This window comes from Bos indicus, chromosome 1 (assembly GCF_029378745.1).
Source record: "Bos indicus isolate NIAB-ARS_2022 breed Sahiwal x Tharparkar chromosome 1, NIAB-ARS_B.indTharparkar_mat_pri_1.0, whole genome shotgun sequence".
In the NCBI taxonomy this organism is placed as follows: Eukaryota; Metazoa; Chordata; class Mammalia; order Artiodactyla; family Bovidae; genus Bos; species Bos indicus.
In genome coordinates this window covers 53,422,056-53,563,736 of record NC_091760.1, presented here as the reverse complement: position 1 = coordinate 53,563,736, position 141,681 = coordinate 53,422,056, and the positions used below count along the sequence as shown (strand labels likewise).

At 41.4% G+C, this 141,681-nt stretch overlaps 1 protein-coding gene and 1 long non-coding RNA gene across 3 annotated transcripts; one reads left to right on the top strand and one right to left on the bottom strand.

The window, feature by feature from the left end:
* The first annotated feature begins 21,206 nt into the window (after window positions 1-21,206).
* CD47 (CD47 molecule) lies at window positions 21,207-88,333 on the top strand. Of its 2 annotated transcripts, XM_070787382.1 has the most exons (11): window positions 21,207-21,530; window positions 34,068-34,415; window positions 46,239-46,328; window positions 68,612-68,719; window positions 73,669-73,761; window positions 74,472-74,564; window positions 75,841-75,933; window positions 80,299-80,330; window positions 81,903-81,927; window positions 82,518-82,550; window positions 84,470-88,333. In XM_070787382.1, the coding sequence occupies exons 1-11, from the start codon at window positions 21,485-21,487 to the stop codon at window positions 84,472-84,474; spliced, it is 966 nt and encodes a 321-aa protein (XP_070643483.1). In that variant the 5' UTR covers window positions 21,207-21,484; the 3' UTR covers window positions 84,475-88,333. The 2 variants fall into 2 exon arrangements, with proteins under 2 accessions (XP_070643483.1, XP_070643480.1); XM_070787379.1 differs by lacking the exon at window positions 82,518-82,550 and having other exon boundaries at window positions 21,338-21,530.
* A 43,861-nt stretch (window positions 88,334-132,194) lies between these two features.
* LOC109564051 (uncharacterized) lies at window positions 132,195-136,675 on the bottom strand. The gene is made up of 2 exons (XR_002181460.2): window positions 136,298-136,675; window positions 132,195-132,437 (listed from the first exon to the last, which is right to left on the bottom strand). It is a non-coding gene; the product is annotated as an uncharacterized lncRNA (long non-coding RNA).
* Window positions 136,676-141,681: the final 5,006 nt, after the last annotated feature.

Sequence of the window (141,681 nt, the reverse complement as noted above, 5' to 3'; positions counted from 1 at the left end):
GCCACGTGCTCAGTCATGTCCAGCTCTTTGCAACCCTGTAGACTGTAGACTGCCAGGCTTTTCTGTCTGTGGAATTTTCCAGGCAAGCATACTGGAGTAGGTTGCCATTTCCTCCTTCAGAGGATCCTCCTAACCCAGGGATCAAACCCACATCTCCTGTGTCTCCTGCATTGCAGGCGGAATCTTTACCCACTGAACCATCAGGGAAGCTATACACACACACACACACACATATTCTTTTTCAGATTCTTTGCTATTATAGGTTATTAGAAGATAATGAATCTAGTTCCCTGTGTTATAAAGTAGGTCCTTGTTGGTTATCTATTGATATTTTATATACAGTAGTGTGTTTCTATTCGGAGAAGACGATGGCACCCCACTCCAGTACTCTTGCCTGGAAAATCCCATGGACGGAGGAGCCTGGTAGGCCGCAGTCCATGGGGTCTCGAAGAATCAGACACGACTGAGCAACTTCACTTTCACTTTTCCCTTTCATGCATTGGAGAAGGAAATGGCAACCCACTCCAGTGTTCTTGCCTGGAGAATCCCAGGGAAGGGGGAGCCTGGTGGGCTGCCATCTGTGGGGTTGCACAGAGTCGGACACGACTGAAGAGACTTAGCAGCAGCAGCAGAAGCAGTGTGTTTCTGTTAGTTAAATGCTTTTAGAGATATTAATATGAAAGTGTGTGTGTGTGTGTGTGTGTATGCCTCAAAGCACCAGAACCTCTTCTGAATCACAAAAGCCAGGAAGACAGTATTGTAGGTATTTTAAATACATGTTGATTTATAATAAAATTAACCACAGGCTACAGAAAAATGGAATTTAATGTTTAAACATAAAAATGTTTATTTGTATAAATTTTTATATCTTCCTATATATTAAAATAACTATATATTTTTTTCTTTAGTCATTGTTATATTCCCCCGCTTTATTGTAGGCCTGAAGAAAGTCCATCTTCTTTCACATGAACCTTACTGAAGAAATAATAGGGAGAAGAAAGAGAGAGAAAGTTATAGAATGAGCAATACAAAGAGACAAGGATAAGATTAGACCTAAAACTAGTTCAGGTGTAGAGTTGCATATAGAGTACTTTTTCTATTGCTGCTGCTGCTGCTAAGTCTCTTCAGTCGTGTCCGACTCTGTGCAACCCCACAGATGGCAGCCCACCAGGCTCCCCCTTCCCTGGGATTCTCCAGGCAAGAACACTGGAGTGGGTTGCCATTTCCTTCTCCAATGCATGAAAGGGAAAAGTGAAAGTGAAGTCACTCAGTCGTGTCCAACTCTATCGACCCCATGGACTGCAGCCTACCAGGCTCCTCTGTCCATGGGACTTTCCAGGCAAGAGTACTGGAGTGAGGTGCCATTGCCTTCTCTGACTTTTTCTATTACATTTTATTAAAAATTAATTATGTTAAAAATTATGTGCTTTATTTGCTAAAATATCATTGACAGTTATTACATGTTATTTATTAAAACCCTTATAAGAATTAAAATTTTAAATTAAATATTGACTCCCAATAAACTAAACTTAATAAGTAAGCCTAATATTAATGGTGAAGGATTACAGGAGAAGAAGACATTCATTAAAAGTTTTATACATAAATAATATGTTCAAAGATAATGATTTTCCAAGCCAGTCCCCTCCCCCCCTGCATTTCTAGTGTTTACATTCTCTAGAAACTGGTGTGTTCTTCCCAGGCACTATTATGTCCAGTAACATTTACTGAGAACTCACTAATGACTGTACTCAACAGTTTAGTTCAGAGCCCCTTACTGGATAGTTATATCTAACTGACACAATAACACTAAGACTGACCCTGCCTGCAGGAGCCCACAGTCTGGAAAGAGGGAGGGGTGTGAAAACACATCATTGCAGTGAAGCCTGGTACATGCTAGAGGAGAATGTGTACAGGCATCGAGACAGGAGGCTCAGGAAAGTGTCCACAGATACAAGGGTCCCTGGGTAGAATTCTGACATAATACTAGGCAGGACTTTGACAGCGGAATATCCAAGAGGAGGAGTCCAAGCAGAAGTATCCAGTGTATGCAGATGTGTGAAGCAGCATGGGGTGTTAAGGAGCAGCCATTATTTAGGTGTGACTGGGAGAGGTTAGAGGAAGTGAATTACAGAGTGAGTAAGAAAGGAAATGGGATCCAGGCTAGATTTGTCGTTCCTTCTCTCTGTGTGACCATAGGCATATGACCTGATCTCTCTCTACAAGCTTCGGTTTTCTCATTTATGATTTTTTTTTATAAAATCAAATAAGATAAAGCAATTTGAGATGAAGGCGAGGACTGGTTCTGAGCTCTCAAAGTAGACTAGTTGTTCATGGTGTTTGTGGAGATTGATACAACTAAACACAAAAAAGGGAACTCCAGGCCCACGACCTCACAGGGACCACCTCAAACTCACTGCCATCCCAATGTCTGTAAACTGGCAACAACACAAAGACAGGACTCTGGTGTGTGTGTGTGTGTTCGTATGTGTGTGTGTATGTTGACAGACAAAGACACAAACAGAAAGACAGAGACAGAGATTGACCCTGGGAAGCAGGAGTTATAATTCTACCTGTGTCTTCTACAGGCTTCCCTGGTGGTTCAAACGGTAAGGAGTCTGCCTGAAATGCAGGAGACCGGGTTCAATCCCTGGGTCGGAAAGATCCCCTGGAGAAGGAAATGGCAACCCACTCCAGTATTCTTGCCTGGAGAATTTTTCTATGGACAGAGGAGCCTGGAAGGCTATAGTCCATGGGACTGTGAAGAGTCTCTGACACCTCCCACATGATTACAATACTTCATCCACTTTTCATAATGAAATAAATATGTTGTACTGCCCCTTTTCTTCTCATTATCACAGCTGGCCTGGACAACCACGGAACTTGTAGGAACTGCACATGTTCCTCCTCCACTCCCTGTATGACAGATGAACTCCTACGAAAGTGATGCCTATTAGAGTGAAATACAATATGCTTCTTTAAAGACCATTTGATTGAGGCATGATTGACATACAAAGAGCTCTATGTAGTTTGTGCATATATCACTTTATGAGTTGGAGATATGTATATATCCATGAAACCATCACCAAAATCTATGCCATAAATATCAATATATTTATCATCTCCAAAATTTTCTACTGCCTTTTACTATTTTTAATTTTTTGTAATAGCATATAACAGCTACCATCTTAGAAAACTTTTAAGTATATAAGATAATATCATAAACTATAAGCACTTTGCTTGTAGTAGTAGATCTCTAGGACTTACTTATCTTGTATAACTGAAACTTTGTCAGTTCAGTTCAGCTCAGTCACTCAGTCTTGTCTGACTCTTTGCAACCCCTTAGACACACCAAGCTTCCCTGTCCATCACCAACTCCTGGAGCTTGCTCAAACTCAAGTGCATCGAGTCAGTGATGCCATCCAACCATCTCATCCTCTGTCGTCCCCTTTTTCTCCTGCCTTCAGTCTTTCCCAGAATCAGGGTCTTTTTCTAATGAGTCGGTTCTTTGCATCAGGTGGCCAAAGCATTGGAGCTTCAGCTTTAGCATCAGTCCTTCCAATGAATATTCGAGGTTGAGTTCCTTTAGATTGACTGGTTGGATCTCCTTGCAGTCCAAGGGACTCTCTTTGTACCCTTAGACAAATAACTTCCTCATTTCTGCCTCCCCGTAGCCCCAGCAACCACCATTCTACTCTCTGCTCTGTGAGTTTGACTATTTTAGATTCCTCATGTAAATAGGATCATGTGTTGTCCTACTTTGGCTAATTTCACTTAGCATAATATCTTCCTGGTTCATCCATATTGTCACAAATGGCAGGATTCTCTTCTTTTTTAAGGCTGAAAAATGTTCCATTGTATGTATATACCATATTTTCTTTTATCTGTTGATGGAAATTTACATTGTATTTACATTGCACCCATTCCTTGGCTATTGTAAATAACACTGCAATGAGCATGGGAGTGCAGATGTCTCTTTGAGATCCTGATCTTAATTCCTTTGAGAATGTATCCAGAAGTGGGATTGCTGGATCATATAGTATTTTTTTTTTCTATTTTTTGAGGAACCTTCAAACTAATTTCCATAGTGGTTATGCAAATTTACATTCCTTTCAACAGTGTACAGGGTTCTTTTTCTCCATGATATACTCAATAAAAGTCCTCACATCGAAGTTCAACTGGACATCTTTCTAGTTTTTGATTGGGAAGACACTTGGAATTCATTTATCTGAAAGTCAGTTTCCCTAAACATTGCCCTCAAACTCGTATATCCTTCTCTGCTCCCAATACTAGTCAATAATAGCATCATTATACACCCAAAGCTCATGCCAGCAGCATGAAAGTCATTCTTGATGCTTCCTGTCTTTTACTCCCTGTGTTCAATCAGTCATCAAGTCCCAGTAAATCTGACTTCACATCATCAAACCTGTCTTCTTCCTTCCACTTCTGCTTTGGCTTCCTCAGTTCAGGTCCTTATTTTTGTTATGTTCTCATGGGACTTAATTGTGAAAGCCCTTCTCACTACTTCCTACATCCGACAGAGCCATCACCCATGAAGGCAGAGATGTAACCTTACACAGTTCTGCTTAAAGCCCTTTCAGGGCACTCTACTGTCTACAAAGTGAAGTCAAGACAGGGCGGCCATGGTCCTACCTGATCTGATCCTGCCTCCCTCTTTAATTTATTTCCCACCTCACAACCCTTCACATTTTGTGCTCTGATTATACAAAGTTCCTGATTGTTTCCCAGAAAAACTCTTCGAAGACTTCATACCTTTGTACCTACAATCTTCTATACTTTGCCACTCAAAATATGCACCATGGACCAGCAGCATCAACATCACCCAAGAGCTTATTACTGAATCAGAATCCATGTTTTAACAAAATCTCCAGGTGATTCTACTCACATTAAAATTTTAGAGTACTGCCTAGAATGCTTTTTCCACCTACTTTGCCCAAGTCATGGGTTCTCACCCTAGAGATGGAATGCCCCCATTTTATATATTTTTAAAAGGTATCCTGCTTTTTACTATCTTGCAACAAATGCTATAGATAAGATATATACACTCATAATTTTTAAAAATCCAAAATAATACTTTAACTGTAATAGGAAAAAACGCAAGTAGTATGGAATAAAATGGATGTTTCTGCATGTATATGCTTGGGCACACCTACACTCAAAGACATAACAAATGTTTGCCTAGAACCACAGCGGACTGATAGATACAAATGAACCAATTCAAGTGTATTGTTTCAGAGCCACAAATGCCAAGAGCAATGAGACAGTCAGTGATATGACTTTTCAGGCTGGTGAATGACTCTTGGCAAAATTCCAAAAAGAACAGAACACAATCTTTCTTTGACTCATAAGGGAGTTGTATTCCTGGAAATGCACTTTTTATTAAAACTGGGTAAAGCATACTTTGTATTTGCATGTGACATGAGTTGGCTATTAGGCTCAGACAATTGTAAGCAAATTTTCACCCAGACAAATGTCTGGTGGAACACTCAAATGTCCTGTTGGATGCAGGATGAGTCTTTGTGAGTAAGATCAAATCATACATAGCAGAACATCTAGCATTTCTGGCCTTCATCCACTAAATGCCTCCTATCAGTGACCAATGGTAACACCCACTAAGGTTCTCAAACTCTTGGAGGGAGCAATATCTGTTCTGCTGAGAACTTTTAGTCAACTTGACCAACTCTAGAGCTTCCTTCAAGCCTTGATCATTCTCACCACAGTCTCCTTCTCCAACCCTGGTACTTTCTGGCTCTTTCCTTCCACAGTCCTTAGCTCTCCTGAATGTAGTACTGGCCCAACCTCCTGCAGTGTGGGAGGGCAGGTGTATAGGGCAGGACTGCCTATTGATCACCTTCATACTTGCCCAGGGAATCCCACAATCTGAAATTGAATAAACGTTCAAAAACATTGCTGAATAAATGACTTTAAAAACAAAAAAACAAAAATAAAAAGAACAATAGAGCTCTAAGAGCATGTAGATTGAAGATTAGAGATATAGTCATCCATAACAACCAAGTGTTACCTAATATATCTACTTTACCCTGACATGATAAAAATAACACGCTTCTCAAACAGGCAATTTGAAATTAATATCATAGTTTTTTTTCACACTGATGTATTGAGCATAACACTTGGACCCTCAGGAAATTTACCACTAAAAAATACACTCTTTTATATAGTTCAAATAGTGTATAGAATAGGTCTTAAATATATTCTTACTTTTAGGGTGGGTTGTGGAGATGGTGGTAAAAAATTAAAATGAAAATACTTCTGACAGCTGTAATATTAAGGAATTACAACAGGCATACATCTGCCTGGTTCACTGTCCCAGAATATGCCACAGCTCCTGGCATGTCCAGGCATGTAGTAAGTGCTTGTGGAATGAATTCATGCACGCATACATAAATGCATTAATTTGGTCTCTATTTCCATTTGCTCCAAGGCTTGGAATTTCTATCAAAATTACTCAGCTTTAAGGAAATAAAACATATTAAGGAAAACAACCGAGAAGGGTTTTCCCTCCCATTCTGTAGTGAATGCAGCCTTTGAGGCGCTGAGGACACCCGGTCAGGGAACGCTGTGACCTTTGGAACTTAGCACAAAGGTGGCCTTTTTTGTTTCCCTCCTGTTCATTGGTTTCAGAAGCTGGTGCCAGCTGAGTCTAGATGGTGCGAGCTTTACACTTGAATGAAACACTCCCTGCCCTCCGTTCTGGGAGCTCCACTCTGCTGCCTCCATCTGCTGCTCTGATAAATGCTCATATTTTAAATATATTACTATCAGCTCACTCTCAAAGTGGTTTGCCAGCTCCCCACACAGCAAACAACCCCACTGGCACCGAGCCACTTCTTGGGTGGAAAGAATTCGGGCAGACAGAGGATATACCTCCCAGGGAGGAGAGAAAAGAGAGAGGAAATTGCCTGCAGAAGCTAGTGGCAAAGACCACGTCTGTGTCCTGAGGGTCCCCAGGGGCCGTCGGGATCAGTGCCCGGCTCCCGGGTGTCTATGCAGAGGGTGAGTGGGTCTGAAGTGTGGCCATTCTGAGAGTGGAGCTGAGGTGAAGTCGAAGAAGATGTTTTGCTTTTTCTCTGAAAACAAATTGAACATTCTTAGCCTGGTCGGCTGACAACCCTCCATTATGAGTAACCTCCAGGAAACTAAGATACACAGGAATTTGCCTCCAGCTCTCAAAGCCTCCTCAGCACGCACACCATTCATGCCGCTCTTCCAAGTGCTCCTGCTAGTTTCGGCTGGCAGTTGCTCCCTTTCAGTGTGCCTGCCTTCCAGCAACTGATCTCTAGCTAGCATACTCACCAATTGCATTTGGGAAAGTGGGGTAAAACAGAGTGGAAGGTCTCTCTGAAGAACACAATTACCATAGAAGCCACTAGGGTAGCTGTTTATTCTCTCACAGTTGTGGAATCATAGAATATGAGGACTGGACAGAGGGTTAGAGGGAACTGAAGGCCCAATTCCTTTATCCTAAAGGCATCTTGCATTTTCATTTCCCAAACGGACTCCTGATACCCTCCTCTCAGTCCTACACTAATCTCCCTGCTGGGTTTTCTCCCTTTATTTCAGTAGTGGTGACTCTGTTTATCCAGTTGCTCAAGCAAAATGCCTTACAGTCATCTTTGGTTTCTCTCGTCACTTTCCTTGGTTTCTCTCACACCCCACATCTGGTCTGACAGCAAGTCCTGAGGGCACTAGCTTCAGAATGTAGCCAATATCTGATCTAACTTCACCACTTCAACCTGGTCCAATCCACCTTCATCTCTCCTGTGCATTATTGCAACAACACAAGGATCAGTAGGGGCCAAATCTGGCCTGCCACCTGTTCTTGTAAATAGAGTTTTATTGAAACACAGCCACACTCACTAGTTTACCTTCTGCTATGGCAGCATCATCAAGGAGTCACAACAGATACATTGTGACCTACTAAAGATAACTATCATCTCTAGGCTTTCCCGGTGGCTCAAAGAATCTGCCTACAGTGCAGGAGACAGGTTCAATGCCTGGGTCGGGAAGATTCCCTGGAGGAGGGCAGGGCAACCCATTTTCCTTGCCTGGAAAATCCCATGGACAGAGGACTCTGGCAGGCTATAGTCCATGGGGTCACAGAGTCAGACCCGAATGAAGCGACTGAGCACAGCACACACCATCTCTAGCCAATCCCAGCAATAGCCTATTAAATTGAAGGTTGGATAATGACACTGTCCCTCAAAACTCTCTCACTCAGAGTAAAGGTTAAGTCTTTTAAGGTTCTGTGTGAACTGGACCTCATCCCCACCCTGCCCCATGATCTTCGGGCCTTATCCCTGCTATTCTTCCCCGTGCTCACTTTTGTCTGACCACACCCCACGCACACACCCCCACCCTTCCTCAAATAAGCCAGACAGATTCCTGATGCAGGATTTTGTATTTTTTACTCTCCCCTCTGCTGGAAATGATTTCCTCATGGACACCTGTGGGGCTTCCTTACTCCTCACTCACTTTTTACTCAAGGGTCACCTCCAGTGAGCCATCTCTGAGCATCTTATTTTAAATGGCGATTGCTCCCCAGCCCCTCACTGCTTTCTTCTTCTCCAGAGCTCCTATCAGCATTTAACCTACCACGCTTCCCTTATGCATTGTGTCTGTTGTCTCTCCCCACACCTCATATCCCTTCTCACTAAAATGCAAGCCCTTTAAGGTCTGTCCCATCTGCTGTTCTCATATACTCACAGTGGCTAGGCATGTACTAGATACTCAATAAATATTTGTGAATAGCTAAATAAATCCCTGGAAATAGTGATGTTACAGCAAATGTGAAATGTACCAGTGTCTCAGCAAGGGTTTCTACACACACACCTGCCTGGGAAAGAATCTCTAGGAGTAGCTGGCCTAAATGATCCATGGACTTGGGGACCCACCTTATTTCGCATGCTCCTTTTTTTCATCTCGTTTCTTACCATGTAACTAATGTCCTTATGCTATTCCTTGAGCCTATGGCTATAGTTTCTGTAGTATTTTCATTCTCACTCTGTCTTCCCTGGTGGCTCAGATAGTAAAGAATTTGCCTGCAATTCAGGAAACCAGGGGTCAATCCCTGGGTTGGGAAGATCCCCTAGAGAAGTGAATGGCAACCCACTCCAGTATTCTTACCTGGAAAATCCCATGGACAGAGGAGCCTGGAGGGCTACAGTCTATGGGGTCACAGAGTTGGACATGACTGAGAGGCTTTCACTTTCACTGTAGTCTTTTCCACCTATTGTTATTAAAACATATCTCTCTGGCTTCTATTACCAAAAGACTCTGGTCTGTTCTTTTCTAAGCTGATAAACTCATTAAAGCCCAAATATTAATGAATAATAATGTCTTTACCACCTAGAAAATAATTTGCATTTAAACAGCTTTCAGTGCCTGAATCCAAAGACACCAGTGATATGGGAATTCCCAGCAGGCAAATGGCCTGGGCCATCTGGGGTCGTCACAGAGAGGGCTCTAGAGCAAAATCAAATCCCAGCCCATGGGCAGCTGTCCACTTACCTCTATAGGGTGAATCCAGCTGTGTATATCCCCATAAAAGTGTGTGTGTATGTGTGTGTGTGTGCATGCGCGCACACACACAGATAGGCAGGGCATCAATTAGATGCACTGAGAATATCTTAACTTGCATGGAAACGAGCCTGTCACTTGTGATATATACCCACACTTACACATATTACTATCGATTCCTTCCCTTCGTGCTTTGATAGCTTTTCATCTAGCTTACAGTTCCACTGGCACAAAGCCACTTCTTGGGGAGGGGAAAGAAGCTGGATAAGCATAGACTTAACTCCCCAAAGAGGGGAGACGGGGAAAGGTAAGATGACTTTTAGAGCACAAACCACAAGCATGTTCAGTTGGCCTTCTGGGGCTGAATTTACCATGCTCCAAAACAGAGTGAGGGCTCTGAGGGTGGAAGGAGGAAGAGCATGAGAAACACAATCACAGAAAAGTCACAAAAAATAAAATTCCTAGTTCACAAGATTTTGTGCTGTGCCAGGAAACCAGCAGAGTTTCTCTGGCTTTCCAGGACTGCCAACAAAATTAAGAGAACCATCCAAACAACTAGAGGGGAACATGAAAGCGAAAGTGAAGTCTCTCAGTCATGTTCGATTTGTTGCGACCCCATGGACTGTAGCCTACCAGGCTCCTCTGTCCATGGGATTTTCCAGGCAATAATACTGGAGTGGATTGCCATTTTCTTCTCCAGGGGATCTTCCCGACCCAGGGATTGAACCCGGGTCTCCCGCATTGTAGACAGACGCTTTACCGTCAGAGCCACCGGGGAACATACCCATTAGCAAATCTGACTGATTCATCTGTCCAGAGCCCTTCTCTTGCCTCCAGAGGCATACCCCCTGGACAAAAATGTCACTTACCCCTTAGTGATAGAGAGGGTTAAGACGCGCCCTGTGCCTTAGTTTACCAGAACCTGCTCCAGGTGGTCTAGCCAGTGTAGCTGTTGAACATGAACACCTCATTTTCTTTTGAATTACGATAGAGTATGATTTTTTTTTCTCTCCTAATTTATATGCTGCCCTGTGGTACCTCTGAATTTGTCATCTGATGTAACGGGTACTGATGCATCCTTCCCCCAGGGAATCCCCCAGTTTTAGTCACTTCATTTTCTAGGCAAAGAAGCACAATTATGTAACCATATGTAAATTTTCTGCATTTTCATCAAAATGGCATCTTGTATGTAGAAACTCAGAAGAGATTAGCACAGATTTCAGGTCCTAAGTACTCTGATGGACACACAGGAAAGGCCATTGGTAAACTACAACAAAACCAGTTTCTAAATTCACTCAATATAGCACTAAAGAGATCCTCAAGCTACTTGGAAGTACACATCTGTTTCTTTCGGAAAGCGGCAGAGTATGAGTTCCTTCACCATGAGATATCAGAGAAAGCCTGCTCCCAAGGTGAGAGACCCTTCTCTTGTGGCTTCTGTGATTCTGTCTTCAGGTCACCACCACAGCCCGGCTACACTTGTGACCTAATGCCTGGAAGCCGGGAGATAACCTGGGGCATTTTGCACTTACTGTAGGCTACCTGCATTAGTAATCTAATAATCTATCTGCAGGGGATTCTCCACTGTACTACATGTGGGACTTCCCACCAAATCAAAGGGGGCAGAGGAGCTGATGATGTTTTTACCAAGATGAATGACCTCCTAGGCAGGCCACCTGACTTCTGAGATCGAGCCCTAAGCTGGTGGCTCTCAGATTCTCACATGCACCAGCACCTCCTTGAAGACTCCCCAAAACACAGATTCCTAGGCCTCACACCAGAGTTTCTGGGGTAAGGTCCAAGAATTTGCATTTCAACCAGTTCCCAAGTGTTGCAGCAGCTGCTGATCCAGATACCAAGCTTGGAGAACCATCCTTCTAAGCACAGTGTTTTGATAACTTTTTCTTTTTCTCCTGCTATTGGGGTTCATGGAACCTGTGATTGAGGGAAAGCAATAGAAATTTCAGCTGCAGCAGCAGGGGGCATGTGGTGCCTTCAAGTCCAGGCTGCCATTCAAGGCACACAGATAAGTCAGAGTAAAAGCACATGGAATTAGTCAACCTTTCTCATGATTCCAAATATATACATCTGTCTTGTCTGGGAGTCTCATCCTAGTTTATCCACTTCACTTTTAAAGCTCATCTGATGATAGTTTGAGTCTCTGGTCCATGCCTGTAGCAATTAGGCCAGTATTAGAGAAAAGTAGGTTGGCATAAAAGTAGAACTCATGTAGCATCAATAAGCAAACTTCACGAGGCACAAGAGTCTTGAGTCATTTTGTGTCATGGTCATAGTAGGGCAGGGAAGAGCACACTGAGGGAGTCCTGGTTTTGGTGGAGAACAAAGGTTCCTCAGCAGACATTCCCAGCTGCTGCAGGTGGGGAACTCTTCTGAAACTGGAGGTGAGACTGTCAGCCTGAAATGTACACAGTTCCTCTGCAGCTAATTTCAAAGAACACCCATGTGCTCTAGCCTTCATTCTTTTTTTTTTTTTTTTTTTTCTTTTCTTTCTAGAAAACTTGCTCCTCTAAGGACACAAAAGGCTGTCTTTAAAATCTTTCTCTTGGGACTTCCCTGGTGGCCCAGTACTTAAAGATACACCTTGCAATGCAGGGGATGTCGTTTCAATCCCTGGTGGGGAACTAAGAACCCATGTGCTTCAGAGCAATTAAGTCTGTGACTACTGAGCTCCAGAGCCTGTGTGCTACAACTAGAGAGTCCATGAGCTGGAATGAAGATTCTGTGTGCCACAACTAAGACACAACACAGCCCAATACATAAATAAAATAGAAGATAAATAAATAAAATATAAGATAAACAAATAAAATATAAAATAAATAAATAAAATAAAACCTTTCTCTTTTTACACCTTGGCCCCCAAAGAGGAAGGATAAGCAGCAAAATGTTGCCAGTGGAGTTGGGACTCACAGAAACAGTGAGCCTGCAAAAGTCCTTTTGGGTAATGCCAGTATTCAGGGTGTTCTTTTTTAGGTAAGGTAGGGAATGGGGGAGCCGCATTAGTTGCTGGAAATATCTGTGAAGGGCTTGACGGTGTCATTAAACCCTTCAGATGTGATCCCTTCTGGAGAGATGACACATTTATTTCTATTCTTATTGTGCTTCCTTTGTAGATCAGCTGGGGCACCACTCTGCTGCATCTTCACTCCGGGACCCAGGCTGAGGGAGGAGCCACTGTCTGGAGGGCTGCTGATTGCCATGGGGGAGGGGAAGAGAGAGTGGCAAATCCCATGCTCAGATCTGACATGCTTTAATGGCTCTAGTGAGTTGACTAGTGCCTGTATGCGTGTTCAATCGTTCAGTCCTGTCTGACTCTTTGGGATCCCATGGTATCCCCTCCCAATTCATGTCCCCTCCCGGTACCTCAGAATGTGCCCTTATTCAGAAGTAAGGCCTTTACATATGTATTCAGTTAAGAATCTGGAGATGACATCATACTAAATTTAGGTTTGGCCCTGAATCTAACAATTGGTGTCCTCATAAGAAGAGAGGACACAGACAGAGCAGAAGACCACATGAGGATGGAAGCAGAGAGTGAAATGTTGCCACCAATAGTGGTAGGGTCTACCAGAAGCTTTCCTGGTATCTCAGCTGGTAAAGAATCTGCCTGCAATGCAGGAGACCCTGGTTCAATTCCTGGGTCAGGAAGTTCCATTGGAGAAAGGAAAGGCTACCCACTCCAGTATTCCAACCTGGAGAATCCCATGGACTGTATAGTCCACGGGGTCACAAAGAGTCAGACACAACTGAGTGACTTTCACTTTCACCAGAAGCTAGGAAGAGGCAAGAGATGATTCTTCTCTGGAGCCATCAGAGGGACTGTGGCTCTGCTGACACCTTGGCTTCAGACTTCTAGAATATATTTCTCTTGTTTTAAGCCCCCTCTTAATGGTAATTTCATAGGGCAGCCCTAGGAAACTAAGACTCTGGGCGAAGTCAGTCTCAGCCAATTTCAGGGGAATGGAGAGGGATAATCCTGCTGTGTTGAATATTCTCTCTCAGACCAACTCTCCACCCTTCCATACTCTGCAGAGCCTGGAAAACGGAACTTCAAGAACTGCCTGCGCAGACCTCTCCCCCTGTGGATTCTGGCTGAGAATTGCCCATGGCAGGAATTCAGAGGATGGGAGTGAAGACTTACTCTGACACCTTTTTCTCTGCCAGGCTGGTAGTGGCTGTGTTCCCCTATCAAAGGCCACCAGCTCTCGCCCAGAAACCCTCCTTCAGTTTCACCTTTCTCTTTCTCATAATCGCTTCCTCCTTTTGCACCTCCAGACCTAGGGACCTGGGAGCAATAACTATTGCTAGCTAAGAGCCCCTCTTCTTTCCTTGTCAGTTTCTTTTAACCCTACCCACATCCTTGTAAACAGTCCTTTAACCAGTCTCTTCTAAATCATTCATTTGAGTGTGCCACCTGTTTTCTGCTGATGCCCAGTGGATACACTTCTCTGGGACCCTGGAGAAGAACCGAAAACTTGGTGGACACAATGGTGACTACTTCACTAAGTTGAGAAACAGCACTAGCAAAACAATAGTGGGAACCACAGTGACGGTAACAGATCATACAATTGCTTTGCTTCCACTGTTCCTTTTCCCTAGCAGAGGAAGGGGTGTGAACTCTGAAGCAACATTCAAGCTCCAATTCTACCATCTCTTACCTGTGATATAAACCTCTCTGAGCCTCAGTTTCTACACATACACAATGGGTATAATCATGCTTTCCTTATTGGACTGTGATGAGGATTGAGGGACATAAATAGGAAAGAGCTTGACTGTGGTAGGCAGAATAATGCCTCCCAAAGATTTCAGCCCCTAATCGCTGGGAGTCGGAGACTACGTTACTTTACATGGCAAAAGAGACTTTGTGGATGTGATTAAGGTTACAGACCTTAAAATAGGGAGCTTATCCTGGATTACCCGAGGGGCCCAATCTAATCACTTGAGCACTTAAAAGAAGAGGAAGGCAGAAGAGTTAGTCATAGAAATGTGGCAGAAGGTGAGAAGGCAGAAGAAGTATGACAACAGAAGAAGGATTTTGGGTACTGTTGCTAGTTCTGACATGTTTTGAGACTACATGCAACTATTTGCAATGACCCCAAAGAGGTCTAGGTGCTAAAGAGCCCCCCTAAAAGGCAGCAGGCAAAGGACTGTGGACATTAGTCCTATAGCTACTGAATTCTGCCAACCATGGGAGTGATGCTGGAAACGGATTCTCCTCTAGTGCCTCCAGAAGTGAAAGGAGCCCAGTTAACACCTTGATCTTGGCCTTGTGAGACCAGAAGCCAAGAAATCAGCTGAGCCACTGGACTTCTGAACTACAGAACTGTGAGATAATAAATGCGTGTTGTTTTAAGTCCCTACGTTTGTGGTAATTTGTTCTGGCAGCGATAGAATCTGCCTGCAATGCAAGAGGCTCAGAAGATGTGGGTTCAATCCCTGGGTTGATGAGATTCCCTGGAGGAGGAAATGGCAACCCACTCCAGTGTTCTTGCCTGGAGAATCCCATGGATAGAGAAGCCTGGTGGGCTACCGTCCATGGGGTTGCAAAGAGTCGGACACAACTGAGCAGGCCCGCATCACCCTCAATGATAGAAAATGACACACTAGCGTGGAAATGTCTGGTACCTAAGGTGACCCCCTATATATATATTCCCTGCCCTCAAAGAGGAGAGGTAGGCAAGATACAAGGGGCCTTCCCAGCATCCCAAAAGTCATGTGCTCTTCAAGAAATAAGCCTGTGGCAATTTTGCAGCCTAATGTGGAGGCTGTCTTTCTCTAGCACTTTCCAGCTGTTATGAGGATGGGCCTCCTACAGGGGTAACCTCCAGCAGCAGCAGCAGGAAAAGCAGGACACACTGTGCTTCCTTGTGACCCAAGCGAAACAAGCCTGTGCACCTCTGACACCTGCAGGGAAATTCACACCAGAGCAGGCTGTCATCTCTCTGGTAGGATATCTCTTACTGGAAACCTTTAGTCCTGCTACCATCCTCCTCCAGGGAGGCAGCTTCTATTTCCAGTATTCACCTCTAACTGAAACACCAGGGAGGAAGAAGATCATTTCCTGCCTGGTTTCCTTCCATCTCTCTCATCAAATCCATCTCCCCAGCCACACATGGAAATTTTTCAGCTGCCTAACAAACCAAACCCAGAGAACACAGACCCTCATTGCTACTCAGCTTTATTCAATGACCGGGACTCCTATGCTTTCCTGGTGGCTCAGTAGGTAAAGAATCTGCCTGCAAAACAGGAGACTTGGGTTTGATCTCGGGGTTGAGAAGATCCCCTAGAGAAGGAAATGGCAACCCACTCCAGTATTCTTGCCTGGAAAATCCCATGGACAGAGGAGCCTGGTGGGCTACAGTCCATGGGGTCACAAGAGTCGGACATGACTTAGCAACTAAACCACCACCTGTGCTTTAATAACTGGGTCAAATTGAAGTAACATCCTAGGACACTGGGCCCTGAGCTAGGTGAGAGAGACAAGGGTTCCTCAGCATTCAGTCACCAGCACAGTGTGCAGAAGAGCAAGAGGATTAAGGCCTTCCCACTGGGCACAGACATGTGCCTCTAGCTTAAGTCAAAATTGTAGACAGTTCACCAAATACGTTGCTTTTTCAAGGCTCCAGATCAGCGGTTGGGGATCCTTTTGAAATACTTTTCACTGCCCTTCTAGGAGACCCATCTCACTATAAGAAGATTGTAATCCTAAGAGCTGATACTGATTGTGTGATTATTGTGTACACAGCTCTAAGTAGCTATAAAAGTGTTATTAAATTCTCAAGGCAACTTGAAGAGTTAATTTCTATTATTTTTATCAGTTTGTCATCTAACTTTTAAAACGAGGAAAGGAAAAATAAGACTCAGAAAGATTATATAACTTGTCCAAGGTTGGCTGGTGGTACATAGCTGTAACTCAAACTTAGGCTAATGTGTTTCAGTGTGCTATGGGGTGTTTCTGTACACACGAAGCACACTGAGTTCTCTTGATTGATTTAACATACACAGAGCCCTTAGAACTCAACCAGGCACTGTGCCAGACCCTGGAGATACAAATAGACCCAGAAACGTTTCATTTTTTTCATTGATAACATGATAGAAGAGGACAGGTATATAGAAAGAAATATATACTGACACATTTTACTGTGTCATGAACACAACTGTTTCATGCCACAATGTTTATTGAGGCATGAACAAATAGAAGAGGTTATTAGACCTTAAAAGTGGTAGAGAGAGTGAAGAGAAAAGGGAAAAATAGGGTTGAGAAAAGCTACTTAGAGGAGGTAAAATTTGGTCTTAGTCTTGAAGGATGAGTTGGAATTCTTTGGCTTGAAGAGAGAAGGAAAAAAAATGTGGGGGAGGACACATGAGGCAGAGGGAACAGCATGACTGAAACACAGAAGCTTGAAAATAGAATAGTCCCAGCAAGGAAAAGTCCACTGTTACAAGTGTAAAGCACTTGACTGGGGCATGAAAATTAGCTAGGAGCACATTGGCCAGAATTGTTAAAAATACAAGAATCTTCATTACAAATAGCTCCCCCTCTCAAATTATATTCAGAAACACTAAGAGAGATAATATTCATCATGTACTGCAACTAACTTGATGACTGATAAGCCCCAAAATGGAACTTAATGGTGATAAAAGCCTCTGATGTACCAGACAAGCATCAGGGTTAGCTCATTAGTGCAGTTCACAGAGCATCCCCTTTTGATGGGTACTTTGCCAGACAATCATAGAAAATAGAGTTCCTGGCCTTGAGAGGTTATTGATCATTCTTTCATTCATCATTTTAATGATCGATTTTTGATTACCTCTTGTGTGCCAGGCAGTGGGGCTAGCAGAGAACAAGACTCATGTGGCCTCTCCCCTCATTGGGCTTAGGAAGGAGTTACTATTGAACGGGAAGAAAGCAAAAGAAACAGGTATTTTTTAATATAACAAAGTAACTGATATGTACCAAACAACAGAAAATACAGAGAAGGGGCCCTGAACTTACAGTGGAGGAATCCTGGGCTTTGGTCTGCTGTGGGATCATTTGATGTAGGTTCACTTACATAAAAAGGTATATCTAGCCCTCCACAAATTATAGGCCTTGCACAGTTAGGCAGGTACAGTTCTGAGCTAACTCTCCAAAGTATCAAGGATCAAGCATGGCACACCAACATGGGAACAAAAAAAAGTTCTAGTTGAATGAAAAATTGTAGTAAGGACACAACTGTATCAACACAAATTTTTAGATAATATCCTAACAATATGGGCCATGTGGTAGGATGTAGGTATAGTTTGGGGAGGAAGATAAAAGTAGATATACTGTTAAGATAGAAAGTGAAAGAAAGGGGAACTGACCATGAATTGAGAAGGGAAGCTTGTGAACATTTTCGCTGGCCTTGGAGTCAGACTAATCACCATCCCCTCCCTGAGCACAGTTCACCTTCCTTATTTGTAAGGGTAATGATGATGGGATAGGGTAGCAATTGTTTGGGCTTGTGAGTTTATTTACCTACGAAGGGGAAACTATAACATCTTTGATGTTATAGAGTGAAAAGAAATAGTAGGAAAAAGAAGGCAAGTGAGTTAGACACAAAGGATCATAGACAACATGCTCATCATCCCTCTTTCCTTTTGCTTCTTTGTCGCTGAAATGAAGATCATAAAACCCATTCCAAGGTCCTTGTGAAGATTTAGGTAATATACCTAATGTGTATTACTTCTGTTCAAAACATTCTATGCATTATTCTTTGGCTTTCTATCCAAGAAAACTCCTTATGTAAAGATAAGATGAGCTCAAAATCCGCCCCCCCCACCTCAAAATGCTTGCAAATGTTAAAAGGGAATGTTAAAATGTTAAATATGAGGTGCTTAGATACTTGAGAAAGGAGCCCAAGGTTATCTCAAAGAGAAAATCATCAAACTTAGATAGGTTGCTTTGGATCGTCTCTCCCGGAACAGGCCTCCTCATGCCCCACCATCAAAACATATCCTGGTCAGATTCCCAAAGCAGAAGTGGTCACCCAGGTGGCCTCTCATTCACCTGACTTAAGCTATTCCATTTTCTTCACAAACTACCTTAAGCACATGACGTCAGCAGTTCCCACAATAAAACAGAGCATCACTGATCTCCACCTCTGAAGGTTAGGGACAGTCCTCCCCAGTCATTCTTTAGCTTTAGGGGGGTTGGTGGATCTCAGGGACAGCTGACAGCCTTATTTAGCCAACCAGCTGCTCTGTGATACACAATGTCCCGAATGCTCAAAGTCTGATGGATGATTCTTTTGTATCCACAGAAGCAGCAGTTGGAGGAGAATCCACCAGTCTCTTTGGTAGCCTCAGGGTGTCAAAGCTGTCATTCAAATCATTACCATCATAATTATTAACCATTGTTTTAGTAAGATATCTGCCAGGCAATTGTTTTTTCTTTCTTTCATTCTTTTTTTAATCATTAAAAAACAATCAAATTTCACTGGAGCAATGCTTGCCTCAAGTCACATCTACATGTTTATTAAAACCCCTTCTGTTTGCCTAGTTCAACAGGAAGTCTTGGAGAAGGGAATACTTAATATATCCTCTCTGATTGTAAAAAATGGATAATGCTGTGGGGAAGAGATTTACACCCCCCCCCCCCCCACACACACACACAAAATCAAAGGGAAAGTTATGCAGTACATATAACACAATGCTACAGAAGGTCAGAGAGTGGTAATTTTATTTCCTGGATTTTATTACTATGGGGATGCAATGAAAGAGACACCATGGGTAGAGGATTTGGAGGAGTGGAATATTGTGGTGGGAAGATTTTTTGTTTTCCACCAGGTGAGTGAAAAACAACCAAGGGAGCAGTGGATATTGAGAAATGGAATACTTCCTAGCAGGTTGGTACACAAGATGTCACAATCATCAGCGATTGCACCCATCCAGTGTGAGCAGGTGAGCCCTAAGGGAACTTAGGTAGAAGAATACCTGCTATCTAGTAGCCAGCAGACTATAGCCAAACTCTATTATGAGCCCTGGGGAAAGGAAGCTCAAGAGTGAAAACACAGGATGCTGGCCCCAGATAGCTATGATGCCTATAAAAGGAATGATTTCAGTGAGCCCAGACTCTTGCATCTTCCCATACACAGTTGTTATGGTTCAGTCACTAAGTTGTGTCTGACTCTTTGCTACGCAACCCCAAGGACTGCAGCCCAGCAGGTTCTTTTGTCCATGGAATTTCCCAGGCAAGAAGACTGGAAACCCGTTGCCATTTCCTTCTCCAGGGGATCTTCCCCATCCACTGATCAAAACCACAGATTGCACTCCAGTCTCCTGCATTGGTAGGAAAATTCTTTACCTCTGAACCACCAGGGAAGTCCCTTCCATACATAGAAAAGTACTAAATTCCTTAACTTGGGATATCTGGTTTTCTTAATTAACAATAACCTTCTCATGTTCAGACTACCTGCCCTTTGTTGCAAAGCTTCTATGTAACCTGGCTCCTCCCCCCTCGCCTCTTTGGAGTTCTCTCAGGGTTACTTGAGAGGTTCCCTCCCTGGCTTACCTTCTAAAAATGTCTGCTGAATAAAACCTAACGCTCAGCATTTGGATTGCATGTAATTTTTAAGTTGACAATATGCACGCCAATACAGTAGTCACCAAGCATGACTTTTCAGCAAGCATTTTCATCATTTAGGGTAAATGTTAAAGGGAGTTCTAAAAGGGAATTTGCTTCTGTATAAATGATGTGGTCTGTGTGATTCAGACAGCTAATCAAAGACCTTGTCCACACTGTGGCTTGGAGACACACTTCGAACCCATTTTTTTAAGCAAGGTAAACTCAAACAGCATAGAAGAGGGACCACTGCGAGGGAACTAACCAGGCCCAATGACTTTGCAGGAAGGGGCATCGTGGATACTTCTGCTAACCGTTGCGACCACCCCTGATGGTTGCTAGGGTTTCAGCATCAGGACTTCGAGACTGAACAACAACAAAGTGTTCACCACCACGAAAGGAACTTGAGTAATCCCCTTCAAAGGTTGAAAACACAACAGAACTAGGCGAGAAAAAGAACGGAGGATCTCAGAGCGGCCGACAAAAACCAAAGCAGACGGGACGCGGAGAACCCCGGAGGGCCCGACAGCCCACGAGCAGCGAGTGGAAGTTCCCAGCGGACACATGACCGCCTGCGACCTGTCCTAGGCGTGGTCCCTCCGGGCTCGCTGCAGGCGGGGGAAGCGTTGAGACGCCCCCACGTGGTGTGCGCTCCCACTGCAGGCGGCGGAGCTTTGGGGGAAATGGAGAGGGGTGAGAAGTGTGGAGCCGCGGAGGTCCCATCGCGCGGAAGGACGGTGGATGAAGGGAGAGGCGAGCCACTGTGGGCTCCAGAGGGAAGTGGGCTTCGAGGTAGCGCCTCGGAGGAGCGCCTGGGGAGGGGGTTCCTGAAGCGTGAGGCTGGGCGTGAACGCAGGAGAGGACCAGTTGAGATAAGATAGGGGGTCCCCAGGGACGTAAAAGGGAACAGCAGACAGGGACAGGTCCAGTGAGGTCCCCGGTGAGCGGGAGAACACACACTCAGCCTCCAGCGGGTGGGGGGTGGGGGGCGGTGTATGGACATTGACGTGAGAGGAGGCGGCCTGGGGCCGCGGGGCGTGACCGGGAAGCGCCGCGCGCGCCACCGCCAGGGAGCAGGCGGGAGCGGGAACTAGAAGCTGCGAGTCTGGAGGGCGCGGCGTCAACAGCCACCGAGGCGGGGCGGAGACGAGGCGAGTGCGCGTGCGCGGCCCGCGCGGGCGGGAGCGCGCGCGCGCGCCCGGCCAGGCAGCCTGGGCAGCGGGTCCTGTCTGTGACAGGAGGTGGCGGCGGGTCCTCTCTGTGTCTGCTGCGGCGCCCGCTCTAGACGCCTGCGGCGGCTGCGGCGACCCAGCGGCGGGCGCGGAGATGTGGCCCCTGGTAGTGGTTCTGCTGCTCGGCTCGGTGCGCTGCGGTGAGTGGTCACTAGCTCTTGGTTCTCTACAGCTTGTGTCTCGGCGCCCCCGCGTGTGTGTGGGCTGCGTCCCGGCTGGCCCGGCGGCTCCCTGGAGAGGGTGGCCGGGGCGCGGGACAAGCGGGCCCTTGCACGGGTGCAAGGCCCGGGGTGCGGAAGCGGGAGGGCCCAGCGGGTATTCGGCACCCCCTTCCTTTCTTCCTTTCCCTCCTCTTCCTCTTACCCCTGGGTGAGAGCGGGGCACATCTTCCCTTGTTTGTCACCACCGAGGAAGACTCCAACCGTGCACCTCGCGCAAAAATTAGCTCTGGAGAGAAGGGGCAAGATCGTAGGCGAGGGGTTGGCAACTGTTAGGGTACCCGTTCCTCCCCGTGCTTTAAACGTTTTGGGGGTTGAAGGAAGGAGAGTAGGAGGGCCCCAGCCTCTTGTGATGCAAGTACGCATTTTGGCAAAGTCTGCTAGAAGGGGTTTCCTCCGTTTGCCCTCCCACACGAACATAGGAGTTAAGAGGACGTAAAGGACACAATTAAGTTTCATTTCCAATCCAGCGTTTAATCAGAAGATTCTCTGGCTTTTTTTTTTTTTTTTAAACCCTAGGAATATAGCTTACTGAGTGGAAACTACCCCCACGCCCCACCACCATCAGCCACTTCAATACAGTCTAAATTGCGCGTTCAAGTTTTCCTACATTATTTAGGGGAACCGTTTTAAAAGTAATCCAGACTTCGCTTCAAGTATGAAGATAGTAACCTCTAGTCAAAACACATTTGCGGTAGAGTGGGATTTGGTGTCTTTCAACACCAAAGGCGTTTTGGCCCCCCAAGCTTTTGGAATCCATTTCGCTTTTTTAGAACGTGTGCTTCGCCTGTAAAAACTGAGGAAGGAATAGGAATTTTCGTGGCTCTATAGTGCCTGTCACGCTTCATATCTATACATTCTGTTGTGAACTTTTTGTAAAATTCAGAATTGAGTTAGAGTAGTAGTATCAAGCAGTTGTTACATTTAATTCTGGAATGCTAAATTAATTAGATTTTAAATGGGTTATTAGCCTCCCTCTACCATTTATGAAGGCTTGTGAGTTCAAGCTGTTTACAAAATGCCCTTATGCCCCGACTTAGCTTCTTCCCCTTCTGTGAAACCTCCTGAGATGTTGGAGCTCTTAATAATCAATCTCTGTTATCTAAAGGGTTGATACTAGGTAAGGTAGTGTTTTCTGTTATCATCCTTAACATCTTGTTTCCTGTTACCATCATAGCTCAGATAATACTGCTTTCAGAAACCTGTTGTATGATCGGAAAGCCTTATACTGAACCCGGTAATGAATTTTTAATAAAATATTACTAAATCAGACCAGTGGTCTCAAAGCTAGTTTGAAGCATAAAAAAATGTGAATCATGCACTGTTTTAAAAACAAGGGTCCTATTTTCAAGTAGATTAGAAAGAACTGCTAGAATGGTACTTTTGAGGATAGAAATGGTTAGGCCTTCTTTAGTAATAGGTATGATCACGTATGATTAGCATTCATTTACATACAATATTAATATGCTCAAGTCCCTACAGAGTCTTAGAATTCAGAATTTATGGTCTTTTATTGTAGTTAGTTAATAATGACCTAAAAAAAAAAAAACAGAGATATTATACATTTGAGTTGTTAAGTGTTGAATATAAAACAGGAAGGGATAGTGTTTGTCATAAGCTATAATGTATTTTTGTGCATGTGTGTTTAATATGTAGTTTTAAAAGAGCATGTAGGAAGAAATGTTACATTTCAGAACACAAGTAGTTGTAAACCCAAGTATTTTGGAAGGCTGAATTTAGATTCTCGAATGAGTAAGGAAGTCATGGGTTTGTATGTTTATTTGTACTCAGGTTTGATTTTGCTTTCGGTTTCATTTATAAGTAATTGCTGGTCAAAGGCTATTTCCTGGTAGCCAGTACAGATTCAGTTGATCTTTATAGTAAAGAAAGTTATTTAAAATGCCCATTCCTTTTAATTATAGGCAAAATACAGTTTTCTGTATTGGTTTACAAGATACAGAATGAATTATTACTATTCTCCTTTCCTCCTCCCTCCCCCATATGTCCAATTATATGTTGTTTGAAAGCACATCATCAGTTTCAGTGATATTCACTAACTGGTAAATAAAAGGTTACTCAGATAATGACACTGATAGGAACCGTCTTTTCAGTGGTTGATTTTTCTTTATTTAAAGTGAGTTTTTAGAATCACAGGTACACATGATTTTAAAGCATTTTTATTGTCTAAGTCTAGTAGTAATTTAGTTGGCTTAAACAAAAATGTTTTCTTTTCTCCTAACAGATACATTACTTTGAACCACAATTTGCCATTTTAAGGAAGTAAATGCCTCTTTAAATGTACTTATTTCCGGGGCCGCCCAGCAGTCTAGAGGCAGGGTGCTAAAGCATCGCACTAAGTGCCTACTATTAGGACACTTGCTCATGCTGTCATCTGTATTTTGGCAGATGTTTTATGTTTGCCACTGAGTTGTTAATGAAGATTTGAAAGGCCAGGTTCTAAAATAGAGAAATAGGTGGTTTCCCCAAAATTGATAAACATTGTAAATCCAAAATGCATTATTAAAACTAAGTTTGCATTCCTTAATATTAAATCAACTCTAGCTAGAATAGGCATCATTTTTTTTTAAATACATTCATCTTCTTTTAGAGACATAGTTTTCATGTAACCATTTTACCTCTCTTTTAGCTTATTTTGCCGTCATACCTTTTTATACAAGAAAAAATTTTCTGTATCTTGTGGCTCAGCCTAATATAATGCACTCTTGGGCTGTGAGAAAGCAAATTTCATTCTGTGTACTAGTGCTGATATTTCTTCTATGATAAAAGAACAAGAATGATAGTGTAGGATCAGTTTTGCTGAACACATTGTAGCACTAAAGTGAAAAAAATGTATAGAGCATTCAGGAAATTTGATTGTGGTATACCTAGACTAAGACAGTAGAGTCTGGATTTTCATTCTCTGTGGTTACATGGAGTTGAAACAGGAATTAGAAGCTACACCCTGCTCTGAATATTTTATTCCATCTCCATGATGTGTGTGTGCTCAGTTGCTCATTTGTGTCCTACTCTTTGCAACCCTATGGACTGTAGTCTACCAGGCTCCTCCATCCATGGGATTTTTCAGGCAAGAATACTGGAGTGGATTGCTATTTCCTCTTCCAGGGCATCTTCCGGACCCAGGGATTGAACCCTCATCTCCTGTCTTCTGCATTGCAGGTCGATTACTTAACACTGAGCCATCAGAATCTGGTCAATCCCAGGGTTTGAGATTTAAATTCGGAGTTAAATTAAGTGCATATTTGAACTTAATGGCTCAATTGGTAAAGAATCTGCCTGCAATGTGGGAGACTTGGGTTCAATCCCTGGTTTGGGAAGATCCCCTGAAGAAGGGAATGGCAGTCCACTCCGGTATTCTTGCCTGGAGAATTACATAGACAGAGGAGCCTGTTGGGGTTGCAAAAAGTCAGACATGACTGAGTGACTAACACACACACACACACACACACACACACACACACACACAAGTTAAACAGTAAGTCAAGGGATTGGGGAAGTGCAGGGTCTGTCAACATTGCTTATTCTGTTTCAAGTAAGTATGAACCCATGTTATGCTTTAAGCATTTTGCAAGGCCTTCTTGGGCATACAGACAAATTTCAGACTGTACGCCTCTTAATAACTTAAAGTGTAGTTTATAAAGAGAAGGGATTTTTTGTTTTTATACCTCAATAGTACTTAATATATTTTAAGTGCTTGAAAAGGCTATAATTGTGGATGTTACTGCCTTTAAACTGCCCTGGGCCTTATAACTCTAAGTTGACTACTTCTGTTCTTTTGCTATGCTATGCTAAGTCACTTCAGTCGTGTCCAACTCTGTGTGACCCCATAGACGGCAGCCACCAGGCTCCCCCGTCCCTGGGATTCTCCAGGCAAGAACACTGGAATGGGTTGCCATTTCCTTCTCCAGTGCATGAAAGTGAAAAGTGAAAGCGAAGTCGCTCAGTTGTGTCTGACTCTTAGCGACCCCATGGACTGCAGCCTACTAGGCTCCTCCATCCATGGGATTTTCCAGGCAAGAGTACTGGAGTGGGGTGCTTATAGGGACCATTTAAAACCCCAGTGGGAGATCAGTTTGAGTCAGAACCAAACACCTGTGGACACTTGCCTTTTTAAAAACCTGACTTTGTTTGGTCTCTGTTGAGGAGAGATCTGACTAAATCCTCGCTTTGACCCTAAATTTAACCTGATTCAGTTTGAGACTCCAGTTCTTCATACCAGAACCCAAGCCTGATGGCAGAAATTAGATGGATTCATTTCTAGCAAGTGTCTTGACTCATGAGCTTTGCTTCATTCACCTTAGTGACTGCTGGGGCTTCTTACCCCATTCCTGATCATCCATCCTGAACAAATAATTAACTTCCTACTCTGCTGCAGAAAATAGTGATGTGTGGTGTGGACTCTTTCAACTTCCCACCCACCATCACTAAACTTGTGTGTAATATCTTAGGCAACATTCATTTCATTCTCCTCCTTCACCAGTGTCGGAAGTGCTCCTATTCACCTTTCCAAGGAAAGACCCCCACTGTCTACAGGTCTTGCACTTCCACCATCTTGGAAACCTGCCTAATCACCTTAATCCTTCAGTCTTGTACCTTAGATCTTTGCCTCTTCATTGATTCCTTCTTCTTAGTTTGAAGACGAGCTCAAGTTTGACTCCATATTAAAAACAAACAAGAAGAGCAGTTCCATGCTCTTTCCATCATTGCCTTGTTTCTCTGCTCTCTTGTGTGTGTTACTCAGTCAGTTGTGTCCGACTCTGCAACCCCACGGACTATAGCCCACCAGGCTCCTCTGTCCATGGGATTCTCCAGGCAAGAATACTGGAGTGGGTTGCCATTCCCTTCTCCAGGGGATCTTCCTGATCTAGGGATAGAACCTGGGTCTCCCACATTGCAGGCAGCATCTGAGCCAGCAGGGAAGCCCACAAAAGTGAAAGTGAAAGTCGTTCACTCCTGTCCGACTCTGCGATGCCATGGACTAAACAGTCCAGGGAATTCTCCAGGCCAGAAAACTGGAGTGGGTAGCCTTTTCCTTCTCCAGGGGATCTTTCCAACCCTGGTCTCCCGCATTGCAGGCGGATTCTTTACCAGCTGAGCCACGAAGGAAGCCTGCTTTCTTATACTGCCAAATTTATTCATAGAGAATCACTGCCTCTTCTTTCTCCCCTCCCCTTCACTTCCCAAATGCAGTCTGACTCCAGTCCCTCGTCTGCTGACATCGCTGCAGATAAAGAAGCTAAGAATGAAAATTTAAATCTAGAGGTTTTTTTTTTTTTTTTTACTCACCCTGCTTAACATCTATTTTGCCTATCATAGTTAAGACCCTTCCATTGTGTCTGCAGTGGTGTTATTTGCTGCCTCACCTACTTCACCTCTTTTCTCACATCCTTAGTTTGTTCCTCTTTAACTATTTGCTCCATAAATATTGATATTCCCCAGCATTTTATTCTCTGGTACCTGCTCTGTTTGCAAGGACTCTCTGAGTGATCTTGTTTATGCTCACAGTTTCAGTTATCAGCTGTATTCTTGGTAATTCCCAAGTCTCTGTAGCCCAGACCTTTCTTCTTAAATCCACATTAACATATCCTGGGATCCACTGGACATCTCCATTTCAGTGTGCCACTGGTACTTTTAATACTCAGACTATTGAATATTGAAAGAATATTTACTGCTGAATCTCTTAAGTATCTTTACTCTATAGTTAATCTACAATCTAACTGGTTATACATACCATTTTAGTTAATAACTGTAATTCTTCTTGCTTCTCCTTTACCTCTCACATCTGACTTAGTCCGTTTGCTTTTTTTGTTCTTTCACTATTATTTTTGGCCTTCTCTTCACTTGTCATTTTCCTGGATTATTGCAGCCATCTCTTAATGAATCTCCTTTCCCAAAGCTCTTCCTGTCCTCAATTCACCCTTCATACTGCTGTTATTGTTATTTTTTTAATGTCATTAAGTCTGAGTGGTTTGCCATTACTTAGGTTATCGGCTCCAGACTTCCCACAATGACATTCAAGGAAGCCTTTACAATAAGTCTTAATCATCTTTTCCAGCCCCTTTTCCTGGAGTTCACTTGAATAATCATTGGCCTTCGGGTATTCTTTCTTTATTCCTCTGTACTTGTTATGGCCTGAAAAGCCCTTCCTTTTCTAGGACATTGCAACTCATCCAGTTTAAACACCGCCCAGTAGGAGAAGCATTCTTAGAGACGTCAAGTGATTTTAAAGGAACTGTTCCATCCAATCTGCATCCAACTTGGTTTAGATTTTTCATTAAAATATGTAGCCTCATGATACTACAATCAGGGCTATAGAAGTAAGAAACAGTGGAGGAGTCTCTTGAAATAAGGAAGAAGAATGAATCTTCCCTGATATGATATTTAGATTTTCTTTTCATGGGATTCATACTTTAAATTTTTACATTCAGGAGGAATGTATTGAGCCCTACTGTCTGGACCCTGAAGTAGATCCACAGGATATCAAATGAATACATTGTCCTTGTGTTTCTACCTTTTTATCCTAATGGAGAAATCAGTAGAGTAAAACAGTAGTTAAAAAATTTGGAACTGAGCGACAGCACTTGAATAGGGGGAATAGGAGCAGTAAGGAGGGAAGAATAGAGTTGAGTAGTAGCAACGACAGGGACAGTATTGAACATCTCAGCTGTGCCTTCAGGAAGAGCCAAAGTTAGTGAATTGTAGCTGCCATTTATTGAACATTTGCTGTGTAAGTGAAAGGCATTGCAGTAGGAACTCCATGTTCATTATCTCATTAAATCTCACAAAATCTCTATGAGGTGTACATGATCACTGGTCACATTTTATAGGTGAGGAAACTGAGATACAGAAATTAAGTAACTTGCCTAAGGTTATACACCTAGGAAGTGCTAAGTCTTGAGCCAAGTGTGTGCTCTTACTTGTACCTCCAGTGAAAGGTATGGGCCTCCTTAGGCTGGGTAACAGCTTGTGTGAGTGGGGAAAGGCCTGGAGATGAGAGTACATTTGCATATCCGGGAATTGCTAGGTCATTATGATTGAAGCTTACTTGGGAAATAAGAGAGTGTAAGAGGTGAGGATGGACAGGATCCTGAAGGACCTGGTTTGTATTCCATGATAATGTACTTGAATTTAGCCTGAAAGTGGGGGAAAGGGTGCTGTTAAAGTATATTAGGCAAAGGAGTGCACATTTGTGTTTGGAACAGTTATTTTGGGAACTGTGCAAAATGTATGACTGGGATGGGGAAACTTTGAGGCTGAAGGCAGGGAGCTAGTTAGGGGTTGCAGCAATAGTTCAAGGCAGAAATGATGAATGTCTAGTTAATTCATATAGCAGACATTGGATTTAGGAACAATTACATAGATTGAGCCTACCCAGAACTCGCCTGGCTGAGGAGAGGGCAGAATCTAGCATGATTCTTATCTAGGTCTGCTTGACTGCTAGATAATAAAAAGTACTTTAGGGAGGTGAGGATTTGGGATGAATGTAGGCAGAAAGTAGATAGATTTTTGTTCATGTTGACTCTGAAGTAACTGTAGTATATCCAAGTGGAAACGCATAGCACATGGTTGTCTTCTCAAGCTCTGCAGCTAAGGAGAAAGGTGGAACCCAGTTAATAAAATGTGTGGGTAGTTAAAACCTGGAGTAAGGGAGAATGCTGGAGTGGGGAGGGATGGGGGTCAGGGCTTGGTAGGAAGTCCTTAGCAACCTAATATGTATTGTGAGTCAAGGAATAGATTTCAGTAAAGCAAGCAAGCTGCGATGAGGTGGAGAAAGCACTAGGAGGAAATTCAGAGATACAGAAGCCAAGAGACAAGAAAGGGGCTCCCCACAGGCTCAAGAACTGTAGAGAAGTCAAGATGGAGAGCGAACCATGTGCATTCCGTTTTCACGGGATGATTGGCGACGTTGGCAAGAGCCGTTGTAGTGAAGAAGGCAAGGTGGAGGCCAGGTAGCAGGGATGTAGGAAGTAAGAGATGAAGAAATGCATTTAGATTATCTTTCTAGATGCTAGGAAAGAGAGAGACAAGTACAAGGGATTTTTTTTTCCAGTTGGCTGATATTCAAGTATTTAAAAACTTTTAAAAACCTATTGTAAATGAACTTGGGGGATGTCACAGGATGGTAAACAACTAGGGGAAGTCCTTGATATTGATGAGTGTGGAGGCAGAAATGGAAACTAGCTCTCAAGTGAAGGAGTTCGTTTCTGAAGTGGAAGAAGTGAGGGGAAGCGAGGTGTGGATAGGTAGGGCAGCAGAAGAATGTCCAGGGGGAAGTATTGGAAGCTTCTGGTTTCTTATCTGGAGGACTCAATTTGAAGTAATCAGGAAGGGAGGGCTCCTTTGGAGAGTATTGGATAAGCTCTTACAAAAGGAGAGTATTTTCAGAGTTGTTCTAAAGGAGAGAAATTTTCCGTGGAACATGTGAAAAGGTAAAAGAATGAAGGATTAAATAAATGGACAGAGTCTATGATAGTCTTCTGTTTTTCCTGTAGTAGCAACAAACATTTTCCTAGAAGTCTAAAGACTAATTACTCTCTTGCCCATCCATAGCACTTTGTTCATATAGGAAAGAAAGCACTTAACGACCTTGGGTTATAAAAAGTATATATCAGTCCCCCAGGGCTTCCCTTGTGGCTCAGCTGGTAAAGAATACGCCTGCAATGTGGGAGACCTAGGTTTGATTCTTGGGTTGGGAAGATCCCCTGGAAAAGGAAATGGCTACCCAGTCCAGTATTCTGGCCTAGAGAATTCCATGGTCTGTATTGGGATCACAAAGAGTGGGACACGACTGAGAGACTTTTACTTTCACTTTCATCAGTCCCCCAGGTGAGAATTCTGTTTTTTAAAGATGATTCCTACATTTTTTTCATTATTGTATTCGCACCTCCTGTTAAGTGTTTCAGATCAGATGAGATGGTTTGACCTAGCAGTTTGTATTCATAGAAGTTGTAAGGTCCAATATTTTTGGCATTTGATATAAGTTAATTTTCCCATTTCATTTGTTAATTTATCTGTAACTCCAGCATCATGGATGGTTATACTTACCAATTTCTATCTGATTAGACTGCTGTAGGCATTTCTTGATTATTCAGAGTTTACTTACTCATGATAATTATCTATATGATCCTTTATTTGCTCTGTATATTTTAGATCCTTTCTTCACTGTGCTGTTTCATCAGAAGGCAGTAGGCAAAATAGAGAAAAACCAAATCAAATAATTCCACTGCTTAATAGCTGTTTAACAAATGTTTGTACAGGATGAAGTTGTAGTTAACAGCTGATGAAGCAACATTTTTGGACTGTATTTATTAATTGTTAGTGCAAGGATTATTCAAATTATAGTTGATCCAGGTCAATTTCACTTTGAATTTTATTGACAGCATTTATTAAACTTAAATTGCTTCAGCTATAAAAATGGCTGTATTGATATTACAACAAATACTGCAGTGGAATCAGTGCTTTCTGTATGCTTTAGAAAATTCATTTTCTAAACACAAGTTATAAAGTCACTGAGTGCTTGCTGACCACTTTGTACTCACTTGCTGCTGCTGCTGCTAAGTCGCTTCAGTCGTGTCCGACTCTGTGCGACCCCATAGAAGGCAGCCCACCAGGCTTCCCCGTCGCTTCTAAAAAACTTTGCTGAGGTAACTTAGCTCTTCACTTGTATCTCTTTAATTAAAGGATAATTTTTAGGAGGTATAGTTTGACTCAAACAAATATGAAATGCTCATGTGTCTAAGTTTTTATTTCACACATTAATTAACAAGCAAACCAACAAGATGGTGCAACCATCTTGGTTTTAAAAGAGAATTGGAAGGGACTTCCCTGGCAGTCCAGTGGCTAAGACTCTGCACTCCCAGTGCAGGGGGCCCAGGTTTGATCTCTGGTCAGGGAACTAGATCCCATATACCACAACTGAGAATTTGCACACGACAATTAAAGATCCTGCATGCTGTGGCTAAGGACCCAATGCAGTCAAATAAATATTAATTTAAAAAAAGAATTGAAAGACACATGTACATATAGGCAGTCAGGAATGGTGAAATGAATCTGTGGATAGATGCAAAGTTGGTCAGTGTCCTCAGGGCAATAAAATCTTTTTTTTTTCCCATGCTGTGTGGCATGTGGGATCTTAGTTTTCCAACCAGGGATCAAACCCGTGCCCCGTGCAGTGGAAGCACTGTCTTAACCACTGGACTGCCAGGGAAGTCCCTAAAATGTAATTTTTAAAAAAAATTCCTCTCTTCCAACAGGTCCAAATCAACTGCAGAACAAAGTTTGTTTGTATCTCTATGGTTATGAATCGTTTGCATTACCATCAGTTTTCTACATCTTACAAAACTGTAAAAACAGCCTAGTCTTGGCAAGAGGCCCAGGCTGCTATAGAGTTATTCCAAACGGATCTGTCCGATAAGGCCCAGCACCCCGTTGAAAGGACTCCTGGTAATCTTTTAGTCCGTTTCAAAATCATTGACCATAGTTTCTGACACTTTCCTTCTTTTCTAATTCCAGCATCATAACCCCTTTCTTCTGTCCTTGTACACTCTATAGTCTCCACCCAGTGCTTATTTCTCAGGGGAAATAATTCATAACTCCAGTGTTTTGAAGAATGCAGTTGGAAGTCCAGGTTTTGTCTAGAGCTTCCTGATATTTAGGTGGCTAGAAACGGAGAGAACTGGGGGAAGGTGAACTGTGGATGACCACAGGGTTGATTTAGACTGCAGTTCCCAGAAATGTAACAGTTTAGACCTGCCAGTCAGAGAAGGTCCAGAGCATTACATTAAGATGCTGGAGTGCCTAGTTTTTATAGTATGACCTTACATATTTATAGCACAGTACAGAGCACTTACCAATGTTTTCTCCATTGATGCTGACCACAATTCTGTGAGGGGCTCCCCAGGTGGCGCTAGTAGTAAAGAACCTGCATGCCACTGCAGGAGATGCATGACATGCAGGCTCGATCCCTGAGTCAGGAAGATTCCCTGGAGAAGGGCGTGGCATCCCACTCCAGGATTCTTGCCTGGAGAATCCTGTGGACATAGGAGCCTGGCAAGCTGCAGTCCATAGGGTCACAGAGAGTCGGACATGACTGAAGTGACTTAGCATGCACAATTCTGTGAAGCAGCCCGGTGTTCATTTTTTGATCCTCTTACTTATAGAGAGTAAACCAAGGCATAGAAAGTTAAGCAAATTGCTTAAGGTTTCACCCTGAAAAGTAACAGACAGAGATGGGATTTGTTCTCAGGCTTCTGAGCATTGTTCAGTTCATATTCCATGCTGCAGCCCAGCATTCAATTCAGTGGGCATTTATTGAAGAGTAATTATGTTCCTAGAGTAATAATATCCTGTGCCCCTGATAAAGGAAAATTCTTAAAGATGAACAATTAAAACTAAGGTTTTATTTATATCTGTCAATCCTTTTTTGAAAGGAAACACCAACTCACTGCTTACATGAAAGAAGTCATAAGTGGCTGAAGAATATGGAGAACAAGTACAGTTTGTCCACATTTTTGCACATTCCACATGAAAGGGGACCCATTTCTCAACCTCTCTTTTATAAGGCAACAATCAGTAGTTTATATTATTGAAAAGAGTTGATCTGATACATGCTACTTATTAGTAGTATCCGATCTTGGTTTCAGCTTGCATCTTGTCTTTGTTTTGGGTGGTTTGTGGTTTCTAGAAGAAAGGGACACCTGTAATATATATTTGGAAGTTGTTCCTTAGTTTCAGTGAAATGTGGGAGTGGGAAAATGCCATTCAATTGTGTATAATCCTTTATGATACGTGCATACTGAATGTCTGTGGCTGTCTGTATTTTGCAATGGAAAAATAGCTGTAGAGAATATTTTTTTTTCTTAATCCTTAGCATTCTAAGGCTTACCATCCTAGTGGAAAGATGTGATGTGATTCATGTGATTTACTTTTTATATTTAAGTACAGTGGAGCCTGCTACCTTTTTTGGAAATGCAACCTAGGGATAGAAATAAACTTCCTATCAGTTTAGCAAATTCTATTTGGAGAAAATGTATAGAAGTTGAGACTGAATATATTATTTGATTTTACTTTCAATTTAAAAATTTTCTCATAGTAAAGTCAGTATTTTTCTTTAAATATCAGAATACACAAGCTTCAGAGTTTCCAAAGCCAGATACTACATCTGCATGTTCTAACACAGTTGCTGAGTTTATTCCCAGGATACATGAGAATGTATATTTTGTGTTAGTGGGAATGAATAAAGAAGAGGTACAGTGTTGTCTATCAGCTGAGCACATTAATATTAAAATAATTTGTTCTTTTCACTTCACCCATCTTCCCTATAGTTGCTTACTTGCTTAAGTGAACAATAGAAGCACTTCTCTTTATCTTAAGAATTTGTAACATACCTAAGATCTCATAGTATTCTGTATGAAATGAAACAATTTTATTTCTCTTTTCCAGGTTCAGCTCAACTAATATTTAATGCAATCAAATCGGTAGAATATACCCTTTGCAATCAAACCGTTGTCATCCCATGTTTTGTTAATAATGTGGAGACGAAGAACATTACTGAATTGTATGTCAGATGGAAATTTAAAGGAGAAAACATTTTCATCTTTGATGGAAGTCAGCGGATGTCCAAGCCTAGCAGTAACTTTTCTAGTGCAGAAATCGCACCATCAGAATTACTGCGTGGCATTGCCTCTTTGAAGATGGCTAAAAGTGATGCCGTCTTAGGAAACTACACTTGCGAAGTAACGGAGTTGAGCAGAGAAGGGGAAACCATCATAGAACTAAAATATCGTGTTGGTAAGACTTCTATAAAGTTTCCCTGTTATTTCTTCTGCAGCAACATGATCCTGTTAAAGGAGGGTAAAATGGGGCTAGGAACTTCTTTGAATCAAAAAGCATACTATTAATACTTAATGTTGGAGTGTTTAGCAGCATTAAGATCATGAGTTTTATCTTATTTGCTCTTCTCCTTTTCTCAATAAATCTCCTTTGTTGGTTGATAATTTGTGCATTGTATGGTCCTCAGACTTTAGGTCTGAGGACTGTGACATTTGCAGGGAGCAGTCCAGGGGTCATGTCCTCTGAGGTTTTGTTTGCTGCCATCAGAAGTATTTTCTTTCATGTGATTTATTTTCAAGCCTTTTTCCCAATTATTTCACCTTTTTGTTTTTTAACCTTACACTTTGATCAAGGGTTGCCAAGTCCCAAACATGCTTCCTCTGGAAAGAACAGATTAGGAGGAGAATAAGAATATTAAAAATCATGTTATCATAGCTGATTCCTTGAGATTTCCTGTGCTTAGCCTTGCTTTGGTGTTGTTCCCCCCTCCCCACCTTGGCTAAGAAGTGGGAGAGCTAGGGATTCAATTTAATATATTTAAATTCAGCTTTGATTATAGTAGCACGATCCTGCCCTTTCTGAGTTGGTGAGTTGCATAAAGCAGTAAAGTTAGCTGAGTAAAAAGTTTTCATTTCTTTCCTATTCCTTGCAGTGCCAGCTAAGTTCTTCAGCCACACAGAGGTACATTTCAGCTTTCTGTTTTGAAATCTCTATTTAGAATTGCTAGCTATATTACTGATCTCAGGATTAGACCATATTTTGAGAACCTGCTCTTTTCGTGGACTCAGATCGGTTCCATTGGATCCACTATTTGCCTCTGTTCTTCTTGCATTTACCATTAATAAATGTCTCTTACCACACTGGGAATGAGGTGCTTGGGTTGATAGAATCCTTTAACATTGCTTAGTATTATGAAATCAGCAGATCCGGGTTATATCCCCTATTCTGCAACCTAACTGTTCACCTTTATGCTGTTGAGCAGTTACTTTGCCAAGTCAAGTTACCTCATCTCTAACATGGGGATGAAGATAGATTCCTGCCTTTATGTCTTATCCTAACAGTCTGATGAGCACCAAATGAGGTCCCTTGTGTACAAGCACTATGTGAACTGAAGTGCTTTATAGGTGTGAATTGTGTTCTTGGGATGTTTGTTTTATAAAGGATGGTGTCAAGCTGTGAAGCTGGCCTGCGGTTGTAAGAGGGATTCTTGCACCATGAGGAGAGGCTGAGAGATGGCTTAGAGTAGGCTAGCAGAATCTGGAAGGCTTTTCTGCTCAGAAATCTCTCTTACATTGTATCTTGTATTAAGTTGTACTAATTTAGGCTGAAGAGCTTTTTTTGTTTTATTTATTTTAAAGTATACCTTTCAACAGGGGGTCGAATCTGGAATTGCATAATCTAATATCTAGTTGAAACTTTTTCTGAAGGAATGTACAGTTTTATTGGAATGAAAAAACAAGACATAGGGATCAATCATTTGGTAGTTGTGTAGGTCACCGAGAGGTAATCTCAAGATATGAGACTCGAAAGGCCAGGAGATGGAATGAAATGAATGGGAAAGGAATACCAGCATCTGGAGATGAAGAGAAAGTGTATAATTTTGTGTGTCTGTGATTGTTTTATTTTTCTTTATTTTCAAAGTACCCTATAAAAATATGAACTATGTTTACTTTGGGACCATTCAAATGAGGAAGTATTATTTGGAGAGAAGTATTCATTGGAGGAAGTATTCATTGAGGAAGTATTCATTGGTGAGAATGTATGAAATTCCACCAGAGGTCTCAGACATTTGGCTTTGCACTCATTGTTTATTTTTTGAAATAACTATAGACTCATAGGAAGTTCACAGAAATAAAAAATTCACAAAAATAAAACAGAACAGTACTGGGTGCTGTGTACTCTTTTCTAAGTTACCCCTAATGCTTAAATCTTGTGTAACTTTAAAAAAAAACAAAACTGGGAAGTTGACAGTGGTACAATATGTGGGTATTTCTTTGTCATTTTGTGATATGTATATTTGTGTAACTACCACTGCAATCAGGACGTAGAACGATTTCTTTAGCACAAAGCTCTCCCTCACGCTGACCTGGCAAGGACTGATTTGTTCCCCTTGTCCATAGTTTTGTCACGTTAGTGCTGTCATGTAAATGGAATCATACAGTGTGTAATCTTTTGAGACTGGCTTTTTTCGGTCAGCACAGTGCCCTTGAGATGTAACCAAGTTGTTGCCCGTATCAGTTTGTTCTCTTTCTGTGTTTTTTGGCTGAGTAATATTCCATGGTATAGGCATATCACAGCTCGTTTAACTGTTCACCTGTTTTAGGACATCTTGAGTGTTCCCAGTTTTTGGCTATTACAATCATGTAGAAGTTTTTTAGGTGGGCATAGTGTTCACCTCTCTGAATAAGTACAGATTATTTGGTTGTTTGCATGTGTATGCTTAGTTTTTAAGGGAACCATCGAACTGGTTTCCAGAGTGGTTGGTCCATTTGACACCCCATCAGCAGCATATGAGTGATCTCATTTCTTCACATCCTTGCTAGCATCTGCTGTTGTCATATCATTGTTTTGCATCCATTTTTTACTGGGAAAAAAAAAAAAAAGAACCTTCTTCCGACAAAAAGTTAACTGGAGCAGGACTGTTACAGTGGAATACAAATGTATTGTGATAATGGAACTTGCCCTCATATGGACATTGGGGATTTAGGCAATAGAAACCAATTTTTTAGGCATAGATGAGGAACTGAAATTGTGTCATAGAGAATTATACTTAGTAGAATGTGGATTAAAGGTGGCCATTCTTTGTGCCATTCTTTTAAGTATTTTAGAACTACTGTCAAATATATAGAAAATCTTTTATATATATATATTTTATATACCTCTGGTGCCTATGTATAGTATGGTACCATGGACAGAGCACAGGACTCAAATTTAGAAAGCTTTTTATATACATTTTTATTTTCTAGTTCAAGAAAATTTGGATAAGAAAGTCAACCTGTCAGGCCCTCTGTTTTTACCCACTAAATGCAGACCATTTCATCAAAGTCTTTCTCAAAATGTCTTGCTTACTTAACCAGAGATTTATTGAGCACCTACTGTGTGCTGGGCAGTGTCCTGGGCACTGGATTCAGTGATGACTAAGGCGAGATCCCTGATTTCAGGGAAGTGATAGTACAGTACCGCGGTAAAATAATCTTATAAGACCAAGTAGTTTATGTTTATTGTGTCTTTAATTTAAGAACTCTGGGAGTTAGTTATAAGTCTTACCATTTAACACATGAAGTAAGAGATTTTGAGTACTTGTTCAAAATCAGTGTCATAGCCAAGATTTTAACCTAGTTTTGTCTTTCTTTAAAACCAGTATGTTTACTACCACTGCATATGGTTGCCATGAAAACATCTTGTAAACAACCAAATTACTAAATGTAAATAATAATAGTTATATAATGTGTTACTCTTATTTGTATGTATAGTATAGTGATTCAAAAACTTAGAAGCATAAATCTTTACTTTTTTCTGAGTAAGCTCTTAGGGTTTTGTTTTAAAAGGTCTGTTCAAGTTTAGAAAAGTTGCCATTTCCGTTATTATCAACATGAAATGTGTTATGTTCCTAATGTTGACATGAAGGCATTTTGAGATCCTTGTGTTGGTTTTCTAGTGCATGTGCAAACAACCACAAATGTAGCAGCTTTAAACTGCACCCATTTATTAGCTCAGCACTTTGCAGATCACAGTTGTGGTCATGGTATAACTAGGTTCTCCATTCAGTCTTATGAGGCTAAAATCAAGATGTTTGAAGGCTGTGCTCAGGGTATGTTCCAAGCACACATGGTTGTGGAAAAATTAATTTCCTTGTGGTTGTAGAACTGAGGTCCCTGTTTCTTTGCTGGATGTCTGATGAGGGCTTCGCTTAGTTCCTAGAGGTTGCTCCATTCTTGCTCCAGAACCTCTTCCATATTTAAAGTCAGCTAAGAATAATCTTCTTCTTATTGATTCCTTTGCACATGTTGATTTTTTATTTTTTTTGGCTAGAACAATCCAGATCCTTTTAAGGTCTTATTAGGTTTGCCTCCTCTCCCTCAAGAATAATCACTCTTTTTCAAAGTCAGCTGATTGGGGACCTTAATTTACAGTCAGCAAAATCCCTTTGCCATGTGACACAACATAATCATGGGAATGAAATCCATCATGTTCACAGGCCCCATCCCTCAAGGGGAAGGAGTTTTTAAAAAAAAAAGGCTTGCAGGGGACAGGGTTTGGGAACCACCTTAGAATTCTGGCTTTGATTAAATAATTAGGGATTATATCTTAGCCAAGTCAATGCATCAGAAAAACCCCTTCACAATCCTAAAGCATCACTAAAAATGTGGCTTGAATTTATTGTGATCTTCTTTTATGGAAATGTGTTCTTTGTGCATGGAGGTGTACCTTGTATATATTTGAAGGAGTTGTTGTTGTTTAGTCACTAAGTTGTGTCCAACTCTTTTGCAACCCCATGGACTGTAGCCTTCCAGGCTCCTCTGTCCATAGGATTTCCCAGGTAAGAATACTGGAGTGGGTTGCCATTTCCTTCAGATCCAGGGATGGAACTCACATCTCCTGCATTGACAGGTGGATTCTTTACCACTGAGCGACCAGGAAAGTGATCATATACATGAGTTCAGTTCAGTTCAGTTCAGTTGCTCAGGTGTCCGACTCTTTGCGATCCCATGAACCACAGCATGCCAGGTCTCCCTATCCATCACCAACTCCCGGAGTTCACCCAGACTCATGTCCATTGAGTCGCTGATGCCATCCAACCATCTCATCCTCTGTCGTCTGCCGGGGTCCAGCCCTGGCTGGATCCAGGGATTCCCTCGGGAGGATGGCGTTGGTGAAAGGATAGATAAAAAGAGAAAAAGATAAGGAAAGAATTTTGCAGTTAAGAAAATAGAGGAGAGAAAAGAGGCTGATATTTCTTGGTTTACGCAGAAAGCCAATAAAGCCCCAGCACAGGACTTGCTCTGTTCACGTAGGCCACAGGCGCCCTCTCAAATAGCTGAAGGTGCCCCACCTTAGGCACCTTCTCGAGTGGGTCTTAGAAGCCCAGGCAGGAAAGTGAACGCAGAGGGCCCCTCCGCTCCAGGAGATCAGCCTGAAAAGGAAAAGGAAAGAGAAAGAATGACATGGGGAGACCAAGCTTCGGTGAGCAAGGCCCGCACTTTATTTTCCAAAGTAGTTTTTATACCTTAAGTTGTGCATAAAGGATAATGGGGGAAGGGGTAGAGTCATGCAAGGTCAGCAGTCCTTGATCCTTATGGAAGCCAGGCTTTCTTTCTGCAAACTTATCATATGCAAAAGTTTTAGGTGATTTACATCATCTGGCCAGGAGGCCTGTTAACTTTTCTTGAGAAAACTTATTTTTCTCTAAAGGTGATTATTCTAAAGTCAGGCGCCACCCTCCAAAAGCATTAGATAAAGTTGCATTCCTACAGGGAAAAAGTGTGGTGGGCTATAACAAGAAAAGAATTAACTCAAGGGTCCAAGGTTACAAACATTAAAGCTACTACTTACATTTCTATACACCAACTATATTAATCAATACACTCCTAGGGACACAGTAGGTAAGGGATATGGAAACTTGGCAGCAAGCATTAGCTCAACAAAGAAATCCTCTACTAGTTCTATTTTAACGATTTTAACTCTCTGAGAAGCTCTGCATTGTTAGAATATCTTAAGCTTCCCGTGCCTTTCATGGTTGGGAGGCTGTGAATCTGAACAAACCTGTCAGGCAAGCTAGAAAGTCATCAGAGGGGTTTGAATTGAAACACTCCTATTATGCCCAGGAGACTTATTAATTAGAGTTTCAAGTTGATTTTCTTACAGAGAAAGGTGGTCAGGGATAGCCCCCCGTTAATGTCAGAAGAGTTGGTGAAAGTCATAAAATAGTAAAACAGACAGATTTTGGTTTTGGGGTAGATGCTCAGGCAGGTCCGGAGGGCAGACCCCCTCGAGCTCTGACTCGCCTTGCCCATCAGAGCTCTCCTGCATGACCTTGTCATGGGTGGGGACTCCTGTGCTGGCTCCCGGCAGTCATCCCCTTCTCCTCCCGCCCCCAATCCCCCCCAGCATCAGAGTCTTTTCCAATGAATCAACTCTTCACATGAGGTGGCCAAAGTATTGGAGTTTCAGCTTCAACATCAGTCCTTCCAATGAACACCCAGGACTGATCTCCTTTAGGATGGACTGGTTGGATCTCCTTGCAGTCCAAGAGACTCTCAAGAGTCTTAAACACCACAGTTCAAAAGCATCAATTCTTCGGTGCTCAGCTTTCCTTATAGTTCAACTCTCACATCCATACATGACTGCCGGAAAAACCATAGCCTTGACTAGATGGACCTTTGTTAACAAAGTAATGTTTCTGCTTTTTAATATGCTATCTAGATTGGTCATAACTTTCCTCCCAAGGAGTAAGTGTCTTTTAATTTCATGGCTGCAATCACCATCTGCAGTGATTCTGGAGCCCCCAAAAGTAAAGTCTGACACTGTTTCCCCTGTTTCCCCATCTATTTCCCATGAAGTGATGGGACCAGATGCCATGATCTTAGTTTTCTGAATGTTGAGCTTTAAGCCAACTTTTTCTCTCTCCTCTTTCAGTTTCATCAAGCGGCTCTTTAGTTCCTCTTCACTTTCTGCCATAAGAGTGGTGTCATCTGCATATCTGAGGTTATTGATATTTCTCCTAGCAATCTTGATTCCAGCTTGTGCTTCTTCCAGCCCAGCATTTCGCATAATGTACTCTGTATAGAAGTTAAGTAAGCAGGGTGACAATATACAGCCTTGACGTACTCCTTTTCCAATTTGGAACCAGTCTGTTGTTCCATGTCTAGTTCTAACTGGTGCTTCCTGACCTGCATATAGATTTCTCAAGAGGCAGGTCAGGTGGTCTGATATGCCCATCTCTTTCAGAATTTTCCACAGTTTATTGTGATCCACACAGTCAAAGGCTTTGGCATAGTCAATAAAGCAGAAATAGATGGTTTTCTGGAACTCTCTTGCTTTTGCCATGATCCAGCAGATGTTGGCAATTTGATCTCTGGTTCCTCTGCCTTTTCTTAAAACCAGCTTGAACATCTGGAAGTTCACGGTTCACGTGTTGCTGAAGCCTGGCTTGGAGAATGTTGAGCATTACTTTACTAGCATGTGAGATGAGTGCAACTGTGCGGTAGTTTGAGCATTCTTTGGCATTGCCTTTCTTTGGGATTGGAGTAAAAACTGACCTTTTCCAGTCCTGTGGCCACTGCTGAGTTTTCCAAATTTGTGGGTGTATTGAGCGCAGCACTTTCACAGCATCATCTTTTAGGTCATATACATAATTTTATATAAAACATTGGTTTTACCCTAGAATCTCATTTTATATTTGAATATCCAATTCAGTGATCATCATACTTTTCCCATCTTACCAGTTAGAGGTACCATGTTTATGTCAATGAGAGAAGATAAATTACAGTAGTGATTTTAAACTGAGTAAGTTGTGGACACCCACCCCCTACCCCCATAGCCACACACACACAATTGTTGGAGTAAAAGCTGAGAGGGCAGTGTATGTAAAGTGAAGTGAAACAAAAGTCACTCAGTCATGTCCAACTCTTTATGATCCCATGGACTGTATAGTCCATGGAATTCTCCAGGCCAGAATACTGGAGTGGGTAGCCTTTTCCTTCTCCAGGGGATCTTCCCAACCCAGGGATCAAACCCAGATCTCCTGCATTGCAGGTGGGTTCTTTACCAGCTGAGCCACAAGGGAAGCCCAGGAATACTGGAGTGGGTAGCCTATCCCTTCTCCAGTGATCTTCCCAACCCAGGAATGGAACCGGGGTCTCCTGCATTGCAGGCAGATTCTTTACTAACTGAGCTATGAGGGAAGCCCTGGAGAGTATGTGATGTTTGGATAAACCCCAGGTGGTTTTGATAAGTTTCAGTTAAGAATCACTTAGTCAATAATGTTATTTATTCATAATCCTACCCCACATCTTTGAAATAGCTCTTATACATGTTATTTCTGCCTAGAGGTATAGAGTCAGCTGTTAGTCATCTAGTCTGTTTCCCCATCTAATTCATGATTTCCTTCTATCATACCGTAAGTAGTTGGTCATTCAGACTTTTTACATAAATGTTTGACATGAGGAAGCTGTTACTTCCCAAAGGATTTTAGTCTATTATTAGGCAGTTCTAATTCTTCCTGAAATCAAACTAAAGCTTGCAACCCTTCAATTTCTCACTCACTAGGAGGGCTGTGGTATTTCTCACCCAAGTTTCTTCTCTAAGGTAAAAATCCCCAGTTCTTTCAATCATTGCTCATAGTTTCAGCATCCCCATTCTAGTCACTTTCCTTTGTAACAGTTCCCTATTATGACTTTAAATTTGATGAGTAAACTGAACACAAGACTGGACTGCATTTGTCAAACACATCCTACCTTTGTGCTACTACCTGACTGCTGCATTAACTTTCTGATAAGTCCTGTTTCTCTGTAATCCATTCTCCTCATGGCTACCAAGGAAGATTTTAAGTAAATCATTTTTCTGTTTGACGCTTTCCAATAACTTTTCATTGTAGAATAAAATCCAAACTTTCTAAACAAGCTAATAAGACCCAGCATGATGTTAATCCCAGCAAACTCTTTCCATCTCATCGTGTATCATTAAATTTTAGTCACACTGGCCATCATTTAGTTGCTCAAACTTGCTGTTCCTTTGGTGTATCTTCTCCCCTGTCTGGAAATGGCAGGCTATTTCCAGTCCAAGGTTTGGGGCCAGTTCCTCTCCCCAGAGGCCTTTCCTTACTACCCACAAGAGTCTTGTCCCTCAGCCCCTCCCCCTCCTCAAGGCTTGGCTTCACCTAGCTTGTTCACTGCTGAATCTCAGATACCTAGAAGAAATCCTATCCATGCATGCATTCTCACTTGCTCAGTTGTGTCCAACCCTTTGTGACAATATGGACTGTAGCCTGCCAGACTCCTCCCTCCATGGGATTTTCCTGGCAAGAATACTGGAGTGGGTTACCATTCCCTTCTCCAGGAGATCTTCCCAATCAAGGGAACTGAACCACATCTCCTTTATCTCCTGCATTGCAGGCAGATTGTTTAACCACTGAGCTGCTGGGGAAACCCACCCTACCCATGGTGGGCTTTTAATAAATTTTGTGTAATAAATGAAAAATGAGTGGTCAGACCAGGTCAAACATACTTCTTATTTTCACTGGTAGATTTCTGTTAATAAATGCCAAGAATGTTGAATATCATTCTGTTGTGTAGGCAGGGAGGCCTGTGAAATAACATTTCCTTCTCAGCCCATCTTGAACATGAGATCAAATACTGGCTGTATCTTGAAAGCAGCAACCACAGGATTTACTGTCAGACCAGAAGTAGGGTGTGAGAGAAACCATGGAGTCAAGGATGATTCCAAGGCTTTTAGCTTGAGCAACTGGAGAAATGGGGTCACCACTACTGAAATGGGGAAACTGAGAGGGTAGGTTTGGTGAAGGAGTAGGGGGAACTTGTGTCAGAAGTCAGTTGCTTAATTATCTAGACCTTAGTTTCCCATATGATAAGGAGGGGTTAATTAATCCTCCTGTAATAATTGTGAGGATTTGGGGAGTTAATGATATACACAACTCAAAACAAAATAATAAAGGAAGTAGAGAAAAATAAGTCAATTAAGAATAATCATTAAATCATAGAGCTTTTACTAAATCCTTTGGGCATTTAGATGTGAAAACCTAGGGATAATTCATAAAGGTTTCTCTTGGTAGGATTTTAGACTGAATTGAAATGGATTTTTCTTGGTAAAGGAAGATGCTCAGTAATTGTTGGAAATTAAGGTATTAATTCAGAAGACATCTGTCTCTTGGTAGAGACCTGCAACCATGAGAGCATCCACCCCTCACCCAAAAAAGCTGTCTTTCATTCACTCACTATTTTTTGACTGTTGGGACCTTCAGCAACAAACCAATTGAATCTCTGCATGTGTAGGGCAAAATGTTAGATTATGGAAAGCAAATATCTGTGAGATAGAGTTTATAACATTATTATATTCTGTGGATTATTGTTAACATCTACCAGAGCTTAACATTATAAGCTAAGGTGGGAAATGCATAGTTAGCCTTACTGTATGAAAGCCAGATAGTTTCCTTACTTGCTGATAAAGAGGCAGAACAGTGGAAGATTTGAAAGAGTTAATTTTAGAAGAACATGAGTGCTTGCTTTGGATAAAATTAGGATTTCCCTCTATACAGACAAACTCTGAAATGCTTTCAGTGCATTTACTTTGCTTTATTGTTAGAGAAGAAATTTCACAGGTAAAATTATGGTCTTAAGATGCAACTAAACTTAATTTTTTTAAAGTACTCAACAAACCTTCTTTGAAGACTTAACATCACAATTTCTTTTATATAGAATGTATCATTTTATAATATCATTCTCTAGGTAACTTGTAACACACTTAATTGTTGTTGTTGTTCGGTCACCAAGTCGTATCCGACTCTTTGTGATCCCATGGACTGCAGCATGCCAGCCTTCCCTGTCTTCTACTATCTCCCACAGTTTGCTCAAGTTCATGTCCATTGAGTCAGTAATGCTGTCTAACCATCTCATCCTCTGCTGTCCTCTTCTTTTGTCTTAATCTTTCCCAGCATCAGGGTCTTTTTTAATGAGTCGGCTCTTTGCACAATTAATAGAAGCTTCCTTAATAGCTTAGTTGGTAAAGAATCCGCCTACAATGCAGGAAACCCATGTTCGATTCCTGGGTCAGGAAGATCCGCTGAAGAAGGGATAAGCTAACCCACTCTGGTATTCTTGGGCTTCCCTTGTGGCTCAGCTGGTAAAGAATCCGCCTGCAATGCGGGAGACCTGGGTGTGATCCGTGGGTTGGGAAAATCCCCTGGAGAAGGTAAAGGCTACCCACTCCAGTATTCTGGCCTGGAGAATTCCATGGACTGTAAAGTCCATGGGGTTGCAAAGAGTCAGACACGACTGAGTGACTTTCACTTCACTTCACTTAATACCTAAAGCCCCTCATGTTACTTTACACGTAAACAATCATTTGAGGCCTAATTATTCATAAATGCATCTTCTAATCTAGAGTAAGTTTGAGAAAAGCTAGGGCTCACATCTGTCCGGTTTTAGTCAGAGTAAGGTGAAGGTACCCAGTAGTATAACTTCCTCACTTTGATACCCTGAGTCAGTCTTTACAGAAAGGCGTCACTGTTAGCTTAAGATAAATTCTTGGCATTTACATGTAACAGGTATTCATTGTAGCAGTGCATAATTATAATTGTAGTTAATGTTTACTGAGCACTTGGTAAGTGCCAAGGTTTTTTTATGTATTAACTTTGTTAGCAGTCACAATAGTCCAGTGTAACAATGAGGACACTGAAGAACAAGAGGGGTTAAGACTTTGTTCAAGGTCACAGAGATTGTAAATTAGCGTTGCGTTTCAAAGCCAGACACTGTGGCTGTAGAACCTTGTTCTTAATTCCTGTGCCGTACCACCTCCTTCTAGAAGTCATAGGTTAGGGAAAATGTGGTGAAAAGCACTTATATAAATAATTTTTTGTTTCATAAGTAAAATTTGTTGTATAAGTAAATTATATGTATAGTTTGTTTATTTTAAAGGTGAACTTTTAATTCAATTATTTTTATTTTCCATCTCCACAATAATATACATTGTTGACTAGTCACAGTTAGGATTTATAAAGTGATTATAGTAAGTGTTAATTGTGATTTTTGTTTTCTTTCTTCCCAGTTTCATGGTTCTCTCCAAATGAAAATATCCTCATTGTTATTTTCCCAGTTTTGGCTATACTTCTGTTCTGGGGACAGTTTGGTATTGTGAGTAAGTATTTATTTCTATTTTTCATTTATGTTTTAGTGGTTAAATTGTTGTTTCTGGGAGGCAGTGTTGGCAAAATGTTTAATTTAGCTGAACTGTATTAGCAAGTATGATATTGTGATAAGTAAGAATGTGCAATCAATATTAATATTCTCCTTGAAGTCTATATTGTCCTTCATAGTTTACTTTGGTTCACTTTTAATTCCACAGAAGGTTTTCATTTTTTAACTTCTTAAGAATTAGCATTGTGAATCCTGATAATAACAGTACCTTGACTCAGCTGGTTTTAATGTTTACAGAACATATATAAAAATATTATTTTCTTTGGTAAAGATATGGTTACAGTCTTCATTGGTGATAAGATAGGATGTTGTAGAAGAAGGAATCAAGATGGCAGCATATAAACACCCTGAGCTTACAACCTCCCCTGGCACATCAAAGTTATAATACAACTGTTTTCAGAGCAGCTGTCTCTGAGAATGACCCAAAGACTGATAGAGAACATATTCTACAACTGTAAAGAGGAAACCACAACCAGATGAGTAGGAGGGGCAGAGATGTGGTCTGGTCAGAACCCACACTTGGGGTCCTTAAGTGGGAGGAAAATCACAGCAGTGGAGATCCTCCCTGAGGGGTCAAGCCCCACATCTGGCTCCCCATCCTGGAGGTCCTAAACCAAGTATGTGTGTGTGTGTGTGTGTGTGTGTGTGTGTGTGCGCGTGCGTGCACGCATGCATGCATGCACACACGCACATGCATTCAGTCATGTCCGACTCTTTGTGACCCCATGGACTGTAGCCCACCAGGCTTCTCTGTCCATAAAATTTTCCAGGCAAGAACAGTGCAGTTCAAGTGCCCAAAGTATCTGACCTTGAATACTGGTGGTACTTAGGTTTGGGAGAACCAGTGACTGTGGTATACCAAGACTTTGCTCTTAAAGGGTGTGTCCAAAAGCATATTTGCTTCAAGTCCCAGCACAGAGGTAGCACTTGACAGCTGTCTGGGTCAGACCCAGTGACTTTTCATGGAGAGCCTTGCTAGGAGACCATAGGCAGCTGGGATTACCCCCCAGAACTGAGATGCTGGTGGCAGCCATTTTTGTGATCTTGTAGTACCCCTCTTGATGCCTGAGCTGGTGGGCACCATGTTGGAATTGTCTCTCTCACATATTAGCACCTGGGGCTGGCACAGCCCACCAGCAGTCATGAGACTGGTAATAGTCATAGACTGACAGGTTGCACAGCCAGCAGTGTTGGGAAGTCTATCATGCCTACCAGTGTGCCTGCAGGAGTCAGCCTCACCACAATAGAAGAGCACACACAGGAGATACTTCTGGTGTATCTGGCTCTGGTGGCCATAGAGAACCTTGACACTGGGCCCCATAAGACATCTCCCACATAAGGCCACTTATCTAAGATTAGGAGGTGTAATGGACCTACCTAATATCTAGAAATAAACAGAGAATTAGGCAATATGAGGAGACAGAGGAATATGTTTCAAATGAAAAAACAAGAGAAACTCTCAGAAAAAGAGCCAAATGAAACAGATAAGCAATTTTCCTGATAAAGTGTTTAAGGTAATAATCATAAAGATGCTTACTAGTCTGGAGAAGAATGGATGAAAACAGTGAAAACTTCAACAAGGAGTTAGAGAATAGAAGAAAAGAATCCATCAGAACTGAAGAATACAATAACTGAAGTCAAAAGTATGGTCAGTTCAGTCTTTCAATCATGTCCATCTCTTTGTGATCCCCTGGACTGCAGCATACCAGCCTTCCCTGTACCATCTCCTGGAGCTTTCTCAAACTCATGCCCATCGAGTCAGTGATGCCATCTATCTCATCCTAGGTCATCCTCAAAGGACAAAGGATTGTCACTTAAAAAGTGAAGGTTAAATGACAAAAAATAATTTTTTGTAAAATCAAATGTAACTATATACAGTGAGTGTTATTTGTGTGTACAGAATAGAAAGATATAAATATGACATCAAAAACATAAAACATGGTTTGAGAGTAGGGAGGAGTAAAAACAGTTTCAGAATGTATTTGAACTTCAGTGACTATCAGCTTAAAATAATCTGCTGATAGATCCATATATGTAAACTTCATGATAACCACAAACCAAAAGCCTATAATATATACACAAAAAGTAAAGGAGAAGGAGCCCAAACACAAAACTAAAAATCATCAAACCATGAGGGAAGAAACTAAAAGAAGAAAGAAACAGAAAAGAACTACAAAAGCAATCAGAAAATAATTAACAAAATGGCAATAAAAGTGCATACCTATCAGTAATCACTTTAAATGTAAATGGATTAAATGCTCCAACCAAGAGACACAGGATGGTTGATTGGACACAAAAACAAGATCCATCTATGTGCTGCCTACAAAAAACTCACTTCAAACCCAAAGACATACATGGTCTGGAAATAAAAGGCTGGGAAAATATGTTGATGCAAATGGAAACAAACAGAAAGCTGAACAGCTGTACTCATATCAACCAAAATAGACTTTAAAACAAAGACTTTAATAGAAGACAAAAAAAGAGAAGGTGTTACATAAGGACAAATGGCTCAATCCAAGAAGAGGATATAACATTCAAAAGTATTTATGTATCCAACAAAGGAGCACCTAATGTATATAAAGCAAGTATTAACAAATAATAGGAAAATTGACAGTAATACAGTAGTTGGTTACTTTGATACTCCACTTACATCAGTGAATAGATCATCTGCACAGAAAATTACTTGTCAGGCTTCATGTAACTTATATATACATACAGATGACTCTTGAGAGTCCCTTGGACTGCAAGGAGATCAACCAGTACATTCTAAAGGAGATCAGTCCTGGGTGTTCATTGGAAGGACTGATACTGAAGCTGAAACTCCAATACTTTGGCCACCTCATGCAAAGAGTTGATTCATTGGAAAAGACCCTGATGCTGGGAGGGATTGGGGGCAGGAGAAGAAGGGGATATCAGAGAATGAGATGGCTGGATGGCATCACTGACTCGAAGGACATGAGTTTGAGTGAACTCTGGGAGTTGGTGGTGGACAGGGAGACCTGGCGTGCTGTGATTCATGGAGTTGCAAAGAGTCAGACACGACTGAGTGACTGAACTGAACTGAACAGATACACACACACACACACACATATATGAGCACACACACACACATATATATATGAGCATACACACATATATAGGATATTCCATTCAAAACCAACATAGTACACACTCTTTTCAAGTGCACAGGGAATATGCTCCAAGATAGATAATGTGCTGGGCCACAAAACAGTCTCAATAAATTTTATAAGATTTACAGACAAGCAAAAGCTGAGACAATTCAGCACCACCAAACCAACTCGTCAACAAATGCTAAAGGATCTTCTTTGGATAGGGAACACAGAAAAAGTTTATAAAAATGAATACAAAACAACAAAGTAAGTGGCAAAGGATCATACTTATAAATACTTTAAATGTAAATGGGTTAAATGCCCCAATCAAAAGACAAAGACTGGCCGAATGGATATAAAAACAAGACCCCTGTATATGATGTCTACAAGAGACCCACTTCAAATCTAGGGACACATACAGACAGAAAGTGAGGGGCTGGAAAAAGATATTTTAGGCAAATGGAGACCAAAAGAAAGCAGGAGTAGCAATACTCATATCAGAAAGTAGACTTTGAAATAAAGACCGTAATAAGAGACAAAGAAGGACAGTATATAGTGATCAATGGCTCAATCCAAGAAGAAGATATAACAATTATATATATGCCCAGCATAGGAGCAACTCAATACATAAGGCAAATGCTAATAAGTATGAGAGGGGAAATTAACAGCAACACAATAATAGTGGGGGCCTTTAGTACCCCACTCACACCTATGGATAGATCAACCAAATAGAAAATTAGCAAGGAAACACAAGCTTTAAATGATACAGAGGACCAGTTAAACCTAATTGATATCTGCATTTCACCCAAAAACAATGGATTTCAACCTTCTCTCAAGTGCACATGGGACAGATAGATCACATCCTGGGTCATATATCTAGCCTTGGTAAATTTTATAAAATTGAAATAATTTCAAGCATCTTTTCTGATCACAATGCAGTAAGATTAGATGTCAGCAACAGCAAAAAAAGGAAAAATACTATTAAAAACACAAACATATGGAGGCTAAACAACACACTTCTGAATAACCAACAGATCACCATGGACAAAATTGAAAAGGAAATCAAAAGAAACAAGTGAAAATGAAAACATGACAACCCAAAATCTATGGGATTCAGTAAAAGCAGTGCTTAGAGGGAGATTCGTAGCAATACAAGCCTATCTTAGAAACAAGAGAAACCTCAAATAAACAACCTAACTTTATACCTAAAGCAACATAGAAAAAGAGCAGTAGAACCCCAAAGTTAGTAGGACAGAAATCATAAAAATAAAAATAAAAAAAGAAATAATAAAAATCAGAGCAGAAATAAATGAAAAAGAAAGGAAGGAGACTGTAGCAAAAATCAACGAAAACTAAAAGCTGGTTCTTTGAGAAGATAAAATAGACAAACCATTAGCTGGACTCATTAAGGGAAAAAGGGAGAACAATCAAATCAGCAAAATTAGAAATGAAAATGGAGAAATCACAACAGACAACACAGAAATACAAAAGGTCATAAAAAACTACTATGAGCAATTATATGCCAATAAAACGGACAACTTGGAAGAAACAAATTCTTTGAAAAGTATAGCCCTCCAAAACTTAACCAGGAAGAAATAGAAAATCTGAACAGACCCATCACAAGCACGGAAATTGAAACTGTATTTAAAAATCTTCCAACAAACAAAAAAGCCCAGGACCAGATGGCTTCACAAGTGAATTCTACCAAAAATTTAGAGAAGATCTAACACCTGGCCTACTCAAACTCTTCCAGAAAATTGCAGAGGAAGGTAAACTCCCAAACTCATTCTATGAGACCACCATCACTCTAATACCAAAACCAGACAAAGATGCCACACAAAAAAGAAAACTACAGGCCAATATCACTGATGAACATAGATGCAAAAATCCTCAACAAAATTCTAGCAAACTGAATCCAACAGTATATTAAAAAGATCATGCATCATGACAAGTGGACTTTATCCCAGGGATACAAGGATTCTTCAGTATTCACAAGTCAGTCAATGTGATACACCATATTAACAAATTTAAAGATAAAAACCATATAATTATCTCAACAGATGTGGAGAAAACTTTTGACAAAATTCGCTTTTGTCAACACCCATTTATGATAAAAAAAAAACTTCTCCACAAAGCAGGCATATAAGGAACATACCTCAACATAATAAAAGGCGTATGCAACACACCCACAGCAAACATCCTCAATGGTAAAAAATTGAAAGTATTTCCCCTAAAATCAGCAACCAGACAAGGGTGCCCACTCTTACCACTACTATTCAACATAGTTTTGGAAGTCCTAGCCACAGCAGTCAGAGAAGAAAAAGAAATAAAACGAATCCAGATTGGAAAAGAAGAAGTAAAACTCCCACTATTTGCAGATGACATGATCTTCTATATAGAAAACCCTAAAGATACCACCAGAAAATTACTAGAGCTAATCAATTAATATAGTAAAATTGCAGTATATAAAACTAGCACACTGAAATCCCTTGCATTCCTATACACTAACAGTGAAAAAACAGAAATTAAGGAAACAATCCCATTCACCATTGCAACAAAAAGAATAAAATACTTAGGAATAAATTTACCCTCATGCGAAGAGTTGACTCGATGGAAAAGACTCTGATGCTGGGAGGGATTGGGGACAGGAGGAGAAGGGGATGACAGAGGATGAGATGGCTGGATGGCATCACTGACTCGATGGACGTGAGTCTGAGTGAACTCCGGGAGTTGGTGATGGACAGGGAGGTCTGGTGTGCTGCGATTCATGGGGTCACAAAGAGTCGGACACAACTGAGCAACTGAACTGAACTGAACAGAAACAAAAGACCTATATATGGAAAACTATAAAACACTGATGAAAGAAATCAAAGATGACACAAATAGATGGAGAAATATACCATGTTTGTGGATTGGAAGAATCAATATAGTGAAAATGAGTACACCAATCAAAGCAATCTGTAGATTCAACACAATCCCTATCAAGCTACCCATGGTATTTTTCATGGAACTAGAACAAATAACTTCACAATTTGTATGGAAACACAAAAGACCTTGAATAGCCAGAGCAATCTTGAGAAAGAAGAATGAAACTGGAGGAATCAATCTGCCTGACTCCAGACGACACTTGATGACTACAGTCATCAAGATAGTATGGTACTGGCAAAAAGACAGATATACTGATCACTGGAACAAAATAGAAAGCCCAGAGATAAATCCACACATCTATGGACTCCTTATCTTTGACAAAGGAGGCAAAAATATACAATGGAGAAAAGACAATCTCTTTAACAAGTGGTGCTGGGAAAACTGGTCAACCACCTGTAAAAGAATAAAACTAGAACACTTTCTAACACCATACACAAAAATAAACAAAATGGATTAAAGGTCTAAATGTAAGACTAGAAACTGTCAACCTCTTAGAGGAAAACATAGGTAGAACACTCTCTGACATAAATCACAGCAAGATCCTTTATGACCCGCCTCCCAGAATAATGGAAATAAAAACAAAAATAAACAAATGGGACCTAATTAAACTTAAAAGCTTTTGCACAATGAAGGAAACTATAAGCAAGGTGAAAAGGCAGGCTTCAGATTGGGAGAAACTAATAGCAAATGAAACAACTGACAAGGTATTAATCTCCAAAATATACAAGCAGCTCATGAAGCTCAATGCCAGAAAAATGAACAATCCAATCAAAAAGCGGGCCAAAGAACTAAACAGACATTTCTCCAAAGAAGACATACAGTTGGTTAACAAACACATAAAAAGATGCTCAACATCACTTATTATCAGAAAACACAAATCAAAACCACAGTGAGGTACCCATCTTACGCCGGTCAGAATGGCTGCCATCAAAAAGTCTACAAACAATAAGTGCTGGAGAGGGTGTAGAGAAAAGGGAACCCTCTAACACTGTTGTTGGGAATGCAAACTAGTACAGCCACTATGGAGAACAGTGTGGAGATTCCGTAAAAAAACTGGATATAGAACTGTCATACCACCCAGCAATCCCAGTGCTGGGCATACGCACTGAAGAAATCAAAATTGAAAGAGACACATGTATCCCAGTGTTCATTGTAGCACTGTTTACAGTAGCTAGGATATGGAAACAACCTCAGTGTCCATCAGCAGATGAATGGATAAGGAAGTTTTGGTACATATATACAATGGAATAATACTCAGCTATAAAAAAAAGAACACATTTGAGTCAGTTCTCATGAGGTGGATGAAACTGGAGCTTGTTATACAGAGTGAAGTAAGTCGGAAAGAGAAACACCAATACTGTATATTAAACCATATGTATGGAATTTAGAGACATGGTAACAATAACCCTATATGCAAGATAGCAAAAGAGACACAGATGTAAAGAACAGACTTTTGGACTATGTGGGAGAAGTTGAGGGTGGGGTGATTTGAGAGAACAGCATTGAAACATGTATATTACCATATGTAAAATAGATGACCACTGCAAGTTCGATGTATGAAGCAGGGCACTCAAAGCTAATGCTCTGGGACAACTCAGAGGCATAGTGTGGGGAGGAAAGTGGCAGGGGATGTGGGGATTCATGTACACCCATGGCTGATTCATGTTGATATATGGCAAAAACCACCACAATATTGTAAAGTAATTAGCCCCCATTAAAATAATTAATTAAAAGATTTAAATCATAATGAGCATTTTTTTCCTATTACAACAGTATGAAACTAGAAATCAGTTACAAGAAGAAAAATGGAAAAAATACAAATAAGTGGAGGCTAAACAGCTTGCTACTAAACAAATATTGGGTCACTTGAAGAAATCAGAGAGGAAATTTTAAAATACCTCGGGACAAATGAAAATGGAAACACAATGATCTAAAATCTTTGCATTGCAGCAAAAGCAGTTCTGAGAGGGAATTTTGTGGTGATACAGACATATGTCAAGAAGTAAGAAAAATCTCAAACAATATAACCTTATATCTAAAGGAACTGGAAAAGAGGAATCAGCAAGGCTCAAAATTAGTAGAAAGAAGAAAATAGTAAAGATCAGAGCAAAAATAAATGAAAAAGAGACTTAAAAAACAATAAAAAAAGATAAGTGAAACTAAGAGCTAGTTTTTTTTAAAGATAAAATTTATGAACCTTTAAGCCAGACTCATTAAGAAAAAGAGAAAGGACCCAAATATAATAAGAAATGAAAGAGGAGAAGTTATAACTGATACCACAAGAATACAAAGGACCGTAAGAGATTACTAAGAACAATTTTACACCAGCAAATTAAACAACTTAGAAGAGATACATAAATTCTTAAAAACATACAATCTCCTAAGACTGGATTAAGAAAAAAAAATAGAAAATCTGAGCAGTCCAATTACTAGAAATGTAATTGAATTGTATGCTAAGTCGTTTCAGTCATGTCCAACTCTTTGTGACCCCATGGACCATAGCTCACCAGGCTCCTCTGTCCATGGGGTTCTCCAGGCAGGAATACTGAAGTGGGTTGCCATGCCCTTTTCTAGGGGATCTTCCTGACCCAGGGATTGAACCTGGGTCTCTCACATTGCAGGCAGATTTTTTTTTTTTTTTTTTTTACCATCTGAGCCACCAGGGAAAAAAAAAACTCTGAACAGAAAAAAGTCTAGGAGCAGATAGCTTCACAGGTAACTCTACTAACATTTAAAGGAGAGTTATTAGATATCCTTCTCAAAAAATTCCAAAAAATTGAAGAGAGAACACCCTCAAATTTGTTCTATGAAACTATATTTAATCCTGATACTAAAACCAGACAAACACACTAGAAGAAAAGAAAATTACAAGCCAATATCCCTGATGAATATAGATGCAAAAATCCTTAACAAAATGGTAGCAAAATAAGTTCAACAATACATTAAAAGGATCATGTACCATGATCACATGGAATTTACCCCAGAAATGAAAGGACAGTTTAGTATCCACAAATTAATTTAATATGATATACCACATTAGTAGGAGGAAAGATACAAATCATTTGATCATCTCAATTGATGCAGAAAGAGCAGTTGACAAAATCCAATATCCAGTTATGATAAACACTCAACAAAGTGGGTATATCCAACATAATAAAGGCTATGTATAACAAACCCACAGCTATTAATAACATCATATTCAGTGAAGAACTGAAGACTTTTCCTTAAAGATCAGAAATAAGACAGGATGCTCACTCTTACTACTTTTATTCAACATTGTATTGGAATGACTGCCACAGCAGTCAGACAGGAAAAGGAGATAAAAGGCATCCAAACTGAAGAGGAAAAAGTAAAACTGTCATATTTACAGATAACATGATACTGCATTTAGAAAACTGAAGAGGAAAAAGTAAAACTGTCATATTTACAGATAACATGATACGGCATTTAGAAAACCCTAAAGACAAAGACATTGGTGAAAGAAATTGAAAACAACACAGAACCCTGAATTTTCATTGGAAGGACTAATGCTGAAGCTGAAGCTCCAATACTTTGGCCACCTGATGCGAAGAGCTGACTCATTTGAAAAGACCCTGATGCTGGGAAAGATTGAGGGCAGGAGGAGAAGGGAGATAGAAGATGAGATGGTTGGATGGCATCACCAACTCGATGGACATGAGTTTGAGCTAACTCTGGGAGATAGTGAAAGACAGGGAAGCCAGTCCGTGGGGTTGCGAAGAGTTGGACACAACTAAGCGACTGAGCAACAGCAACAAAATGGAAAGGTATTCTGTGCTTATATATTGAAAGAATTAATATTTTTAAATGTCCATATTGCCCAGAGCAATCTTCAGATGTAATGAATCTCTATCAAAGTATCAGTGACATTTTTTACAGAACTGGAACAAATAATCCTAAAATTTGCATGGAAACATAAAAGACTCTGAATATACAATCTTAAGAACAAATAACCATATGGTTTCAATATCCATGGAATCTAGAAAACAAAACAAATGAACAAACAAAACAAAATAGAAACAGACTCATAGATACAGTAGTCATCAGAAGGGGGGGGTCTGAGGGGAATGGGCAAAATGGGTGAAGGGGATTTAGGAGTATAGTCTTTCAGTTAGAAAATAAATAAGTCATGGGGGGTGTGATGTGCAGCATGGAAAATATAGTCTAACTTTGTGTGGTAACATGTTTACTAGATTTACAGTGATCAATTTGTAGTGTATATAAATGTTCATTCCCTATATTGTACACTGAAATGAATATAATGTGTCAACTATACTTCAGGATGTTGTTCTTTTAAGTATTAATTATTTCCCTCTCTTAATTTTTCCCAGTTTGAACTTCCCAGGAAAATACATGTGCTTGGAAAAGCCCAATTTAAGCCATATTTTGTCATCCTTTCTATATAGTTCTGCAGCCTCTAAGAAAGTAGCCATAGAAAGTGATGTTATTGGATTATATTTTACTATGATAATCATGTGACTGAGCTTCTCAGGGAAAATCTTTCTGTATCAGATTTAGCATCAGCAATGTAGAATTGTCATTAGTAGTTAAAAAATGGTATTTTGCATTTTGGTTGATGTTTATATTCAGCTGTATTTCTGTACCAGTTTGGTAAAGGAAATTTACTAAATTAGTAAAGTTCTGAGATGATAGTCTAAACTTTTAAACTTTAAGATTTCTTTCCCATCTCCTTATAACACAATGAAATAAGTTAGTCATTGAAGGCCACTAAAGAAAGGAAAGGGGAAAAGTATATTTAAATAAGGCAAGGAGTAACTAATGGGTGGTTTCATTTACTTATTTTATTCTGCAGCCTTTATAAAAAGAAAGCTAGTAAAATATTGTAGCAGATTAGCTATTATGGGATTCCCTGATGGCTCAGATGGTAAAGAGTCTGTTTGCAATGTGGGAGACCCAGGTTTGATCCCTGCGTCAGGAAGATCCCCTGGAGAAGGGAATGGCAACCCACTCCAGTATTCTTGCCTGCAAAATGCCATGGATGGAGGAGCCTGAAAGGCTACAGTCTGTGGGGTCACAAAGAGTTGGACACGACTGAGCAACTTCACTTTCCTTTTTTTTCAGTCATGTGTATCTAGAGTGATACATAAAAGTAGAAGTGAGATGACTGATTATATATTCTAAAGACTCTTTTCAATGTAGAGCACCCTGGAAATGCTTTGTGATTTCAAAGCTGTTCTCAGCTTTTGTCTAAAAGGCAAAAAAGACAAAGAAAGGGCTAAGAAAGACAACTGTCAAGACATTGCACAACTTTTTCAAAACAATGTCTGAAATTCTTATGGCAATTTCTTAGAGTTTCAGTAAGCTTTTTATATTAAGAAAATAACTAGTATAGCATCAAGACCTTGTCCACTGACATTAGGGGAAGCCTTTAATCCTATTGGCAGACTCAGGTGTTAAGGCCTATGTCTTGTGATTTAGGTGGGAAGTAACCTTTTTCTAAGATCATGAACTCACTTAACAGAAGTGTGACTTGTTGCATGTGGATTGATTGAACTGTGCTGATCATGGCATTATCATTAGTGAACTGAACCAGGAGTATGTTCACTATCAGCCATATTTTTACAAAAGTAAGTTTTACCATTGTTTTTCTGAATTAAAAAAGTAATACATACCACTTTAGAATACCTTATGCAACATAGGAAGTGTAAAGAAAAGACAAATATCATCTAGAGTCTCAGAACCTAGAAATAAACTATTGAGGTATTCTGGGGAATTTCCCACTTCTCTGTCTTTTTTTTCTTAAAAAAGGAAAACCCATAAATGGATTCATATAGCTTATATACTTGTGAATGCTGATTTTCCTCCTGTGTTTTCAGAAATCTTTTTATAGTTGCCTGTGCTCTACTTTTATGGCTGTACTGTAATTTACTTAACTCTCATCTTGATGGATATTAGGATGTTTCCAAATTTTCTTGATGTTACGAAAGTAAGTGTGCTAAAGATATGTAACACTTGAAATGGCAGAGAAGGTATTTTAAGGCTCATGATATTAATACATATTGCCAACATGTTTTCTAGCACCATTTTATCAATTATTACTGCAGGTGAGAACACCCATCTTCCACCTCACAAACTTGACATCATTATAATTCTAAAATCTTTGGCAATTCAATGATTGAAAAAAAATCATCTTAATTTTCATTTTTGTGTTAGTGAGGGTAATTCTTTTTTATACTTATTCTGTTGGTCATATTTTTTTTTTTTTTTGACCATGCCTTGTGGGATCTTAGTTACCTAACCAGGGACCGAACCCCTGCCCCCGGCAGTCAAAGCACAGGGTCTTAACCACTGGACTACCAGGGAATTCCCTTTTGTTGGTCATATTTTAACAAATGTGATCATAAACCTAAAAAAAAAATTGTGGCAATGTTTATTTAGACTCATCTTAGAACAGGTAAATGTGTGTGTGTATAGTGTTAGTTGCTTGGTCATGTCCAGCTCTTTGCGACCCCAGGGGAATCTTCCCAACTCAGGGATCAAACCCAGGTCTCCTGTATTGCAGGAGAATGCTTTACTGTCTGACCCACCATGGAAGCCCATTTGTGTGCGTGCGTGCTTGTGTGTGTGTGTGTGTGTTTAGGAGGAACCAATATACTTGATTCACCCAGCCTGCACTCACATTTAAAATGTTTGTGATAATAGCACCTAAGCTTTGTGTGACAGCACTATGCAAAGTACTCTACATCTGAAATCACATCTGCTTCTTTCGGGAACTCTGTAGGGATAGATACTGGGGTTCTCATTCTCATTTTGTAGATGAGAAATAGAGGCACAGATGGACTAGGCAATTTTCCTACAGTCACCCAGCCATTTCTTGATGGTACTGGGATTTGATACAGTGCTGTTTACCACTACATTATACTGCTTCCTTGTCTTGAAATTATTTTAAGAGTGTGCTTTTTTTTCCCCACAAAGGGTGAACCTGTATCTGGGTATACACACTGAGTAAGTGAAGCCGTTATTGATAGAATAGAATGTGGACCCACTTTTTTAAATAAATGTCTTTTGACAGGGTACATACTGATTCTTAGGCACTGGGCTGTGTGCTCGAGATGTGGAAATGAAATGTTCATTGCCCCTGGCTTTATAGCATTCCCGTTTCTGTTGTGATATGTAAGTGTACATGCTCTGTGCCTTCTGTCACATCTTCATGATAGACATGAATCTAAAATCCACTTTTCTCTCGGTTCTCTTTGTGGGAGACATTCTGTTTCTGGCCTGGGGATTCCACCCAAGGAAAACCCCTTTGTTTTGCACTCGCTGCTTGGTTATGCATTTTTTAGAGTGCAGAATCTTACAGCCTCTACAGTATTAATGGTAACTCAGACCCATGTCTCTCCCTTTCTAGATTTTCAGTTCCTTTTAACTTTTCCTGATTATCATTTATAGTCTTTCATTTATATCATTTATACACAGGGAATTTCTCTCTGATTTATTTGGCTCTGTGTGTCATTCTTTTGGTCACCCAAAATAAAACCTACACTTTTCATCAGCTAAACATCCAGTAAAGACATCAGATTACACTTTCACTTTGAGGAGAAAGTTTCTTTATACCAGAACTGTATTTTGAACTCTGTCTCAGGATGCCATTGATCTCACTGAGAAAAAAGCTTTGAGACCTCTAAACTCTGGAAGCCAAGCCAAGGACTCCCAAATATGGTGAGCCCTAGCCCATGTTTCGACCACAAAGGTCCCTCACAGGGAAATACCTTTGCCTTTAGCTTTAACTTACAAACGTCTGAACAGAATCTTATGGTAAACCAACTGCTCAGAGAATCCTAGAATCAAACACCGAGCCTTCTGCTAACCGAGTTACTTTGGCTAACAAATTATGGATTTGCTGGCCGAAATAACGAATCTCTAATAGGATTTTGTTTCAGGTATTTTGTTTTTGTTCTGAAAACTGTACCAACTCAGTTTCCCACCGCACTGGCAATTATGTTCCTGACTGATTTTCAGGATTGTTCTTCCTTACTCGTTGTCAATATGACAGGTATTTTCCATCATTTAGCTGTGTAATGAGTGATTTCAAGTGCTTCTCACTAGGATATCCAGTTTTTATAGGATTAATGTTTAACTCCATGTTGAGAACTGGATAACATGTTGAAATTCTTTGTGATATGATTGCTTGTTCTTATTTTTTCTTTTTTAGAACTTTTGTTATATTCAGTGAATCCCTGCTTTACACAGAACTGCAGGACTATAAACATGACCATGTAAGCTGAAACTCTGCAAAGCAATCTAATAATAAATGCCAAAACTACTGTTGTTCCATGACCTTTAAATTTTTGTCAAAACATTAAAACCTCTTATTGTCAATAATAAATGTATTAGGAAGTGAAAAAAGAGTAAATTTAATATTTAGTACATGATAAAACATTGAGAATTGGTGAATTTTATCAAGAGCAGGTTGAAAATGCTTGCCTTTTCTTGTTATATAACTTTGAATACAGAGCATGCATCTTGTCTACACCTTGGTGAATTGTCATACTCCTTTCTAAGCTCTAATCAGCTCCCAGCACTTTCATGTCTTGAACTATCCTTTATGCATATATTGCCATGAACTGTCTCCAAGAGTTGCTTTCATATGAAGTTTTTTTTGCCAGTCACTTCTGGGACATCTTTGTTTTTGTCACAGCCACCTCATTGTCCTCATGTATGCCAATAAGTTCACTTTTACTGAGTTCTTCTAACTGTATATCTAGAGAGTCTTGAATGGCAATAGTATTCACATTCCACAGTTAGCTATTCTATAATGCCAGTTACTGTCTATTGGAATTTCGCTTCCAGCATTATCACATCTCGTTTCTTTGCTCCTTCATCTTTATTGCCCGGTTTCCTTTTTTGATTATCCATTGTAAAATGTCACCATGGTTTATGACTGGGAGACAGGAGGTAGCACAACATATGTTTTGCTGTCTGTGTGTGAATTGAATAACAGATGTGCAGTGAGCAGTCACCAACAGTCTTTGAAAAGGATGACATGAGTGGTCACTGATGGTGATGCACATCTCTTATTTATATAGTGACTTGTGGATTGAAGAGATAACAGTGAAGTTTACACTTTATTCAATTACTCAGTTATTATATTGGGATGGTGGAAATTTAAACTGTGTTTTGGGAGGACTTGTGTAATTTAACTAAATGATGGTAACTGAAATTGATGCATATCAGAACCAGAGAAAGAGAGGGACAGCTGTAATTTCAAATTTGTTCATTGTAGGCATCTTTCATTTTGTTTTCTAACTTTCTAGTCCTTGCTCAATATTATTCCACAATGATTTTGGTTACTGCTCAGAGGTTTTTTGACTGGAGGCCTCTACTGAAATCAGTTAGAAAATTCAAAGGAAAAATTTCTCCATCACAACACCCTTGAGATCCTGCTAAGTTCTTGAGTCCAATCTTGAGTACTAGCTTGATTTTGAAAGTGATTAGGCCATGAAACCACATTTAAAAGAAGTAACGGAACAGAATTTCTTTGTAGATTAGAAAAATCATTCTGAAGAAATAAAGACATATATGGGCTTCCCAGGCAGCACTACAGGTAAAGAATCCACCTGCCAGTGCAGGAGACACAAGAGACTTGGGTTCGATCCTCGGGTTGGGAAGATCCCCTGGAGAATGAAATGGCAACCTGCTCCAGTATTCTTGCCTGGGAAATTCTGTGGACAGAGGAACCTGGCAGGTTATAGTCCGTGGGACTGCAAAGAGTAGACATGACTGAGCAACTAAGCACACATGCACACACACAAAGACATACTAACTGTCTAGGAAACTTCCATCCAGGAAGGCAAAACATCATCATAGTAAATGTTATTACTAAGATTCTGTTACATAATCTTGAACTCCCATTGCTTTTCCTTGGTCCTGTCCACATAATTATCCAATTCTGCTTATTAAAACATGTTTTTATATACTGGTTTTATTGTGGAAGGAACTGAACAAACCTACAACTTAGCAATATACTCTTTTGTAGAAATATAGTTGCTGTTACTTTGACTCTTTCCAAATTCAAACGTGCCACCTTCTTACATCTATTCTGAAGGGGTGGCATGGTCCATAAGACCAGGAATGTTTGGAACTAAAGAAAAGAAGTTAGTATGTTAGGTGTTGCCTTCTTTTATCTTTTATAGTCAAAGTACTTCAAAGCCCAGACTTCATGAAACTTGAACTCTTTTATTTCTCTGTCCTGTAGACTAGGAATGTGATTTCTCATCCGTCTTCATTTTGACAAAATTGTTTCATCAAAGAAAGTTGGATAGTGCATGGTGTTCATTATAAAATTATTTTACTCGCCTTCTGGCAAGTAATCAGTTTGTTATTGGCATTCTTATTCATTTTTATCTAGTACCAGTTTCACAAAGCCTTCTTTTTTTAATGTGTGTTAAATATTTTTAAAATAGTAATTTTAATATAATTAAATACAAATTTTGAAGTAATCTTTTTTAAAACTTACCAGATGTGCTTTATCCTTCATCAGGTAGAGTACCAATGTGCAGCTCAGTTCAGTTCAGTTCAGTCGCTCAGTCGTGTCCAACTCTTTGCGACCCCATGAATCGCAGCACGCCAGGCCTCCCTGTCCATCACCAACTCCTGGAGTTCACTCAGACTCACGTCCATCGAGTCAGTGATGCCATCCAGCCATCTCATCCTCTGTCGTCCCCTTCTCCTCCTGCCCCCAATCCCTCCCAGCATCAGAGTCTTTTCCATCGAGTCAACTCTTCGCATGAGGTGACCAAAGTACTGGAGTTTCAGCTTTAGCATCATTCCTTCCAAAGAAATCCCAGGGTTGATCTCCTTCAGAATGGACTGGTTGGATCTCCTTGCAGTCCAAGGGACTCTCAAGAGTCTTCTCCAACACCACAGTTCAAAAGCATCAATTCTTCGGCACTCAGCTTTCTTCACAGTCCAACTCTCACATCCATACATGACCACAGGAAAAACCATAGCCTTGACTAGACGGACCTTTATTGGCAAAGTAACGTCTCTGCTTTTCAATATGCTATCTAGATTGGTCATAACTTTTATTCCAAGGAGTAAGCGTCTTTTAATTTCATGACTGCAGTCACCATCTGCAGTGATTTTGGAGCCCAAAAATATAAAGTCTGATACTGTTTCCACTGTTTCCCCATCTATTTCCCATGAAGTGATGGGACCAGATGCCATGATCTTCGTTTTCTGAATGTTGAGCTTTAAGCCAACTTTTTCACTCTCCTCTTTCACTTTCATCAAGAGGCTTTTTAGTTCCTCTTCATGTTCTGCCATAAGGGTGATGTCATCTCCATATCTGAGGTTATTGATATTTCTCCCGGCAATCTTGATTCCAGCTTGTGCTTCTTCCAGCCCAGCATTTCTCATGATGTACTCTTCATATAAGTTAAACAAGCAGAGTGACAATATACAGCCTTGACATACTCCTTTTCCTATTTGGAACCAGTCTGTTGTTCCATGTCCAGTTCTAACTGTTGCTTCCTGACCTGCATACAGATTTCTCAAGAGGCAGGTCAGGTGGTCTGGTATTCCCATCTCTTTCAGAATTTTCCACAGTTCATTGTGATCCACACCAAAAACATCCTAAAATTACTTTCTGAGAGTTATCAGAAGATAGCACTGTAATAATAAAATCAAGCATATGTCTTCTCTTCATGATTTATTCTTTATTTGATGTGTCTTTTACCTCACTGGTTAACCTTCCTATCTCACTACTAAACTCACTAATCACTTAGGGATCATTTAATTGTCATGCAGTTAGAACAGGCATTGAATTCATGAATTTTGGGGTTTTGTTAGCTGGACTTCAGCCTGTGGTGGATCTATATGGGCTTATTGAATCCCATCTTTGGGATGTCATGAAAACTAAAATGATAGTTTTATTTGATCTCCAGGTTGAACCTGGTAATTTCACAAGACTTCTTCAATGACAGCCTGCATTGTTGTATATGTCCTTTACATCAGTGACGAAGACACAAAAAAGCCTTAATGGAGTATCTATCAATAGTATTAGCTACGTTTCTTCAGGTGGCTAGAGGGACATGTCATGTCTCTGTTCACATGAATTTGAAAGCTTAAATACGTAATAAGCCTTGCTTAGGCTAGACCCACATCTTTTACTTAACTGGAGGAGAATACCTGGGAGTAACACTTCCTATCACTCATTCCCCACCACCAACACACACACACACACACACACACACACATTCATTCATACATTAGAATATAAGGAGCATTGAGGCAGAATTATTGGTTCACTGCCAGCACTTAGAATAGTGATTGTCACTTAGTAGGTGTGTGATCAATTATTATTATTGAATAAAGTAACTTCTACTTGTGCCTCAATTTGGTTGATGTGACTTGGGCTAATAAATGGGCCCAGTACATGGTAGGCACACAGTAAAGATAGAACAAATGAATGAACTACCCATCTCATCTCTGAGAAGTAGCTGGCTAGATTTAATTATTTTATAGAATGTATAAAAGGGAAACTTGGAATTCCTAATTTGTTGAAAAAAACTTGACATTGTCTCCCTGTATATTTGGTATTCCTGTGTCAGGCAGCACTAAGTTTATAGGTTTTTCTTAAAAACATAAGTTTTGACCATACCAAATGTTGGTCAGTGTGTGGAGCAAAAAGAACTTTCATTCACTGCTGGTGGGAATGCAAAATGGTACGGGTACTTTGGAATACAGTTTGGTGGTTTCATATAAAGCTAAATATACTCTTATCATATTTTCCAGTAATAGTTGTTGTTTAGTTTCTAAGTTGTGTCCGACTCTTATGCAACCCCATGGACTGTAGCCCACCAGGCTCCTCTGTCCATGAGATTTCCCAAGCAGGAATACTGGAAGTGGGTTGCCATTTCCTTCTTCCCAACTCAGGGACCAAACCGTCATTTCCTGCATTGCAGGTGAATTCTTTACCACTGAGCCACCAGGGAAGCCCTACTCCTTGGTATTTACCCAGATGGAGTTGAAAACTGAAGTCCACACAGAAAACTACACATGGATGTTTATAGCAGCTTTGTTCATCATTGCAAAAATTTGGAAGCAACCAAGATACTCTTCAGTAGGAGAATGGATAAACTGTGGTACATCCAGACCATGGAATATTATTCAGCACTAAAAACAAATGAGCTGTCAATCGTTAAACGATATGCTGCTGCTGCAGGAACCTTAAATATATATTCCTAAGTGAAAGAAGTCAATCTGAGAAGGCTACATGCTATGTGATTCCAACTGTAAAATAACAGACCCTAACAACAAGATACTCTGCAGACTTGCTATGGGACCTGCTAAAACATGGCCATTGTGAGCAAAGAAAATGAGTCAAAAGAAACCCTTTTTAAGGTTCACTAAAGAAAACATGGACATAATCTTTCATTGCCTGTGATTACTAAAGTAGACTCCACTAATATATTTATTGGAAATTGCTGCTTAAATTTGAGGAATAGTTTAGGTAGCCTTGAAAATTAGTAGTTGAACCAATCAGCAGAAATGAAAGCTACATCCAAAAGTTTTTAAAAAGACCATTCTATGGTAAAACACTGTCAGTAATAGCATTTTGTGGCATTTTATTTTTGTTTCTGTTGTTGACATTATTTTTCTCCTGTAGCTCTGCTAAGCATGAAGAGATTGAATTTTATATGAGGTTCAAACTCTTATTTTTCTTAAGAATGGTATAAATCAGCCATTTTGCATGTACTTATACTAGACTCTTGGAGAAGGCAATGGCACCCCATTCCAATACTCTTGCCTGGAAAATCCCATGGACAGAGGAGCCTGGTAGGCTGCAGTCCATGGGGTCGCGAAGAGTCGTACATGACTGAGAGACTTTACTTTCACTTTTCACTTTCATGTATTGGAGAAGGAAATGGCAACCCATTGCAGTGTTCTTGCCTGGAGAATCCCAGGGACGGGGGAGCCTGGTGGGCTGCCGTCTATGGGGTTGCACAGCGTCGGACACGACTGAAGGGACTTAGTGGCAGCATACTAGACTCTGGGCTTCCTTTGTGGCTCAGCTGGTAAAGAATCCACCTGCAATGTCAGAGACCTGGGTTCAGTCCCTGGGTTGGGGAGATCCTCTAGAGAAGGGAAAGGCTACCCACTCCAGTATTCTGGCCTGGAGGATACAATCCATGGAATCTCAAAGAGTCAGACATGACTGAGCAACTTTCACACACTGGACTCAGGTGAAGTCTTGCTGCTTGATCTTTGTAGCTCTTTTATGTGCTGAGTTAAACCTAGGGGTGTATCTTATGAATATTTGTTTGATTGTGAGGTAATTTGAAACAGCTTCTATTTTAGAAGCCTTTTGCAGAAATTTCAAACTCTTTTTAGTTAATAGTATACATGGGATTGGGGCTTCCCAGGTGGCACAGCGGTAAAGAATCTGCCTGCCGATATAGGAGACGTGGGTTTGACCCCTGGGTGGGGAGATCCCCTGGAGGAGGGCATGGCAACCCACTCCAATATTCTTGCCTGGGAAATCCCGTGGACAGAGGAGCCTGGCAGGTTACAGACTGTGGGGTCGCAGAGAATTAGACACAACTGAGCGGCTGAGCACACATACATGGGATTAAAATGAAAACCTTGCCTTATGTCCAATATTATAAAGCATTTATCCTCCAATTAAAAGTAAATTTTGAAAAAAAAAATTAAAAAGAGAAGGTTTCTTTTTCTGTCTTTATCTGTGCCTTTTGTAACATATGCACTGAATTTTTATCATCATAGCCAGTGTTTGAGACTAGAAAGTAGGCTTATAGGAAAAAATCTGTGCCCTATAAGAAGGCAGGGACATGACTGAGTCATAGTCACATAAGTTCCAAGTCTGGATAGATCAAATGAAGGCTTGGCAAGCTTATTGTTTCTTACTTTTTTCTGATTAATGTGAATTTCACTTTTCAGCTTCAGGATTAATTACGGTTAGCCCTCCATCCCCCTAAAGAGGACAAAGTTGAGGTTACAAAGTATGAGTAGAGATTTTAAAAGGTAATTATACCTTTTAAATGCTTAGCCATAGGTTATAATCTAACTCTAGGTTATAATACCTTAAACATGGACTTATCATGTTCATTTAGGAGTTTATTAGTTGTTCTTACTGTAATTTATCTGTTTGTCATTTTACTAGATGAAAATTAAATGCTAAATATAAAATTATTGAAAAAATTCTCCTCAAGACAACTGCCCATTGGTAAATAACATGGAGAGAATCATGTACGGATTGAACAGCTGAATTTCAATCACACACTCTTTCTCTCAGCTATTCAGTGTGCTTTTAGGTTACTCTTAGCAACTTTCTCGGTGAAACACTAATTTTAATCTTAACCAGAACAAAACTGGAAGGGTAAATACATGATTAAAAAAATAACATTTTTAGGTTTATGCATTATATCACTCTTTTACGGAAGCTGGATTCTTGACAACAGAGCCAGCATCAAAAGTGTAACATATATATTAAAACCTGTGGAGTATTTGTAGTTTATTTGTATGAAAGTATTTTAATTGAACAATGTAAGCACTTCCCCCCACCTCAGGATTTCAAGAGGGTGGGATTTGTCCAATGTATACTTTTTCAAAACAAAATATCTGGATTTCCAGACGTTCTACTAATTTTATAGAAGGTATTACAAATTTCTCTTTTTCTCAATATAACTGATTAGTCAGTTATTTCTCCTCAGTAGTGTGTCTATCAGTCATAAATAGACACAGCAGTTCTGTTCCTCAGGGAACAATGTCTGGAGATATTTTTAACTGACACCGTTTGGGGGTTATTACTGGTATGAGATGTGCAGAGGTCAGGGATGGTACTAAACATTCTGTTGTGTGTGGAGCAGTGCCTAACAGCAGCAACTTACCTGACCTAAAGTATTAATAATGCTATGATTAAGAAAGCCTGATATATATAACTTCATTTTAGGGGAATAAAGTATCACCTATAAAGTCAGCATCCATATTTATATTGCCGTGATACCATTTAGCCATTGACTCATTATGAAAGAGATTTGAGGTGGCTTGACATGATGTGGAGTTTTGTTTCTCAAAGGTTATTCAATTATAGTAAGTTATCAGTTTAATCTTTGTACCTTGTAAGTTACATAAATGGCTTTATTTCTTGTGATTGAGTTCATGTAATTCTTTGTGTTTTTTTAAGCGCTTAAATATAAATCCAATTATACGAAGGAGAAAGCCATTTTTCTATTAGTTGCTGGACTACTGCTCACTGTCCTTGTCATTGTTGGAGCCTTTCTTTTCATCCCAGGTAAGATATACAGTTATTATGAGGGAAAGGAGGATTGATAAGGTTGAGGACATTTCTGGAGAGGTGCATGTTAGTTTCCTAGGGCTGTTGTTAACAAATTACCACAAACTGGGTATCTTAAGACAATAGAAATTCTCTCACCATTCTGGAGGTCATAAATCTGAAATAAAGATGTTATCTTACACCCTCCTGACCCATTCAGGAGGGGAGAATCCATTCCATGCTCTCCTAGCTTCTGGTGTTTGCTGGCCATCTGTGCATCTCCTTGGCTTGTGGTAACGTAGCTCCCAGCTTCCTCCATGGTCACGTGGTCTCCTCCCCTCTGTGTCTCCACTTAATTTCCTGCTGCTTCTCTGTTACAAAGCTACCTGTCACTGGATTCAGGACCCACCTGGGAAATCCAGGGGACATTCCTTCTTTCAGATCCTTAACTTCTTCATGTATTTTACTATATACATTAATATTTACAGATTTTGGAGTATCTGGGAGGTGGACATATCTTTAGGATGGCCATTAGGCCACTACAGAGGCACACTTTATTAGCCAAGACTTGGTAGCGGGAATGAACTTGGGAACCCAGATGGGTCTGAAATTGCAGTTGCCCATGAAAGATGGCAGTATGAGTTGGGGGGAAGGGTCTGCATCACATGAAAAGAGCAGCAGAGACAGGCTGGGACTCACAAGTGCAAACTGGAAGAAGCCTTGTTTTTTGAGCAGAATACAGTATAAGCATAATGTTTAGGAATATCAACATGGTAGCTCTTTTTGCCATTGGAGTTAGTAAAGACGGGAAGTTCAGCTCAGTTCAGTTCAGTCACTCACTCGGGTCCAACTCTGTGACACCATGGACTGCAGCACGCCAGGCTTCCCTGTCTATCACCAACTCCTGGAACTTACTCAAACTCATGTCCATTAAGCCAGTGATGCCATCCAACCATCTCATCCTCTGTTGTACCCTTCTCCTCTCACCTTCAATCTTTCCCAGCATCATGGTCTTTTCCAGTGAGTCAGTTCTTTGCATCAGGTGGCCAAAGTATTGGAATTTCAGCTTCAACATCAGTCCTTCCAATGAACACCCAGGACTGATCTCCTTTAGGATGGACTGGTTGTATCTCTTTGCAGTCCAAGGGACTCTCAAGAGTCTTCTCCAACACCACAGTTCAAAAGCATCAATTCTTCGGCATTCAGCTTTCTTTATAGTCCAACTCTCACATCCATACGTGACTACTGGAAAAACCATAGCTTTGACTAGATAGACCTTTGTTGGTGAAGTAATATCTCTGCTTTTTAATATGCTGTCTAGATTGGTCATAACTTTTCTTCCAAGGAGCAAGCATCATTTAACTTCACGGCTACAGTCACCATCTGCAATGATTTTGGAACCCCCCAAAAATAAAATCTGTCACTGTTTCCATTGTTTCTCCATCGATTTGCCATGAAGTGATGGGGCCAGATGCCATGATCTTAGTTTTCTGAATGTTGAATTTTAAGTCAGCTTTTTCACTCTCCTCTTTCACTTTCTTCAAGAGGTTCTTCAGTTCCTCTTCGCTTTCTTCCATAAGGATGGTGTCATCTGCATATCTAAGGTTATTGATATTTCTCCCGGCAATCTTGATTCCAGCTTGTGCTCCAAGACAAACCATTCAGTATCACAGTAATCCAAGTCTATGCCCTGACCAGAAATGCTGAAGAAACTGAAGTTGAACACTACTATAAAGATCTACAAAACCTTTTAAAACTAACACCCCCAAAAAGATGTCTTTTTCATTATAGGGGACTGGAATGCAAAAGTAGGAAGTTAAGAAACACCTGGAGTAACAGGCAAATTGGGCCTTGGAGTACAGAATGAAGCAGGGCAAAGGCTAATAGAATTTTACCAAGAGAACGCACTGGTCATAGCAAACACCTTCTTGCAACAACACAAGAGCAGACTCTACACAGGGACATCACCAGATGGCCAATGCCAAAATCAGATTGATTATATTCTTTGCAGCCAAAGATGGAGAAGCTCTATAGTCAGCAAAAACAAGACCGGGAGCTGACTGTGGCTCAGACCATGAACTCCTCACTGCCAAATTCAGACTTAAATTGAAGAAAGTAGGGAACACCACTAGACTATTCAGGTATGACCTAAATCAAATCCCTTACGATTATACTTTAGAAGTAAGAAATAGATTTAAGGGACTAAATCTGATAGACAGAGTGCCTGAAGAACTATGGACGGAAGTTCATGACATTGTACAGGAGGCAGGGATCAAGACCATTTCCAACAAAAAGAAATCAGAAAAGAAAAATGGCTCTCTGAGGCAGCCTTACAAATAGCTGTGAAAAGAAGAGAAGCGAAAAGCAAAAGAGAAAAGGAAAGATATACCCATTTGAATGCAGAGTTCCAAAGAATAGCAAAGAGAGATAAGAAAGCCTTCTTCAATGATCAGTGCAAAGAAATAGAGGAAAACAATAGAATAGGAAAGACTAGAGAGCTCTTCAAGAAAATTAGAGATATCAAGGGAACATTTTCATGCAAAGATGGACTCAATAAAGGACAGAAATGGTATGGATGGACCCAACAGAAGCAGAAAATATTAAGAAGAGGTGGCAAGAATACACAGAACTGTACAAAAAAGATCTTCACGACCCAGATGGTGTGATCACTGACCTAGAGCCAGACATTCTGTAATGTGAAGTCAAGTGGGCCTTAGGAAGCATCACTGTGAACAAAGCTAGTGGAGGTGATGGAATTCTTGTTGGGCTATTTCAAATCCTAAAAGATGATGCTGTGAAAATGCTGCACTCAATATGCCAGCATTTTTGGAAAACCCAGCAGAGACCATAGGACTGGAAAAGGTCAGTTTTCATTCCAGTCCCAAAGAAAGGCACTGCCAAAGAATGCTCAAACTACCGCACAGTTGTACTCATCTCACATGCTAGTAAAGTAATGCTCTAAATTCTCCAAGCCAGGCTTCAACAATATGTGAACCATGAACTTCCAGATGTTTAAGCTGGTTTTAGAAAAGGCAGAGGAACCAGAAATCAAATTGCCAACATCTGCTGGATCATCACAAAAGCAAGAGAGTTCCAGAAAAACATCTATTTCTGCTTTATTGACTATGCCAAAGCCTTTGACTGTGTGGATCACCACAAACTGGAAAGTTCTGAATGAGATGGGAATACCAGATCACCTGACCTGTCTCTTGAGAAATCTGTATGCAGGTCAGGAAGCACCAGTTAGAACTGGACATGGAACAACAGACTGGTTCCAAATAGGAAAAGGAGTATGTCTAGCCTGTATATTGTCACCCTGCTTATTTAACTTCTATGCAGAGTACATCATGCAAAATGCTGGGCTAGAAGAAGCACAAGCTGGAATGAAGATTGCCGGGAGAAATATCAATAACCTCAGATAAGCAGATGACACCACCCTTATGGAAGAAAGCGAAGAAGAACTAAAAAACCTCTTGATGAAAGTGAAAGAGGAGAGTGAAAAAGTTGGCTTAAAGCTCAACATTCAGAAAACTAAGATCATGGCATCCTTTCCCATTACTTCATGGCAAATAGATGGGAAACAGTGGAAATATGGCTGACTTTATTTTGGGGGGCTCCAAAATTACTGCAGATGGTGATCATGAAATTAAAAGACCCTTATTCCTCGGAAGGAAAGTTATGACCAACCTAGATAGCATATTAAAAAGCAGAGACATTACTTCACCAACAAAGGTCCATCTCATCAAGATCATGGTTTTTCCAGTAGTCATGTATGGATGTGAGAGTTGGACTATAAAGAAAGCTGAGTGTCAAAGAATTGATGCTTTTGAACTGTGGTGTTGGAGAAGACTCTTGAGAGTCCCTTGGACTGCAAGGAGATCCAGCCAGTCCATCCTAAAGGAGATCAGTCCTGAGTGTTCATTGGAAGGACTGATGTTGAAGCTGAAACTCCAATACTTTGGCCACCTGATGTGAAGAACTGACTCATTGGAAAGGACCCTGATGCTGGGAAAGATTGAAGGCGAAAGGAGAAGGGTACAACAGAGGATGAGATGGTTGGATGGCATCACTGGCTCAATGGATATGAGTTTCGGTAAACTCCAGGGGTTGGTGATGGACAGGGAGGCCTGGCGTGCTGCAGTCCATGGGATCACGAAGAGTCTGACATAACTGAGTGACTGAACTGAACTGTGCATATAAGTTAAATAATCAGGGTGACAAGATTTAGCCTTGACATAATCTTTTCCCAATTTGGAACCAGGCTGTTGTTCATGTCCAGTTAAATGTTGCTTCTTGATCTACCTACAGATTTCTCTGGAGGCAGGTCAGATGGTCTGGTATTCCCATTTCTTTAAGAATTTTCCACAGTTTATTGTGATCCACACAAAGACTTAGGTGTAATCACTAAAGCAGCAGTATATGTTTTTCTGCAACTCTTTTGCTTTTTTGATGATCCAACAGATGTTGGTAATTTGTTCTCTGGTTCCTCTGGCTTTTCTAAATCCAGCTTAAACCTCTGAAAGTTTGTGGTTCACGTACTGTTGAAGCCTGACTTGTAGAATTTTGAGCACTACTTTAACAGGGGGAGGAAGGAGATTAATTCAGAAGACAACTTGAAAGAACAATTGCTTTGACTTTGGACAGGTTGAGTATAGCAAGGGAAGGGAATGGTAAGAGATCTGAGTTTCTCGTTATAATTATGTGAAGTAGTTAAGAAGGAGGCAGAGCCAACTTAAGGGTTGACGTCTTCAGACTTATGTGCTGACATTTACATGTCTTAAATTTGGTCTAGAATAATAAAAAAAATAGTCATTTATTTTGTGTGAAGTTTTGGGGAAAATATTTTTAAACCTTTTGTAGTTTATAAGAGTGGTATAGAGATTAATACATTTAATAAATTAAGTAATCTTTTGTAAGAGTAGGAGGTTTGTAGGAAAATATTAATTATTATGTTTAATTATTAACAGGTGAATATTCAACAAAGAATGCTTCGGGACTTGGTTTAATTGTACTTCCTACAATAATATTAATATTACTTCATTACTGTGTATTTATGATAGGTGAGTATTTGTTGTGATGGAATGATTTTTCCCACCTTTTTCATTTAAAGAACAGCATTTTTGGTTAAAATATTCTTGTATTTTTTTTTAACTACTCAATAGAAGTTGCTTTATTAAAAGATTTCCCAGGCTATTCTTAGTGATATTTTATCCATATGGAATTATTTTAAAGTTGGCTTGGGTTTTCAAGGCATTCAGTTATCTTGTAAAAAATTATTTTTATGTATATTTGATATCAGTGTATTTTTAAAGTTATGCTATATAATTTCCTAATGATTATTATCATATTTTTATTTCAGGTTTTAACTATTCTACAAAATAGAATTATAAATAAGAAAGAGTAGCTTTTTTTTTTCAGTTATGGCAAATCTTAACATGTAGATATCCAACCTGTAATTGGTGTCATTTTAACTGCATTTTAGGAGTAAATCACTAGCATTTTTGTTAATATTAGAATCTATTTTTTTCTAGTTAGCCATGTGACTCTCAGCCTTAGAGCCTATCTCTGGCCTGCTGTACATTGGAAAAGTATTGATTTGTTACAAAATTACAGATCTAGACATAGAAGATAGGTCACTGGGAAAGAATTTACCATCTGACAAGAACTCCAGAGGTGGTCTTTGGTCATAGGCTATTATTCCTGATTGCAGAAAATACAAGCAGAAGTGATTGCTTTTTAAATACTCTCAACCCGCTTTTCCTCCGTCCAGCTATGGGGATGTCCTCCTTCACCATCAGCATACTGATCCTTCAGTTACTGGGCTATGTGCTCTCTGTGGTTGGATTCAGCCTCTGTGTCTCAGGTAAGAGTCCCAGCCTTCTCTAGTCTCACCTTGTCTTAGCAGGGCTTTCTCTTGGACGGAGTTCTCTTTTGTTTTCTTCTTGCTTTTTTTTTGTAGGCTTCATTTTTTTTTAGAGCAGTTTCAGGTTCACAGCAAACTTGAGTAGAAAGTACTGAGTTCCTATGTACCCCCATAGCAACCTCTTCCACTATCAACATCCCCCACCAGAGTGGTAAATGTGTTATAGTCATTGAACCAACACTCACATATTATCACCCCAAATGCATAGTTCACATGAGGGTTCATTCTTAGTGTTGTATATGCTATGATTTTGATTCATGTATAATGATATGGATCATAGTCATGGATATGATATCATTCAGTTCAGTTTCGCTGCCCTAAAAATCCTCTCTTCTGCCTGTTTATCTTCCCTCTCCCTAATTACCCCAGCAGCCACCAGTGTTTTTAATGTGTCCATAGTATGTTGCCTTTTCAAATTAGCTTCTTTTACTTAGTAATATTCATTTAAGATTTCTCTGTCTTTTTGTGGCTTGATAGCTCATTTCTTTTTAGCACTGAATAACATTCCATTGTATTGTATACTACAGTTTGTTTAAGCATTCCCTTATTGAAGGACATCTTGGTTGCTTCCAGTTTGGGGCAACTAAGAATAAAGTTGCTCTAAACATCCATGTGCAGGTCTTTGTGTGGACGTAACTTTCTCCTCCAGTGGAGTGCAGTTGTTGGGTTGTATGTTAAGAACATATTTAGTTTTTCGGCACACTGCCACACTGTCTTCCAAGGTGCCTATACCATTTTGCATTACCACCGGCAGTGGATGAAAGTTCCTGTTGCTCCACATCCTTGCCGGCATTTAGTGTCGTGTGCTCCCCACACTGAGGATAGTGCTTTCCACATTGCCGTTGGTATACTGGCTGTATATGGCTTGTGGGTTGATTCTTTCAGCAGCCAGACTGCTCTGCCTATATCTGTGAGAGAGCTTTTAAAATAACTAGGCTCCATCCAGTGGGTTGGGGCCTTCGGCTTTACACACTATTTCCCATTAGTCTTGATGTGATAAGGTACATATTATACAGACAAAGGATTTTTTTCTTTTAATAATTTGAAGTCATTTCATTGACTGACTTAATAGTGATGAACAAATGTAGATAATTTTTGTTTCTTAATAAAAGGGTGATTTCTTAAAACTCAATATTATTACTGTCATTGCTAGTTCTTTTAAAAAATCAATTATTGCATATGAATTTCTAATATAGAACTTCATTTGTTTTTGCAGAATGTATCCCAGTGCATGGTCCTCTTCTGATTTCAGGTTTGGGTATTATAGCTCTAGCAGAATTACTTGGATTAGTTTATATGAAATGTGTTGGTAAGTCAGCCTTATTTTTGTTAGCCTATGCCAGGAATTTCAAATATATAATCTGGATAATGCTTTTGGTTGATTCTTACTGTCTAGGACCAAAGAAACGCATGAGTAATTCCAAAAATGAGAAAACACAGCAAATGCCACTCTATTTTTTAAATAATTAATTTGAAATCGTTTGTGCTGTGCCTTGTGCTTAGTTGCTCAGTTGTGTCCAACTCTTTGTGATCTTGTGGACTGTAGTCCTCCAGGTTCCTCTGTCCATGGGCATTCTCCAGGCAAGAATATTGGAGTGGGTTGTCATTTCCTTTTCCAGGGGATCTTCCTGACCCAGGGATCGAACCAGTGTCTCCTGCATTGGCAGGCCGGTGCTTTACCACTGAGCCACTAGGGAAGTCCCTGGTTTATATTAGTCTCCCTTTAAGCTTCCCTGTGGAGAAGGCAATGGCACCCCACTCCAGTACTTTTGCCTAGAAAATCCCATGGAGGAGCCTGGTAGGCTGCAGTCCATAGGGTTGCTAGAGTCGGACATGACTGAGCGACTTCACTTTCACTTTTCACTTTCATGCATTGGAGAAGGAAATGGCAACCCACTCCTGTATTCTTGTCTGGAGAATCCCAGGGACGGGAAGCCTGGTGGGCTGCCGTCTATGGGGTCACACAGAGTTGGACATGACTAAAGCGGTGTAGCAGCAGCAGCAGCAAGCTTCCCTGGTGTCTCATAGAGTAAAGTGTCTGCCTACAAGGTGGAAGACCTGGGTTTGATCCCTGAGACCTGGGTTTGACTTTTTAATCACCATTTGTCTGGTTCTTGAAGATGACTCTGCTAATGATGTTGCTCCCTATTAATACTTGAGAATAGTATGTGACCTGCAGTATCCATGCAGCTGATGTAGTATTAGGTGTCTTTGACTGGTGGTCAGCTCTTTGTTCTTTTTTTCCCCTCATTATCTGTATTTCCCTCCCTTTTATTCCCATGCTCTCTCTTGCCTTCCCTGTCTGACGACCAGCAGGTCTGGAGATACTGACTCAGTGGAAATAGGCATCTTCTAGCTGCTGCCCCCTTGATGTTGCTCTCTCCCTTTTTCCACCACTACACCCCTGAGAAGCCTGTGAAACCATTATCATTACAAATGTATTATTCTCACATCAAATTCAAAGTGAAACTGAATTCCTAGCAAGTTCCTCAAACTGTTTTTTCTTTATGGTAGTTTTATAAGTATATGTAAGTGAAGAATTAAGTTAGGTTTTATTTACATTTTGAGACTTTTCTAAATTAACTTTTCAAATCAACTTATCTGATACTAGAGTTCAGAGAAATGCCTTCGGTCAGTTGAAGGACAAGAAGAGAAAAGGTACAGGGAAGTAGCTCTTTAGATAATGTGGTAGACTAGAAAAGTTGATGTATTTTTCATATATAACTGAATATGTAAATATAAGTATATATAACATTTAAGGTTGCAAATTTGAGCATTTATATTAAGAAGTAAAAATTGTAAATGCTTTCAGTGTAACTTTTACTTGTTGCTGATGTTCTATTTTGGAAAAGTCTAAAGAATGTGTCTTGACTTTTAAATCCAAGCTGTTTATGTCCCTGTGAGAGATTTAACTTTCATTATTTTCATTATTTCCCAATTTAAATTTGTAGCCTTAAATATTACTTAAAGAGTAGGATTTTAAATTTCATTTTCTGTGTTATTTTTTAACTGTGTTGGAGTTTGTTTACTGAAACATTTGTTTCATAAAATGAAATCAAGGGTTGAGAACAATAACAATATGAGAAAATATAGAAGATTAAAAAGAACTAACTAAACTCAGCAGTGAAGTTGGGTATATTACCTATGTAGGGTGCTAATGTTCATTCTTCATAAGAGTCATTACTTATTAATTTTCTTAAGCCATTACTATTTAATTCTGTATAAGGGAATATAGTAATGTTTTGATACAAATCAACCACCTAACAGTCAGGAACCATATTGACCACATCTCACATGTTTTAGAAAGACAACAGAATAGATATGTAAAATTCAGTGAAATTTTCTTGCCCATTGTTGGGGAGAGGTGAATATGGTATCAAAAGATAAAGTTGTCCCTGAAAATTCAAAACCTGGAAATATATTTAGTCCTTGTGTCAAGTGTTTTTGGTAGAGAAGAAGCTTTGCAAGTGAGCTTACATGAAATGCTTAAGGCTTGTGATTTATACACACACCCACACTCACATACATACATACATGGCTGTCATGCCTTAGGCCCATAGCAACAGCAGACAAATCACAATCATTCTTTAGTCACATAGGTCATATGCCTATTAGAGAGGATTAACTCAAGCTAAATTCACTTCTGCATTGTTTGGTCTTACATTAGAGGGGTCACAGCTGACTGGTGCCCTTTGAATCAATGTTCTTTATAGACCTCTTTGTTTCAGAATGGGCTAGCCAAATATGATGCTCCTTGGACCTGAGAATTAGAACTCAGAAACTTCTTCACACTTTTTTAAGACTGTTAAAAGAGTTGCTTGGCAGTTCTTAATACTAATTCTAACAATTTATGAGGTCAAAAATATAGCTTTAAAATCTTACCTCTGACCCTTCACATTACATGGCTGTTAAGTTCTATTTTCCTGGATAGAACATGGACACGGGGCATGGTTTAGTTGAAGTAAGTTGTATATACATATAACTACCATAATTGTCCCAAATAAAGTTCTATAATTCTGCTTGGTTTATTTCAGAGGTTGCTAATTGTGATTACCCATATTCCCAACACATTTTATTCCATAGTACTTTAAAAAGACATTTCTTCTTGTTTGGTCTCAAGGACCAAACCACTTTCAAATGCCTCCAGTAAAGGAGATTTACTTTGACACCACACATGGCACTAACAGAGATCGGAATCTCGTGAAAGCAGATACATAACTGATCCTCACAGAGAGTGGAACAACTAAGTGGTTTAGGAATTGGAAGAATCCAACACATCTCTGAAGTCTATGAGTCATGATTTGCCCTCTCAGTAGCAAGAGCTAGTGGATGCCCTCCTGCCAGTGTACTTACTTCCTCTCTCTCTCTCTTTGGTTCTTTGCCTGCTAGCCAGATAGCTCATCCTCTCCTTAATGTTTTGTTTTTGTTTTTTTTGATCCTATTCATGTCTTCTCACTGGTCTATTTTCTTACCTTTGGCTCTAACCTTTGAGCTTCTCCTTGCTTACTTTCTATCTCCTTTTCACCTTTCTTTCCCTTCACCAGCTTTCTCGTCTTCTTTCTTCTCTCCAGGTTCCAGTGGGAAAGAAACTTTTCAGGCCAGTCAGTTGCCATTTTCCCTTTTTCTTACCAAGCTTCTGACTTGTCTGTAGATTGGCTTCCCATGGCTCAGGTCTTACCCCCATTTCCCATCAGCTTTGGAAGCTTGATAGAGAAGGCATGGAGAAGTGGTAGGAAATACTGAGCACAGAAGACCAGAGCAGTTCTAGGGGCCTGCCTCAGTCTGCTCATAAATAAATCCAGTGCCATCATCCAATCCAGAGATCAGTGGAATTGACCATCCAGTAGCATCCTCTTCCTATAGAATGACCCGCAGGGTGTCGCCCCTTGACGCTTTTGTATCTGTAGGACTCTGATTCTGTATTTAAGACCAGTTTTAGCTGCTCCTGGACCTTCTCACTTGGTTTTTATAAGGAGCGTTTCTCTTCTTCCCTGTGCAACTAGAGCCATTCTTGTGTCACTTTCTTCATGCCCTTATTTCTTCATCTTCATTAACTAATCCAGTGAGAGGCAGTGAAGGGTAATTTGAAAAGCTAGGAAAAAAAAAAAAAAAGAAAAGCTAGGAAGGAATACAGACAGAGAAGGGCTTGATTGTAGCTAAAAGTAGCTGGCCTCAAATAATTCTCTAAACTCAGAGGGATCTGATATTTTCTTTAGTTTGTAAGCTAGCTGGAGCTTTGAAAACTGGAAAGATGGAAGGAGAAAAAAAAAGGACGGGCTGCAGGAACAACAGCAGGGAGCCAAGGGTGGGCAATTCCACATTCCAGCTGGGTTGAGTAGGGAGGGGTGTAAAGCCTACTGCAGGGGTGAGTAGATGACTGTTTTTCCACCACGAAGTATAACAAGTGACTGATTTTGAGGGACATATGGCATGTACAAATGAGAGTGTGTGTGTGTTTATTATTTGATTGGGGTGGATTGTTTGCATATTTTTTTGTGTCAGTGTATATGATTGAGTGTTCTGTACCTTTAGTCTATCAAAGCCAAACTCTTTGAGTGGAGTTTCTGACATGTTTAGTTTTAGCCCTAAATGTTTTATCTTAAAATTAAACATAATATTGCCTTAATTTCTTTCATTTATTAAATTAATTTTCTTATTTTTTTAATATGATCAGCTTCCAATCACAGGACTATACAACCTCCTAAGGTAAGTTAAAATTTCTTAAATAAATTGGGTGTGATACTTGATGGTTTAGTCTGAGGAATGGTAATTGAGATATTGAACCCCATTACTCACTGTTCACCATGACATCAAATTAAGAGAACACTGAAGTTATTTCAGGGTTTCCCAGGTTGCACTGGTGGTAAAGAACCCACCTGCCAATGAACGAGACATAAGAGAGGCAGGTTTGATCCCTGGGTCAGGAGGATCCCCTGGAAGAGGGCATGACAAGCCACTCTAGTATTCTTGCCTGGAGAATCCCATGGACAGAGGAGCCTGGCAGGCTATAGTCCACAGGATTGCAAATAGTCGGACACAACTGAAGCAACTTAGCACACATGTATGAAGTCACTTTATGACCTTTGCATGGATAGATCTAATCTATTTTAAACTTGGTAATTTACTAGCAATGGGTTAGAATAAATGATTCCTTAAGATTGTGCTGTTTTCTCATGCCCAGAACTGGAAAGTTTGTGTGTAAGAATAATGGTCATTATCTGCTGAAAGAATCTGATTCCAATATATTGCCTCACCTGTTGGATACATTTGAAGTGCATATACAGAATGATATTTCAGGCTTAAAAATGAGGAAAGAAGTTCATATTAAATTTATTTCATTAAAAACAATAATCTATAAAATAAATGGAACTATGGCCAAAAACTAGCTGTTCTGAATTGATTCATTTCCCTCTTTCTCCCATTTTATAAGCATTTTTCTTCCTCCAAATTGCACTGTAGTTTTTCTGTATCATAAACTACCTGATAAAATTCCAAGAAAAGGAGCAATTTAGAAGGTAAACTGAAAGGGATAAATGATGGGGGATGAAAAAAGCCATTTTTTCATCATGGTGACAGGGACAGGAACTACTTTATGGAAATAAGATCTGGAAAGGGCTATATTGTATTCATCTTCCTAAAAAGGATTAAGGATTAGTAATAGCTCTCTCTGGGATGCCAAAAGTGAGACTCTGTCCTGTCTGTGGCAGGAAGGGGTGATTACACATGCCCGTAAAGCTGATAGGCCTCCACAGACTTTCTGGAAAGGTGAGGGAAGTGGGGGTCGCCTTACCCCACGTGTTCATTCTAAAAAGATTGATACCATAGCTACACAGGTCCCAAACAGCTAGAAGTTTTAAAAGTGCCTCTGTTAAAGATAATTCTGCCATTAGACCCTTCAGTCCTAACACCTGTCTTTCCTGTTACCAAGTTCAGTTTGCATGACTTGAAAATGATTGCTCTCATATCTGGCTTAACTGTATTGCTTATTATGTTGCTATCTGTGTTTGTGTTCTGTAGTTAGGATTTCTTGAACAGAGAGAGGTAGGGTAGGGTGGGAAGTTCTGCACAGAAAGTATTAAGAGAATGATTCTGTTATTAATCAAACTATTAGCTAAACTTGGCAAGCTCTGTCTTCCTAACCTTTATTGCCTTACTTTGTCTTTTGGCTGTAGGATTCACTGTTTATATACAGTTTAAATGTTAGCATATATAAATTACAGTATGAAAGAACATGAAATAAATTCTCTTTTATGTAAATATATTTTAAATATTTTCCAGAAAGCTGTAGAGGAACCTCTTAATGGTATGTGGTTATTACAAATTTATATGTTCGTCTTGATCCATTACCAGATCATAATAAATTGAGTTAGCCCCCAAAGCAGTTTGAATGCTCTCTGTGCCTTGAGAAGAATCTAGTTTTTTTTTTTTTTTTTAATTGCCTAACCTCTCTTTTCTTGATTATTCATCAAGAATTAAGAGTATTGCTTTTGTAGTGTTGTCACCTCTGAGAGAAAAATGCACTGTTCTGTGTCTCTCGAGCCAAGTGATTTTGGGTGGGGGCACTCTCTTGCATTTTTAATTGGCCAAGATGAAATGTAACACCCCCAGTAGAGAAGGATCTCACTTAGTTTAATTTTGTATTATAAATTTCAGATCCAGTCTGTCATCATGGAGTGAGACCAGAGTATCTCACTTCTCCCCAAATCTAGATCTGTATTCCCAACGGCTTTGTGTCCTTCGTGGAGCCTGTGGGTGTGACCCACAGGAAGGCTTTCGTAACTAAATAGTAATCTTAACATTAACTGGGCATGATATTACTGCATATTTGTTTGCCTAGAAATGATTTCTAATTGTGGAATCTTACTAACTGCTTGGCTTGTTACTAATTCTTAGCATTTAAAGAATCAAAAGGGATGATGAATGATGGTAAGTATAAAATCCACCTGCAATTATAGCTTGGTTAAAATATGGACGTTGAAAAGAAGTAAAATTGCTTCTTGAAAGTGTGGTGTTTTTTTTTAAGGGACACTGTCAAATCATAAAGGCCCACATTTCTCAGTTTATAAAACTTATGTACTCTGTTACAAGTTGCAAAACTAATAATATAAAAGCTGTAGGGTATCACTAATCAGACTCTCCAGTCATATTGCTCATAACAAAGAAAAATAACTGCTTTAAAAAATAAACAAACATTTTTCAGATGCAGTGTGTGATGACTGAAACTTTAAATGCTCTTTGTAAGACACTTAGATAATTTGGCACAAATCTTTATCATCTTGACAGGGTTTCTTTTGTGCTCATGTTTGGTGATTTTTGTTGCATTTAGCCTGTGAAGACTTAATATCTCTGCTTTTCCAAGCAAGAATTGGGTTCTAACCTTTTGGGAGAGGATTGAAAAAGAGATATTTAGTCACTCCAGCTTTTTGAAGAGGGGACTCTGGGCTAATAATTTTTAATTTTTAATGACTGTTTCAAAGACCTATATTTATTAGTTCTTAAAGCTAATTTAGTATGAGATATCGAGTACTGTAAGCATTCATTTTAATTTTACCTTATCATATTCTGATATTTGAGTTCTGTTAACATTTGAATAATTATGTTTTCATTTTATTGAAACTTTCTTCATACCTTTGATATTTATAGTCATTCCTTGATCATGTAAATAGTCTGCTTTCAGTTGTACTGTTCTAAAGTCTGTGACCTATGTGCTCCCCTCTACAGCAAAATGCAGCATTTAACTCAAGAGGCTATATTCCCCTGAGTGCAATTAATTTTTGCATAAGATTAAAAACACGCCAGTTGTGTTTGGTGAACTCAGTTTAAAACGGTGCCTGGACTGTGTTCAGTAAGCAGTCACAGAATGATCCCACTTTTGTAAATTTGTGTCACAGCCTTTATTACAAAAAATGCATGCTCTGCTAACCACTGCACTCCTAAAAAAACAGGATTAGAAGGAAAACATTAAATGACATTTTAAAAAGAACTGATACCTGAAAGTGTGGCATGGTTTGTCTGTGTTTGCATTCTCGTGTTCTGTTGTTGGTTTTTTGTTTTTGTTTTTTTAAATTTCATTGTTTTTCTCCTTTTCCTACTGTGGTGTCAATCTTCTGTAGTCGTATGAAGAAACTGAACTCTTCCCCATTTTCAGAAAACCAGTAGAAGAGCCTTGAGTGCCTCTTCCTTTATTAATTTCCCTTAAGATATGACTTTTTGGGCATCATTGTATAGACAGCAGATTTTGTATTTTCATAGCACGTGATAACTATAGCAACCTTTGAAATTCCCTTAATTTTGTTAATTTTAGCTTCAGAATTTGTTGGGTTTTTTCCAAATGTCTGTGTGGTGGGCTCTTCCTACTGACAGATCACAATGCCCGTGGTGTATCTGTCTTTTTGGTGAGTGAGGTACCAGGTGCCCCCTTGGGACCACAGTCCCATTTCCTCTTTCACTTAACACCTGATCACATATTTAATTTTCTTACATTAAATGAATGGTGTCAATCTAAAATGAAAGTGATAGCATATTATTCTAGGATCAGTGTCTTTTGCTTTGGAAAAATCAACCTCTCTTGATTTCTTCTCAGCTAACCCAGCAAACTGAGGTTATCAGATTTTGTTGATTTACATTTCCATTTGGCATTGGCCTTTTGCTTACTGCAGCTAAAGAGGCTAATGGATTGTCTAGTTTATGTCTGTGACCTTTGCAAATCTAAGATTAAATAATTTTTCCTTATTTTTAGATACTGTATATCTGAAACAATTTTCAATTTTTAAAATACATCAACTTGTTAAGGCATAGAAAATAGACATGCATAGCAATTATATATTCATTTTTCAATTTTCCAGAGTAACTGAAGTGGAGTGATGGACTCTGATTTGGAGAGTAGTATGACATGAAAGAAATACACTTGTGTTTAAGCACCATGGCCTTGATTCATTGTCCTGGAGAAGAAAACAAGAAAAGTAACTGGTTTCCATCTATGGGAGAAAGTAAATAATTGACCTTTAAATGATTGTTACAGTTAAGTTTTTATTCAAAGCATTTTAAAATTTAATTAATAAATGAATTATGATCTGTGTTGTGTGCCCAATTGATAATCCAGGTTTTTGTTGTTATTTTTATTCAATTAGGGGCAAAAGTAGAGTGGGCAACTTCCAAGAATGATGCCTTCCAGATCCTGGGGCCTCTTAACTCTAGGTCACCAACTTAAATTGGTTCAAGGTGAAAATTTCCTGGCACTACCCTGGTTACCCAGAGCAATCTATGAAAACAGAGGCTTCCATCAAACCTTAGCAAACTTTGGCACCGCCACTTTGGCTGTTATGGTGTTAACTGAATAATGTCTGCCTCTTCTGGGTCAGGGGCATAATATTAAGTACAGACGAGAAATTCATTTAGGAACATCTTGTCGGCTGCTTACATGGGGTATGATACTGCTGAGGATCATGGTCTTCATTCTTGGGGGTTGCCACTCACACGTTATCCCCTCAACATACAGTGTACCAGACCCTTTCCAGATTGAGGGTAATTTTGTTGATGGATGTTTTCTTCCCTTTTTTTTCACATGACCCTTTACATGCTGTCTTGTCCTCCTGTTATTTGCTTCTGCTGTATGAGATGTAGCGCTTTTTCTCCTCTTTGAACATGGTCCAGTGACACAGTAGCATCACTTCAGAAAGGAGCCAGACTTATTCTCAAAGAACTATGTTCACACTTTTCAGCAGAAATAGCGATGGTTGTAACATATGTATCCCCTCCCTTGGATTTGAAGGCACAATCTACAGTGTTTCTTCGCTTCTTTTCTGATCTGGGGCATGAAAAACCAAGATTGAGATTTGAACTATGAGTCTCCTGCATGGCAACATAATGTGTGTCACCGTCAGGCCAACAGGCCAGCCCTGAACGGGTGGTTTTATTACTGTTGTATCTGTGTTGCATGATAAACACTCATCATCTCCTCCTGTAGTCCTGCCTCATATTCACTTACCCTAAGATTGAAAAGTAAAACAAACCCGCCCCCCACGTTTCCTACCCCCCATTAGAAGATTAACATTCTGACAGTTGTGATCACCTGGAGTACTTTTAGATTATTAGGTTTTCTTCCCTTGCAGGTGTGTGTTTGTGTGTGCACATGTGTAAGATAGGCACGTACCTCTTCTGTATGGACAACAGTGAGGTACCTACGGGAGAGCAAATGTTAATTTCATGCTTCTAGCGAGAACATTTAAAAACAAAGATCTTTATTGGGTGGACTTCTATTTCATGTGAATAGTCGATCACTTAAAACGTTTAAAAAGTTCTAGGTAATTTGCCAAGCTTTTTGACTGCTCACCAGTGCCCTCTAAAAATACTGGTTTTTCTTCCTGTTTGTGTAATAAGACATTGCTATTTGTAGTTGCATTATTAATAGTTATTTCTTAGTCCACTGAATGTTCCCATGTACCTCATTTATGCCAAATAACTTGTCATATTTTACGTTGGGACCAAGTGGTTTGCCCATGGCAAACCAAAATTTATGACCTGCTGATGCCTCTTAGAAAAGTGAACATACTATGAAAACAGTTCTTTTTGAAAAAAAGAAAAATAAATGTTCTTCCTAATTGTGTTCCTGTCCAAAGTATTAACATGTAGAGGGAGCTCTATTCCTTTATACAAATTTGATGGCTCCCATTGCTCTTCTTCCTTCAGAAAACATTTGTATTTTACTAATATAGTTTGTTAATTTAGAAATCAATTCTGATGAAAGGAGGAAAAAAGCAGATGGACTTGAAAAAGATCCAAACTCCTGTTCTCTATATGAAATCTTATAATAAACTTTTTTGTGAACCAGAGTTGTACCTTTTAATATGTAGTCAGCTCTCATTTATTTGGGGCTCAGTCTTGGGACTTATCCATCCTTTGTGTTCTCTTTAACACTACCTGTCTTTGGAGGCAGTCCCTGCCCTAGACAGCACACAGAGGTGGCAGGAGAAAGGCCAGGTGTGTTACTGTTACCCTTGCTGTTACTTGTCAACTTCTCTGGAAGAGGGACCACAGCAGCAGGCGCCGTCTTACTTGGGCATCGTTGGGCCAGTTCATTCTCTTTAAATTAGACTTCTAATGACAGTAAGTTTTCTGTCACACCAAATTAAAGTTGTCAGCTGTTTTGAGTATCAATATTATCTGTTACCCGATAATATGCTTTTTTAATCAGTGATCCCAATTTCTGCCGTCGACTTCAGCTTTATTTACTGTATGTTCTCAGAGTGACAACATTTGTCATTTTGGCAACAAATCAAATTCTCCTTCAAAACATTATCCCCCCACCTTTCCTCCCCTTCTGGCTCTCCTTTGAGGTCTGTGCCTATCTGGCTGCCTCTCATCTCTTACTTACCTTTCCTAGTACTTTGTGTGTCTCTGCTTAGCTCTGTTGGGTTTTTGTCTTGCTCCTCTCATTCAGTTTTAAAAATTCCACCATAAAACAAAAGTCTTTTTTCCCTTTCCTTTCTCTTCCTGCAGTGTTTGCATACATTAGATGCTCACTCTGTAAATTTGATGATTGAGTAGGCTGTATTTCAGTTTCCCTATATTGTTAATAGAGTGAGCCAGAAATTTTTCTTTTTAGACAAATTTCACATGCTCTGAAAACCTTCAAAGGTGATAGTTTTTTCACCTGAAAACCCTAGGTCCAATCTGTTAATTTTCTGAGAATGTCAGAATGAAAATAATGGGGTTATCCCATACTTGAGAGTATTGTTCTTTTCAGGATGTTGTAGTTATTTTAGTAAGTGACCAACCAAATTGTGATTTGACTTATAATAAAGCTGAAAAAGTTGTGAGTTTATGCTTTCTTCTCGTTAATAAGAATTAAGCTCTGTATCACCTAGATTTCTCTTGTCCTAACATGGGTATTCAAAAACAGACATCTGTAGTGTATGTATGGAATGGCACACCCCTTGTTTACCTGTTATTGGAAACTAGAGAAGTGATTGTTGGGCAACGCTTTATCGTTACATTGTGTTTAATTTGATGAAGATTCTGTGTAGAAACAGTCTTTCACGTGTCATGTTTTCAGCCACTAACTGCCATCACCCACTGGGGTCCTTTGTTAAGTCATCTTCCATGGCTAATAGGGATAATCCAGGTAACTTTTCAGAGATGAGCAGTGAACAGGAAGCTTTCCTGCCTTTGGCTTTTGACAGCCCTTCCTTAATATTTAAGAACAGCTTTCCCATAAATTTAGCCTTTTGAAAAGAAGAGAGCATCTGTAGTGAACTTCTCTGTAAGGCAATATCAGTGGAATCTTAAATGTTGTTATCAGGGTTGGTGAGAGACGGAAGCATTTTTGTTTTTATTAAACAGAGCATTATTTACAAAGAGCCATTGTTGAGAATTAGATTCCACACCGTATAAATATCCATTAACGATTCTAAATAAAGGAAACTCTGGTGTTGCTATGCGTGAGATCCTCTCCTGGGGGCTTTTTTCCATAGCAATTAAAGGTGTGCTATTTGTCAGTAGCCATTTTTTGCAGTGATTTAAAGACCAAAGTTGTTTTACAGCTGTGTTACTGTTAAAGGTTTTCTTTTTATATGTATTAAATCAATTTATCACTGTTTGAAGCTTTGAATATCTGCAATCTTTGCCAAGATACTTTTTTATTTAAAAAACATAACTTTGTAAATATTACCCTGTAATATTATATATACTTAATAAAACATTTTAAGCTATTTTTGTTGGGCTTATTTCTATTGCTGCCTCAGCAGGCGACAAGTGCATTACTGAGAAATTTTAGTTTATCAATGTATTTTCAGGTCCATATCCTATGTACCAATGCAAATGATGACTTAAAATATTAATTTGTAAGTTCTTTTTTTAAAGTATAACAATATCCAAAAAGTAAATGTTTGATCAGAGCAGAGTTTTAATTGAAAGTTCCAAGTAAGTCCAATGCATTAGTTTTCCCCATGGTAGAGTGAATACTTCACTTTTCTAGTCCTGGGTGTACATACTCCGGACTAGCAGAGGACCTCAGCAAGCCAACTTACCTGCCTCTGTGTCCCCCCTTATCTGTAGAATCAGATCAGCCTCTTTAAGACTGAAATGCAAATTGAAATGGTTCTCCATGTTAATTGGTTATCAGCTAGGTCTAGTTTGATTGCAAGTGAAAGTAAAACTAAATATAAGAAAAGTGGGATTTATTGGCTCCTATAACTGAAAATTCACCTGTCCAGCTGGAGAGGGCCTCCCAGCAGTGTCCTCAGGATCAGAGTCTTCAACTTTCAGCTTCAGTCTCCTTCCTGTTGCCTTCTTCAGAGCCTGTGTGTGATGGCAGAATGGCTGACTGCAATCCAGTACCCACCTTCTGAGTTCAGGGAGGGGAGAGGGGAGAAAAAAAGAGTGTCTCTCCCTTTCTGAATAGTCCTATCCACCCAAGATTGCAGCTCGGAGCTCGGCCTGGGCCAGGGGCCTCTCAGTCAGTGGGGCCCAGTATCTCTGACACCCAGTTTGGGCCAGCCTGAACCTCATGTCTGTCTGTCCTGGAGGGAATGGAGCTGTGGACTCCATCTGGGATAGGGGTGGGGGACAAAAGGAGTTAACTGAAGCAAAATCATGATTGTAACCAAATTAAGATGGCATTAGATTTTAGGCCTGTTTCTTGCAGGTATATACTGTGATTCTGCATTGTATGTGTGATTGTAAACCATTTGAATGGAAAATAATATTTGGCAGCAAAGTACCATCTCATTCCTTACCTCATAGGCAATTTAATTTTTATGCATTTATGAGGACTTTTTTCACTCAGCAGGAGTAACTAATGGAGTTCAGAAAGCATTTAATAGCCTACCTCCTGTACAGAAAGCTGTTCTGTGCAGCTCATAACAGCGCTCAACTTCTTTCAAACTCCCACGGAGGTGTAGGCTTCCAGATGCATCTGGATTTCGTTTTTGTGTGGCAACCCTTCCAGCTCAAGGCCTCAAGTCTGACAGCTTTAGAAAACAATGTATTATGGTAACACCATCCATGTAGGACATGATTTCACCAGTAGCTCAGAGATTTCTGCACAATTGACAGAGTTGGGTGTTTGAAGTGAGACTGTGCTGGGACTCAACCCCTGGTGTTTATTTTGAGAATTTAAGTTTCATGCTCAAGTACCCATCCATCAGATCAGAGGGAAATGAAGTATTTAAGTTATGGATAATTGGATTGATTATTTAATGCCAAAGACAGCACTGCAGACTACATAGAAGTGATCGTAGATTAAATGATTAGAGCTCCACTTATTCAGCATTTATTTAGTCATTTGGTGATAAGACAGCAGCTTTTCAATTCTGTTCATAGTCACTTGTGGAAGACCAGGTATGTCGTCCCAGTTTGGAGAATGAGAAATGTTTGGTAAAGAGTCTGGTTTGGAGAGAAATGATTTATATGTCGGAAGACCCATCCGATGTCAATCTGGAGGCCAGATAGGCAAATCTGGCGGATTCATGAACCTGCTGCTGCTTTTCCCTTACAGATGTTGCAACTGCATGCACTATACCGGGCGCCCAGATCCCTCTCTTAAAATGACCTTATTTAATCATAGACTTGTCTTCCAAAAAAAGAACCACTATCGTTTGCTTCCTAATTTTCTTTGAATTGCCTGCTACATTCTTCAAGGTCAAACTGACAACGTAAAATCTGGTAGACTTCCATTCTAAACAAATGTGGTTTTCAGAGTTAAAGCGTATTTGTTTAAAACGTGGATTATATCTTCCCTGGATATACTCTCTACTTATTAATTTCTTAAATAAATGATAATTAGTCTTTTTAAGCCAGTCCATAAAGGCCTTCTGAGTCATTTTTATTTAAAAAGTGTTTGTTTTGGGGGTGCTGTGGTTAGGTTGCATTATGGGTGAAGTTTTGGGGTACATAGCAATCACTGTGTAAATTCTGTGGGGTAATTTTTCTCTCATGCGCTCATACTGAGGGCAACCAGAAAGCACTGAAAACTGCTACATCTCTTTCTCCAACAGTTGTAGCAGTAGCTGCCCCACCGCCTTCATGTAAGCCCTGTGTTGGAATGACTTACCCACCCTCCCAGGTAAGTCATTCTAGGAATGCTGCTCACTCTCCAGGGAGTCTCCACCCCTAGCTCCACCAGACATTTTTAGAATGTAATGTTCATAAACCTCTTTGCAAGTTAGAGGATGCATATATTTGGTTACCCCAAGAAACGTTTCTTTATTGCAGTGTTAACAGTCATTTAATTCTTGCAGTTAAATTGGTAGGCATGTATGTTGGGTTTTTTAAAGTTTTATTATCCTTGATTCAATAGAACTCATGCCTCCTCATATCTTGAACTATATGCCTAACTATCAACTGAGGTTGTTGCTTAACAACTATCACTATGTGGAATAGAAAATACTACTCTGGGTCCTGGGCAGGGATGTATTTGAAAGCATCAACAAATATCAGTTGTTCTCACCCCTATTCAAGGGAAGTTGTTTAAAAAAATTATAGAATCTTTATTCTTTAAGCTGATTGACAGACTGTGGTTTATTTATTAATGGCTTAAAATCATTGTGCTTGAAATTACACAAAACATTTTTTCAACTTTTTCAAAAGCAACAAGTTTGGTAAAATTAAACACTCATATTATTTTATGCCTCTGGAAAAGTCATTGATGCAATCTCCCGGAAAACATTTGATGGAAATGTTTGGCTGGAATATTTACCAAATCTCATCCTTGGGCCTTCTGGCTGGAATCGTTTACTTTACTGTGTAAATAGACTAGACTTAGTAAAAGAGAGACCAGCCAGCTCTTTGTCCTTCCTCTAAGGCACCAGGGATTCTCCAAAGGAGTCATAATATAAAGTGATAAGACAGTCTCATAACAGATTTCTCCTGAGTGACTGGGTCCCGAGAGGCCACTCAGTGGCTTTAACACATGTTAATGAGGCCCATGATCCCCCACCTGAGCCAGCTTCATATTTGTGTGGCTTTTCTTGCTCCTCAAAGGATTTAGAGTGCCCCATTTGGGTCAGATAGCTGCTTTCCATGATCACAACCACTCAAGCGTGGTTGTAAATCAGCGTGGGTGTGAAGGAGAGCAGTGCAGCATTGGGTAAACAGCAAAGCCTAAACGCCTTGCTCAAAGCGACCTCGCATGAGGCCAAGAGATTCGTTTGTTCAGTTTTATATTTTCCCCCCTGAGGAGCAAAGCCACCACCATAATTTTCACATATATGTAGAAAATTTATATTTAAAACATTCCAATAGCCTGGATGCAATCCAAGTGAGCCTCTCAAAGACACAGGTGCTGATGGAAACGACATTCGATGACGCTAACTTCTCTGGTCTTCCTGGGGATCTTTGGTCTTCAAATTGGAGATAAAAATAAGATTTGATCTCTCAAGGTGAGGAGAGAGACGGTAGTGTGTGTTCTTCAAAAGACTCAAATAGATAATAGATTTTTTTTAAAGCTGTGGCTGAGTGTAACTTATAGCTTCAAAGGGCTTTTTTAAAATGAAATCTTTACAAGCAATAGTAAAGAAATCTAGAACCCCCTGGGGTGGTGGTTAGAGTCCTGTCAGGGATTTAGATCTAATTATTAGCCTGAAAGTAAAGAAGAGAAAGAACCAGCCAAGTGTCAGCCTGGAAAACAATAATAGCTCATGGAGTTCAGCAGCCCAGTCATTAGCGCCTTAAAGGAGAATTCAGCAAATTTATTCTTATCCTGGAAGGAAGGCCACAGCGGTTGCAGTGTTTTCTGACAACAGTTCCTTTTTCTTTGGAGTAGAGATGCTGCCTACGCTTCTAGATTTCATCTCTTCCTATCACCTAGTAAACCTTAGAGCCGGCTCCCCATGCAGGTGCTTAAAGGAGAGGCAGTACGCACGGAGTCAGAGTGCCTTCATCAGCTGTGTGGCCCTGTGCAAGTAACCTAACTTCTTTGGGCCCTCTGCATCTCCCTTTTACACATGAAGATGAAATAAGATAATGCATGTGAAATATTTAGCACAGTACCTGGCCCATGGTAGGTACTCAGGAACTGTCAACTATTTATCTTTTTCCCCTTCTTATTAAACTTTGGCTGGGGAGGAAAAAACTTAGCATGATAGTCTAGAGATGAGCACAACATATACTGGAATTCATACTTACCTATGTTGGGTTACTGCCAAAGAAGCAAATCAAACATAAACTGACTCGGCATATAAAGTGATACGACAAGCACTGCTACGCTGCAGACCTGATCCATCCAAACACGATGTTCTTGTTAGGTGTACCCTCTGGTTCCCTCAGGGCTTCCCAGGTAGCCCTAGTGGTAAAGAACTTGCCTGCCAATGCAGGAGAGGTAAGAACCACAGGTTTGATTCCTGGGTTGGGAAGATCCCCTGGAGGAGGAGCATGGCAACCATTCCAGTATACTTGCCTGGAGAATCCCATGGAAAGAGGAGCCTGGAGGGCTACAGTCCATAGGGTTGCAGAGAGTTGAATACAACCGAAGCAACTTAGCACACACGTACGTGTGCTGGTTCCTTCAGTGAAACCAGAGGATGGCAAGTGAGAGAGAGGCATCGGAAGATCTGATTTGCCCTTTCCTGGAGAGACAGGAGCTTGTCCTCATAAACATGTGGAGGGTCTTTAGAAACCACTTTGCCTGCCAGCAATACTCAACTCACCCATTTATTCATTCATATCAGAGGCTGATGCTCAAGACTAAAAGTGTGCTAAGAGCAGGCCCTTAAATCACTATAGATTCATGGGAGAACTCAGAGCTGCCTTTAGGCTAATAACTAGCAAAGACTAAAGCCAAGTATTGATACATGGGAGTGGAGGTGCTTGTTGAAAATATAGAGGCCTGGTAAATATTTCACCGATGGAAGTATTTCAGTCGGGGGTTTTAATAAGGCTTAGGTGATATGTAATCAGCTCACTCTCTTCTCTGAAATGATGAGCGTCTCTGCTCTACCAGTGCTCCTGGGTGTCTGCAGAGAGCAAAAAAGGCAGCTGAAGACATGCTGTGAATTGGAAGTGACTTCTATTTACTTCTTCTCCGCCTACTCATATGGCCACGGATGATGCCCAGTTCAAGGGGGAATCAAAAGCCAAGTGGGGCTGTCTGGCTGCAGTCCTTTGAGTGGAGTACAAAACGTGCTTCAGAGAGTGCTTGATTAAAGGCCCCCAGTTCGTTTGAAGGCTTGGTTTTCTATTAAGCCTTGGATGCTTAGACTGTTGGGTACTTTCCACAGAGACAGAATCTGAGCTGTCCTCGTACGTTGTTTCAGCTCCTGACTCCCGACTTGGCCAGATGTGTGTTGTGAATCAATATGTCACAATCTGTTAAGGTGTTTTACTGTTTATGTTTGTTGGGTGTTTCGAGATGCAGTAACTATAGGAGTCTTTTCTTAGTCTGTCATCTGCATCTGAAGAAAAAGAGAGTAATGCAGAAAGCCAATCACAGCACCATAATTATATCCAAAAGTAGGCACTTGTGTCCTTCATCAGGGACATTTCCAATCCATGCTACCCAATGAAACATCTTTTATAGACACCTCTCTCTCATTTCTTCCTCCAAACTGATTCCTCACTTTCTTCCACCCAAATTAAAGTATACTGTGAGTCACAGCATTATTGATGAATGTTCAGTAGGGAGGATGTTAGGAGCAGTGAAAAATATAAATAATTGGTTCTACACTGGATAATAATTGGTTCTACACTGGAATTAATGGTGAAGCCAGGAAGATAAATACAGCACAATTAATTGCATTCAAGCAAGATTAACAAGAGTATTGTTCTATGGAAAGAAAAAAATCAACAGCGTTAATGAAAATTCAGCAATATCTTAGTGGAACTAGTAAATAAATAAATATATCTCTATATGTTTAATTAAAAGCAAGACTCAATTATGTCTCGTTTCTTACTGAGCTGCTTAATTCAAGAAATGTTAATGTTAAACGAGAAAATCAACTCAGGACACCTTTTCATCTGCATTTAATTAAGACTTCTGTGTCTCACTCAGACAAGCTTTTGAGACAGGTATGGCAAGTGTTTACCTAAGAATCTCGAATGAACTCGCTTCAGCTTCCAGTTTACAGGTCTTTAGATTTCCTGTTTGGGTACAGAACTCTCCTAATAGTACTGCAACTGTAAAGCCCCTTCCTCTATTACCTTCATTCTGTCATTTTGATAAAAAGATACCATTTCAGACTTAATAAAGCAAAGCTTAAAGCTATAGCTAAAATTATTAGTACGTTCTTTTTTTTCTAATAATAAAAGCAACACAGAAATGTTCAGCACTGCGTTTACATGAGGTTTTGCTTCAGTTCAACTCAATTTCCTGCAATGTTTTAGGTCTTACAGAAAGCATTACAGATCAGATTTGGGGAAGAAAATCTGGGAGGTCATTTCTCATCTGTGTTGTTCCCAGTCTCTGGGATGTAAGGCCAGGTAATCTGAGAGGGAGCCTGATGTAATAATGATAGAAGCAACGTGTACAATGAATGCAGTGTGCTTGAATCATTCCAAAGATCAGTCCCCCACCCCCGCCCAGCCCATGGAAAAATTGTCTCCCACAAAACTGGTCCCTGCTGCCAAAAAGTTGGAGACTGCTGGTAAACACTTCTCTACAATCAATTCTTCTAAGTCGTTTTTTCTGTACCTGCTAAGAGTCCAAGGTGAATTCGAGTTATTCCTCTTTGCTGAGGTCATCTCCAAGGTGATGGAATGGAATAGGGGGCAGAAGTCCCTCTCCGCAGAGGTACTGAAGAGGGGGTGCCCTGAAGGTTCCAGTGGGGCCGGAAGGCAGGCACACAGAGCAGGAAGTAACTGTGTCTGCCCCGGGGCTCTGTGTGTGGCCCTTTCTAAATCCTTCTGTGTTTCATGTCCTCTCACTTGGCAAGAGTATTGCCAGGACTGGTGAAGAGACAGTGAGATAACTGTCCAATACCTCAAAATCCTTGGAAGAAAGATGCGGTGGTATAAATCAAAGTCATTTCTTATTTCAGTATTAATTATGCAAACCTCTTTCTTTTCTTCATCCTACAAGGTCTCTTTTCATCTTTCCTGAAGGTCTCATTGCTCACCGGTTTCCACAGGGGAAATAACATTATTGGCAACTCTTCTGAGCACTTGTTCCCAGCCAGGCACCATGCAAAGGCCTAAGGATACAGCTGCAATGACAGACACAATCCTCCAAGCTGGGCTGTATATTTAGTAAGTTTCTCACTTTCTCTGAGCCGTGATCCCTTTATTTGTAACATAGAAAAAAAAATTTTTTTTAAATAGGTATCATGCCTTCCAGAAATGTTTTGAGGATTATTTGAGATAATGTATATAAAATTGTCTAGTGGAATATAACTAAGAGTTTAATCATGTTACTTCCCCCACCCCCATCATAAGCAAGAAAAGGAAAAAAAACTAAATTCACACATTTCCCCATTTCTTAACAATTTAAAAAAAAAATAGATTGTTGTTTAATAGAAAGTTTAAGGTCTTCATTTAAAAGAATACGTCATTTAGGATGAAACAGCAGATCACAGGTTAGAGATCACAGGACCAGAATCTTCAAGCCACTCTTTCCCTCCCAGGATACATTCTATCAGAAAAAGCAAATCATTCGCCTGAGTCAGAAGTGTGTAGTTTTTCATCTCAAGATAGTGGAAACCCCTGAGCCGAAAGGATGGAGGGAGAGACCTTGGGAGGTTGAGCCAGAGTCTCTGCAGAGCCAGTGCCCAGCTCCTTGGCTGACCTGGGGGAGCAGCTCTGTGAACTGGGGAGACCAGCTCTGCCAGGGTGGCCTGCAAGTTGAATTTGCCTGGCATGACCTATTGGTGTTCCCAGGCTCTGGAAACAAAATAAGCAAGAAGCCTTTTTTGGAGGGATCTCAGGAAAATTTTGTTCACTTCCAAGAGAGAATATTCCAAAGTTCCTTCCCACCTCTGTTTCCCTTTGGCCTTCCTCACTTTTCCCAGCCTCTGCTCTGAGGTCTGCTATTTATGCAGATCCAATCTCGTTTCCCCGATGGCTCAGTGGTAAAGAATCATCCTGCAGTGCAGGAGTCTCACGAGATGAGAGTTGATCCCTGGGTTGGGAAGATCCCCTGGAGGAGGGCATGACAATCTACTCTAGTATTCTTGTCTGGAGAATTCTATGGACAGAGGAGCCTGGTGGGCTACAGTCCATGGGATGGCCAAGAGTCAAACACGACTGAAATGACTCTGCACGCACGCGAATGCCCATAACCTCCAGAGAAGGCCTGGAGGGCTAAATGTGCCCTGTGTGGGCAGGCACAGCAGGAGATAGTAAACAGTGCTGGGCAGTGAGGAAGGAGTCCTGGGATTCATCCCTCAGCTGTCATCCACAAGCAGTGGGCCTGCGGAGGTGTTGGGAGATTTCTGCATCTCTTCTTCCTTATGTGTAAAGTGAAGGGCTTGGCCTCCATGCCTGAAGGGTTCTCCCTAGCACTACTGATCTGACATCTCTCCCAGAAGTGCAAATAGCAGGGCAGTGTTCCTTTCTTAGTATCCATCATACAAGAAGCCAGGAGGTGGCCCACAGAAGGAACCAATGCCTCAAGGTGATAGAAAGACCCCAGGAAAGAAATTCTGCTGTGTGAAGGAGACTGTACTTCTGTCCAGCCCATGCCAGCCCCCGACATCCCCTAAGGACACGAGGCCCAAGTTAAGGTCAAAGACATAGCTTCCCTTAGTCAATGAGGGTTCCCAAAGCTCCCAACTTCCCAACTGAAAGAGGAGACACATGTGGAATGCTAAATTTGGAATAATTTAGCAAGAACACTTCAACATTCAGAGTACCATGCAGAAGGTGGGATACAAACAGACCACAGACGGGTAGGTTTTATGTGGTGTACACAAAGATTTAAACAACATGTGCACTATTAAAAGAAAAGAATAAAAGGAAACTGTGAAAACAGGAGGCTCTCCATTTAAAATATATATATATATTTCCAGCGTTTGTTAAATAAACGCAGTAGAAGATCTGGCCACACTGGTTCCCATGCCCACCCCCCAACAAAGGGCTCAGTGGCACAACTCCTGGGTTTCCATAAGGTGCAATGTGATCCTGTAGTTTAGAATTTGTTTGTACTAGAGGAATAATTTCCCTGTGATCACAAATTCACAAAAAGTGAGAAAACAAAACATATACACAGAGGACCACTTGTTTTACCAGCAAGTAGAGAAAGCATCATTGTGAAAGTGGGAGAGGTAGTTAATGCTTACTATGCAGACCCCAAGCATACTCCATTCATTTCCACTACCTGCCTAACTCACAAAAACAGTGAATTTCTTCTCCTCTCCCTGGAAAACCTGGAAGATGGAAATCTGCAGACAGTCTGCAGCTTTCTTCCAGACCTTCCTCTTCCAGAGGTATGTAAGGTCATGGTGGGGTGGGCTTGGCACCTAACCTTGGCAGGAGTCCTCTTATCTTAAGACCTTGCTTTGTCATCAGCAGCAGCAAACTTGACAAGTCTCATCCATCAGCCTTTGGGCAGGTAGGAATCTAGGAAATTAATCCATAGTTCATTTGCTTGATACTAATAACAGGGCTTTCTCTGATGACTTTCTCCATCTTTCACACAAATGAGGAAATTTAGGCTCAGGTAAGTATCATACCCCAAGGGTGGCATCCCAGTATCAGCTGGTCTAGAAAGGGGATTGAGAAGGGAACTTTTCCTTGCCCTTTCTCTGGGGACAGTGAGATGCCCTTCCAACCCAGCCCTTCCTTGTTCTCCCAGCTCAAAGGCAACATGAACATACACATATTGTAAGGCTGTAAGCTGGCCAGCTCCTCCCATCCTCTCCTGGTGTCACCCTCACTGAGCAGATGGGGTGGTGCCGGGAGAGGAGCCAGCTGGTCTCTGCATGCTGTGGACCTGCTGCCCATGGGATGGCCACTGCCAGCTACCACCACCTGAGGCTGACTGCTGAGAGCTAGGAGCTGGAGCCCTCAGTAGGCATGGACAAGGATAGGCCACAAGCTCACCCAGGTTTCTACGTAAGGCTGCTTGGTGCTGCCTGGACCCCAGTCTAGAGGGCATTGGGAAGGGAGTAAATACTCATCCCAGCTCTGAAATGGAACTGAGAGCAGAAGCCAAATCAGTGCAGTCATGATGCACAGAGGGTATATAAACATCCTAGCAAAAGAGCAACCCAGTAGCACTGGTGTGGGTGCAGCAACATTATAGCCCCAGATGTGGACTCTGGGTGGCCTTGCCTCAGTGGTAGTCATCTACTCAATCCTTATCTGATGAGTGCCTACTCTGTGCTAGGTACCCAGAAAATACACAGTCCTCAGCATCCCTGGATGAGGCCACAAGAGCCACAGAGGAGCTTGTTTGTTGACCATGGGCCAGATCTGAAGAAAGTTCCAAGGCTTCTATGTCTGAAGTTCCAAGTCAGTGTGGAAGCAGCTGATTCACTTCCTATGGACTGAACGTGTCTCCCCAAAATTTGTATGTTGAAGCCTTGATCCCCCTATAATGGTATTTGGAGGTGGGGCCTTGGGAGGCAGCTAGAGTTAGATTAGATAACGAGGATGGGGCCCTCATGATGGGATTAGTGCCTTCAAAAAAGGGGAAGGTCAGTGTAGGCCTCAGCAAACCAGGAAGCTGGGTCTCACCAGACATCAGATCTGGGAAATCTGGTGGGCCCCAGATCTTGGACTTCACAGGATATCCAGAACCGTGAGAAGCAGATGTTTGTTATTTAAACTACCCAGTTGTGGTATTTTTGTTATGGCAGCCTGAGCTAAGATACCTCCCAAATTGAATTCTTCAGCAACAAGCACCAGTCAGAAGGCTGGGCTAACATCTTCCATCCAGAGTATATAGGGGCCTGACTAGGAAAATGGTCAGAACTTGAGTTTCTAACTTCTAATACTGCATAGGTGTTCTTCTGTATGTTGTTATTCTGTTTACTTCCAGAACTCAACAGTAGTTTCTCCAGACATATTTTATTCCTGAGGCATGTGAGGGTCGGAGAGGGTAAGAAACAATCCAAGGTCACTCAGTCACTAACTGATCCACCCAGGATCAGTTCCTTCTGGCTCATAGCTCCCTCTGTTCTCTGCAGCTGTGCCTGCAAAGACGGTGCTGTGGAAACATTTTTTGGTCTCATACTGTTGAATTCACCTTGAATTCTTGGAAGAGTTTTAAACCAACTGCAAACACAATTTCTAAAGAATGTCCCCATACTTCCTTCTTGTGCTGATATCTTCTTCCAGATGACTGAGACATGTCTGCTAAGACCAGATTAACCTATTTCAACTTGATGGCTGGATTCTGACACACTGAGGGGAAGGAAATATATAAAGGACAAAAACCTACAGTTACACTGAACACAGTAACATTTCCTCTTAGGAAACCTTCAGGTTGTACAAACAAATATTTCCTTAGAACTGAAAGAAAATAAGAATCACCATCCTTCCTTGATTCCAAGATAGGTAGTTTGGAAAGTCTGAAAGCTGGGTGTCTCAAAGTCAATATGTCATTTAATGGGGCTGTCTTTTCTCCTCCCCACCCCAAGTGGGCTTTGACCTTAAATCAAGAGATATCAAAAGCTGCAGTAAAAATAATTGTGTGTTTTAAAACCAATGGTATCTTAGAAATAGGAAATATGAAATGATGACAAGTCTAGCCAGAACACTAATTTGTTTCTATATCCCCAATATATAGCGGGCAGTATGATTTCAATATGTTTATGAGAAGGACGAATATCTCAACAAAATAGACACTGACTTTTTTTTTAATTAGAAAAAGTTTCAAACGTATACCTAAAGTAGATAGTGTATTGTGGTGAACTCCCATCACCCAATGTCAGGATTTTCAACTCAGGTGATTTGGTTTTCTCTTCCACTCCCTCCCCAACCCAGGTCATTTTGAAGAAAATCACAGATGTCAGGGCATTTCACTGATAAATGTATCTGTATATATTTGTAAACAACCAAGACTTATGCTTTTAAAAAACAATGATGACAGGATCATCACACTTCCTGAAATCACTAACAATTCCTGAATATCATCTCATATCCATTTAGTATCTACAGTTCCCTGTTGTTGTTGCTTAGTCACTAAGTCGTGTCCTACTCTTTGTGACCCCATGGACTGTAGCCCGCTAGGCTCCTCTGTCCATGGGATTTCCCAGGCAAGAATACTGGAGCAGGTTGCCATTTCCTAGTCCAGGGGATATTCCCAAGCCAGGGATTGAATCTATGTCTTCTGCATTGCAGGCAAATTTTTAATGCTGAGAGTTCCTCTCCCTTTTCCTTTTGTCGTAGTTTGTTTGCCCCAGGATCCAAACAAGGTTTATACTTTTTTCTGTTGGTTGTGTTGTTATTGTTGAAGAACCCAGGTCTTTTGTCTGGTTGAATTCCCCACAGTTTGGCTCTGTGGGTGGCATGCCCGTGATGTTGTTTAATAAGCTTCCTTTTCTCCCCGATTTCTTATAAAATGGTGTTCAGAGTTGGAGGTTTGTGCAGACTTAGTTTGGGGTTTGTAGTATTTCCATCATGAGGTTCATCATACCTGACTGTCTCTATCTTTGGATGCCATGAGCTATGATGATAATTGCTTAGGTCATATCATCACTTTTGAGATGACTTTCTCATTTACTAGAACTACCCCCAAATATATACATCAAAAATCAAGAATCTGAAACATTGGATATGTTACTATTGAGTCGAAGATCCTGTCGGTTACTATTCAGAGTGATTCCCTTGGCTTGGCCCAAATAACAGGGGCTCCAGGACAGCTGTCTACAAGGATATGAGAGCTGTGTACCTGGGCAACCTTACCTTAACAAAAACAGTGTCATACAAACTTGTATTTTTACAAAAGAGAGAGGAGGAATGGGGGCTGTGGTCGTCATTGTTGTTCAGTCGCTAGGTCATGGCCCACTTTCTGTGACTCCCATGGACTGCAGCATGCCAGGCCTTCCTGTCCTTCACCAGCTCCCAGATAGCATCACCAATTCAATGGACATGAACTTGGGTGAACTCCAAGGGTTGTAGGAATTGCTATAAAATAATCATTGCTATAGTTTTATGTGTGCTGCTAGAATACTTAAATGTACACATAAACATGCAGTGTGAGAGTCCCTCTAGCTCTTGCTCAAGGATCACGTGTTATGTGCTCAACAGGGCAGCATTTCTTATGCATTTCCATTACTTGGAGCAGCACAAAGAGTGGTGACCTCAAGCAGCAGGTCTTTCCCTCTGCCCCAGCAAGCTACTTTTATACTGGGTGTAAGCTCATTTCCCCTAGTTAATCAATCATATTAAGTCCCGTTTGCTATTTGAAAACTCACTCTGTGTGCACACAGAGCAACAGGGGAAACTGGGCTCTCGCAGGCACCCGGCACCCTGGTAAAGAGCCCGGTGGGTGAGTAGACCTCCTGGAAACGTCGAGAGGGTCAAGGGCAGCTGCCCAGACCAGAGCAGTCACAATCGGCATGCGTGCCTCTGCACCATCAGTTCTTTCTAGCTCTGTCCATTTCTCTTTCCCAGTGTAGACTAGCTTTGTTATGCTAGTAGATGCTCTACCCTGCATCTCTCTGTGGGTGAAATAGGCATTCAAATGTCTAACATAGTCAGCAAATGCTTTCAAACCTTTTTGGCCACTGTTTAGTAGATTTTCATTATAACTAAGTACACACAAACATGCAGATGTGGAGGTGAATGTACATGCTGTAATATAGATATATAGTTAGACGCACACAACTCATCTTTCAAACTAAATGTCATCTAACTAAACTAAACACCATCATCTTACTTTGTGTGATATGCTTTGATATTCTCTTTTCTATTCTTTTATTTTACAAAAAAATCCTGGTTATAATCCACTAATGGCTTCCCAGGTAGCACTGAGTGGTAAAGAACCCACTTGACAATGCAGGAAACTGAGAGACTTGGGTTCGATCCTTGAGTCAGGAAGATCCCCTGGAGAAGGGCATGGCAATCTTCCTGGGCACAGAAGCAGGCTACAGTCAGTCCATAGGGTCACAAAGAGTGGGACATGACTGAAGCAGTTTAGCATGCACACGTGCAATACACTAAATTTATTTCAAAACCTGTTGATGGGTCATAACTTTCATCCATAACCATCCCCTACAGTGAAGGTAGAGATCAAAGGCATCAGAGTAAAGTTCTCGGGAGCTTGACTGATTTATTATTACACTGTGAATTAAATCAGAAATTAGAACCTGTTTATATTTGTCACATAATAGCACATTACAAGCTCCACCTTAGGTGACCAGACAGCCCTTTGGCTGTACTTTGTGATTAGGTTAATCTGGGGAGTGAATCTATCAGGGAGAGAGAAGCCCTGCAGGCCTGCGAGCTGCCCGGAAGCCCTGCCTCTCCCATTGTTACCGTGATGGATCTGCACTTCCAAACAGTAATCACCCATCACATGAACCCAGTTCTATTTTTCTAGCTCAACAGGGCTCAGTGTGCTCTCTGAAGCTACAAAGGGGAGAAAATACTCCCTCCAGTCTTTCTGCATGATGAATTCTTCCATCTCTACATAAAGCCATGCTTACAGGCCTGTCTTATGGGCTTTTTGAATGTCCCAACAATGACAAAAAAGGAAAGAAAAGAAAAAAAAAAAAAAAACTGGGTAGGAGAACAATAATGCTGTGCTGCAGCCAGGTCATATTGCCTTATATTTTTCACCTCTTTCCTTATAAGAGCTCTCAGCTCTAGGGGCAAAAAAAAGAGGAAAGAAAAACCTACACAATATCAATAAGTTTACCCTTGAGAATAAGTCACTTTCTCAGATGGTGTTTTCACAACATAAATGTTTTATGCATTTGTGCTTAGATTTTAAGATATTAGATAAGAAATCAAATTTCCCTCCAGCTTTTATTCAGCACCATCCCCTCACATACAAACTCACACATACACACATGGAAACTGATTCCTAATGTCAGAGTTAATTTCTCATTTACCAGGAGCATGGAGCTTTTTCTACAGAGTATGATCAACCTAGAGGTATTGTCGTGTGAGTTTAATAATATTTTTGATAACTAGAAAGGAGGAAATTAACCCATGAGTCATGAAAAACCTGAAAAGATTATTCTGATGTTTGTTTATCTTGAACTAAATTTGCAAGGAAATAAAATTACTCTGGTAGCTAAGACTGCATACTCACATTCTTTTGTTTGAATTAATTATACTTAACTGCTCTATAATGTCCTGATTAATTATTTCCTGTTCCAGTCAATTGATTGTGCATTTTTGATATGAAACTTGCATCATGATGAGAATCTTGGACCTATTTCTCATCTTGCTTGAGGGCTCCCATAGAGCTTATCTGAAGAACTAGCTTCAAAGGAAGCTCCACCAGCAACCCAGGAGGGTTGTGTCACAGCACAAGCAGTGACAGGGCAACTGCATTTTCAGATTTGCAACTGCAATTCCAGAGCATGGAATCAACACTTATGTATGGGCAGCAGTAAACTAGAGCTTTAAATGCTGCACCATTTGTGAGAAGCGTAACCCCCACTCTGCGCAGGCACTGCGTGTCTAGTCTCCCATCAGCAGACTTTCCAGAGTGAGGGGCTCTACACAGGAGGGTGGACAAGACTAGGTAGGTCCTGGAGACAGGAGAAGCTGAATGTATCATTTTCTTATCACATCTGTAACAGATTACCACCAGCTTAGTGATGTCATAGCACACAAACTTATTATCTTAGAGTTCTCTGTTTTAGAAACCCTATGTCAGGATGGGAGTAGGGCTGCATTTCTTCTAAGTGCTCTAGGGCACAGTCCATTGTTTTGCTCTCTCCAGTTTCTAGAGGCTCCTGTCTCCTCCCTCCCAGAAAAGCCAGCAGAGATGCATCTTCCAATCTCTTTCTCTGACCTCTTGCTTCTGTCATTTTAACTCTTTCTCTCACTTTCCTGCCTCCCTGCTTTTCTTCTAAGAAGCTTTGTGATTATATTGGGTTCAGATAATCCCCAAAAATCTTCCATCTCAAGATTCTTAACCACATCAGTCCCTTGGTACATAGTCACAGGTTCAGAGATTAGGACGTGGACTTCTTTTGGGGGGACACTCTTCTACCTTTTGCACGAAGTATCCAGACCAAAAAAAAGCCAGTGTAGGTCAGGCCTGAGCCGCCCCAGTGTCAGGGCATGTTTAACTAGTCCTGCACCAGGCGCCAGGGAGAGGGGCTAGAGCAGAAGTCAGGAGGTGTGAGTTCTAATCTTGGTAAGAGGACTTAAAGTATATACCAAGACCTGCCTTGCTTTTTACCTTGGTTAAAAGTTGATTTGCATTCATCGTGCCCTAAAACCATGTAGCAATTACTACAATGGTCCAAGATACCAAATTAGCTTGTACACATGCACTAAAGACAGCAGAGAGGTGACACAGAGGACCTGAACACTGGGAGTGCCCCTGGCATGAAACGCTAACATCAACAGCATAGTCGACTGAACAAAGGGATGCAGTAAGCAGTTAATCCCAAGCTATAGTTAACATTCACACATTTCAAGGAAGACTGTCAGAGTGGGGAAGGTTAATAAGCTTTGGAGTGGAGAGGTGCAAAGAGGTCAGGGTGGGCCGGGCCCTCACCACTTCTCTTTCCCCTGACAAATCCACTGAGCTCGTCCTGACGAGAGATGGATACATCAGACACATAGCCTGAGGTCCTGAAGTCCTCAGGTCATGTAACTAACTGCTCTTTCCTCTGATTCCAGGCCTGCCATGAAACCCTGGGATAACTGGGCTCCCCAGGGAGGCCCCCATGCAGGGAGAGGGACGAGATGTCAATCTTTGGTCCACTTGACAGATCGACTGTGTTTCTCCTAGAAAATTAACAAACCGGAGTACGGACTTGCATATATTAATGCCTTGAGAGTTTAGTTGGCATGAGTCAGCACCTCAAAGCTGTCAATCTCTGGTCTGTGTGAAAGATATATACTCTAATTTCTCATGAAAATTAGCAAACAGCTATGCTGGTTTGTATTTATTAATGCCTTAGGAGTTTCTTTAGGATGAGTCAGTGTCTAAACACTGATCAGATCTGAGGTACCACCCCTCTCTGTCCCCCACCCCCAGCACATGTCCCAACCCTCATTCTGGGCCACGTCCTCACACATCTCCTCTAATTCACACAGAGCACACCATGCAAGGTGACTTTGGAGCTGGACAGCCCTGCAGCATTGCCCCGGGTCACCCCCAAGCATTCTTCAGGGTGTCGCTTAAATGCTGCTTCTTTTAAAAGCCTTTTGTAACCCTTCAGCATTCTTCAGACATCCCTGCTTTTTGTTTGAAGAATCCTGCATTTTCCTCTCTTCACCCTCATTTGGCATCTTTCCCACCACAAGAGGAACCAGGGGAGTTTTACTCATTTTTAGATGCCCAGTGCCTAGCATAATAACTGGCACAAAGTAGGTACTCAATGAATATTTATTGAACAAATGAGTAAATGGACACTCTCCTGATCACCCCTGATGCTTCTTTTCATCCACTAGAGAGTGGAAAACAGATGCTAGCACACCAAAAGATTCAAGAGTAGATAGTATAAATTAAAAGAAAGGTCACATTCAATATAGCAGAGATGCCTTTGTGGAGCTAACAGGAGGCTGTCTTCCCAGGAGCCTTGGAGAGACAGCCCATGAGGGTGACAGCCCAGCAGTGACAGGACAAGACTGCTGCAGTGACATGGCAGCAATAAGGCGTCCCTAACAAACAGTCAGACATTTCTATCTGAATGTCCTGACAATACCCAACTGTACAGGTCCCAGAGCAAGCTCACAGTCTTTTTTAATCTCTATGACCTCCAAGTGTTCTTATTTCTGGGTGTTTCCCAGGATCCTAACTTTGGAGTTAAGATTTCTCTGTCTTAAGTTCTACCAGCTGATAAAGCAAACACTGAGATGGGTTTCTCATGTTACTGCTGCCTGAATTCCAATCACATCAAGTCCCCAACCTGGGTGACTGCAAAAAGTGTCTTGAGTTACCTTCCAGTTTCTGGCCTCTCACTTTTCCTTACCTAGGCGTGTGTGCGCCCAGTTGCTTCAGTCGTATCCAATTCTTTGTGACGCCATGAACTATAGCCTGCCAGTCTCCTCTGTCCATGAGATTCTCCAGGCAAGAATACTGGAGTGGGTTGCCATTCCCTACTCAGGGGATCTTCTCTACCCAGGGATTGAATCCACATCTCCTGTGTCTCCTGCCTTGTAGGCAGATTTTTTACTGCTGAGCAGCAGGGGAAGCCCTTTTCTTGTCTATACTGAATCTCAAACACTTTTCTTCAAAAACAAATACCCGGGCTCCTGCGAGGTACAGTGGTTAAGATTTCCAGCTTCTAATGCAGGGGACATGGGTTTGATCTTTGGTCAGGGAACTAAGATCCCACATGCTCGCCACATAGTGCAGCTTAAAAAAAAAGAAAACACCCAAATACCACTTATTATTATTTTGGCCACACCAAGTGGCATGAAGGATCTTAGTTCCCCACCAGGGATCAAATCTTTGCTCCCTGCAGTGGAAGCTCAGAATCTTAACCACTGGACCGCCAGGCAAGTCCCAGTACCACTTTTATAATCTCATCTCCTTCCTTTTCTGAAACCCTTCCAGCACACTGTCAGCAGAGGGTCCTGGAACCCCGCACCTCGGCCCTGTCTCATCCACCCTGTGTCCTTCAGTTTCACATCCAATTCCTGACATTGGCCTCTCCCAGGCCATTTCTCCTCCTCCTCCAGGGGAGGCAAATCCCACCCTCTCCTTCCAGATGCCCAGGCCCTCCAGCCTCTTGTTCAGGCTGGACTGTCTTCCCTTCTCTTTCTCCTGTTTGACCTCTTCTATACGTCACAGGTCAGCTTAAGTTTCAAGGCTTTCGTAAAAATCCCTTAATTATCTCAGCACACAGAGCAGACTGGGTGTTGAAAGAACTTGGACTTCAGAACACGGCCTTCTTTGCAGCTCAGGAAAATGCGGCTGATGGCCAGAGACCCAGCTCCCTTTCTGAAGCTGTCACTTTTCCTTAACGGTTTGTCATGGTGCTTAGTGATTATCCCACCTGTGTTCTCACTGCTTCCCGTCTTCCCGACCAAGCAGCCTGGCTCCAAGAGGACAAGGAGATCTATGAGGCTTCTTCTGTCACAACCTCAACTTCTCACTCTGTGGCAGGTTTCAAAGGTTCTCAGTAAATGACTCCTATTGAAAGAAACCCAGAGAAAGTAGGTCACAGCGAGTGTAAGGTAATGAAAGTACAGGAGAAAGAATGTGACTGCGGGTCTTTCCAATCACTGCCAGGTAACAAGTGGCCTAATTTTCAGTGACCCATCCCAACTTGCAACCATCAGGTAACCTGGTCTAACACAACACACCTACAGGCTGGTTCCTTGGCACCTGAAGGAGCTGACAGCCAGAGGCTATTCGCTTAGCACACTCCCCATAGCTAGACAGTGGAACAGGGTGAATAATGGTCCCACAAAGTAAGAATGTCCACCTCCTAAACCCATCAGTTCAGTTCAGTCACTCAGTCACGTCCGACTCTTTGTGACCCCATGAATCGCAGCATGCCAGGCCTCCCTGTCCATCACCAACTCCCGGAGTTCACTCAGACTCACATCCATCGAGTCAGTAATGCCATCCAGCCTTCTCATCCTCTGTCGTCCCCTTCTCCTCCTGCCCCCAGTACCTTCCAGCATCAGAGTCTTTTCCAATGAGTCAGCTCTTTGCATGAGGTGGCCAAAGTACCACCTGAAGCTGGAGTTTCAGCTTCAGCATCATTCCCTCCAAAGAAATCCCAGGGCTGATCTCCTTCAGAATGGACTGGTTGGATCTCCTTGCAGTCTAAGGGACTCTCAAGAGTCTTCTCCAACACCACAGTTCAAAAGCATCAATTCTTCAGCACTCAGCCTTCTTCACAGTCCAACTCTCACATCCATACATGACCACAGGAAAAACCATAGCCTTGACTAGACGGACCTTTGTTGGCAAAGTAATGTCTCTGCTTTTCAATATGCTATCTAGGTTGGTCATAACTTTCCTTCCAAGGAGTAAGCATCTTTTAATTTCATGGCTGCAGTCACCATCTGCAGTGATTTTGGAGCCTAAAAAAATAAAGTCTGACACTGTTTCCACTGTTTCCCCATCTATTTCCTGTGAAGTGATGGGACCGGATGCCATGATCTTCATTTTCTGAATGTTGAGCTTTAAGCCAACTTTTTCACTCTCCACTTTCACTTTCATCAAGAGGCTTTTTAGTTCCTCTTCACTTATGACTTTTTTCAGAAAAAGGGTATCACAGATGTAATTAAGGATCACGATATGAGATCATCCTGGATTATGCAGATTGATCTTAAATCTGATGACATGTCCATATAAGGGCAGAAGAGCAGACAAGACAGAGATGAGAAGGCCACTTGAAGATAAACACACAGATTGGAGTTATGCAGACACAAGCCTGGAGCCAACAGCAGCTGGAAGAGGCCTGGATGGATTCCACCTAGAGCCTTCAGAGGGCACGTTGTCCTCCTGACACCTTGATTTCAGACTTCCGGCCTCCAGAACTGTGAGAGAATACATTCCTATTGAATTAAGTTACCTAGTTCCTGGGACTTTATTTCAGCAGCCTTAGGACAGCCTTACAAACAGCAAGTGCTTCCTGAAAGAAAGACCTGGGAAGCCCATCTGTCTTCTTCCGCACTGTCCACAAAGACCTTTGTGGAGCCATCAAGCATTAACAGGTCCGCGTAACCTGATAGTCTGGGTGTTGGGAGAGTATTCCCAGGATGCAGGGTATACCCAGAGGAGAAACTCGTCCAGTCAGTGTCAGAATGAGGGTGGGGGCAAGAGGAAAGCGGCAAAGAGAAGCAAGGGAGGAGTTCAGGGAAGGTTTCTGGGGGGACAAGACTGCAGTGAGCAGTCAGCTGGGTGAGGGGTTGGAAGAGCTGTCACACAGGTGGCAGAGCACAGCAGTCACTGTTAACAGAGAACCAAGTGTGTGGTAAGGAGGCCAGGAGTCTAGGTACGGGTTGGGTCTCTGGGGGCTTTGCAGACCATGGTAAGAAATACAGAGTTTTTTCTTAGAGGAGATTGTCAGCTGGGGAAGTAGCAGCACATGTCTGGGTATCTGTGTTTGCATTTCTTGGTTGTCACTGTAAACGAGAACGACTCTTTCTTTCTTCCCTTCTAGGTTCTTTCGTTGGCCTAATAGTTAAATTGACATATGATAGATCAACAGGAGTAAAACCTAATTGCACATATGTACAGAAACTCATAAAAATATGAGACTCAAAGAACTGACCAAAGCAGGCAGCTTTTATACCATTTAGACAAAGAAACAATAAATTTGTGAGGAGCTGACAAGGCAAAGGGATTTGGGCTTGGGATCAATTCAGTTTAGTTCAGATCCTCAGTCACATCCTACTCTTTGCAACCCACTCCTTCCAGTAAATATTCAGGATTGATTTCCTTTAGGATTGACTGGTTGGATCTCCTTGCAGTCCAAGGGACTCTCCATAGTCTTCTTCAAAACCAAGTTCAAAAGCATCAATTCTTTGGCACTCAGCTTTCTTTACAGTCCAACTCTCACATCCATACATGACCACTGGAAAAACTAGAGCATTGACTAGATGGACTTTTGTTGGTAAAGTAATGTCTCTGCTTTTTAATATGCTGTCTAAGTTTGTCAAAGCTTATCTTCCAAGGAGCAAGTGTCTTTTAATTTCTTGGCTGCAATCACCATCTGCAGTGATTTTGGAGCCCTAGAAAAAGTTTGTCACTGTTTCCATTGTTTCCCCATCTATTTGCCATGAAGTGATGGGACCAGGTGCCTTGATCTTAGTTTCTTGAATGTTGACTTTTAAGCCAACTTTTCATTCTCCTCTTTCACTTTCATCAAGAGGCTCTTTAGTTCCTCTTCACTTTCTGCCATAACAGTAGTATCACCTGCATATCTGAGGTTATTGTTCTTTGTCCCGGCAGGCTTGATTTCAGTCTGTGCTTCATCCAACCCAGCATTTGGCATGATGTACTCTGCATATACAGTGGAAGTGAGAAATAGATTCAAGAGGTTAGATCTGATAGACAGAGTGCCTGAAGAACTATGGATGGAGGTTCATGACATTGTACAGGAGACAGAGATCAAGACAATCCCCAAGCAAAAGAAATGCAAAAAAGCAAAATGGCTGTCTGAGGAAATAGCTTTGAAAAGAAGAGAAATGAAAGGCAAAGGAGAAAAGGAAGGATAAACGCATTTGAATGCAGAGTTCCAAAGAATAGCAAGGAGAGATAAGATAGCCTTCCTCAGCAATCAATGCAAAGAAAATGAGGAAAATAATAGAATAGTAAAGACTAGAGATCTCTTCCAGAGAAGGCAATGGCAACCCACTCCAGTACTCTTGCCTAGAAAATCCCATGGATGGAGGAGCCTGGTAGGCTGCAGTCCATGGGGTCTCTAAGAGTTGGACATGACTGAGAGACTTCACTTTCACTTTTCACTTTCATGCATTGGAGAAGGAAATGGCAACCCACTCCAGTGTTCTTGCCTGGAGAATCCCAGGGACGGGGGAGCCTGGTGGGCTGCTGTCTATGGGGTCGCACAGAGTTGGACACGACTGAAGCGACTTACCAACAGCAGCAGAGATCTCTTCAAGAAAATTATAGATACCAAGGGAACATTTCATGCAAAGATGGGCTAAATAAAGGACAGAAATGGTATGGACCTAACAGAAGCAGAAGATATTTAGGAGAGGTGGCAAGAATATACAGAAGAACTATACAAAAAAGATCTTCATGACCCAGATGATCACAATGGTGTGATCACTCACTTAGAGCCAGACATTCTAGAATGTGAAGTCAAGTGGGCCTTAGGAAGCATCACTACAAATAAAGCTAGTGAAGGTGGTGGAATTCCAGTTGAGCCATTTCAAATCCTGAAAGATGATGCTGTGAAAGTGCTGCACTCAATATGCCAGCAAATTTGGAAAACTCAGCAGTGGCTACAGGACTGGAAAAGGTCAGTTTTCATTCCAATCCCAAAGAAAGACAACGCCAAAGAATGCTCAAATGGCACAATGCACTCATCTCACGTGCTAGCAAACTAATGCTCAAAATTCTCCAAGCCAGCCTTCAACAGGACATGAACCGTGAACTTCCAGATGTTCAGACTGCATTTAGAAAAGGCAGAGGAACCAGAAATCAAATTTCCAACATCCGCTGGATCATCAAAAAAGCAGGAGTTCCAGGAAAGCATCTATTTCTGCTTTACTGACTATGCCAAAGACTTTGACTGTGTGGATCACAATAAACTGTGGAAAATTCTGAAAGAGATGGGAATACCAGACCACCTGACCTGCCTCTTGAGAAACCTATATGCAGGTCAGGAAGCAACAGTTAGAACTGGACATGGAACACAGACTGGTTCCAAATAAGAAAAGGAGTACGTCAAGGCTGTATATTGTCACTCTGCTTATTTAACTTATATGCAGAGTACATCATGAGAAGCACTGGGCTGGAGGAAGCACAAGCTGGAATGAAGATTGCCAGGAGAAATGTCAATCCCCTCAGGTATGCACATGACACCACCCTTATGGCAGAAAGTGAAGAAGAACTAAAGAGCCTCTTGATGAAAGTGAAAGAGGAGACTGAAAAAGTTGGCTTAAAGCCCAACATTCAGAAATCTAAGATCATGCCATCCGGTCCCATCACTTCATGGCGAATAGATGGGGAAACAGGGGAAACAGTGGCTGACCTTATTTTTTTTGGCCTCCAAAATCACTGCAGATATTGAATGCAGCCATGAAATTAAAAGACGCTTGCTCCTTGGAAGAAAAGCTATGACCAACCTAGACAGCATATTAAAAAGCAGAGACATTACTTTACCAATAAAGGTCCACCTATTCAAGGCTATGATTTTTCCAGTGGTCATGTATGGATGTGAGTGTTGGACTGTGAAGAAAGCTGAGTGTCAAAGAATTGATGCTTTTGAACTGTGGTGTTGGAAAAGACTCTTTAGAGTTCCTTGAACTGCAAGGAGATCCAACCAATCAATCCTAAAGGAAATCAGTCCTGAATATTCATTGGAAGGACTGATGCTGGAGCTGAAACTCCAATACTTTGGCCACCTGTTGTGAAGAACTGACTCTTTGGAAAAGATCCTAATGCTGGGAAAGATTGAAGATGGGAGGAGAAGGGGATGACAGAGGATGAGATGGTTGGATGGCATCACCGACTCAATGCACATGAGTTTGAGTAGGCTCTGGGAGTTGGTGACGGACAGGGAAGCCTGGAGTGCTGCAATCCATGGGGTCTCAAAGCGTCAGACAAGACTGAGCGACTGAACTGAACTCTGTGTATTCTTGCCACCTCCTGTTAATATCTCCTGCTTCTGTTAGGTCCATACCATTTTCGTCCTATATTGTGCCCATCTTTGCATGAAAGGTTCCCTTGGTATCCCTAGTTTTCTTGAAGAGATCTCTAGTCTTTCCCATTTTAATGTTTTCCTCTATTTCTTTGCATTGATCACTGAGGAAGGCTTTCTTATCTCTCCTTGCTATTCTTTAGAACTCTGCATTCAAATGGATATATCTTTTCTTTTCTCCTTTGCCTTTCATTTCTCTTTTCTCAGCTATTTGTAAGTCTTCCTCAGACAACCATTTTGTCTTTTTGCATTTCTTTTTCTTGAGGATGATTTTGATCATCACCTCCTGTACAATGTTACGATCTTCCGTCCATAGTTCTTCAGCACTTTGTCTATCAGATCTAGTTCATTGAATTTATTTTTCACTTCCACTGTATAATCATAAGGGATTTGATTTAGGTCATACCTGAATGGTCTAGTGGTTTTCCCTACTTCCTTCAATTTAAGTCTGTATTTGGCAATAAGGAGTTCATGATCTGAGCCACAGTCATCTCCCGGTCTTTTTTTTTTCCTGACTGTGCAGAGCTTCTCCATCTTCGGTTGCAAAGAATGTAATCAATCTGATTTCAGTATTGACCATCTGGTGATGTCTATGTGTAGAGTCATCTCTTGTGTTGTTGGAAGAGAGTGTTTGCTATGACCTGTGTGTTCTCTTGGCAAAAAACTTTGTTAGCCTTTGTCCTACTTCCATTTTGTACTCCAAGCCCAAATTTGCCTGTTACTCCAGGCATCTCTTGACTTCCTACTTTTGCATTCCATTCTCCTGTGATGAAAAGGACATCTTTTTTTTTGGTGTTAGTTCTAGAAAGTTTTGTAGGTCATCATAGAGCCATTCAACTTCATCTTCTTTGGCATTAGTGGTTGCGGCATAGATTTGTCATATTGAATGGCTTGCCTTAGAAACAGAAATCATTCTGTTGTTTTTGAGATTGTATACCAGTAATGCATTTCAGCTTCTTTTGTCACCTATGAGGTCTACTGCTGATGGGCTGCTGTCTATGGAGTTGCACAGAGTCGGACACGACTGAAGTGACTTAGCAGCAGCAGCAGCATTTCTTCTAAAGGATTCCTGCCCATAATAGTTGACATAATGGTCATCTGAATTAAATTTGCCCATTCCAGTCCATTTGAGTTTACTGATTCCTAAAATGTCAATGTTCACTCTTGCCATCTCCTGTTTGACCACTTCCAATTTACCCTGAGTCATAGACCTAATATTCCAGGTTCCTATGCAATATTGCTTTTTACAGCATAGGGCTTTACTTTCATCACCAGTCACATTCACAGCTGTGTGTTGTTTTCACTTGGCTCAGCCTCTTCATTTTTTCTGGAGCTATTTCTCCACTCTTCTCCAGTAGTGTATTGGGCACCTACCGACAGGGGAATTTCATCTTTCAGTGTCATATCTTTTTGCTTTTCATACTGCTCATGGGATTCTCAAGGCAAGAATACTAAAATGGTTTGCCATTCCCTCTTCCAGTGGACCACGTTTTGTGATCCAAACATGGATTGTAAACTGATAAATAAATGAGAAGTTTTGTTTATATAGCTTTTTTGGCCCTAAACTTCCTCTGTCTGGTATAAAGATAACTTTCTTCCTCCTGATCCAGGGAGGGTCCATTTTATTTCCTGTTTTCAGGAGAACAAAAGAGGGTCAGAATGTCCTTCCTGCACTGGTGTTTACAAAACAAATTTAATTCAATTAATCAATGTGCCAAAATGGTGTATTGTGTGGTGATGCATCCTGCCCCCTCCTTAAACGGAGCAGAACCCTGTGGGGCCCTGAAGATACAAATTCTCTCTATGTGCCCCACTTCTTATTTGTAGGAAACACACTCCATTCAGCCTCCTTGGTCTTCCCTGAGTTTCACAGGGCAGATTCAAAGGGTTGCTTATCAGGGAAGAGAGAGAATACAGAAACTAAGGAGGAGCAGTCAAGAAACAATAATGCTGCCCAGGGATAGGACCCTGGCTCCTCCTCAAGAAATATATGTATTTATTATGTATATATATGTATATAATATACATATTATAATATATAATGTGTATATGTGTGTGTGTGTGTATATAATATAAAACCTTTGATGAAGGGTGGTAATTCCAGGCTGAGCACAAGATTTCTGGAGCACCACCATGTTACCTCACCACCGACCAATCAGAAGAAAGTCTGTATACCGTGTAAGATAAAGAAGATGCTGACCTCCTCCCTAAATGATCCTCTCTTTAAAAACTTTTATGGCTGATCAAAATCTTTGGAGTTGGTTTTTGAACACAAGTCCGCCATCTCCCTGTGTCACTGGCCTTCAGAATAAAGCAACCATTCCATTCCCACCAGCACTTACCTCTTGAGCATTGGCTTTCATACTTGAGCAGCTGAATTACAGTTCAGTAACACTACTGCACAATTGCACTCATCTCACATGCTAGTAAAGTAATGCTCAACATTCTCCAAGCCAGGCTTCAGCAATATGTGAACTGTGAACTTCCTAATGTTCAAACTGGTTTTAGAAAAGGCAGAGGAACCAGAGATCAAATTGCCAACATCCACTGGATCATGGAAAAAGCAAGAGAGTTCCAGAAAACCATTTATTTCTGCTTTATTGACTATGCCAAAGCCTTTGACTGTGTGGATCACAATAAACTGTGGAAAATTCTGAAAGAGATGGGAATACCAGACCACCTGATCTGCCTCTTGAGAAATTTGTATGCAGGTCAGGAAGCAACAGTTAGAACTGGACATGGAACAACAGACTGGTTCCAAATAGGGAAAGGAGTACGTCAAGGCTGTATATTGTCACCCTGTTTATTTAACTTATATTCAGAGTACATCATGAGAAATGCTGGACTGGAAGAAACACAAGCTAGAATCAAGACTCCGAGGAGAAATATCAATAACCTCAGATATGCATATGACACCACCCTTATGGCAGAAAGTGAAGAGGAACTAAAAAGCCTCTTGATGAAAGTGAAAGTGGAGAGTGAAAAAGTTGGCTTAAAGCTCAACATTCAGAAAACGAAGATCATGGCATCCAGTCCCATCATGTCATGGGAAATAGATGGGGAAACAGTGGAAACAGTGGCTGACTTTATTTTTCTGGGCTCCAAAATCACTGCAGATGGTGACTGCAGCCATGAAATTAAAAGACACTTACTCCTTGGAAAGAAAGTTATGACCAACCTAAATAGCAAATTCAAAAGCAGAGACATTACTTTGCCAACAAAGGTCCGTCTAGTCAAGGCTGTGGTTTTTCCTGTGGTCATGTATGGATGTGAGAGTTGGACTGTGAAGAAGGCTGAGTGCCAAAGAATTGATGCTTTTGAACTGTGGTGTTGGAGAAGACTCTTGAGAGTCCCTTGGACTGCAAGGAGATCCAACCAGTCCACTCTGAAGGAGATCAGCCCTGGGATTTCTTTGGAGGCAATGATGCTAAAGCTGAAACTCCAGTACTTTGGCCACCTCATGCGAAGAGTTGATTAATTGGAAAAGACTCTGATGATGGGAGGGATTGGGGGCAGGAGGAGAAGGGGATGACAGAGGATGAGATGGCTGGATGGCATCACTGACTCGATGGATGTGAGTCTGAGTGAACTCCAGGAGTTGGTGATGGACAGGGAGGCCTGGCTGCTGCGATCCATGGGGTCGCAAGGAGTCGGACACGACTGAGTGACTGATCTCATCTGATCTGATCTGAACACTCCTCAGCACAATGAGATTTTCTATCAGCATATAGCAGCATGCTTACAGAGATGCTTAATGTCCTGCAATGTGAAGAGACAGTCCAGCACAATGAAGACCTTCTTGTCCCTCCCAAACTTTCAAAAGAGCCCTACCCAGTTGAGAAAACTGCTGGCAATAATAGAAAACCCCCAAAGGGGTTTAAACATGGAACTGACAAAATTGGGAACTGCAGACAGATGGCTATGGTACAATGGGAGTGTAAGATTCAGAAAGACAGAGGTACAATGTTAAGAAAAATTAGGAGGGCACAGTTCAAGTACAGAAAGTGTGAAAAATATGAAAACTTGAGCAAGCTGGGAAGGAAGGATGTCAGGAGAAAGAGTGGGGGAGGGGATTGGGAGGCAAATTCAGCAGATATATAGGTTAAAAATGCATGAATTTGCATTTGAATAAGAGATTGCATCTCAAATTTCTAGTACAGAGTTGTCACTAACAGATATAAAGAAGGAAAAAGGAGTTATCAGATCATAATTCAATTTGGGGATTGTTGATATGTCTATGAGATAGCTAAACAGAAATGCCCATTAGGCAGTGAAAGTGAAGTCGCTCAGTCGTGTCCGACTCCTAGCGACCCCATAGACTGCAGCCCACCAGGCTCCTCCGTCCATGGGACTTTCCAGGCAAGAGTACTGGAGTGGGGTGCCATTGACTTCTCCGAGTTGAAATCTACTAACATTTAAAGGACAGTGTTCATGCATTGGAGAAGGAAATGGCAACCCACTCCAGTGTTCTTGCCTGAGAATCCCAGGGACGGGGGAGCCTGGTGGGCTGCCGTCTATGGGGTCACACAGAGTTGGACACGACTGAAGCGACTCAGCAGCAGCAGCAGCAGTGAACACTGTAATCTCTAAGGAGAGTATTTTCAAGCGACCAGCAGAAGATGTTTTCCTTAAATGGACAATTTGAAGCCTGGAAAATAATGGATTGGGTGCTTATAATTTAGTGTAAACCATAGACTGGTTGAAACCAGAAGGCAGATGGTTGAGATTCCTGGAATTTCACCCTGTTACCTCATCACCAGCCAATCACACACCTTGCAGTCCTCCCCCCAGTTTTGCCTTTAAAAATTCTTCCTGGAAGACTATGAGGGAGTTTGGGTGTTTGGGTAATAAGCCATCCATTCACTCTGTGGTTTCTTTAAATAAAAGATGGATGAAACTCTTGAACTTTAAAAGAAGGGCTTTGTTTGCACTCAGATTAGTTTACAAAGCAAGATAACTGCTCAGGTGCTCAGGGTTCTGCCTCTTGACTAATAAGGAACTAGACTGTTCTTATGAAACAGTCAGAGAAACACAAAGCATTGGAGTATTTAGACAACTTAGACTGGAATAAAGATCGACTCTTGGGCTTCAAAAGAAGAATCTAGCCCAAAGAAGATGGTATTTCATTTTCAAAATATTTTTCTTCACTCTACTTATACCCAGAGTACTTGAGATATTTCTATTATCTTATCCTTGATTGTAAAAATATCTTCAGTATTTTGCTTCAGTTTAGTGGGGCTAAATTTTCTCATACTGTTCATTTTCTTTAACTGTTTCCCATCTATGAAAGATCCCCAAAGTTCTAAGAACTTGTTCTTACTTCTTAATTTGGTAACTTTATGTAAAACCCATGGAGATAAAGATCAAATCTGCCTGGTTCACACTGAATCCCCAGTAGCCAGCACATTCTCATGCATGTAGTAGGCATGAAAATGCACAGGACCCTGTGGGGCCCTCCCCTGTACAAAAGCCTTTCTGTGTCCCTCATTTCTTGTTTCTAGGAAAAAGGCTTCAGTCCCACACCTTCCCTGAATTAAATAGTTACTAATTAGGGAAGTGAGGAAAAGCACTCAAGAAATAATAGCACAGCAGTAAAAAAGTTCTAACTCCTGCTCAAGGGATAAACACAGCAATCTGACACATATCTCCGAGTTTTACAGGAACTAAGGCACCTACCCAGGATGGGTAACTTCCACCTGAGAACAAGCACATTGGAAACCCCAAACTGGTTGAAACCAGAAGGTTGATGGCTGAGATTCCTGGAATTTCACGCTGTTTCCTCATCAACAGCCTATAGCTCTCCCTGCATGTTTCGCCTTTAAACTCTTCCTTGAAGACTATGAGGGAGTTTGGGTATTTTGGGCACAAATCACACATTCACCTTCCTTGGCTTTCATAATAAATTTTTCTCTCTCCAACCTCCTATGTTTTGATTTATTTGACCTCTGTGTATTTAGCACAGGAACTTGACTTTGACAACAGGCACCCAATAGGAGTTCCAAACAATAGCAAGGAGAGATAAAAAAGCCTTCCTCAGCGATCAATGCAAAGAAATAGAGGAAAACAACAGAATGGGAAAGACTAGAGATCTCTTGAAGAAAATTAGAGATATCAAGGAAATATTTCATGCAAAGATGGGCTCAATAAAGGACAGAAATTGTAGGGACCTAACAGAAGCAGAAGATATTAGAAGATATAGCAAGAATACACAGAAGAACTGTACAAAACAGATCTTCACGGCCCAGATAATCACGATGGTGTGATCACTCATCTAGAGCCAGACATCCTGGAATGTGAAGTCAAGTGGGCCTTAGGAAGCATCACTATGAACAAAGCTAGTGGAGGTGATGGAATTCCAGTTGAGCTATTTCAAATCCTGAAAGTTGATGCTGTGAAAGTGCTGCACTCAATATGCCAGCAAATTTGGAAAACTCAGCAGTGGCCAAAGGACTGGAAAAAGTCAGTTTTCATTCCAATCCCAAAGAAAGGCAATGCCAAAGAATGCTCAAACTACTGCACATTTGCACTCATCTCACATGCTAGTAAGGTGATGCTTAAAATTCTTCAAGCCAGGCTTCAGCAATATGTGAACCATGAACTTTCAGATGTTCAAACTGGATTTAGAAAAGGCAGAGGAACCAGAAATCAAATTTCCAACATCCGCTGGATCATCAAAAAAGCAAGAGAGTTCCAGAAAAACATCAATTTCTGCTTTATTGACTATGCCAAAGCCTTTGACTATGTGGATCACAATAAACTGTGGAAAATTCTTCAAGAGATGGTAATACCTGCCTCTTGAGAAACCTGCTTGCAGGTCAGAAAGCAACAGTTAGAACAACAGACTGGTTCCAAATAGGAAAAGGAGTACGTCAAGGCTGTGTACTGTCACCCTGCTTATTTAACTTATATTCAGAGTACATCATGAGAAAGGTTGGGCTGGAGGAAGCATAAGCTGGAATGAAAATTGCCAGGAGAAATATCAATCCCCTCAGATATGCAGATGACACCACCCTTATGGCAGAAAGTGAAGAACTAAAGAGCCTCTTGATGAAAGTGAAAGAGGAGAGTGAAAAAGTTGGCTTAAAGCTCAACATTCAGAAAACTAAGATCATGCCATCTAGTACCATCACTTCATGGCAAAAATCACTGCAGATGGTGATTGTAGCCATGAAATTAAAAGACTTTTACTTCATGGGAGGAAAGTTATGACCAACCTAAACAGCATATTGAAAAGCAGAGACATTACTTCATCAACAGAGGTCCGCCTAGTCAAGGCTATGGTTTTTCCAGTAATCATGTATGGATGTGAGAGTTTGGACTATAAAGAAAGCTGAGCACCGAAGAATTGATGCTTTTGAACTATGGTGTTGGAGAAGACTCTTGAGAGTCCCTTGGACTGCAAGGAGATCCAGCCAGTCCATCCTGAAGGAGATTAGTCCTAGCTGTTTATTGGAAGGACTGATGTTGGAGATAAAACTCCAATACTTTGGCCACCTGATGCGAAGAGCTGACTCGTTGGAAAAGACCCTGATGCTGGGAAAGATTGAGGGCAGGAGGAGAAGGGGCCAACAGAGAGTAAGATGGTTGGATGGCATCACTGACTCAATGGACATGGGTTTGGGTGGACTCCGGGATTTGCTGATGGACAGGGAGGCCTGGCGTGCTGCGGTTCATGTGGTCACAGTGAGTTGGACACAACTGAGTGACTGAACTGAACTGAACCCAATAAGAAAATGATTTCCAAAAAACACTTTCATTCCAGTAAGTGAGAGAGATGGGTGTTAAACAACTAACTACAGCAGTAAACCCTGAATTGCTTTTTGATGAAGTCTTCCAAGGGGAGGTTGCTATGAGAAGGGACATCCTATAGGATTGATCTTTTCTGGGGAGAGTAAGGCTTAGGAAGAATCATTTGAACTGAAATCTAAAAGCTAAAATGAATAGCTGTTAAGACAGGAAGCAGGAGGACAGAGGCAGTGGTAGGTAAGGGTTATGAGGGATGGTACAGATGTGTGATGTAAATAGGAGATTAGGAAAGAGAAAGAGGCTTGACTCTGTCAGCCTCAATTTTATGAGCTGTAAAGAGGAGCTGCAGTCTGAGATCTAAGCTCTTTGACTATGTGGGATTGAAATAATCAAGAGAAGCTGTATGAAGGCCTTGGACTGAGTCTGCATTGTGAAAATAATAGATGAGGCTTAAAAGGAAAGAGGGGATGAGAGGAGGGAAGACTTACTTAGGTGGAGACACTCTGAGCAAAGTTACAGGAGCAGGAAGGAGCATGGACCTTCTGGAGAGAGAGGGATACGATTTGCCTCTTCAGCAAGGGGAGGAGAAATTTAGGAATAACGGAAGACAAAGATATATGGTAGAAGTTATTAGGCCAAATCATTTACTGAGCCAGGAATAGGTGATCTCATACAATATCACAAAACTCTCTGAGACCAGGACTGTACTCTTATGGTCCTAATTTTACAACTGAGAACATTGAGGCACAAAGAAATGTCCAAAGACATATGACAATCGAGTGATGGGGCCAGGAATGCCGTGTGGGTGATCCCACTCCCCAGAAACCCCTGGGGCAGGGGGCACTCAAAACCTGTGTGGTGTATTTCTTATCACAGTCCTCAACAAGTACTTCCCAACATGACCAAGACTTTAAGCTCCCTTCTCCCCAGTAAGAGAGAAGCCCTCTGAGCATAAGAAGAAAGATCCCATCAAGTTTCTTATAATTTATTATAGTTGTAAAGCCTGGACAAGGACTCAACCCTAAATTTTTTATTGGAGAGAAGTCTAGAAATCTGTCCCTATGAAGTGAAACCAAGCAGGATTCTCTGGGGCTCCTGGACACAGAAGCCTTTCTGTGTCACCTGAGAAATCTGTATGCAAGTCAAGAAGCAACAGTTAGAACTGGACATGGAACAACAGACTGCTTCCAAATTGGAAACGAGTACATCAAGGCTGCATACTGTCCCATCACCCTGCTTATTTAACTTATATGCAGAGCACATCATGCAAAATGCCAGGCTGTGGATGAAGCAAAAGCTGGAATCAAGATTGCCAGGAGAAATATCAATAACCTCAGATATGCAGATGACACCACCCTTATGGCAGAATGTGAAGAAGAACTAAAGAGCCTCTTGATGAAAGAGAAAGAAGAGACTGAAAAAGTTGGCTTAAAACTCAACATTCAGAAAACTAAGATCATGCCATCCAGTCCCAACATTTCATGGCAAACAGGTGGGCAAACAATGGAAACAGTGAGGGACTTTATTTTGGGGGGCTCCAAAATCACTGCAGATGGTGATTGCAGCCAAGAAATTAAAAGACGCTTGCTCCTTGGAAGAAAAGTTATGACCAACCTAGACAGCATATTAAAAAGCAGAGACATTACTTTGCCAACAAAGGTCCGTCTAGTCAAAGCTATGGTTTTTCCAGTGGTCATGTATGGATGTGAGAGTTGGACTATAAAGAAAGCTGAGTGCAGAAGTATTGATGCTTTTAAACTGTGGTGTTGGAGAAGACTCTTGAGAGTCCCTTGGACTGCAAGAAGATCCAACCAGTTAATCCTAAAGGAAATCAGTCCTGAATATTCATTGGAAGGACTGATGCTGAAGCTGAAACTTCAATACTTTGGCCACCTGATGCCAAGAACTGACTCATTTGAAAAGATCCTGATGCTGGGAGAGATTGAGGGCAGGAGGAGAAGGGGATGACAGAAGATGAGATGGTTGGATGGCATCACCAACTCAATGGACATGAGTTTGAGTAGGCTCTGGGAGTTGGTGATGAACAGGGAACCCTGGCATGCTGCAGTCCAGGGGGTCTCAAAGAGTCGGACATGACTGAATGACTGAACTGAACTGGACTATACAGTGCATGGAGTTTTCCAGGCCAGAATACTGAAAAGGAAGTTCAAAGGCCAGGTTCAAACAGTTGCTTTTCAGGAAAGGGAGGAGAAGCAGAGACAAAGGGGGAACAGTGAAGAAACAGTAGTACAGCCTTGGGACAGGATCCTGGTTCCCTCTCAAGGGAAACATGCACTTAACAATATCATTGATCACTTCTGCAGAATTAAAACTCCCAATGAATGGATGATGTTAACTACTTGAGGAAGCTTTCTTCCATCCAGAGAGCAGGTCACAGTTTGATAAATTTGAAAACCACTTTTTTTTTTGATAAATTTGAAAACTCCTCAGGAGAACACCTGGGTCCAGAGTAAAGGCTCTGCAGGCCCTGCACACACCCTGGTGCTTATCAGCAGCCCCACCTTTAAACTATTTCTTTGTAACTCCTTATCAGATCCCTTGTGGGTTGGGATAAATAGTTTTGGCAGTTACAATCTCACTGTATCCCCATTTGCCTGGCAAAGCAATAAAACTATTCTTTTTCAACTTCACCGGAAACTATCTTAAAGGCACTTAGGCACCAGTGCGCAGAGGCTACAAGACCCCCTTCTGCTCATGTGCCCCTGCCAGCCTGGCGAGAAGTGGACACCTGAGTCAGGGTCAGCCTATGACCTTGAGACTAATTATTGATGGGGTTCTTCCTAACAAAAATGATCTCTGTTAGACGGTGTCCATGTCAATATTACCAGACTCTGTCGTGTGTAGGGTCTGAAAATGAGATATTCAGAAAAAATTATCAGTCAGCAGCAAGACAGAGGCCAAATGACATTCAGAAAGAAGGCAGTAAGCAGAAACTGTAAATCAGAAAAAGAGAATAGAGTCAAATATTTAACCAAATATTTGACTGAAAAGTCAAATAAGGAGATGATGAAGCAGGGATAACTGAGTCAGCTGGTGGAATATGCTGGGACAGAGATGGTGTGGCTTCTGGCAGGATGTGTTTTGTGGATGTGTGACCCATGTAGTCTCTCAGTCCTGAGCTCAGAGAACCTCCCACAGACTATCATTACCTTAAACTTTCTGATAACTTTTAAAAGAAGGGCTCCACACTTTCATTTTGTACAGGGCCCTGCAAATTATAATAACAAAAGTGATTACAATGACAACAGTGATTACTATTAAAAAAAAAAAAAAAAAACAGAGCTGAGGACTTGGGCAGACTTGAAAACTGAGGAATGTCAATATTGTCTTCTCCTCCATCCCCTCCATCCTCAGTTCTCCAGACCCACCAGTCGAGGCCCAGGTAGGACTCTGTCCATTGCCTCCAGCATAGTCTGCTTAGAACACAGGCCATACCACTCCATTTAAAACCCTCCAGTGGCTCCCAATGCCCTTAGGTAAATGCCACAAATGATCACGAACTTGACACTCTCCAATTCATCTATTCTTGTCTCAGAGACAAGTTAAAGACCAGCTTGAAGCAATTCCATTGGAGAAACCTCTGTGAGAGACAGCAAAATACAACCTGGAGCCAAACGCTCACCAGAGAGGGAGGGGCTTTGTGTATCCATATGGGCTGACTCACGTTGCTGAACAGCAGAAATGGAGGCAATGTTATAAAGCAACTATCATTGGCATTGTCGTTCAGTCGTCCAGTCATGTCCAGTTCTTTGCTGGCCCCATGGACTGCAGCATACCAGGCCTCCCTGTCCCTCACCATCTCCCGAAGTTTGCCCAAGTTCATGTCCAGAGCAACTATACTCCAATTGAAAAAACAAACAACACACACACAGAGAAGTATCTGCTCAGGGATTACTACAAGGAAATGACAACCTACTTCAGTATTCTTGCCTGGAGAATCCCATGGACAGAGGAGTCTGGCAGGCTAGAGTCCATGGGGTCGCAAGAGTTGAACGCGACTTAGCGACTAAACCACCACCATAGAGCTTAAGACCTTTGGGAGTGGGAGCAGGGAAATCATGACTCTCAAGAGTGGCAAGGAGAGGATGAGACTATCCAAAGGGGATACTGTAGGAAAAAGAGCTGATGGCTAGAATGAGATCTGAGGTCGGTTGAGGGGTACAGTATGAAGATGGAAGAGCCTCGTTAACCACAGAACCTCTGCTTGGCTGAGTTGTCTGTGAAGCCTGAAGTCAGAGCTAAATTAGGATTGTGAAATAAATGAGCACAGCTTCCTCTTGTGCCTTTTTCCCAGGCAGCACTCAGCCTCTCATGTAAATAAATGTTGAGTAAATGTTTAAAGAACAAAGCTTTAAAGGGTGCCAAGTTATTGAACTACAAAACTGAGCATGTCTCAGGCCAGTCATGCATACCCCTCGCTCCTCCTTCTCTGTTGACTGGCTGTCTCTCTCTCTTTCTCTGCACACCTTCCTTTTCTGAGTCCCTGAAAAAAGCTACCACAGGGACTTCTCAGAGGCTCTTTTCTTCTGCCTAGAAAGTGCATTTTCCTTCAGCTTTTGTGGTCCAGTCAGCTGTGGACACAATGGTAGGTTCAGGTGGACAGAAAGAGTTGTAGGGGTGGCAGGTACAAGGCAGGATAAATTTCTCTCCAATTTCAAAAGGAAGCCCCCAGAACTGCAGAGAAGTATAAAAAATATGATGGAGTCTGGGTTCTTGCTCTGGGACATCTACATGGACCGTGTGCTTCTAAGTGGTGGAGATGGGATCTCCAGGTTCTCTCCCTGCCCTCCCATTCCCAGCAGTGGCCAACTGCACAGACTGAAGCACTGATCTCCCTGTTGGATTCCTGGCCTCACCACTCAACATTTACGTGGCCCTGGGCACGGATCTGTTTCTGTTTCTTTTTAAAAAATTCATCCCTGTGCCTGGCTTCTCATCCATAAAGTTAGGATAACAGTAGTACAATACCAACATTAGAGCTGATAATATTAAATGAGATAATCCAGCACCATACTTGCATAAACATTTTAATTATTAATACAATGTCTAACACCTGCTAGTCCTTTGAATCACTCAACTCAATAAGTACCTCGTAGATGTTCCTTGCATTGAATTGGATTGAATGCTGAGTCCCAAAAGGCTCCTTTCACTGTGTCCTCACATCTCTCTAATTTCATCCCCTCCCTTGCCAGAACTACCTGAAGTCAAGATAAGAACGCAAGGAATAATCCAACTTCTCCATTCTTAGATCCCATAAGATATTTTGAATTACAAACAGAAGCAGAATGTCTTCTGATGAAATAGTCTATTATATTATTCTGAAAGGTTCTGTAGCAGTAAAAAGGAAAAAATAAAAAGAGAGAGAGAGGGAAATGAGGGTTTTTTTTTTTTCCCTTTCCTTTTTCTGAGGACAAGGAAGATAAAGAGAAGAGTGAACAGGCCTGCTCATTCCTAGCTTTTTTATTTTATTCCTAACTCTACATGTCTGTAACTAAGTTTGCTTTTCTGCCCCCTTGACTCTGCAGGAGCTACACTTTGCACCTATTTTTCAATGACTCTATGTTAAATACATCCCGTATCTGGTGTTTGCCCTTACAAGACTCTTCCACTTATAGTTCTTCTTTTTTTTTTAAATCAAAAAGAAGGCCACAGAGCCACCGAACTGCCAGACTCAATTACTGGGTTACCGATGCCAGCCTATGACTGTCTTTGAAACAAAGTTAGAGGAAGAAATCAAGATCCTAACACCTTTGATCATCATTAGTGACTCCTGACTTCAAGCCTTCATCTTATATAAGCCCCAAGGCTCCTCATAAAGAGAGGGCGTGGAAAGGTATTCCCCTTTCTACCAGCTGACAATTAAAGCCACCTTTCTGTTACCTCCAAACTCTGTCTCTGTACTTTTTATTCGGCTTCAGTGGGCAGAGAAAGCCAAGGTTTTGGCCAGCAATAGGTCTGAAAATATTCATCCACCACCATACTTAGTAAAAGAGGTCCAGTTTGCAAAGCAGGTAAAAGATACTATGAAGCTCTCTGTTAAGCAGAAGAGCATCAGTTTGTGGGAATTTATCATGTGCAGTTCACGAGGCCCCAGGGCCGTGATATTGCCATTTAAACATTTGCAGGAATAGCACGGAGAGCAAAGTTGACATCTGAAAGAATGAGTGGCCCCAGTGCTGCCTTTTTGTTTGCCTGGAAAGATCACAGCATATGAATCAGAGCTTCTCCTAATTCTTCCTCAGCGGCTGCCACAACTCTCTGAATACACCAGCCTTTCGCCCTCTGGATGGTTTATATAGTGATAATGGAGTGAATTTTAATAGGGTCCCTCCTTCCTTCCTGGGCTTCCCTGGTGGCTCAGCTGTTAAAGAATCCACCTGCAATCTGGGAGACCTGAATTCCATCCCTGGGTTGGGAAGATCCTCTGGAAAAGGGAAAGGTTACCCACTCCAGTATTCTGGCCTGGAGAATTCCACAGACTGTATAGTCCATGGGATTGCAAAGAGTCAGACACAACTGAATGACTTTCACTTTCCTTCCTACCTCCCCTCCCTCCTCTCTTTTCCCCTCCCTTCCTTTCCCCTTTCCTTTATTTGTTTACTCAAGAATATGCAAGCCCTTGCTTCCCTCAGTTGGTAAAGAATCTGCCTGTAATGCAGGAGATACTGGTTTGATTCCTGGGTTGGAAAGATCCTCTGGAGAAGTGATAGCCTACACACTGCAGTATTCTTGGGCTTCCCTTGTGACTCAGCTGGTAAAGAATCTGCTTGCAACGCGGGAGACCTGGATTCGATCCCTGGGTTGGGAAGATCCCCCTGGAGAAGGGAAAGGCTACCCACTCCAGTATTCTGGCCTGGAGAATTCCATGGACTCTATAATCCATGAGGTCGCAAACAGTCTGACACGACTGAGCAACTTTCACTTTCATGCAAGCCCATCAATCAAGAGCCAGGCTGTAATTTGATCTGATACCCTCCTAGCGCTTACAGTCTAGCAAGGAATGTAGGCATTGAGTGCTAGTGAACTAGAAATGGCCTTGACAGTGAGAAGATATTGAACCTAACCCGGTGAGAGAAAGCCTCCTGGAAAAAATAATTTTCCTCTGAAATTCGAAAGTTGACCAACCAGAAGAAACAACTGGGGAGGGTGGGGAGTGGGGGCCAGTAGGGTAGTGGGAGAGGACCATGGGCCCTGCTGAGCTAGAGAGCATGAGGTCCCCACGGCCTAAAATGCAGCTGCCCCGGGGACGCTCACGGCCCCTCCCTCCTCTGCGTCTGTGCTGGGAATGACTTTGCTGTCAGGTGAAATCAGCCCTCCTGGTGTGATGTGAAGGGACACTACCCTCCTCTCCATCTCGGCAAGGGTCGGTGATCACCTCCAGCTTGCACAGGCATCTCCAAGAAGCAGAGAAACTTGCTCCAGGCTCACTGCTCTTGTGTCGCAGTTACTGAAGCCCGCCTGCCCTAGAGTCTGGGCTCCGCAACAGCAGAAGCCACTGCAGTGAGAAGCCCTTGAACCGCATGGAAAACCCAGTGTAGCCAAAATAAATAATAAATAAATAATTAAAAAACAAAATCAGAAGGCTGAGCTGGAGTTGAAGCTCAGGACTGCTTGGTGTCTTTGAAATATGTGCCCAGAGGGAGGCTCAAGAGGGCGGGGATATATATATATAATTATGACTGATTCACATTCTTGTATAGCAGAAACCAACACAACACTGTAAAGCAATTATCATCTGATTAAAAAATAAAATAAATAAAATATGTGCCCATTCCACAATAATAAGACAACTCCCAGACCTTCCTGGGTCAGTCCCCACCACCCCCCAAAATAAATACTGTCTGCAATTCCTCCACCAGAAAGGAGTTAATACCTTAGAAACAAAAGACTGCTTCTTTCCTCATGTCCCTCTTTTATAAACAAACACTGAGCAAGCTTTGGAATGTTGAAAAATGCTCATGACAAAGAAAAGGGGACCAGACACCTCTTATTTTGTCTTCACCATTTAAATCATGAATACTTCCATATCTTGAGTTCTTTTATACCTTAAACAAATACATAATAAAAATTTTAAAATTCTGCAGGGCTTCCCTGGTGGTCCAGTGGCTAAAAGTCTGCACTCTCAATGCAGGTCCGATCTCCAGTCAGAGAACTAGATCCCAAGTGCTGCAACTCAGAGCTTGTACGCTACAACTAACAAAAGCAATGAAAATCGAAGATCCTGCATGTCGCAACTAAACCAAAAAAATTTTTTTTAATTTAAAAAAGCAGATACTCCTTGGTAGAGGTCACCTATGAAATCAGTAATACTTGCTGCTGCTAAGTCGCTTCAGTGGTGTCCGACTCTGTGCGACCCCATAGACGGTGGCCCACCAGGCTCCCCCGTCCCTGGAATTCTCCAGGCAAGAACACTGGAGTGGGTTGCCATTTCCTTCTCCAATGCATGAAAGTGAAAAGTGAAGGTGAAGTCGCTCAGTCGTGTCCGACTCTTAGTGACCCCATGGACTGCAGCCTATCAGGCTCCTCCATCCATGGGATTTTCCAGGCAAGAGTACTGGAGTGGGGTGCCATTGCCTTCTCCGAGTGTATATATTTATCAGGAGATTTTCATTCGAACAAGAGAAATGAGGGCAGCACATAAATTATGGGCGCCCACCAAAGTTTGAGATACAGAGGCAGAGCTTATAGTACTAAATATAATTGTCATGGTCTTCAGGATTTCACCTTGTGCCAACTCTTCTAAGTTATTATAAAATACTCTTCTCTCCCCAAGCCTAGCTCACATTTCTGCTGGACATTAGCTCCAAGTCTTCCCTTTGGGTGGAATATCCTCTAACCTTTTGATACAGATTTTACCTCCCTGGGGGAAACTGTGTAGATCTCTTAAGTCAGAAATCACCTATACCCTTTATTTTTCTCATACCATGTGGTGATGTCTCTACTATTAAGCCCTTATTGCATTAGTATTTGTCCTAAAGTTAATTAGGCATTCACTTGACTCCCCTTCTAAGTTGGGAATACTCAGGAATCACAGCTCATTAATCTGTGCATTTCCCATGATGTCCTGCTTAATACTGTGTACATAGTAGGGGCTTAATACATCTTTAAAGACTTGAAAGAAAAATACGTTCTTTCTGGCTTGAGTAAAACTTTAGTAGGAATTTCTCCATAAATATCCATAATGAAGAGTTTTTCAGCTTGAGACATTTGTAGGATTGCTTTGGCCTTGATGAATTTTCTTTGATAGAAAAAAAAAGTAACCTGAATACTCTTTCCTGTGATAAGAGTTATAATTTCGAGAGACAGAGCTGTTCAGAGGAAAACATTTTTTGAATTCTGTACTATGTTCTGAGCCAATTAGAAGCAATTGGGTTTATGAATTTTTTATTTTCCTGATTGATTTTCTATTTAGTTTCTTCTGAATAAGTACTTAAAAATCTTTCCATAACATTCACCCTTTCCGTTGATTTCTAGCCTTACAGAACTTACCTTTCAGCAATTATATAGGCCCTTCACACATTTTTTCTTTTTTGCATTCCACTTCTTTTAAAGTAGTTTATTGAAATCCTCTCCAGATAAAAACCTTGAAATCATTAAGCAGATCACTGTTCAGAACCACATTAATTCTTCTATTTTTCTCCTTAAAGGAGATGACTGGTGGACAGCTCAGAATAGCAATGAGGAATGGTATTTATCTATAATACCTCTCCCATGATGAATAACTAATTTATTCAAAATCCCATTACTCGGAACACTTCAATCATGGTAGAATGACGTCTCTGATTTGGGTTCTGGTTAGTTTAGAAATGGCCTCCTTCCCTGGGGACATTGAGAGATGCTAAGGCCAGCTGGTGATACAGACTGAATGTGAACACTGCAACGCTGGGAATTTGAGCACCATCTTCCTAATTCCTGGCTCAGAATAGCCTGCGAGGTCTGGGGCCTTGACCACCTCCATTTCCTCCAGGAATTTCAGCCCTCATTGCAAGGATCATCTCCCTGCCCTAAACACTGCCACAGCTGTCCTGATGGCCTTGCTATCTACAGGGATTGGACTTTGTCAGCACTCAGAACTACTGAAGTATGAAGCACTCAGACTTCAGGTACCCCCTCCCAGACCACAGCCTCGAAGGTCCAAGAAGCTGTGTTCTTAAAACTTATCATAGCATCTACCACTGCTTCCTAACTCACAGAGGAAGAGCCATGGGTCCTAGTGGTGGCCATGGCCCTTGGAGAGCAGCCCACTCAGGGATTTTAGCTCAGGATCCTTTTCCTCAAATGAAATCATATGTGGACACCCCATAAGAAAGAAGAAACAGAGCTACTCAGGCTGAAATGGAAGTGTAGACCACAGCCACTCATTCTGTCTTGTGCTGTGATTTTATTACAGAGTGGATGTCTAAATACATGGCTGCTACTACTGCTAAGTCACTTCAGTTGTGTCTGACTCTGTGCAACCCCATGGACTGCAGCCTACCAGGCTCCTCCGTCCATGGGATTTTCCAGACAAGAGTACTGGAGTGGGGTGCCATTGCCTTCTCCTAAATACATGGCATTTTGATTAAATTATGCGTGTAGCCTAGGCTTTAATTCTTATCTGTGACATGGAGCCTCAGCACCCAGCAAATCCCCCTTTATAGGCACTCCTTCCCCTGATACTTTTGGAAGGCTCCAGAGAGTTTCTCTGAGTAGCTCATGAGTGAAATCATTCAGTTCCCCACACGGGTCTTCTGTGTGGTCTCCACTCTGTTTCCCCCTCTCTCTACCCTTGCTGCCCTCCTGACTCCATGCAGGATGCTCCCAAATCCCGCAGGCTCTGCTGCTGCCTTTGCTGGGCACAGCTGCCACCCTTTGCAGGCACAGCTCAGCTAGTGCAGTAAACATGGGGGGACCCTGACATTGACCAGTCTCCTTTATGCATTCCTTCTGCTCAAAGGATACCAATGCAAGCTCTTTTCTGAGAGAATCATTCATGAAAATAGCCCTGTTATGTTTGCTTACAGACTTCTTTCTCTCAGGACCTGAAAATTGAGTCAATATAAGGTTGGGAGCTGAGCACCAAAGAAGTGATGCTTTTGAATTGTGGTGTTGGAGAAGACTCTTGAGAGTCCCTTGGACTGCAAGGAGATCCAACCAGTCCATCCTAAAGGAGATCAGTCCTGGGTGTTTATTGGAAGGACTGATGTTGAAGCTGAAACTCCAATACTTTGGCCACCTCATGCGAAGAGTTGACTCACTGGAAAATACCCTGATGCTGGGAAGGATTGGGGGCAGAAGGAGAAGGGAACAACAGTGGATGAGATGGTTGGATGGCATCACCGACTCAATGGACATGGGTTTGGGTGGACTCCAGGAGTTGGTGATGGACAGGGAGGTCTGATGTGCTGCAATTCATGCGGTCACAAAGAGTCGGACACGACTGAGCGACTGAACTGAACCGAACTGAAGGTTGGGATAAAGACCCATCTTTACTGAGAACTGAAGATTTAGACTTGGGTCTGGTGAGTCAGCTGTGCTATGCCCTCTGTGAGGAGTTCCCATCTTCCAGCTCTTCAGTTTCTCAGACAAATCGTTTCTTCTGGCAGTCTGCTAGGTGATAGCCTCCAGTGGCGGTGCAGACATAAGCAGGGCCATCTCCTTGGCCTGATCCTGGACTCACCCGAAATCACTTCTGTCTTTAAACACACTGTAGAGAAAAAGGTTGTAAGACTCAATTTAAATGGATTGATTTTTACCAAAATGAGAGAGCAGGGTATTTTGAGAAAATACAAGTTTCTATTGGCAAAAATAATGAAAATTGTATTGATCATAACTGTGCATCAGTGAGAACTGATACTTGAGCAATTAATTTAAAATTTTGATAAAGCAAACCAATAATCATGTAGGATCTGAAGAGAGCACAAGGATAAAGCTAGTCACTAAGAAATGTGGGAACCACACACACACACACACACACACAGTTGTGCACATACACACACACTTCCCTAAACCAGAGAGAAAAGGAGGGATCTTTCCCACTCCCATTTTCTCCCTTTAGAATTGGCTTAAAGCTTGGCAACTTGTGAAATAGCAAGAAATTTATACATTGGTCTCTGCCCCACCCCACCCCCCACCCTCCCAACTCCACCCCCATCGCAGTTCCCAACATGGAGCTCCTGAAACTCATAAATGCTTAAGTGATAGGAGCATTAGGAGCATCTTTGTTCTAATGAGGAGACTGAGTGGGCTCCCCAAAGGACACTGGTCACCAGAAAGACCCAGTCACGATTAGAAGCTTGAAATCTTCAGCCCCACCTTCCCATCTCCAGAGAGAGGAAGGGGCTGGAAATGGAGTTAATAACTGATTATGCCAATGTGATAAAGTTTCCATAAGAAGCCCCAAAATATAGGATTCGGGGAGCTTCCAGGTTGGTGAACATATCCATATATGCAGGGGGTGGGTGGGTGATGCACCTCAACTCCATGTGGACAGAAGTGCCTTTACCCGGGACCCTCCTGCACACCTCGCCCTATGTATCTCTTCATCTGACTGTTCATATGCATTCTTTATCATATCTTTTGAAAAACTGGTAAATATAAGTAAAGGCTTCCCAGGGGGCACAGTGGTAAAGAATCCACCTGCTAATGCAGAACACTCAGGTTCAATCCCTGAGGAAGATCCTTGGAGAAGGAAATGGCAACTAAACTCTAATATTCTTGCCTGGGAAATCTAATGGACAGAGGATCCTGGTGGGCTGCAGTCCATGGGGTCGCAAAGAGCCAGACACGACTGAGTGACTGAGCGCACACACACACACACACACACACACACACACGCATAAGTGTTTCTCTCAGTTCTATGAGCTATTTGCAAAAACATTGAATCCAAGGTGAAGGAGCTCATGGGAACCTTCAATTTGTAGACCAGTTGGACAGAAGTTGTGGGTAACATGGAGACCTGCCACTTGTGATCCAAATCCAGAGTTGGGGCAGGAGGGCCATCTCGTGGAACTGGGCTCTTAACCTGGTGGGGGCCTGATGCTATGTGCTGGTTGATAGTGTCAGAATTCTGCTGAATCGTAGGACATCTAGCTGGTGTCACAGAGTTGCTTGGTGTGGGGTAAACTCACACATCTGATGTCAGAAATGTTTTGAGTGTGCTAGGAGTGTAAGGGTAAAGGAGAAACATAGGAGGAGGACTGGAGGTTGTTTCAACATACAGTTCAAAATTCCACCCACAGACCAGCCACACACCAGCATGACCTGGGAGCGTATGAGTGATGTAGAATCTTAGCCCCACTCCAGGGCCGCTGATCCAAACTCTGCAACTTAGCACTGTGGGAGATGCACACACACTTGAACTCTGTGAGGCACTCTTCTGTGCTGCCCTGAGTGTCACTCAGTCATGTCCCACTCTTTTCCACGGCATGGACTGTAGCCCACCAGGCTCCTCTGTCCTTGGGGTTCTCCAGGCCAGAATACTGGAGTGGGTTGCTGTGCCCTTCTCCAAAGTGCTCTTCTACATATTATCAACCACTTACATGTACAGAATATATGTCTCAGATCCTTCCAGAGCTCACATGTGGCTGCAGTACAGGAAGAAAGAAGTGTCTGAGAACTCAGCGAGGACTAAAGACAAAAGTGTTTAAGAGGAATACTGGGAATATTCTAGGGGGGAAAAAAAGCTTCAAACTTCTCTGCTTTGCCAAAGATTGGCTCTGGGCACCAGCCTTTATAGTCGAAGCCAAGAGAAACATCATCCAAGTGTAAAATTCGAATAGGAACTGCAAGGTTTCCTCCAACTCCAGTGCTAGGCAGAGATCAGGAGCAGACCAGGACCCCAGCTTTCCTGTTCCTGACTGATTACAGTCCTAGAAGAATTTTTTAAGAAATGGATAACCAGCTTGGCAAAAACAAGACATATTCACTGTTGCATTCCCCTTGAATGGAGTCAGTGAATGCTCTGCCTCAAGATTAATTTCCAGCCCCTGACAGCAATGCTTAAGACATGCAGATGGGGTGAGCAAATCCTAACTCTAAGTAGGGAACAGGGATACAATGCAAGTTTCTTTCTGTTTAAAGCTCCTCATGCTGAGGTGGTTGGAGAGCTGCAGAATAGGAGGGAATTGCATGGCTCCCAAAACAATGCTTTCTCATTTGCAGAAAACAGGTGAAGGTCAGCAGAACGTCTCAAAGTGACACACATCTCTCTTCTGGGTGCTTCTGGCGTGCTGTCCTGATGATGAATTTCTCCCTGGGAAAGCACCAGACAGTGGCATTGCAGAAAGTGGGGGATGGGGTGAGACCTGCACAGGTGGGCCTTGTCTGTGCTCTGCTTGTCCCGTCAGAAAGAGAAGCACAGCCACACCTGCTCCTTGGGCTCACACCCTGCTCTGGGTATGTGCCATTGCCCTGGCTTTCTTCCCTTTTCCACTCAGAGAATCGGGTTTGGTGACCCAGGCAATCCAGGGCTTGCAGCCAGACTCTGCGCTGTGAACACCGTGCCTCTGCTTGGCCAAACAGCTGCCTGTAACAACACAGAATTCAAAGTGGAGCTGGGGCGATCCGTCACTCGCCACTCTCAGACAGGCTGCTATTAATCACGCCGGCCACATCCATCAGGTTCTTCTCTTTTGGCCACGGCTCATAGTCACAGAAGCGCAGCCAGGGTCTCCTGATAAATCAAACCCAACAGTTCTATGATAAGGATGACACAGGTGAATGGGGGACAAAAGTGTACAGTCTTAGCCATGTATCCACAAAATTTAAAAAGTGGAGGACAGAGATGACTGCTGACTGCCAAGAGCCAGAGACTGACTTTCTTCTTTCTTTTCTTCGTTCTTTCTTTCTTCCTTCCTTCGTCTCTTTCTCTCTCTTTCTATTTATAACCTTCTTAAACCTCCATCATGTGTGGGAGTTAGTATTACCACTGTGCTCAGCTGAAGAAATCAAAGCTCAGAGAGGTTGAGAAATGTGCACAAGATCACAAAGTTTGTAGTAGCAAAGCTAGTATTGAAGTTCAGGTCTAGGTGAGTGGCAGAAATAGTTAGAATAGCAAGGAAGATAAGTAGTAAGGAGCTGAGTCAGGGGCATAGAGAAGATGAAAAGAGACAGAAAAGAAAAGAATGAGAGGAAAAGTCCAGGAGCAGAAAGCAAACTGCCTTCACAACCAAGTTCCTCTGCTGGACTCTCAGCTTTGCCACATGCAGCCTGGTGACTCAGGACAATCCTATCACCACAGCCTCTTCGTCTGTGCAAGGCGACCAGGGCCAGCCAGCCAGCTGTGACACTGGTTTGTTTTCAGGATCAAAAGACGCTGTGTGGGAAGTTCTACATCACTGGGCATGCTGTACACATGGAAGCTCTTCAGCTGGTGTTTAGAGGATGGATGAGACTCAGAAGGGCAGACCCCAGGATATAGGGAATGAGAACATCCACCAAATGGTGAACAGAGCTGTGAGGAACCCCTGCCTAGGATGTGGAGCCAACTTGGATAACCACCTGCAGGTCTGCTTCACCCAGAATCGACCCAACAGTGGAGGTGAGTCTACTGACCCAGGCACTTACCCCAGGTAGAGACAGCAGCTCATTGAGGTTTTAGAAAAAAGGAAACCCCTTCTCCCAAATCTGTACCGGAATCGAGAGGGATCACTCCCTTTCTTTCTGGACCAGGAGCATGTCGTTGAGTCATCATCACTAATAGCTGCTGGGGAAGACAGTCAGAAATGAAAATGTGGTGAATATTGGGTGGAGAGGGGATGGGTGGAGATGTGGGAGGAAGGAAGCTGGGAGTTTGGCCAATCCCACATGAAGGGTTCATGTGACTCGATTCAGCAATCAAGGAGGGGGTACTGATGAGGCTTTTTAGTGAAATAAATCTAGAGAGAAGAAACCAGAGGGCAGGAAGTTAGTTGGAGAACCTTCTCTTCCTTTTCTGTGCAGAGCAGAAGGCCAGAAAGGAGAAAGGCTGATGTGAGCAGTTTCTTTGAGGTGAGAACCATAAAGGAATTTTTGACTCCTGAGGCTGGGAGCTCCAGAGAGTGCTACCTGGCCTGAGCTGGAAATACGAAGGCCTGGCTGAGTCTATTCATGGTGCTCAACTACCAAGACGGCAAGGCTGTGTCTGTGAGTATCCTCTTGTTTGGGATGTGCCTCCAGGTTTCTGCCTCTTCTGTAGCTTGGCCCAGAAGGTGGAGGAAGATGCTGCAGAATGAGGGAGCAAGGCCCAGATCCCAGGATGTGCTCCCAAGAGGAGGAGTCACAAAGCTCCTCTGTGCTTCATCCTGCCTCCCCTGGGAGGGAGGTGAGGTGGGCTGAATGGTGCCCCCAAAGATACGACCACGTCCTAATGCATGGAACCTGTGAATATTACCTGAGGCAGGAAATGGGTCCTTGTGAAGAGGGCTAAGTGAAGGGCCTTGAGATGAGGAGAGCATCCTGGATCATCAGAGTGGGACCTAAACGCCATCACAGGTCACCTTGAAAGAGTGAGACGGAGGGAGAGTGAAAGGACACTCAGAAGAGCAGTCAGTGTGAAGACAGAGGCGGAGCTTAGAGCCACGTGGCCTTATGAGAAACAAGGTCTGGAGCTGCCAAAACCTGTAAGAGGTGAGGATGGATTCACCCCAGAGCCTCTGTGGGAAGCTCGGCCCTCCCAACACCTCGATTTCAGACTTCTGCCCTCCCAACCTGTGGGAGAATGCATTTCCTTTGGTTTCCTTTGTTTGTTTTTTTGACTATGCCACACAGGATCTTAGTTCCCAGATCTGGGATAGACCCAGGCCCATGGCAGTCAAAGCACAGAATCCTAACCACTGGACCGCCAGGGAATTCCCATACATTTCCATTGTTTTCGGCCATCATTGGAAACTAATGCAGGCTGCAATGGAAAAGTTGCCCAGAGGCAGAAACACCTCCTAGTCTTCTGACTTCCCTCTTCGGGGAAAGTTCAGGACAGGGTTCATTTGCCAGAACAGGACAGAGGTGGAATTGACCAGCCCCCATTCTGTGTACACCCATTGTGCAGAGTTTCAAAGGGAAGCCGACCACACAGGCATGCTTGCCACAGGGGATAAGGGCTGAAGCAGAAGACCAGAGGTGTATGTCCAGGGTCTCGGCAAATCTCCAGCAGTCCTGTGAGATGGAAATGGAAGCTCAGCATTCAGCCCAAGAGAAGAGTCACTCAGATTTGGGTTTGAATTCCAGCTCCCCCATTCATTGACCATGTGACCTGACACCCATCCTCCCACCCCCACCCCCAACTCTAGCCTTTAATCTGTGAAACTGAAATTATGACACCTACCTACAGGCTTGTTGCTGTGAGGTTTAAAGCCCTTCACAGAGCTCTCTGCTTCCTGAACTACCTGGTAAATAGTTCTTGCTATTATGGCCCAGGATCCCAGAGCAGTCAGACAGGCCTGACTGATGTGGGAGCCTGAGGCAGACTCACACTGCAGGGCAGCCTATCTATGTGGAGGAGCTCATTTCAACTCCCCCACAACACTGGTCTGCGTGGGTGTTGCCTGCTGTGCTCAGCACCAACCTCTCGGTGCTCCCCAAACCACAAGGGCTAGAGGCCTGAAAACTATGTCTCTCAGATCCCCCCTGCCAGCAGGGTTCCAGTTTAGACTCTGCCTTTGGAAGGCTTTTGCACCAGAGCAGGAGGCAGAGAGGGAAACTGTTTCTCTGGCTCCAGACTGGGAGGCAGCCTAGCCCTCCTGCAGAGACAGAGCTAGCAGCAGCGGAACCCTGCAGGACAGTGGCTGGTTCCTGCTGGCCTGAGAAGAACAGCAAGGCTATTTGAGTCCTGTGGGCTCAAGTAGGTTCCTACAGAGTTACAGCGACTGACTGCAGAGCTGGATCTCTGGGTAGCATCACTGTCACCATCTGTAGTTTTGCTCCTTCCCTTCCAACAACTAGGAAACTTCACTCCCTATATTAAATTTCACTGTGTTTGAAATACCTATAGTGACTTTCATTTTCCCAACTGAATCCATGACCAGTCCATCAGTCCTCTGAGGTGCAGGGGCCAAGGTATACAGATCGTAGGGGGCTCAGAGGGCCATCTTCGCCAGGAAATACGACCTTATATTTCCCATTAGAGATAACCCTTATAATGAAAATACACCATGTCTGCTAAGTCACTTTAGTTGTGTCTGACTCTTTGTGACCCCCTGAACTATAGCCCGCCAGGCTGCTCTGTCCATGGGATTCTCCAGGCAAGAATACAGGAGTGAGTCACCATGACCTCCTCCCGGTGATCTTCCTGACCCAGGGATCAAATCCACATCTCTTAAGTCTCCTGCTTTTTCATGCAGGTTCTTTACTGATGAGCCACCAGACCAGGGAAAGTTATAATACTGGCTCAAATGCTACCTATAGGGAGTCATTGACCATCTCACAGTCTGTCTTTAGTGAAATTTTTGTAAATGAGGAAGAGTGCTAAATACAGTAGAGCAGAGAGGAAGCTGGGATGAAAAAGGGGAAAAGAAAATCCCTCAAAGGGAGGAAAAATATCAGAGAGATGTTACAGAGAGAAATACAGATTTGCCCAGGCAGCAGCATATTGCTTGACTTCTTTATTTTTAATATTGTGGTAAAATATACCCAGGAAAGAATTTACCATTTTAATTATTTTTAAATGTACAGTTCAGTGGCATTAAGTACATACACATTGTTATATAACCATCACCACCATCCAGAACTTCTACATCTTTCCAAACTGAAACTCCATTTCATTGCACAGTAACTCTCCACTTCCCCCTCCCCCAGCCTGTAGGTATCATCATTTTACTGTGTCTGTGAATCTGGCTACTCTAGGTACCTTAGGTAAGTGGAATCACACAGTTATTTGTTCTTCTGTGTCCGGCTTATGCCACTCGGCTTAATGTCTTCAAGGCTCATCCGTGTTGTAGCATGTGTGTGAGAATGTTATTCCTTTTTAAGGCTGACTTGTATTCCACTGAATGTACATACATACCACTTTTTAAAAAATTCATCTGTGTTGAATTTAAAACTTCAACTTGTGTTGCTTATACATTTCGGCTATGGCAAATAATGCTACTGTGAACATTGGTGTATGAATGGTTGTTCAACCCCTGCTTTCAGTTCTTTGGGGTAGAAAAATTCTACCTAGAAGTAGAATCATTGAATGACATAGTGATTTTAGGTTTAATTTTTTGAAGAAACTCCATGTTGTTTTTCACACTGCCTGTATCATTTTACATTCCCATCAACAGTGCACAAAGGTTCCAATTACTCTACATCCTCTCTAATACCTGTTATTTTCTTTTTTTCAATAATAGCCATCCTATTGGGGATGAGGTGGCATCTCATTTTGATTTGTGATTCCCTAATGATTAGTGATGAACATCTGTTCATGTGCTTATTAGCCATTTGTGTATCTTCTTTGGGGAATGTAATGACTTTTTACAGGAATCTTTAAAACAAAGAGACTTAAGTCGGTAGGAAGAAAAAAATATGACTCCCTATCCCTCCTCATATAAGCTTGAGAGAGTTTTAAAAAAAATTTTTTGAATGTATTGGGTCACATTTTTTATGTATATTGGGTTCAAATGGATGCAGAATGCGATTTTTCTGCCTAGTCAAATAAACTTATTCAGAAGGCAGATTCAATATAATTCAAAAAAGTTATGAAATAAAATGTATTAAAACACATCAATTTCTACTGAAGGATGCATTAAAAAAAATAAAACTCCCCCTGTCATTCAAATTATAACTGGTAAGTATCTGGGCTCAGGAGATGAGAAGCTGCACTTTAGGGTCATGGAGTAGGGAGGGAGGGATGGAAGGGGGGAGCACAAATTTAGAATAGCAATTCAGTGAGAAGAATAAAAAGAACTGCTTCCTGGCTTTTCTCTTTCACACCCCACTTGAGGCCCACACAAGTGATACTCAAAACTGTAGAGGTGGGGGATGTTTTTTGCAAGCTGGGGAAGGAGGATTTCCTGCTCACATTTGTTGAAGCTATTTGTCTGAAATGGGTGTGTGAGAGAGGGTCTGCTTCAAACCTAGACACAAAAGGGATCTTATTTGCTTTCATGATTCTTTTTCCCCTCCCTCCCTCCTCAGATTTTTACTCAAAAGTGTGTGCACATTTTTTCAAACATCTGGGACCTGATTCACCATCAATCTCTCTATAGCTTTTTTTTTTTTTTTTTAAGTTTTGTATCATTTACAAAAGAATAGCAATGATGTTAGTTAATGGCCAAATTAGTTGAAATCTTTATTTCATAAGATTTCTCTCTCAATGTTTTTAGCAAAAGAAAAAAAACAAAAAAATTGTACCAACACTAACTGAATGGAGTGGCTGATACATAGCAAGATGCTCAATATATGTGAAGGAATGAACACTTGAAAACCTGAGTCCCCATCATTTCTTCCGTGAACTGTTATCACTGCTTTCTAATCGCTCTCTTTTGCATCCCACATTGTTGCCGTTCACCAGATCAAGTAAGTGGGAGTCACCCTGAACTCCCCTTTTCTCACTCTCCACTAGTCATCCACAATCAGAGACTGTTGTATAGAAAACTAAATCCGCACCATTTCTGCTCCTTTCCAAGCTCCCCGACACAGTTTAGTTGGGCCCCTGATCAGTTATCACCTGGATATTTTAATAGTCTTCTAACTGTCCTCTTTTCCAATAAACCCTCTACATTCTAATACTTCCAGTAGAATTCCAACACAATGATCTTCCTTTCCAAATTGAATGATACCAGGAATACTGTTTCTAGATGCTTACATAGCAGAAACTGGAAGCCTATGTCACAAAACAATAGGCATGAATACATGGAGAATACATGATATTCTTTGCATCATAATTTATAATACCAAAAATTGCAAACAAACCAAATATCACTTTGTACAGGAATGATTAAAGAAATTGTTTGTCTACAAATGGAAGACCATGTAACTGTGATAAAGAAGTAGAC

Coding starts and splice junctions, on each gene's coding strand:
- CD47 (XM_070787382.1), top strand. CDS start 21,485: ATGTGGCCCCTGGTAGTGGTTCTGCTGCTCGGCTCGGTGCGCTGCG. Junction 21,531..34,067: donor GCTCGGCTCGGTGCGCTGCG/GTGAGTGGTCAC, acceptor TCTCTTTTCCAG/GTTCAGCTCAACTAATATTT. Junction 73,762..74,471: donor TTACTGTGTATTTATGATAG/GTGAGTATTTGT, acceptor TCCTCCGTCCAG/CTATGGGGATGTCCTCCTTC.